Raw genomic sequence first — 128,300 nt, 5'->3', positions numbered from 1 at the left:
GGACCCATTTATGCTGCAGAAGCTCTGACTCAGAAAAAAAGCTTCTGAAAGGCAAATAATTTTGCCCTGAATTAAACCAAGTGTTAGAGACTTATGATGTCTTATGATGATTGATATGATTTATAATATAAATATGTGAAGCTACCATACAGCCTGTTCCTCCAGGTCATTTTCCAAAATCCTCTCTAACCAGTCATAAACTAAGGAACTGCAGTCTGGCATCAGAAAGCTGCTGTGGCAAATAGTACAGAAACCAGCCACACTGTGTTTTTCCATAGACATGGAGTTTATTCATTATAGGAGATCTTTAAAGCAGTGATCTGGTTTTAGTGAATGAAAGGTTATCCTCAGTTACTATTGCATATGCACTATACTTACAGTTTTAAAATCTTGTGAACAGAAACCTTGCACTTGAATGTGTGCCATGTAGTTCCTAAGATATTTTTAAAACAAGTGAGAGAATTTTAAAGACAAACTGGACTGACATAAACATTAGAATTACTGTATTTTCTTCAAAGTTGGGTTTGGGTATTACATTTTAGAAGCCAACATATTTTTAGATTAAAAAAAAAAAATCAGGTGTAATTATTCCTTGTAGCTTTGTTATGCTTTTTGGGATTTTCATTCTCAAATATATCAGCTGGTTCTGATAAACTTGGCAATAAAAAAACCCAAACAAACAACACCTCAACACCTTTAAACTAAGATTAAACCTTACGCATGTCATGACTGAATGTTAGAGAAAGCCATGGATAACTGAACTGTGGAGAAGTAATTCCCCTAATTAAAACAAAATTAAAAACCTTTTATTCTTCTATAAAAGAGCTGACAAATGGGATCTCTTTCTATTTAGTTTAACTAAAAAATAACTGGGAAGAGGCCCCCTTGTTACTGAAAGAATTAATTATTTTTTATTTTTCTGACTGATTTCCATTCTAAAATTTTCAGAAAGTTATAGTAGGCTTGAAAAGCTAGATAGCAAGAATAGCTGGTAGAACAACATTTCTGCATTTGGCTGGTAGAGTGTGTGACAAGACTTTTATCAGGTGAACACTGATCTCAAAGAGATTAAATGAATACTCAAAACTAACTATGCGTCTGCTGGACTAAGTCTGTAACCACCAAGCTTACTCTAACTGGGTGAATACTTGAATTTTTTTTTACTGGGCTTCTGGTTTTCTACTTCAGAGATGCCACATAAGTTTATCACAGTCTTTGAATTTAAGAAATTCTTTGTGGCCTAACTCTTGATACTCATATACTGGGGTTTATTACTTTACTTGCTGATCATTGTAAATATTTTAGTTTTATCTAATTTTTCTAATCCTACAGATCAGGAAACTGTTAATGTTCAAAACATGGAATTATGTGAAAGTTGATTAACTGCTATGAGCAACTAGCTCAGCATACAAAGAATGGTAATGACTTCAAAATGATTCTCTTAATATCTAACAGGATATGCTTGTAAGCAAGTAAACTATATTTTATTATAGTAATTAGGGACACTTGTAACTAAGATGTAAAATAAAAATGAACAATGATGTAAAAAATTACTATCAGTTATATGTAACCTTTACAATTTTGCCCTACTGTTCATAAATTACAAAAGATGCTCAAGAGCATTTTATATGCTCTGTGTGGAAAAACAGAGCTCATAGTCATTTTGTCTAAAATGCCTCTTAAACCTCATAAGCAATAATCTGTAAATTTGAGGACTGTTCTGGTCATAAAAATTATCTCTATATTTTACTGTCAAGAACATTTTTCAATAAATTATTTACAAGCTTTTTCCATTAATTAAAAATACTCACATTGCTTTGCTTATAAACTAGCTTGATTATGCACCGAACAGAATACTACGTCCTTTATGATAAATTTATATGCATGATATACTGAAATACAAGTTTATGCTAATTTTGGAAAGAATATATTTTAGCTTTCAAGGGAAGCCACTCCCAAAGCAAATCTCTTACCTTTATCCAGAACCAGGCCTGCACAACACTAATCCTGATCCCTTACAAATTTTTAAATTCTGTTGAGGGAGCTGGGTTTCTGCCAAGAGCTGGATATCCAGCATTCTCCTGAATGCTGGCTGTGTTGCCATTGATTTCAGGTTTGAGCATAACAGGACATTTTCAGGACCGGTGAATTTAGTCCAGATTTCTGATGATCCTGAAGCCTTCCTCAAATCTGATGGCTGGCAAACAGGTCTCAAAACATCACCTCTGTGAATAGTATCAGCTCAGTCACCAGATAATAAGCACAGACACCATAACTGACAGTTATAGCGTATTATCTTATTCAGGGAAGATAAACTTTACTCTTTTTCCCTTAGCCCTCATGTTTTTAGTTACTGTATCAGTTTCAACAGACTACGCTACAATCAAGAGGTGCACCTCTTGATTTTGACAGGGTAAATGAAGATCACTTATAAACTTAAAGTACTCTTCTTTATCCCCATAAAGTACTCTTCTTTATCCCCCCTTAACCACAGTTTTTATGGAATACTTCTATAAAATGGAATTTCTATAAAATGGAATAGTCAGCAACCTGCATATGCAAATTCATCTTCAAATATTGCAGGTTTTAATATGCTTAATTTCAAAAGAAGTTTTCAATTATTTGAAGGTAACAAAAACTTCACAAGAGCCATTTTTATTTGAATATTGACACTTATAGAAATCTTTCAGGGCTTCAACACAATTTTAGCAAAAGCATAAATTCAGCCCTGTTAATTTTCTGGAAAGATGCCAGGCTATATATCTTCCTTCTTGAAGCATAACCAAAATCCTTTCAAGTCTCCGAATCTCTGCTCAAATCCCCCAAAATACATTGGCAAAATGCAGTGATTTGAATTCAAATGTGTCAGGGAATAGTCCAGTGATAACCAAGTGGACCAGAAAATCTTGAACCAATGTTGGAGATAAGCCACGTTCAAAGTAAAACCCTTTAAGCAACCAATCTTTCCATTTCCAGTATAGTCATAGTGAGAAATACAGATTACAAATGTTGTCTGTGCTGCTCTGCAGAATGACCCTGAGGGCAGGATCAGAGCTACACCAGCCATCTCTTTGAACTTGACTACTGGAGCATTTATGTGGTTACTTCTAAGTGATTCCACTGGTACTAAAAGAAAAAGAAAACTGAAGCAGTCCTGGTGCTTTGGCACCTTTACCTGCACTGTAGATAAGATGTGCCAGCCAATGCAGCTTCCTACCTGTCCCATCCAATCTTCCACTGATGATCTCAAGAATTAAAAAAACAATTATCTACATTTCATTCATTATGCCTGTTGCAAAATGGCCTGCAGTCTGAATGCTTACATACATCAGACAATATGAATGCCAGCAAAGAAAGTAGTAAACTAAATCCTTGTCCAACTTAAGTCTAAACCAGTGCTCCTACAATTAACAGATCTAACATTTAACATGATGCTAGATCAAGCTGCTGAGAGCAGTGACACTTAAACCGGGGGCTGTCGCTAAAGCTGTTTTTTTCTACTGATGATTGTTTCCCCTAAAGATGCAAAATAGATGTGGTAAATACCAGCTGGCAATAACTATGCCAAAAGCAAACAAACATCATCAGCCAGATTTTCCCAGGAACGTCAGTGCTCTAAGTCTTCTTCTCAACCACAGTTGTTTAGCATTGTTTATCATATATCAATACTCTGAATTATTTTATCAGTCAGAATTACTTTTCTATTTTAGGCTACGAAGTTGCTTTTCCTTCAAAAAGAAAACAAGTGCATTACATTTATGTACAAGTCCAGCATATTTAAACACTTTCAGGATTGAGCCAAGCAAGTCACACTAAAATATCAAAACAACCTTTATTGGTTGCTTCTAGAAGGCCATGACAGATTTCCTTGTATTCTTTTCCTTCCTAAGTTCATTGTAACACTTGCATTAGAAACAACACAGCCCACCCACAGCACTCCCATTTAATTCCAGCTTTATAGGTACACTTCAGAAGGTAGAAAGTTTAATTAATGTGTCCCTGAAAGAAGATCAATAATATACCAAAGGTCACTGCTCTTTTCAATAGTAATGCTTTCATCCTCATGTGAATAAATATGAATGTATTAATGAATTAACTGAAATATATTCATTGCCTACTCTGAACAGTCTCCTTGGCGAGTTACTGTCAGAGGAGCATATGAATGTAAGAGATCACGGGTTAATACTTAAACAGTAAGAAGTTCTTTACTGTGAGGGTGGTGAGGCACTGGAATGGGTTGCCCAGGGAGGTTGTGAATTCTTGATCCCTGGTGGTGTTCAAGGCCAGGCTGGACAGAGTCTTTGGGCAACATGGTTTAGTGTGAGGTGTCCCTGCCCATGGCAGGGGGGTTGGAACTATATGATCTTAAGGTCCTTTCCAACCCTAACTATTCTATGATTCTATGGTAAATCCCCCATGAGGGTCCTGCTTAGCAGACCTGCTTTGAAAACCAAGTTTCTTGTGTTCCTATTTCCCCACCATAAAGGCCAATCCTGCCCCAGATGACCCAAGTTTACAGGAAACCTCTATGCTCCCTTCTTCCTGTCCATTCACCACTCCTCACAAGTATTCACTCCCACCTGAGTTTCCAGCTTCCCTGGTTTAAATATGTTTTCTTTTTCCTACCTGAAAAAACATGCATAATTTATAAAACAAGAACATAAACCGAGAAAACTTGCAACGAAGAAGCTTAGAGCAGTAGTTAACATGTTCAATTTTTGCAAGTGGCTATAAGGACTATCATACCCTATTTAAGGACTTTCTTGGCAATTTAGGGCAAATGCATACCATTTATAAAAAAAAATCCTTGAGAAAGGGCAAAATTAAACATAAATCAAGTAAGAAGGATTATTGCAGCAAATGCATTTTGTCAGCCAAATGATGGCTCTAAGCTGGAAATGAAAGAACTAATTACTAAAAGCTTGTATCTGAGAGGTTCCATAGGGTTACACACTACATCTTGGTGCAGGTGGCTGGCACAAAATATTCTCTAAGGCTGCTATTAACAGTTGCTTGAATTTTCAGCATAAATTCTGGCTTCATAATGACCAGTTGTCTTACTAATTTTCCGTCCAGTGGCAAGCATTGATAGGTTTAATTCTCTGTTTTGACAAGGAAAGCACAAGAATTGGGTTTTTTGTGTGTACTTCTTTTATGTTGGTAAATGCCTTCTGTCCTGGTAAATTAGAAAAAAACTAGACTGAAATAGAACTTTATGAAGAAAAAGTTATGAGAATTAACAGAAACACTAAGGTTCATACCTAACTGAGGATTCATCCAGTTTTTTCCATCTGTGCAGCTAACGACAACATAAATGTATGGGATAATCTTTTCTTAAGCAAGAGGAAAAATATTTTACACTAGGTAGACTCTTAAAGCTCTTTTACCCAGCTGTATCTCAGCAACTTCCAGAAAACCAGTGAGTGATACAACCAACACTTACTTCATGTGACTCCCATCTCTAAAGGACAGTCATGTGTGAACACTGGGACATTTTGCCCAGGCACTAGTTTTTCTTTGTTTCAACTTTTCCTGCTGCCATTTTTTTTTCTGTAGAACACAAGTATGTTTTCTCTGTAATTTTTATTTCTTTAAAAAAGAACTTCTCTGCCCAGAAAAAAACCCAAAAAACAACAGGTGGATCAACTGAAAAAATCAAAGTTGAAATAAATTATAAGACAATAGAAATATTAAAAAGAGTGCTATATCAGAAGAAAGATAGAACCTCACACTTTTCATATTGGTCTTTTTTCTTTACACTGGACATTTCCATTCTTAATTACTCATTTGTGCTTCAAATTAAAATAATATACAAATCTTTACTGAATGAAAACAATTTATGTAAAAGAATAGGCTAGTGGTAATTTTTCTAATAAAAAGCCACATGCCCTCAACCACGTTTCCAAGTGAGGATACAAATGTCATGCAAGAGAATACACAAGTGGATTTAAAGAAATGGGTCACAAGAATTTTTCTGTGTGCCAGTTCACATCTCTACAGAATCTGGAAAATTAATTTCCAAAGAATCAGCAAAAATCCCAACCATTCAAATATGCTTGTTCACAGGCTGCAGCCAAAACTCTCTCTTCCATCATATCTTGACAGTAGTTCCAGTTCAGATACATTCATGAGGTGGCAGCAATCCTTTTAGGTCTTGGTGACCTAATTTGTTCTCCGCACATGAACAATTTCCTAGATGGGCAACTAGACATAATAAAGGACACAACAGCTTCATCATTATCAGATGTTTGTTCACTGTTCTTTGCCTACTTACTTGAAATGTTCAACTTATGCCAGGTTTCACATACTAGTTCAAGATCTGCAGGGGCTGAGTCTTTCAAGCTTTGAAGACCAAGGCAGGGTACAGCCATAAAAATCATAATACCCAAATGATCTAAGATACAAACATCTACAAGGTAGAGCCCTAAACCAGTGTCTGTCACTGTGTATCTCCAGGTCATTACTGACTGAAAGCATAGTTGCATGCATAAAGGCAAGAGGGTAATTGTTTGAATTATTCAGAGGACTACCCTGCAACATTGACCCAATTGTGTACCTTACATAACTCACAGTCTTGCTAACCCACAAATTAAAAGGTCATGAGATTATTTCAAAGTTATTAGAACATTCAGTTTTTATTCCCCCCCCCTTCATATCCTTCATGATGCAACCATAGCAAGGCAATTTTGGCTACTCCTTTGTTCTTTATAAATCTGTAATATGCCCCTCTTTACATATTATCTGCAGCTAACAGAAGTAGCCCTTGTTACTTATACACTTTCAAAACAAAATTTTTTTATATGATTTCTCACACAGAAATCTCAGTATCGTAGATTAACCTCAGCCTTAGTAATGAGGTCTTTACGTTAAAGTAGGACATCATGGGCTTATTCAGTTATTATATTCCATCAGGTTTGTTTGGACCAGAAAATTAAAGCAGGAATGACAGATATGTTTAAGCTGTATTGTTATTTTGAGTATTTTATTCTATTTTTTAAATAGTGAGTTATTTATTATAATAATTAAACCTGTGTATAAACTTAAGGTATGTATATAATAAATCGTTAGTTTAGCATTCTGGTAGAAATTAGACATAGACATACATAGACTTTTTCTTAAGACTTCTTCTTAAGAGTCTCTGTATTATAATACTTACATAATTCAACCATTCAAAGAAAATGAAAATGAGAATTGTGATAAACACCTTTGTTCATACACATTTGTAGAAAATTTTAAAACTGTTCAGGGTTGTAGCTGCCAGCTTACAAATTAAACAGCAGAAACCTGCAAGGACCAGGAGGTCAAATTTCTTGTTAACTGTCCTTTCAGTAAAAGTTGCCACTGACTTTCTGACATCTTCAGAGTTGTCAAAAGACATTATCACAAAGCAAGCTCAGCCCTTGCAACTCATTCCATCTATAAAGAATCAGAGAGGGAGTTCTGTGCCTATGGGTGGAAAATGAGGCACACAGTGATTGCACACATTTATCTTAGTCAAAGCTGTGATGAGATAAATAAAAGGGGTTTCTGTACAAATTGAAATCTGTAATCCATAATATTCCTTGCAGATTGAACATAACTGAAATTCTTTCCTGGGTTTGCAAACCTCAGTAATGGTATTTCATAATTTTAGAAAACATACACACATACCAGAACATTTGAACAGCAAATAGCCAGATAAACAGATAGGCAGTAAAACAGAAAAAAGCACAGGTAGATTTCCATGTAGGCGGTGTTGATTTTATATCAGAAAAAGCAAATCCATAAAGTCATTGTATGTCTTGCACATATGCTGCTATATATGCATAGCAGATACATTAAAATGCAATGTCAGCACATATATTCACCAACGATATTTTCAACTTTATAAAAAAATCTTCTGTATACATACACCAAGAGTATCCTGCACAGTGCCAATACTCATATGGACACTGAGTAGATACAAATTGATGTCGCTTACAGAAGCTCCTGGTGGTAGAGGCAATAGAGGTTTCACTGTGCAGGTTTCACAGCAATGGCACACTCCAAGGACATGCCTCATTCCACTGCTTTCTGCACTCTTCAGCAATCCCTGAGCACTGTCTCCTCATTTGCCTCTGGATGGCCTCAGCCCAAGCCCTGGGAGACCTTTGGGCCTACATCTGCTGTTATGCTAATGAGAAATGAAATCCCACCAGGTCAAAAAGAGCACAAAGGTCCTTACTGTTCTGCTGGATAAAACCTCTCTCTTTAAAACCTTAAAAAAAACAGGTTCTATGCTACATATGCAGACCTGAATGGAAAAGAGCTTAGCAGTCACCATCTGAGCTCTAAAAACATGAAATATGTAAAAAGCAGATTGAAAAAAAAATATGAAAACTACTACTACTAAAAGGCACATGAAATATTGACAATGAATATTTAATCACTTTTTTTGATTTAAAAGCACCCAAACAAAACTTAGTATTTAGTAGCTCAGGAGACAAAAATTAAAAGTTTGACTGTTTTGTCCTAGCAGATATAAGTCACTTCAGAATGCTTCAAAACTGATTTGGGGCCAATATGAACCACAGCAAATATGGATATTCCTCAGAAGAAACTGAAAAAAAATAAACCAGTGAGGCTTTGTGTGGCAGAAGAAATGTTGATAAATCCAAACCAGGTTTTTTAATATCCAAAATATTTTATATGTGTAGATTAAAATTAAAAAACTTTCTCTAATTTTTGACATTTCTAGAAGCAATAATAAATTGAGCCAGCCATTCCTTAATATCAGAAAGATTATTAGGCACACTAATAGTCTCTTTTGCGCATAAATTAAGAAGCTTGCTTAAGGTCACACAATAGGTCAGACACAACCATTATCTGTAACCAAGTCTTCACAATCAGTCTACTGCTTTAATTACTAGTTTGACCTTTCTAGATGTGAAAAATCAGTCTTCCCTGCTACTGAATTATTTTTTAATTTGATAAAACTGAATTAACAGTGTGTGCTATTCATGGATGTCATATATGGACACTGATTTGATACAGATGCTCTCAATATTCTTTTGTCCCCTTGTATTTCATCTGTATGAATCACTGCCTGGGTAGGCACCATCTGTCCTTTGTCCTCTGTTGCCAGAATGGGCCACTTTGGAGGGAAAAAAAAATAAATCAGTGTCACAATTTCACGAACAATGCAAATTCTGAGTTTAAGGCAATGGGGTAACTTAAAGATTGGGAATAAATAACTTCCTAGACTCCTCGTTATTCATAATAGTTTGGGTTTATTAAATTTTTTTATACATGTGACTTTTTTCCAGAACCACTGTAAGTTCTTCTGGCCCTTTTTTAAAGAACTTTCCAGTGTGCTGATGCATGGAAATTACAGACCCGAGACCTCCATACAAGTATTTCTCTTGTACTCTCACGATCTGTCAAAAAGTAGCAACATCTAATTGTACCTTCTGGATAGAATCCTGTCTGAAGAAGCTCATTTGCCCAGTGACCCATGACTGCCAGTTTCCACTGCCAGCCAATGTTTAGTTGCTTCTCATACTATATAAGCATGAATCTTTATTAGAAAGCAAGGCACATTGCTCTGTAATATGGATCTCTTCTTATAATTTACTATTTCACCTACTTCTACCCTTTGCAAATTCTGACCAATGCTTTTCTCCATACTCATGGAGAGAACAACAGATTTAGCCATGTATTTCTGTACTTTATCCCTTTGGTAATTCTGCCCACAAAGAATGCAAGCAAGGAGACCTGTAGAGCAGAAAAAAAAAACCCAACAAAAAAACAGAGAAAAGATAAACTACTCAACAGAGACTACCAAGGACTTTTTAAAAGATGAGTGCAGAGGCTGTTAATCAGAAAATCAAATGTGTCCAACCACATTAATATATCAGAGCCTAGCAGGGAGATTTTAAATTGTTAAAGAGAGTGGCTATTCTCAAGAGTTGCACAGGATGGAAATAGAAGAGAGCAGTCAAATCCAAGCTAAAGGGCAGAACAAATTCCGCTGTGAATTCTTTCTGGCAGAGACCTTGGTTCCACCCCATCAGGTCTGAAAGCGTGGTCTGCAGAGACTCTTCTGGAGCAATGGAGGAGACTGGCTGGCTCAAGCGGATTCCGTTTCTTCATCCGGCTGGGACACCTCACGATCTGTGGCCACTGGGCTGCTTCTTCCCTCAAAACCTGAAGTAATTGGGCCATCAACTGCTTATCTAATTTACTAGCTACCCCAGTTTTAAGACGCTACTTGCTCCTACCACCTACTTCCGTGAGGAAACGACACTTTCTCCGCCGCAGACCAGTACACACCTAGGGGGCAGCAATACCTTACCGCCGTTACGCACTCATGCACACCGGGCTATAGTGCTCCTGGCACCTTTCCAGGGCTGAAGAGCTCTGCCCTATTCCCCTCAGCACCCACTGCATTTTCAGGGCTCCCCATGACGAAAAGCCTTAGACAGTTACCTCAGATGCCCCGAGCTCTGCCACAGAGGGGCAGCCCTACCTAAAGCCCGTACACTCACCCCGCTCCCCCTTGCCCGGAGCAGGGAGGCCGCCGCTAACAGACCCCAGCGCCAAGCGAGGCGAGGGGACGCAGCACAGCGCGCGCGCGCACCTGCCGCGGGAAGGCGAAGGAAGCGAGGCTCCTCGTGGCGGCGCGCGCGCTGTCGCCGTGCGGCGGTCGCGGCCCCGGCCCCTCCGGAGGCGGGAGGCTGCGGGCGGGCCAGTGACGTGAGGGCTGCGCTGGGTAAACAGCCCGGCGGCAGCCCGGCAACCGGGCATCGCCGCTCCGCCCGAGGGCCGGCTCGGCCTGCCATCCCCGCCCGGGGTCGGGAAACGGACGGGGAGGAAAGGCTGGAGCCCCTTCGCTCAGCGGCCACGGAAGGCTGACGCCGCAGCCCGGCGTGGCTGGTGGGGACGGTGGCAGTAGGGAGCAACAGAGGCTGGTCCTGAGGCGGGAGGAGCCGCCTCGGGGAGCGTTTCGAGGTAGGGCCGGTGCCAGCGGAGCCCGATCAGCGGCGGCGGCCGGGCGGTGAAGATGGCGACCCCGGGGATGGGGTGGCAGCAACCGCAGCACGGCTACAGCGGCGGCTCTGCGCCCGGCGCGGGAAAACTCGGCTCAGGCTCCGCGCAGGCGGGGCCGGGCACTGAGCACAGCCAGGACCTGCATTTCAAAATGAGCAAGAAGATTGCCCAGCTCACCAAGGTGAGCTCCCGCCTCCAGGGAGGCGCGCCGGGTCCTGCGCCCCTCGAGCTTCTCTCTCTCTTGTGCTGTTTCCCTTCGCTTCTCGCCGTCCCCCGTTGTGTCTGAAGCGGCCGGCGCTCCTCGGGGGGTGTTAAACCCGGGTGGGCTGCGGCCGGGCTGTAGCCGAAGGGCAAGCCCGCGGCTGCCGCCTTGCCCTGGCAGCGGCCCCGGGCCCAAAGGAGAAGATCGCCGAGCCGGGGCCCTGCTGTGAGAGCTACGGCCTGGCGCTGTGTGGGGGCAGCGGGCGCGGGGACAGGCCGGTGCAGAAACCGCCGCAATGCCGGTCCTCGGCTGGTTGTGTCCGAATCCGGCTGGCATGGCGAGGTACCGGGGTGTGCGGGAGGCGATCTCTGTGACTTCTAACCCTTTAGTAAGCGGTACTCCGAGAGCGGAGAAATACCGCAGAAATAGAGAATTTCAAGTGATGCTTGCTGTCCTTTTGCTGAGGATAAATACCCTTATTTAAGGTATTTAGCAATATTTTAAAGCCTTAGGTGGTGAAGGAGAAGTGTTAAGAGTATCTCTGATCTGTGTTGCTGGCTGAACAGTTTTTCATTCTGTCATCCTCAGTATAAAAAATACCTTGTATCTTTGTTAAAAGTTGGGGTCAAACTACAAGGCGTTTTGAAAGCACAGTGTTAAGGCTGGTAGGCCCCATGTTTCAAATGTGGTCATAGCTACGATTTACTTGGAATAGCTTAAAGAAATGCGTTGATGCTCTAACCTCTCTTTTGTGATGCTCAACCTGAATGTGAATAGCATTGTTTAGGAAATGAAATACGGGCTTTCTTTGTTAAAGAGAAAGCAGAAGAAGTAATTTCTGTCAAGAATTACATGGCTGAAACATTCAAAGGTAATTTAAAAGCACTGTGGGAGCTGCTGGTATTCTTCAAATATATGCAAAATGGATGAAGGTGACATTTCGTTGGAACAACTAAGAGTGAAGGCTGTTGGCAGTCTCACAGTGGAGAAAGTTCATATTTACTCACAGTTGATGCACCGTTGACCAGTTAAAAATAGTATTTATTGTGGCACACCTTGCACCTTAATGTATTGGAAAGCTGATGACTGCAGGGTATTTTGTCTTTGAGTTCAGAGTCTAATTTCTATATATATTAACATCAGTGGAACAAAAATTGTAATTTCATAAGGAGACAAGTAAAATTAAGATGAAGATTCTCTTCGGTTTTAGTTCATGTCCATACAAAAGATTAATTAAAATATTGCAGGTATTACTATAGACTTGTGCTTCCCGAAAGGTGCAAAAACCACCTGGAGACCATAAATGTATTTTAGACTTACCTTAAGGCCTAGTGCATATGCGAAGTAATACTTTCAAATAATATTTTTCATTTCTGTGTGTCCTTTGATATATTTCCTTTCCTTTCTCTAGGAACTTACTGAGCAGTTTATAGGAGATTTCAGAAACAGTGTCCCACTTCACAACAGAAGTCATTTGTGTATACCCATGAGTTACACATCACTGGGCATGTGCCCTGTGCTCTTTCAGTTATTATATGTCAAGTATCTTGAGGTGGATGAGAGTTAAATATGGATTTGGATGTGTGATGTTGAACTATTTTGAACTTCTGTATTGGAAAACATGAAGAAAGTGAAAGTAAATACTGTTATTTGCGTTTTTTAATTTTTTTTTACAACGCATAGTAGGGTTCTAAAATTGTAGAAATTGTGTGCATGTCTGTTCTGGTAAAGACTTCAGAGTGGTGCATGTAACGGCTTCTGCGTATGTGTTTAAAATAACTGTAAACTGTGTTTGTACAAAGAGTTTATATGTGAATTAGGCTTTTGCAGGATTGGAATATTGTATTTGTTTCCCAGTGACTTGCAGATTCTGGTAGTCTTTTAGTTTGCATGTTTGTGTTCTGTTTTCAAGTTTTGGGGAGAAAACTTGGAAAATCAGCTTATCTTTGTACTGACTGATAGTCTGGAGCAAAGAATAGTATTTTTGGATGTGATACAGGGTGTGTAACAAAAATACTTGCACCTATTGCAAGAATAAAATTAAAGGAAATAAAAAATTTTCTATGGCATTAATTTAATAGAGGTAGAAGTGCAAATTTTGACAAGCTTGTAGTTAGAGGGCTCAGGACCTACATTTCTGTTTAATTGACCTTTCAGAAAGGGAGGCTTAACAGAAGTATAGAAACTTCTGGGCAAAGTATAATCTAAACTTTCTAACCTGCTCTAAAATCTGAAGCCTGATTTGATAGTAGCTGCAGAAGTTAATCCTTGAGAAAGGATTCAAGCTACAAGGGGAAAATAGAAGAACAATATTTGATTTCTGTAAGCAAGAGTTAATTTTCATTTTGCAGAAGATTTCTGGAAATAAGATGATGTGAAAAAAATACTAGGGTATTTCTGTGAAGGTCTTTTGAGCAAATTGTGCTGTTATAGCTTTGCCAAATGCTTGCTAACTTAGGTCTATAGTGTTTCACTTCAGTAATCTAGGAACTTCTTATCAAGAATGACATCTTTTAATTGTGCTTCTCAAATTGTTTAATGTCTTATATATGACACTTGTCACACACCTTCAACTGTTTTCACTAATTTTGTTTTTTTGCCTTCCAAATCTTCTCTGAGCCGGCCTTGAGGGTGTATTCAGTTTCTCAGTGGATTCAAAGCTGAAGTCAGGTGCTTTACCAGGTCAAAGCAAAACCACCAATATAGTATAGGAAAAGGAAACTGAAATATGCACTGCCGAAGGGATATACATAGTTAAGTTCCTCAGACAGCTTCAGTCTCTGACAGAAGAATTGTGACTCAATAGTTTGTTTTTGCTCACCCTTGTGTAGTTTGTATTACAAGATGTGAGTAGCAGCAGAAGAAAATGCTTTCCACACAGAAGATGCAGGTCATTCATGAAATAAATATGAAATTCCATAATTAGGATTTATCTGTTTTTCTAATGTTTTCACATTACTTAGAATCTGATGTTTCAGTCAAAACAATACAGAAACACAAAGAAAAAGGTGAAATTTGTTCAATAGCCAGATTGAATCAGTGACTCAGAGTGAGGCAAAATAAGAAACAAATCCATTTCACTAAGCACAACATTTCTGAGGTGCTTAACTATGCTTTAACTTCTGACAGGGAGGGGAGACTTACTTGATTTAACTTTAATATGCTTAATTCACAGGGGAAGGTAAAACAAGTAGTTAGACATGCAGCTTTAAAAAATAAGATGATACTCCCTGTCCTGTTTAAAGACTGGTAAATTGTAACTGAAGCAATTTTAGGTTTTCCTCTTCAGCATAAGCTCCTTAGTTTTAGGAGTTTTGAAAGATCTGTAATACCAGTTTGGGGATAAAGGAGCATCTGACACAAAGATTAAAGCCAAAAAGAAATAAACTGTGATTATGAGATTGCATATATGTGTTTCTACTACTGCATGCTGGAATGCTAATGCAGTGTTGAATTACGCTTGCCACAGATGAAAATATGCATATGTATATTTAATTAGCTTGCATAAGACAACTGGAATAGAAAACAAAAAGCAAATTGCTGCTATGCCTACATTAGTAAGGGAGAATGGAAAGAGTACAAGTTCATGTGGTTTTGTTTGTTATTGTTGGTTTGTTTGTTTTGTTTTGGTGGTTGTGCATTTTTTTGGGTTTTTTTTTGTCTTTTTGTTTGTTTTTGTGGTTTTGATGTTTGTTTTAGTTGTTGGTTGGTTTGGTTTTTTGGAGGTGTGTTTTTTTTTTTTTTTTTTTTTTTTTGCCCTGTAGTTCTGTAGTTTGCAGATGGAGCATTTGTGATTGAGAAATCCATATCCTAAATGTGTCTGCAAAATCTGTTGTGCAAGCCTTTTGACATCAACATAAATCTTTGACTTTTATGGAACAACTGCATGATCCACATTGGGATTATGCAATGAGAATCTTCTGCATTGATTTGGTTGCATATTAGTTGCAGAAATTTTACATTAGCTAGAAGAAGAGTCTGCATCTTCTGCCTTGCAGATGATATGTACTTTATAGTGATCATTTCTATCTATTTAATAAAAAGAAAAAAATGGTACAGAATTCCGATGTTTTCTCTTAGCTTAGAGCTGGGAGGTTCTGTTCTGGAAAGGTTCCAAAAAAACTGGACTAGTTCAAAGGCTAAGGCAACAAAGCTATCCAAGGCTTGTTATAATTCAGTAAACCAGAAACTAGAATCTGGAATTCTTGGGACCAGAGTTCTGTTCTCAACTCTGCCATCAGCTTGCTGTGTAAATTTGGGAAACGACTTTTTTTTAACAACAGCAACAAAAAATAATTTCTCTTTTGTTTTCCCGTCTTCCTCTGTTAGAGAGAAGTACTTAGAGAATAGATGTCAATGTAGTAGTTACCCAAGTGAGTTGAGTTGCTTGAAGATGTAGATAGTAAATTTATTTCAAGGAATAAAGAGCAAATTTTATGATCTCTAATTCAGATGGTTAGGCTTGTTATTGTGTGGAATTTTTGTCTGGAATAGTTAAAGGTGTCCCTCAGCTATCACTAAATGCACTGCTATAGAAGTAAGAGCTATAGGGCTTAACTTACATTAATGATTCTTAACAAAATGTTTCCAGTGAAACTTTATCAGTTTTTATTTGGAAGTGTTTTACCTCAGGGAGGCAGGAGGAGAAACCCAACTTAACCTCTTGCAGACCGTTCATTGTACATAGAATTGGAATAAGGCATAAAGGAAGAACCCTTAGAAACAGGGAAAAAATGAGTGTCTAAAACCCTTGTAGAACTGTTTTGATGTTAGCTGTCATCATGTGGTATTCAATGCCATTAACAGTTTCGTGAAAACTTGGGGTTTTTCAAGCAGCCTTATGCCATCCCTCCAATGTGTGTTAACATTGGCAGTAGGCCAGTATTTGCTAACAGTTCTAGGATTGCATGAAAAGAACTGAAATTTTGAGGCGGGTGTGATTTGAGTACATATTTGATTCAAAAATTTTTGCATATGCTTCTGACTGGTAATGTGGGAATAAATGTTATGTTTTATTGTCACATAAAAGTAATTTTCAGGGACCAGAAAAATATGAAAATATAGTATCAGATATTCAATCAGTTTACATTTTTTTCTGGAGATACTTAATTTTGGGTTCTGTTAATTATTCCAAAGGTAGCTTAAGTAAGACCTCTAAGAAGGTAGGGACCTTCTAGGAGGAACTGAGAAAGTTAGAGATACAATATTTCTGAAGCGAGTATCTTAATATTTGGAGGTTTTAATCATGCTAGAATCGGGTCTCTATCTTCCCTTTCTGGCTCTGTCCATGGGGTGTTTTGTGTCCTCTTTCTGCAGTAGTTGTGGTCTTCACAAGGGATATTCACTGAAGGGAACTTTTCTGTACCCATGGTGGTATAAGGACAAAGGTGGGACGGAGTAAAAATGGCACATCTTTAATACCATCTGATATAGTTCAGATAAAGTGAATAGGTCTTTCAGGCTCTCAAAATCATCTTCAGACCTTAAAGACAATAACTGCTGATTTTATTGATCTGAATACTTGGTAGTTGAAGCACTTAAAATTACAGCAGCTGTGGCTTCTAATTTGAATCTGCAGTGGTTTTTCTTACTGTCTGTGTTTGTAGGATAGGAATGATGGAATTTTTTGTTATAGTTAATACGCTTTTTGTCTCTGAAAGAAGAGATCAAGGATCTTAAAGAATAGGAAAAAAAAACGTCAACAGTCCTGTTATGAAGCCTGGGAACTCTTGTTTATCATGACTAGTTGAAAAAAGTTAATTGTTTTGATACTTGAAGACCTTAGGACTGTATCCCTCAAATGGTTCTTTGATTCGTTATCATTGCACATCTGTAATGAGAGACTGCAGGGGTGCTATATGGACCTGATATGGGTATCTTTTAGAGCTCAGTGTTGTGGTATGTGTGAATTAGGTCAATAACTTTACAGTCTGTTGTCACAAGACATCGAGAAGAAAGAAGTAGGACAAGAATGAAGTATTTTTAATATTAAAAGAATTACTCAAATTAGATTCCTTTGCTCTCCACCTGCATAATCTTAATGGTTTACTACAAACTTGGAGTTCTTCTGAGACCACTGACAGCTTAATGTTCTAAAGATATTTTATGGATATGTGTGTAATTGGAAGTGGGATGTTGTTGAAAAACTGTCTCATCACACATTCACATAAACTACTAGTCTAAAATACCTCTTTAATATGGTTGTGCACATATTGGCTTCTCTGAGACTTCTGGGTGGGGTTTTGTGTTTTGTGTGTTACTGGTTTTTTTGGGGGTGGGATGGAGGAAGGGTTGGTTGGTTGGTTTTTACCTCCACATTTGTGAGGCACTGGAAGAGATTTCACAGAGCAGTTGTAGATGCCCCATTCCTGGAGGTGTTCAAGGCCAGGTTGGACAGGGCTTGGAGTAACGTGGTCTAGTGGAAGATGTCCCTGCCTGTGGCAGGGTGGTTGGAACTAGATGATCTTTAAGATGAACCCAAACCATTTTATGATTCTATGAATAAACAAAATTAAGAGACAAATTAGGATAGAGGAGAAATAATACAGTGTGGCACTTAGGGGCATAGGTTAGTGGTGGACTTGGCAGTATTAGGTTTATAGTTTGATGGTCATAAGGGTCTTTTCCAACCTAAACAATTCTGTGATTCTATATGTATCCTCTTGCTCCATGCTGTCGTGGTTTAAACCAAGTCCCCCAACTCCCGGAGAGTTAGGAAGGAGAATCCAAAGAATGTAGCCCCCACGGATTGAGATAAGAACGGTTTAATTGCTAAGGCATAACACAAAACCCCTACTGCCATTTACTACTACAAATAATAATGATACAGCAAACAGCAAGTGAAAAGAATACAACACCCCACCAGCCACCGACCCATAACTCACTCCACCCTGCCCGGCCGAGCACCATGTGCTCCCTCCTCCATTTTTCTCCAGCTCTCTCCCCTCCAGCTTTCTCTTTCCCAGTATGCATCCTGGGCATCACGTGCTATGGTATGGAATACCTCATTGACTAGCCTGGGTCAGGTGTCCTGACTCTCCTTCCTCCCGGACTCCCCTCCCACCTGGCTGGAAAAAAAAACCTTGAACAAAAAACACCCTCAAAACATGCTCAAACCATGACACATGCTTATACTTATTTATGGCTATGGTTGAATAATACACAATTACAAACACCTGAAAAACTGTTAGAAGTTATCGCCCTGATATGTACTTCAGCAGTTAAATCTGATATATCAGTGCATTAACGATATTTAAAGACAACTGAAAGAAAAGGATTCTAGTACAAAGTTCAATGTTGCTGACATGTCAGAATTAAAAAACTAAAGAAGAAAGGACATGCAGGCTTAAATGAATCCTGGTGTTGTAACATCTGTAAAGTTTGAAATCTGTGACTCTTTAGCTGCTCTTTACATACAATGATATAGAACCTATGAAAAAAAAAATAGAAATAGTTGAAAACTGGTTTGATTTTGTTTGTTCTACTGTTGTTATGGTTTTGAGTACTGCATTATTAAAGGAAGCTTTTGCTATTATCTTGCTTCAGATAAGATCAAGAAAGTGCAAGTTCAGAGCTGATTATAATACTGAAATGCTTTCCTCCAGATGTGAAAGTTGTGAACAGGAGAATCTTTATGTATATTTGAAAAATATCAATGGTTGAACTCTATGTGTTTGTACAACATATTTATAGGTTATTTTTTTTGTGCATTTGTGAATTGCTTAAACCATGACACATGGACAGAGCACTTTGAAGTCCTCAATCCTGAAAGGAGTTTTGATTTGTGAAGTCCTATAAAAATGTATCAGCAGAAGACAGATGGGCTTTTTTGGTATTTAATCCCATGAATTTATGAAGAAGTGTTTTTAAATTATGGGTCTTATCGCTTCCTCGGAAAAAGTTAGATTGCAAATCAATTTTAGTTGTAGTGGTTCTGTACTCTCTTCACACACTGTAAAGCTGTATTTAGTTACAGTGTTGTGTTTGGATGTTTCTGTATTGTCATGCAACATATTGGTCACACATACTTTTTTTTTATATATGTATATCTGGAAGTACGGTTAGATATATATTGCATCCAGTGCATGTGTAGAACACATGTTATTTATCATAAGTCATTGTGTTGGTGCAGTAACTTCCAGCCTTAAGTAGCTTGTAACAGCTGAAATTCTTTCAATATCTCATTCTCTAAACCCAGGCTTTGGCTTTTTTAATAAAGACAGTCACTTTGTCAGTGATCCCAAGTTTTCCCCACCACTGCTAGTCTCCATTGAAAACTTTGCTCTCCTGTTAACTGCGTGAAGGAGGCGGGCATGCCTTGAGTAATCGCTGCCTTTTTCTTACTGTTTGCAGGCCAATTGCTAAATAGATCCATCAAATCTCAACATAATGTTATGAAATCAGATGTGTATGTCTTTTGGCTGATACAAATTTGGCAGTAGTAAGCCAAGTTTTTGTGTATTCTTTTAACAACTGATGTCTTACCAATAACCAAAGGCATTGCATTCCACAACCAGAATAAACAAAACCAGTTTAAAGCTGTTTACCATCTTGTCCTACTTAACATGTATTACCTGGTTCTGTTTCCTGAGTTGTGCTTTTTAAACTGAATCTAGAAGGCTGTGAGGAAGAGCAACCTTTTGCTGATATTGTTACTTGGCTGGGCTCAAAATGACAGCCTTTAAAAATAGATACTATTAAAAAGCTCATTATGTCCTTCCTGTTTACGATGCTCCTGTTAAATGAATGACAACCTTTTAGCTGAAAGAAGTAGTGTGAGGTAATCATACAAAATCTTTGCTTTCTGTTTTCATTTTTATGAGACTACTTTCCTAAAATTTAATTTCTAGAAACATGGCCTATAATATGTTTAGAAAACAGGTCTATTATAATCCAGAGATTTTTTACTTCCAACAGTGTTTTTGTTCACAACAGAACTGAAAGCTATAACTTAGTAAAGGGTGTCTGACACTGCCTTCTTAGATCTAGTATTTTGCAGTCTGGATGCTGATGTGTTTGGATAGGTTGTACTAAAATGTCTTTCAGTAATCTCCTATGACTGTCTTTGTCCTTTTAAAATTTGACAAATGAATATAAGGGTAAATTATTTCTGTAATGAAGATTAGGAAAAACTACTTTTTTTTTTAAATTTATCAGCTTTGTATAAATGTGTTTCACACTTTATAAAATACAGTTTTTTTATAGATGCTAGTAATAAATAATCAAGGATGTGTTTACAGATTAAAAAAAATTTGAAACACCTTGAAATCTATGTACATTATTCCTTCCAGCATTAACCTGTATTGACAACATAGTAATGTATACTGCTTACATATTTGTTTAAAAAAATACTGTTTATGTTTTGTCACTGAGTGGTAGAACTTACTTTGAAATTTTTGATCCATTGTTTTAGTTGGGTTCTTCACTAACTTTCCATGTCGTATCTAAAATAGCATCAACATCCAGCTCCATTCAGTTCCTGTGCCATAAAAATCAGCCCTGCCCTTCTCCCACTCTTCCCCTCCCTTCACTACCCACCTCCCTCCTCTGTTTGTTTTTTTCTTTTTGCTTTTTAAAAGCATATGGCCATTTGCTTTATGCTAAGATAGAATTTGCAAAAAATATGTCCTCAAGCAGAGGCTGGACTTTGACATGAAATCAGTTTATGTATTCTTTGAGCTGATCTAGTTAAGGTCTGTAGCTGTTCTCTCTACTCCCATGATTTTTGTCTTGCCTTTCTATACTTCTGTGCTGTCCTTCACACTTTGCCATGTATTTCTTTTCAGTCTACAGCATAGACCATTCACAATTTGGTGTATTTAGTATATTCTGCTTTACCTCTAAATACCTAATGCACAAGATGGTAATTCTTGTAATTTATTTTTGAGCAGGCACTGTTTTACAAAGTATCTTTGAACCTTCTGTACAAGTGAAGAGCTTGAAGCAAGTTTATCTTTTGTTGGTTTTCATTGTTTCCAATAGCTAGGTGTTGGTACTCTGGAATAGACTATATTCAAAATCCCAGATTTTTTTTTTATTTATTTATTTTACAAAGCTTTTTATGTGATAGACATTTTCCTCTAATGGCACTTGTAAAATGTTTTGGGTGGTTTTGCTGTTGGTTTTTTTGTTGTTGTTGGGGGTTTTGGGGTTTTGTTTCTTTGTGGTTTTGGGTTTTTTTGTTTTTTTTTTCTTATAGGCATATGCTCACTGTTCCTGAGGGAAACTGAATTTCCTGTTTTCAGAAAACTGTTTGGCAAAGTGGGAGAGAAAAGTAACATGTCCTCTCAGTATATAATATCAAAAAGGTTACATGCTGATTATGAACTGTAGCTTTTGTATGTGCCTGTATAAAATTCTGGTAAATGACCGTTGAAGAAAATCTTACCGAAATCCTGACTGACATGCTATATTTGACTTTAGATTTGCCACTAGTCTTGAGCCTCTCTTTTCTTATATATAGGAAAGGTATTCTTCTAGGTTCTTACAGACAAAGGAAAGTTTTTGGTTTTTTTGTTTTTTTTTTTTTTTAATGTGCAAAAAGAAAACTGTCTCATCTGGGAAGCATAAAAAAAACCCCAGTAGTTTGAAAAAAAAAAAAAGGAGTAATTTTAAGTTTATCTCAGGACTGATTTGAACGAAGAATGAGATATGTATTTCAGTGAAGTCTGTTGCTGTACATGATGTCTTGGAAGCTGTGTGAAGTGGAGCCTTGTCTGACGCTCTGCCTGTCGGTTGTGTTGAGCAGTTGTGAAGTTTTCTCTTGGCCCTGTTTTGCTCTGGTGGCGCGGAGGTGGAGAAAGGCGACGGCCTGCCGCTCTCCTTGGTGCTGAACAGGGCTTGCCACTGGGGCATCGTTTGTAGCTCTCCGTGGTGCTGAACGTGTGGCCACCTCGGCGTTTTAGCTTAATTGGCACTGATGTCAAAAGCAAACAAGTTTTGTTTCCTGTTATGCAAATCGGTACGTTTCCCTACTAGCAAGGTCTCTTTAGAGGCCCGTTTTACATAACTACAGTTTCCCAGTCCTTGTATGTTGTTAGTGTAGTGAGCTATAACTTTGATTACACTGAACACTATGGAGGCAAGTGCAGTTAATTATTTCTCTGAAAATGTGTGCCATGCCTTTTTGCAGTAGCTTCCCAAAAGCCTGACAAAAAGAGTAAGAAGTGAAAATTAAAACAAGCACTAGTATTTTTCTGGGTGTTCTGTCAGTTAGCAAATTAAGAAATGCTTGAGAATATTTAAATGTGCAGCAGCAATTTATCCATATTGTCAGGATTCTAAAAGAGGAGTTCAAGTCTGATTTCCCAAAGCTGACTTAGGGAATATGCAATACACAACCTGATGATTTCTTTTAAGATTTATAATTGGTTTAGTTCTGTTCTTAAAAGATAAGAATGCAATTGTTTCAGGGTTTTGAAAAGTAGGAGATGTAGCTGTCTTGTTATAACATTAATTAAAGTTATGTATTCTATTTGCAAATGTTGCCCAAAATATCTGAGATTCAAAAGCCCTTGTGGCCTCAAAAAAGAGGAAAATGCTACTTGGGTGTTTTATACTACGAAAACCCCATCTATTTTGATGATTAATCAAAACCAGTGATACAGATGTGTAAAATTACTACCTTTTTCATCCTGTTTTTCCACTTAGGTGTTACTACTCTTTGTTTTGGGGAACTCTGAACTTAATATCACTTTGCTGAGAAAATTTGTTTGTGTATGGAACAATTCTTGTAGAGTGAAGATCTTGCTATTTCATTTGTTTTGCCAAGAACAAACTGCTGTTATTTTCTCAATGCAAAGTTAGTTGCTTAGCTCTGAGAATTTTCCAGTGCGTTGTTTCACACCCAAAAACAGATGCAATACAAACATATTACCTTACATTCCTCTAGGGATCTCAATATTACCTGAAAGACTAAAATATGCAAATATTTAAGAAAAATTTATAAGGAAATAAGCTTGGAAACTAAACCAGAACTTGGAGTAGCCCTTTGGCCTATCCTGTTTTCCTTTCAGCAATTTAAAGTCTGATAATATCGCACACATATGACACATCATATAGCAGATGTGTCAACTATATTCTAGATAGATGATTAGAGGGTAAATGGGGTTCTTTCTCACCAGGAGGCAGATTGAGGAATTTGTACATCTGTCACTAAATCTTTTTTTTTTCCCACTTTTTTTATTTCCTTCAGTATGCTTCTCAAGGTTTAACTGTCTGAGGAAATTGCCTAAAGCTAACTGTGCTACAGATTTGTAATGGTTGTTTCTGACATAACCTGGATGATAGAATTTAACATCCCAGAACTGGAAAGAAATTTTGACCAGGTACTGGTACTCCCACATCTCTCCCAGCACAAGGGTTATTGAGTTGCAGTTACAGGTATATACTAAATCAATCTGTAACAGGAGGAAACAGAGGATTCAAGCTGTATGCAGAATGAATACCTGAACTGTTCCTGTTCATTAGAGAACTGTGAAAGACACTTTCACAGTCTGTTTTTTATTACAGTGAAATTTAATGTTCTTCTTGTCCATTAATGTCCATAATGTCATATATCCTTTTTGGTCAACTACCATGTTCTTTTCTGTGAAAATAAGCACACTTGAAGTAATTTGATTGATTTGACTTCCTAATTCAAGTCACTGATTTACTGCATGACAACTCGGGGCTATAATGCATAGCTAGTCTTTTCTTACATGCTTACATTTGCCCTTAAAAATGGTGTGTTACCTGCTATCTGAGTGTCCCAATAGGCTTTATCAGATGTTGAAACAGGTGAGTTTCCTATTGGTTACACCTACACCTCTGTTTATACCTTGCTTATGTTTGTTTTCTAAAGAAAATGGTTATTTTCAAACAGAAATCATGTATGGTACATTGTGTAGCTTGTCTTTAAGTAATTTTTGTCTGTGCTTAGATAACTGGGCCAAGGTGGAAGCTGAAGCTGCAATGCTGATTTTGGTTCTCAACATGTAGAAGATATGGGGGTGTGGATTAGAGGGCTTCTGCATTAAAGGCTGATTTCATGTCTTACTTTCTGAGATATGGTATAGTATTACCAGACATGAATCTTCTTTGTAATGTAGCTGAAGGGCCCTACAAGGCAGCTTATATCACTTCCCTTGCAGATGTTCACAAAGCATTAAAAACTTAAGTCTTCTTTTTTAATGTGGCCTGAAAAACTCAGATGATCAGGTTTCTCTAACTCTTATCAGGTCTTTGTTTGTTTGTAGGTTTTTGTTTGTTTATGCATTTGTTTTGTTTTTTCGTAATGTAATAGAAAGTAAGTTTAATTCCTGGTAAGTGCTGGTGTGTGTGTGTGGTGAGTTGTTTAGTACTTTGGTAATTTCTTTCACGGACACCCCCTTGTAGTGGGGAAAGAGCTTGCGTGCCCTTGTGAGGTTGGCAGCCATGCTTGTGGTGGCTTATGGCTCTGGTAGCGTCTCCCATGCCAGACAGGTCTCAACTGAAGGGTCAAACAAAGTGTGTCCATTGGCAGGATGGTCTCACTAGCCTTCGGGCAACCATCCTAGAAGGACAACTCTAACTTCAAACCCGGGCAGATGGAGCTCATTTAGCTCTGTAAGGCCATCCTTCTACAAGAAGGATACTCTAACCAGACCTACAAGCTGAGGACTTTGCTGTCACCGTCCAAGCTTGCTAGGCCCTGGCAGTTAAATTGCAGGTGTAAAGGGTGGGACCAGTTCCATGCATGCTGTGCCTCACCTAAAAAATCCACTGTGCAGGCCCGAAGGGTTTACCCACACTTGCAAAGCCCTGTAGTGACAGGTGAGGGATGAAATGGCAGGTAATTCTTTCATTTTTCTTTTAGCCAATTATGTATTTGCAAACTGCCACCAGTTTAGCTCTTTCTCTTTTTTTTTGTTTTATTTCCCTTTTCATATAAAAATAGAGTTTTTTACAGTACTAGTTGGAACCAGACATGTTTGTTTGAGAGACTGAATATATAAACTGACATGTGCATGATACAGACCTGTACCTACCTCAGCCCAGAGGACTTGAACTAATTATTTAATGTGAAGTTGCACAGAAGTGCTCAATATTTATTTTTTTTCTTGAAAGGCTACTTAGATTAGATTTACATGTGTTCCTCAATTTAAGATTGCCACTGGTTTCTCAACTGCTGATTCTTTTGGGATGCTGAAGAAAATAAGACTTCTTGGTTTTCCTTTAATCATCTTGCTTTATCATGTTTCATGGTTTTTCATGCTTTTATCATGCTTTATCATGTTTATCATGTATCACAGATTTTCATCTTAGGATAGCTCATCACACACAAAACTTGAGGTCTTGATGAAGATCCTTATTTAACTGACTGTATAGGGAATTTTTTTGGGAGGTGAAAAAATCTGGAGAGTCTTCCAGGCTTTTGTATGATAAATTGCTGGGAGGGTAGGAGTTAATGTCTCCCATTTAATGTGGGGTAAAGTAAGTATTCAAAAAGAAGCACATCATTGCAATGTAAATACTCTTAAAAGAAGCTTCTTGTATTCTAGCTGCCCAGTTATGCAGCTGCATGGAACAGCCTTTTAAGAACATTCACTAGTGTAGCTCTCCAGAAGATGAAGTTTAGATCTAGCTGGATAGCCATAATAAAGAAAATACCGATGTTAAACTGGCGATTAAGTGTTCAGGTTGAGAAACCACAGGATTCCCTTTACTGTATTTAAAGGGATGGATGGAAAAGAGATGCTTTAGGAAAATGCAATGTAATTGTACATTTTTAATGGAGATACTACATGGAGATTAGCTGCTGAAGTATACACCATTCTTTTTCCTTTTTTCTTTTTTATTTTTTTATTGAATGGTTGAGAAAAGTTGTGAAAGGAACTATACAAACTTTAAGTAATAGTTTGGTTTTGGGTTTTTTTTGTGGGACTGCTTTTAAGGAAATTTAAAACTGATTGCATCTTCACTGCTGTTTGTCACGTGCCTGTATGTTCTCTCCAGATGTATGCTAGACAAGCAGACATTTAGAAGGACTGAAAACTGACTGAACTGCTGTGCTTTGCTGTGAAGTGTTGTGGTCAGCAGCACAAAGCGCAGTTGGAGGCCAGTCACTAATGGTGTACTCTAGAGGGTGACACTGTTTAACATCTTTGTCAGCAACCTGGATGATGAGACAGAAAGTACACTCAGCAAGGTTGAGGTGAGACAATGCAAAACTGGGGCAAGGGGTTGATAAAACAGATGTGTGTGCAGCTATTCAGAGCTGGACAGGTTGGAGAAACGCACCAACAGGAACTTCTAGCACAGTCCTGCATCTAGGGCAACATAGCAAACACATTGTTGGAATTGTCTTACTGGAAAACAGCTTTGCCAAAAAGGTCCTGGGTCCAGACAGACAACTAAAACATGGGCCAGCAATGTACCTTTGGCAGAGAAGGTCAGTGGCATACTGGACTGCATTAGAAAGAACATCACAGCAGCTCAAGGGAGGTAATCATTCTCCTCAGCACTGGTGAGATACACCTGGAGTGCTGGGTGCAGTTCTAGGCTCCCCACTGTGAAAGAGAGATAGACATACTGGAGCAAGCCCAGCAAACACCCACTAAGATTATTAAAGGAGTGGACCATCTGTCATACTAGCAGAGACAAAGAGCTGGGACAGGGGCAAAAAGAATGCTCAGGGGTTCTTATGAGTGTGTGTGTGTATACCAGATGGTAAGGAGTAAAGAAGACTGAGCAGGCATATTCTTAGTGGTTCCTCATGAAAAGACAAGGCGATAGGCAAAAACTAAAACAAAAGTAATTCCATTAAATGTAGGAAAGCACATCTTTTGCTATGAGGATTGTTCAGCTACTGGGACTGATTGCCCAGAGGGGTTCCTTGGAGATATTCAAAACTCATTTGAGGAAGGCTCAGTGTAGTCTGTTCTAGCTAACCCTGTTTTGAGCAGGGAATTTGGACTAGATGACCTCCAAAGGGGCCTTACAACCTCAGCTCTTCTGTGATTCTGTATACATGTTGTTATCAGTTAGGTGTTGAACCCTTAAGTTGTTGGTGTGAAATGACAAGACTCATAGCCAGTATTGTGTGAATACTGAGAGATAGCTAGAAATTATAAATATTTTCATTGTATGATAGATACCTGTAGGTTACTAGAAAGCATCCCAGTGGGCCACTGCAAACTTGTCCTAGATTCATCTCAGGGTGAGCTTTGAGAATAAGCTTGGACTGTCAAGTGGTTTGATTTGAGCAAAAGTGATTGTGCCACCTTCTTTGCTTACTTTATGGTTTTGCTTTCATAACCAAAAAAAAATAAAAAATAAAAATCAGAAGCTTAGTTAGTGATCAGTTCTCAGTTTGAACATGATTTTTTTTGTTAAAATCTGGATCCTTCTTTTCCAGAGAAAAGGAAAGAAATTACTTAAATGTACTATGATATTTCTAGATAAGTGGCCCAAATCCTTGTACAGTTATTAAAAAAATCCATTAATAGATAAGTTTGTTTTTTTCATTGTGGAAAGTAAGCATTTACCATTAAACTTCCAGGGGTGATTTGTAGTTAGGGCCTGCCAGAAAGTGAAAAATACTGTAGATAAACATACCAAGCTGTGAGTCTTGCAGTATATGCTTTTCACTAATATTTCTTTCCTGCATAGCTGCATATTGTTTTGAAGGCTTCATACCTTTCCTTCTCTTAAACAAGCCTGGAAATTAGAGAGACAGTTATGAGCAAGGAATGTACTTGTTTTCCAGCATGCCATTCGAACCACTGGTGAGGAATTCTTTGCTTCATAGAGCGTGGTACAGTCATGTCTGACTGGTCTCTTCTGCTGTGAGGAACCACTAGATATTGGAACTATGTAGAATCTGCAGAAGTTCTTGGGGAAATAGGAAGTGAAATAGATCAAGCATTGAGAAGAAGGGACCTGCAGACAGAGAGAGTGTGAAAATGAACTATGTTTTAATGGAGAAGAGAAACTGGGAAGACTTTTTCTCTGGCTTGTCATACAGTACTGCCATTTTTTTTAGGGAGACAGAATACAAGAAACCTTTTGCTAATGTTTCATCAGCTCAGTGCTCATCAGTAGGAATGAATAGCCTGTATAGGTGGTAATAATGCTTACTATGCCTTGCTTTCAGGTTTAAGCAAATTAGGAGGAAAAGAGATCATCTTTCTTTAGTGTCAGCTTCATTTACAATTTATCCAAAAATACTTGTGACATTTTCTGGTGATGGCACTCCAAAGTATAGCTTTGGATATCCTGTAGAGCAAATTTAGAAATGGAGATGCTTCATTTTACTTCACATTTTCGCAGTAGTTGTTCTGTCTCTACCATCCCTGCTTGCCCCCACCTTACCGAAAAGAAGAAAAAACAAATCCGTTAGGTTTTGAATTCTAGCTTCAGTTCCCCGTATGAGTGAGTATTTCCACAAAAATTAAATTTAAAGCAAGACAACATGTCTTACATACTCTTAGTTACATAAAAACTATGTGTTTCTAGCTAGGCTGTGTATGGAGAAATCAAAAACCAGTCAATGGCCAGACAGCTTTTCATCATATAGATCTACTGAAAACCAAATATTTAAAGCCATAACTGGTCAAACGTTAAAAGTTAATAGGAGGGTCAATTTGAAGATGGAATAGATTAAGATTTAAGAATAAGCTTTTAGTCTTGAATTATGATGAAAGTCAGCTTTAATGATAAAGCAGGGAAATAGATTTTAAATGAAGCAAGACAGTAATTTTTTAGATTTTGAGTCTTAGGACTTATTTTTCTGTCTAGTACAAATAACCACGTGACTTAATTATTTCTTTCTGACTAAAATAAAGTTGGTGAAAGTCCAAATGTGATTGTATCAAGAATAAATTAGCCATGTCTAGTGAAAAAAAAAAAAAAAAGGAAGACTTAAAATAGCAGTTGTATTTGTATTGACATAAATGATCCTGACTGTGTTAGACATTTTTATAGTGGTCTTTTCAGAAAAACGATTGATTTTTAGAACAAAATAGAGGAACTTGAACTTTGCTTTTAGATAATAAATGGAATCAGCTGACTAATACTACTCCTTTTATATAAATGGGGTTTTTCACTCTAAATTAAGAATTTCTAAGTGTGATGGATTTGTTGAAATATTTTTGCAGAAAATTTCAACTGTTCATCCTTTTAGATGAACATCTTGTCAGGTCAGTATCAGTGAATGTCATCCTGTAAGCCATTTGATACCCCCTGAAGAAAACTCACTTTTTAAGTGCCATCTCTCCTACGTTTTACACCAAAAAGCTGGTTTTCTTTTCTTGCATTGATTGTCTTTCAGGGAGAAATATGAATTACTTTTTATTAAAAAAGGAAAATTTATGCAGTGATGAATTAGAAAATACGTTTTCCCTCAAAAAAATATATATACAAATGCAGGGAAGAAGGGAGAGAAATTTCTGAATGAGATTAAAGTGTGGGAAGAAAATTCCAGCTTTATTAACTGTGGCTTGAATAACCATTAAGATATAATTTGATGATGTAAAATACAGAAACTGAAAAAGGAGCAACATGCTATGGCTAGCAGGTAATTAAAGCAGGTGGAAATATTGTGTCTGTATTTTCTCCTGAAACAATGCTGATGATATAGGATGAAACAAATAATCTTAAATCATAGTGTTAAAGTAGTCTGAGAAGCTTTATGAAGAACTACTGTATTTTGATAATGTTTGTATAGAAGAGCTTTCCTTGTCAATTAGGCAAATAAGTGGTTTAGGTTTAGCTTGATTTGCAGGTATTGCCTGAGTTAAAAAGTAAGTACTGATTTCCAAGGAGCCTTTATAAAACACTTAAACTATTTCCTGCTGGTATTTGCGCCTGTTCTGATTAACTCGTGAAGCAAACTTGCTATGAACATCCTAAAAACCAAAGTAGGATAATTTTCAAGATAGAAGTCCTGTATGTTATATCTAATGCATGTTATATCTAATATTTAATCTCATTTTTTTCTGTCTTATCTTCTTGTCTTAGCAGGAATAGCAATTTCACCTGTTACCCAAAGTGACAATCTAAGTTGCATATTGGCAAGTAATTTTATCTCTTTTTCCCTTCCATCAAACATCAAGTGCCTTCCATAATTACCACCTAATTTTCTGGAAGAGAAAAGCTAGATCTATGGGCTTCTATTGTGTTTTGCTAAATATTTGTGATATCTGCCCTTATCTCCTCTCTCTATTCTTCAGAAACCTAGTTGCAGTTACCTTATCTGGCATGCCTTAACTCACCGCTGGTACAAATTCCTTTCCTCCACTGTAATTTGTTGGGGTGAGAAAAAGACCCCACTTGTCCATTTTCTGCAGCACATCCAAGGATAACCATTGTAAGGAAAAAAAAAAGGAATTTCTACTATCTGTAGCAGGATGCCATCTGTTCTGCAGTGAACCCCACACGTGTAGTCAAAGACTTTGCTCTACTGAATGGAATAGGGCTTCCTCAAGTATCTATTTCTCATGTATGCACTAATGATTCTGCCAAATCCCCTTTTGCCCCCTAAGGTAATATTTCACTTCTGAGACCCAGTATTGAAGACACTCCACTGCTAGAGCAGGAGCATCATAGCCTGATTGCCTCCTCTGTCCTTTGTAATGAGTTGAAGTGTTTCTTAGTTCACTAGTGATTGCTGAAATAATTTGGAAGGTACCTGTTGCTGTCCCAGCCCAGAGACTTGAGGTCTAAACCACTCTGGACTCCTGACAGCAGACTAAATGGCTTCTGAACTTGTGAACTCTGTCTTCCTGTTGTTGCTCAGCATGTTGGGCTATAAGGTGTATTTCAGGTAATGTGCTCTCTTTGTTGAATCTTTGATTGTAGAGTGCTCTACAGCTGTAGAGTTACCTGCTGGCATGCTTTTAATTTCTGTTACCTGGTGGGCTTGTTAATGGCTGTTCCTATTCCTGGATTTGGTTGAAGTGCATATTTCCAGGATAGGCTATTGTAACATAAAGGTCATGATTAGTTCCCAGAAAGCCTGTCATCTGTTGTCTGGTACAGCTCTAGGAGAAGGATAAAAGGCAACAGTGAATGATGAAATTGAACACACTGGCTGTTCTCTCCCTGTGCTGAGACATGCTCGGTATCTGTTCTTCAGGTGAGGAACGTGTGTAGGAGCATGAGGAAAGTGTCTTTAGGTGTATGTGCCACAGCGAGGCTATATGCCTTATGATATGGTACTTAGCATTAGGAAATCTAAAAGTACAAAATAAATATTTTTATTTTCTCCTTTATAATTATCAGCTTTGAAGTTAAGTGAGCAGAGTATGTCCTCTGACTTATCAAGACTCCGCTTTTATAGAAAATTACACATAAATGTCTAGCAATAAGTGTGAAAGTGAGAAATAGTTGTCATTTGTTTTCATTCAAAGGTTGAATGTTAGATAGAAATGGAAATGTGATAATGTTCTGTTCCTGGAAATAAACTGTGCTGAAGTTCAACAGCAACAACATGGCATTATTCTGTAAAAAATTAGTTGTAAATAGAAGATATTAGAGAATACTTTGGAAAATTTGTTGCTGTAATAAAAGTAATTCAGTATTTGTTTTCAGAGTTTCTGAAGGAATAGATTGAGCTAATGCATGAAGACTGTTGAACAGTTGAAGGATTTTTGTAATAGCAAATTTTTTGTGGAAGTATATTTAAAAAAAATATTCTCAAGTTCTTGTCATCTATGGATTTTATCTCAAAGGAAAACTGGTATAGTTAGACCATCTTTTCTGGGGAGATGGTATTGGCGGGAGACACTACTTTTACACGTGGAGACCATATTTGTCTTACCCCTGCTCATCATGCTATGCCCCTAATGCACTGGTCCAAGCATTTAAGATGACTTGCAGTGAACCAGTTAACCAGTCCTGGCCTAAAGTTCTAGGCTTGTTTCTGTTGTGTTGTCAGCAACACAAAGGACCGGATCGACAAAGCGCCTGGTTTGACAAAGCACCTGTATTTGCACTAGTTTCTGTAAGGGAACAAAAGGTCTTTGTAGGAGAAGGGATTAGGAAAGAAAATTATGATTTTAAAAAGAGACGTGGGCATACGTAGTTATGGGGTTGGAATTTTTTTTGGTATACATAAGATGTTTTTTTAAAGGGAAGTTTCAGATTTAGTAGTACCTTGGTTTTCCCCATAAATCTTCTGAGTTGTCCCTTGATTACAATTTAAGGAGGAAAAAGTCCTATTGAAAAAATTAAACTTCAGAGATTATTATATGAAAGAAATCTTCAGAGCTTACCAAATGGTAGACAATGTCTGTTTGGCAATGCATGACAAGGAATGAAATGAGATGTTATAATTGGCTGTCTACTTTGCATGTAGTAATGTATTTGTGGGAATTACAAGAATCACTCTGTGATTGTGGACAGGTTTCTTAAAGACTGTTTTGAATAACTGACATTTTTCCTATATTACTATGTTTCTATAATATAATAAGGAGCAAAATTTGTCCAGTAAAACCAAATGTTTTCTGGATTTTAAATTGGTTGATTTATTTTGTCTGAAATTGACCTTTCATTGATCATAATATGCACATTTTAAATGCTTAAATATACCGTACTTCTCATTATTCTTTCAACAGGAAGAAAAGGTCAAAAATGAATGCAATACCTATTGTAACAGAAAGTGTGATCATTCTGGAGTATAAGAGAGGAAACATTTTACATAAAATTAATTCATAATAATGCCTGGGAGATCTCTGGTGTTTCTTGTTGATGCTGTAAATTAAACTTTACCGTTTTCATCCCACTGTGTCTGTGGGATGTGACTTGTCCCTAGAAAATACCTTGTTACTGTTTCCCAGTGTATCTTAATTCTTCCTGTGTCTAACAGTTCTTACCTACCCATAGATAGCAAGGGTAGATCAGGCTCATTGGTTCGTGTGTTCCAAATCATTAACAGATTATGCATGAGTAACTCCTCTTTGGCACTGTATTTTTGCAGTTTATTAAATAGGTGTGCAGCACTCACATAGTCTTAGGATGTCTCTGGAGGCTCTCATGTTTCAGACTGATGGGTACAGCAGCACCCTAGCAGCACCAGGAGCAAGACACCTCACCTGAGGTAGGCTGAATATAGTGCTCTGACCCAGGGTCGCACATGTTAAGTCTAAAATGAAGGTTTACCAGAGACAAAATGTTAGTATTTGTGTAAGATAAGTAGTGATGTTGTGTTGGTTTTGGCTTTTTTCCTCATAGGCAGTGGTTCCTGTTTCCATGTAAAATTAGAATGAATCACACACATTTTTTGAGATATTTTCTGTACTGCAAGATATATTTGGCAGCTAATACTAGTATTAAGGTGAATTACACGTTTTTAATTAGAAAAGCATTCCATTGTGACTAAATTGCTGGCAAAAGCAGATCACCAAATTGCAGCTGACCATGCAAGAGTTGGTCAGCTCTTCAAACCATAACATCTGATTTGGAGTAAAAACTATTTCTTGGCCAAATACTTGAGCTTCTTCATCTTTCTGCCAAATACTTGAACACCAATGTTTTGATTGTAGTCCATGTAGTTCAAGACACCGAAGCTAATGCAGCAGCAGGCATGCTTAACCTTACTGCATAGAATATAACTAAACACTCTAATAATTATTTGCATGAGAAAAGGTTATTACTGTTACTGTTACTAACTTACTGTGTTATACGTCTTCAGACCGAGGCACATAGTATTTTAGTAGATTCTTATTAATCATTATATTACTGTTTTGCAATAAAAGTATTGTGGAGTTTAGCTGGCAATTTCACTATTCTTGGAGGCAATATGGTTCTGTCTGTACCTGTGGAATGGTATGCTAACTGAAAACACAGTAAAGCACAATTTTTCTGTCATCTGGTAAGAACTGTGATGTGTATGATGCATTTAGAGTGGAGCTGGAAAAAAGATGAATTGCTCAAATGGGAAGTTTATGCTTCTGAGAAATATGCAGTTGTACTGGAAAAGCTACTGATATTAAAAGCATTTTAAGAAGCATGTTTAGGAAATGGCTGATCCGCTGGTTTAAAAATAGAGTGCAAAACTTATTTTATCTGCCTACCTCTAATTTTTGCAACCTTAATGTCTTTCAGTTTTTGGACACTTACTTGAGCAGGAACTATTTATTTCAACTAGCAGAACTTTAAATGTATTTCAGTTTCTGCTTTAATTTTGCTGAAATGCTGCTAGGCTGATTTTGCTTTAGGACATGCTTTTTTTTAATATTTCTGTGCTAACACAATACATCAAATTCTCCATCTGATATAGCTATTCTGTTACTTTAAAAATACTGAGATTCATAAGAATTTGAGAGAACTGGAATTCAGACCGCTGAAGAATGTATATTATGGCACCACATTGAGTTGCATGTTCCAATTTAATTTCATGCTGTAATGTGTACTTGGTGTGTGTTGTTCTCCAGCAGAAAGCTGGTTCAGATTTCTTCAGCAATGCTTTTCTTTTAAGTAAGTGTTTTGGTTTTCAATGTGTTGAATATAGTATTTACAGAAGCAACATGTGTAAAAAGGCATGAGGAAAATCATAGGTTTAAAAAGTATAGAAACTATTCTACAAGGTATATAAGATTGTCATGACTAATACAGCATTTATGCAGTCACATTCATAATAATATTTGTTGGCTTATTTGTATTATGAAATCATGTGAGATTGCCAAGGTAACTTTCAGAGTACCTAGGTGATTTTCTCACAATTTAACAGATAACCAGAATGTCTTTTCTCTAATATAATATTGTTTCATGTTTGTAGGTAATATATGCTTTGAACACTAAAAATGATGAACATGAGGCTGCTATCCAAGCCCTTAAAGATGCTCATGAAGAAGAAATTCAACAAATTCTTGCAGAGACCAGAGAGAAGATCTTGCAATATAAAAGTAAAGTTGCAGAAGAAATGGATCTCAAGAGAAAGATCCAGGTTTTAGAAGAGTCACTGGAAGATCATAAAAAGATGAAACATCAGGCCTTGACAGAATTTGAAGCCTATAAGGACAGAGTTGAAGATATGCAGCTTTGTGCAGAAGCTCAGCATGTACAGCGTGTGGTGACCATGTCAAGAGAAGTGGAAGAGATCAGAAAGAAATTTGAGGAAAGGCTACGAAGTTTCATACAGCTGCAAGTGCAGTATGAGAAGGACAAGCGTACAGCTCTGGAAGACTTAAGAGCTGCCCACAGGCTTGAGATTCAAGAACTTCTGAAGACTCAACAGACTCAGAATGCTACTTTAAGTAAGGGTCAAGAAAAACTAGAGGAATTGCATAGACTGGAGCTGGAAGACTTGAATAGTAAAGTTGAAGAATTAAGGCTGGAAAGAAAAAAACTCATTGAGGACTATGAGGGCAAACTCAGCAAAGCACAATCCTTTTATGAGCATGAACTTGATTCTTTGAAAAGATCTCAGCTTTTTACAGCAGAAAGTCTACATGCTTGCAAGGAAAAAGAAGTGGAGTTAAGAAAAGAATTTCAAAACCAGGAAAGTATGTTGCGGAAGAATCTAGGAAAGCTTAAAACTGAATTGCAAATGGTCCAGGATGAAGCTGCCAGTCTACGGGAAAAATGCCAAAAACTTCAGGTGGCTCTTGGCACAGCAGAAAACAATGTTCAGGTGAGACTGATGATGTGTTGTTCCCAAGACTGAGTTTTCTATTTATGCTGCATTTCCAAGAGGCTGGTAATTTGAGGTCACTGGAACATGTAAACTTCATTTTATGTCACTCTTACTTGATTATTGTAATCTAAGTTTTGTTATTTATTTATATTTTGAAGTTATGTGTTTGGTTCTGCTGACAAACTGAAATGCTTGCTAGGCAAGTGGAGAAGCCACTTTATGACACTGTACAGTTTCCTGCGGAAGTGTATTCAACAGGAACATCATGTAACTGACAGTATAAATACAAAGAATATTATGTATTCAGTGCAGTTTTGTTTGTAGAGTTCATTAGTGAATAACTTTCTTAAACATGTTGGGTGTTAAGGTTTGTAGGATGTCAGAAAAAAAGATGGCTTTCTGAATGTTTTAACTTTTTTTATTTTAACATCTTCAGTTACGTGTTTGCAAGCAGTAATAAATGCTGCACACATTTTCACTCTGTACTCTTTTGGGCTAGGATAGAGTTAATTGCCTTCATAGTAGCTGGTTTGGGGCTATGCTTTGGATTTGTGCTGGAAACAGTGTTGATAACTCAGAGATGTTTTCATTACTGCTGAGCAGTGCTTACACAGAATCAAGGCCTTTTCTGCTCTTCATATCACCCCACAAGCAAATAGACTGGGGGTGCAGAAGAGGTTGGAAGTGGACACAGCTGGGACAGCTCACCACAACTGACCAAAAGGATGTCCCATGCTACATGGCATCATGCCCAGCAATAAAAGCTGTGTGAAGAGTGATGGCATTTTTCTTCCCAAGTGCCATTACAAGTGATGGAGCTTTACTTTTCTGGAGTCTTTACTTTCCTGAGCCTGTCGATGGGAAGGAGTGAATGAATTTCTTGGTTTGCTTTGCTTGCGTGCATGGCTTTTGCTTTACCTGTTAAACTGTCTTTATCTCAACTCATGAGTTTTCTTACTTTTACTCTTCTCATTCTCTCCCCCATCCCGCTGGCGGGTAGTGAGTGAGCAGCTATGTGATACTTAGCTGCTTACTGATTTAAACCCCAGCACAGTGTTATTTAGAAACTAAAGTTTCTTGTCCCTAACGAAGAGCAAGACATCCTAGAAATACAAAGACTGATTTTTTTAATTTTTTTTTTATTGTCAGCAAAAAAAAAAGGACTGGACATGCTGGACTTGAAGGAAATGATTCTGTGAAATTTTGCTTGGTTTTGGTAGCTGTTCTGAGGCCTGAAGAACAGTAATTTCAGTGGATAAGCTTGAGTATCTTGTCTTTTGCATTTGTAGTAACTCGAGTTTTAAAGCCAGAAATACCTTAAATGTTCTGGTCATAGTAATTTTGGAAGCATCATTGGGTAGAGCTGAGATGGGCCAGGAATTTTTTCCATTTACAATCTAATTCCAGCCCATCTTTTGGGCTATCCTTCCTTTCTGTGTAAAGACTACAGGGTATAGTGGAAGACTGCTGCCTTTATCAGATGTTAAATTCAGAGTACCTTATTCCAGTTTCCCATGGGGCCTTCCAAAAGTTCATTCCAACTCTGTTCAGTTGACAAAGCAGAACTCTTGCCTTTCAATTGACTGCATCGAGGAGATGAGTTTCTGGAGAGCTGCAGTAAAGAGGAAACCCACTGTGTGTTGATCATATCTGCCATAACAGAATTCCAAAGAAGAGGAAGAGTCTAGTATAGTATTTGCAGCAGATTTCAAAAGTCAGATCCTACTCTGTTCATTATGGATGAGGTGATGAAATACTTAATCTCACCACTTCTGATGTCCATGTTTTATTACACATTCTGTCCAGTGACTTCCCCAGTTCTGTTAATTAAAATGACTACTATTCCAGTGACTTGAATGAAGAGAAATCTAGCTTTTCATTTAAAGTGGAACAAGATTTCCTTTTCCTTCCTGCATGGCTGAGAACACATGAGCAGCAGCACACTAGCCGAGAATATTGTGAATCAGTACGTTGGATTTAAAACATACAGGAAGTTTGATTTAGCTAGTTACCTAGCTCTAATTTTGTGTATATCCATGTGCAGCTTAACTTGTGTTGGTCGTAAACATAGTTGCAATGAAGGACACTGTAAACTGCTGTGAACATACAGCCATTCTTCCATGTGAGGAAGTCTCAGATACCAGAGACTAGGTTTCTCACATTAACCCCCAAACTCTGTGGACCATTTTATTTTTTTTATTTTTCATGTAACTTTTTGAACATTGTTATATTTTTCTTGTGCATTCTTACCATGATAGATACCCAGTATCTTATAATGCTTCAACAATATTTTTGGAAAAACATGTAATATCAAATGAATGTCACAAGATTTCATCTTTTGTATGAATAAAACTTGTTTGCTGAAAGGTGTTTTCTGTACATTTTGACCTAATACTCATTTAAATTTACACAATTGTATGTATAATGATAACAGGCATTATGCTATGCTTCCTCTAGGTTCTTCAAAAACAGCTAGATGATGTGAAGGAGGAGGAGATGTCATTGTTAAGCAAACACAAAGAAGTGGAAAGTGAGCTAGCAGCTGCTAGAGAGCGCTTACAGCAGCAGGCCGCTGATCTTGTTCTCAAAGCCAGTATGTATGTTAGTAACTTAATCTGGAAATGAAAATCATGTTTTTGTACTAGCCTTTCTTTTTCCTGTTAGTCTTGTGCAGGTTTAGAGTGCCTAAAGACTGTTCAGTTGTGACCATAGAAATTTCTGACAAATTTTGGGGTTAACTGTTTTGATATTGCATGCATTGTACTTAAGACTCCGATTTGTTTAATTTTTTTTTTTTTGCATATGTGTGTACTTTTGTCCAAATACTTTGTATGGCATGCATATACCTTCCAGGCCTTGGAATTTCTTAAGTACGCTTGTACAGAATGCTTCTGCTGTGTATCTGTTCTTCACATAGTCATTGCAACATCCTTCATGTTCCTCCCTCCTTTTTCAGTTGCCTTGTCTTTTTGCTGACTGTGGTACTTTGCTTTACACTTACTGTCAGAACACTTGCAGCTTACTGGATAATAAGTCCTTTAGAATTTTCCTTATAGCTGTTTTCTTTGCTTCTGTGTGCTTGTTGGCATATGGAAAGGCATAGAAAACAGTTTAAAACTTGGCTGTACACATGCAGGTTTTCCCTCATTGGCATTGTGTCTCTTGTAAACTGCTTAGTGATAGAGTGTGGGCCCAGATACTTGTGCTTGTATACTATAGGTAGGATTGCAGTCTAAAAATAAGCCCCTGGCCTTGTTCAACTACACCAATTGTAGAAATACCTGATTGTTTCCATTACAAATTAGCACTAGCCCATGGCTCTTCCCAAAAGTCTGTTTGAATAAGATCACCTTGTTTTGAAGGCTGGGATGTTGCCAGACTGTGTCAGTCAGCCTTAAGAACAGACAATACAGCATTAACTTGCTAATACTGTAATAGTTTACTATTTAGATTATATGCTATATGTAATACTATATTTAGTATAGTAGCTTACTACTAGCTGGCTACGCATGGCCAGTTCACAAATTGGCTATGTGGGTGTGGCCTGTATCAAAGCATTATTTGGGTCCTTCAAATAGTGAGGCAGTTCTTACAGATAATTTTCCATATGCCAACAAGCATGGGGAAGTGAAGGAAACAGCTGTAAAGAAAATCCTAAAAGACTTACTAAGAAAAAAAATTATTCTGAGTAAACAATAGAGTTTATCTGGCTGCTTTCTTAATGTGAAATTGTTAAGGATCTTTGTGTAAACCTTGGAAGTCTGTTTAGTTACCATTTCAATCTGTCATACGATATTTTTTAAGGCATATTTCAAACATGCAATTTATGAAATGAGTAGGTCTGGGTCATGCAATTCACAAAAGGGATAGTAAGGTTTTTTCTATCAAAAGAATCCATTCCAATGGAATGTCAGCCTAGATATGAATTCCTGATGCTTCTACAAAGATGTTAAAATAATGGGAGACTATCCTCTCGTCTTTTAGTTGAACAAATTTAGGTGCATCTTTTTTTCCAAAATAGTCTTCTATCCCCTCCTAAGGCTCTCCCAGTATAGCAAGAGTTTCACTGCTATAGTCAGTTACCTAGTAGTAGTATTTTCAATAGTACAGATATAAATTAAGAAGAACAAGGACAAAAATTGCTGAAATTATAAACCTGTTTCCACTTGTGATGCTAAGGACAGGTGTTTATACTGTCTAGCTTTGTAGATTTTATATATTTTTTTAATATACTTAAAGAAATTAAAAGCAAGCCTCTAACCTGCGAGGCATTAGATCATACTTTAGAGAGAATAAGTTCTGTTACGTCTCTTGGTCATATCCCTTTAGCATAATTAAGTTTTACATAGCTTTAGCTGCTATACCTGGCAAAATTATGAATTTGCTAAAACAGTAACATCTTTACTATCATATATCAATGTTTTGCTTTCCATTGTGTAGCTTATACTGGGGGAAAAAAGATGCTGTTTTAGGTGGGATAAGTTCTTTAGTGTAGACTGTCCATATTCAAATTGTTACCTGTGTCTGCTTTTTCTTGGAGTCAGTATTCAACTTTGAACCAGAAAAACAAACTAAATGAACCCCAGCACCAGGCACTCTACTGTTGCTGGGCATTTTACAATAAAATTAAAAAAGGGAGAAGTGGAGGGGAAGGTGGTACTTGCAGTGAAGATGATGGAGTTCCATATGAAAGCTTCCATAAGAGCTGTACTTCTAGAAGTCACTGAAGTATGAATTACATTAAAATAATGCTGTGAGCTTTTAAAGAGCTGCTTTGTTTCTAGGTCACATTGGAATGCTTCAAGCTACTCAAATGACTCAAGAAGTTACAATCAGAGACTTGGAATCAGAAAAGTCTAGATTAAAGGAAAAACTATCCCAGTTGGAAGAGGAAAGAAACTTATTACAAAGCAAAACACAGAGTCTGGATGAACGACAAAGGCAGCAAATTCTGGCCTTGGAGAAGGTTAAACAGCTTATTTGCTTCAGAAAAAAATAATTCTGTTTTAATTATTTGGTTTATATGACTGGACTAGGACCAGCAGTGTTATGTTCCAAGTATATCTCATGTAACAACATAGAATGACTGTAGATAGAATGTACATAGAATGTAGAGTCTAAAGTGAAAGTAGAAGGAAATCAGATGTTGCTCAGACTGCTTCAAACATATTTAACAATTTCATTGAAGACCTTGTAGCTGGATGTCTAGTATCTGAAGTAAAGAGAAATGTGAAATGGTTAAAGAACAATTTAAAAAGCCATCTTCTGAAAATGTGCTTAACATGTTTGAAAATATTGAACTGAAATTTACTACAGGCTTGATACCTTATTGATATTTCCCCAGATTAAATAGAGCAAAAAGTATATTTTAAAAAGGATATATTGCTTTGCAGAGATATATTGAATCTACGCTTTTGGTTACTGAATGATTTAGTCAGTGCTTACTGCTTGCTCAATTTGTTTTATAGGGAAGTTAATTTTTGTAGATTTCTGCTATCAGTAATGGTTTGTATTTTTTTAGTGCTGCTTTTCTGAATTTTTACCATTTCATAGAAATGATTTTATTTTTGTTTTTTTACAGAAAGTGAATGAAGCAAGAGAGTCACAGCGTGAATATTATGAGAAGGAGCTGGTAAAATTGCAAGCAAGATTGGAAGGAGAGGCTGCACAGTTAAAAGAGGCTCATTCCAAGACCTTAGAAGAATTGGCATGGAAACACCATACTGCGATTGAGGCTGCACACACTAATGCTAATAAGGATAAGAAAAAACTGCAGATGGTAGGTTTGTGTTTTCTTAGCAATAAAACATACTACAAAAAGCAGATGTTACAGTTTGAACCTTGGACTGCATGGTTTTGTTGCATGGCCAGTTTTATTTGGAGTTACCTGCAGATCTGCTGGGCCTCACTGAAGAAACTTCTCAGCCTTTACTAAAATAACATGTATCTTGCGGAAAACAAAGAAGAGCATTTGTACTGTCATTTGTCTGCATACCGAAGGGAAATTCTCAGATTACAGAACTTTCTTTTTCAGTAGAGTAGGTTATGTTTTCCCAGGTTTTGTGACCCATATTAAGAAGCCTTGGTATATCACTTCTGAAGGAGGTGTTATGTTACTCTGATATTTAATTTTTTAATAAACAGAAATACAAAAAGTTATTATATTTGTACTTGGCTACATGTATACTCAGAAAACAACAGCTGTTCCAAACTTATCTCATTGCATAAATTATGCTTACTGTGTATTGACTATTTATTTACTTTTGACTGGAATGCTGCAAGTAAAAGGCTTTCTTTGTTTCACAAAATTGGTCTCTTTTTGTTGCGATGAATGAGAGGACCAATTTTAAATTATTATTTCCTAATCTGATTGCATGTACCTGAGACACAATTTTTTGCCTTATACAGTAAATACAGGCTAAAATTAATTGTCTAGTTTAAGGATTTGTTATACTCCTCTAGTGTGTTCACAGAAAATTATACTGAGAAACACAGCTGTAGTTAGAGGTGTGCATCTTAGACTGATTTTATTTTTTTTAATTACTTTACTAGTGTGTTGCTTCTTAGTTTTGAGTAAATCCCAAGGAGTTTTTTCTTGTCTCCCAGTAGTGGAAGTAGTTCTCTGAGACATACATGCATCTGATCTTTCAGGTCTACTTTCTTTGTAAGTTTAAACATACCAGACATTAAAAAAAATGTCTCCTAAGGGTTTCTGGGAATATTTTTCTTTATTCTTTTGTTTTCAAGTTAATATAGAGAATAAAGCAAAGAATACCATAAAATGTTTGTTCTTAATTAAATCAGTTAAAATAGGGAACACCTCTATAAATGTGAGGCATGTGAAACTTGATTTTAGCGAGGAAAAAATCAGCTATGAAAAGATATCAGGGCCAAGATAGCAGTAAATCTTCATCAGTGTACTGTCTCTTCTTGTCAAACCTATCTCGCTAAGCACATTTTGTGTTATTTGAGTAATTCAAGGAAGAAACAGTCAGTCTCAAATGTAGAGAAGAGTTGAGTTTAATATGAGGAAGAAGCATGGTACAAGGAGCCTTGGGATAGAGAACATGAGGATTTATTGGGACTGGAAGACTGGGAAAGGCATCTGGGGTTTGGAAAGGTTTTAAAAAATAGAAGAGAATTCTAAAGAATGAGAAAAAGACGCAATAAATGGCTTAAATATATCTCTTTGCTTCAATTCTTCCATCTATAAAATGAGCTGTAAAAATGGCATCAGTTCATAGGATTATGAAAATAGAGCTGCTAATAGTTTTGCAGTACTGCACAGCTGTACTGACAAGTATCATAAAAGAACTAATTACTCAGTTATCAGAATAAGGTCTGAATAGCACTAGTGAAATTCTGCAGACAGCAGATTTCACAGTTTGAACAAGAAAAATTGAGCAAGTTGCATTAAGCAAGTATCATTTGTCTCAGGTGGTAATCTGGGCTTGGGAAAAAAACAGGTACTTGTTGAGTTACATTGTATAGCAGTGTATAACTGAAAGTTAGTATAGTGACCCTCTGTTTTTATCACTCTGATCAACTTCCACCATGAACAGAGATTATGCAAGCAGTTTATACACAAATTATTTATTGGCTATTGCGCACCCTAATGGAGTGCTAGAACAAGCTATGATGCTTAATATGCTTACCACCCCCAGCAAAACACTTGAGGAGTCTCTTGGTTTGGTTGAGGAAGTGTTGGCCTCCGTTGCTTTTTGGATTGTATGTTGACATCAAAGTTGCTGTCTAGCAGCTCCCCAGTTTTCCTGAGCATTTTACATCTTTTCATGACAGTCTTTCCTCTCGACTTCTTGAGCCCTTAACTGTCTTGCTATCTGCAACCTCAGTAATGCCTGTAGTTGTACTTTTTGTTCCATGTGTGGCTCCGGTCTGTATTTTCTTATCTGCTTCTGAGAGGTTACTGATATCTCACATATTTGAGCTCAGGGCTACAAAGATGCACTGAATCAATGCTAAGCCTTAGGAAGGAGTTAATAAAGAAACCTCTGTAGCTGCACAGAAGATCCTATTGTATTACCTGGCTCTGGAACACCTTACTTATCAGCCTTAATCTTCTTGAAGAATAATTTGTCGTATTATAAGTTGTGTAGTATATTCCACTGAAATATGTAATAATGCCTTTAATTTTAAAGTTTCATGTTAAGTATTTTGTGACAGAAAGTGTTATTCTGAAAATATATTCCAAATATTAGTAAAGCTGAAGCATGAATTTATAGTTCTAACAAATGCATGTACAGCATAGGCTCATGTAAAAGAAATGTGATTAATCCGAAAGAGTTAATTTCAGGATTACGTTGTTATTCCACAGAGATTGAACCAAAACAGAGGTGGTATTTGATTCTGTGTATGTAGTTGAACTTGAAGACTAATGGTTAATTTCTTCTGGTTCTGCATACATTTTATAGATAAGGCGTGGAGCTTTCTTTCCTTTCTTGTAACAGCTTGAAAAACTTCCCAAAGCTCAGTCTGGATTTTTAGGATTTACTGTTTTCTGTGGGGATTATGTGTAGGAGATGGATGAGTAAAGGCTGAAGGATAAGCATATTACCAATTTAATTCCATGAAAAGTGGAAACTTCTGCATTCTTTCAACTCAGATTGAAAATCTGTAAAAGCAGATATCATTTCAATGATTTTCATAAGTAAGTACAAGGTGAGACTAGTAATTGAGAAGGAAGTCCTGTTTGTCTTGTCTTTGTGATTAATCAAGGCTGTTAGATTAGAAATTAATCAAGGAATAGAGCAGAAAATAAACTGAAAAGAATACTACTGCCACTGTGGAAGGAAATAAATGTTCATCTTGTAACACTTTAAAGAAAGGACAATTCTTAGTTGAGATCAGGAATGTTTATGCCAGGAGGAATAATTTTCATGTGGTACACCTGTACTTTGTGATGACTGTATGACAAGAATTTAATATTTCTTCCATACTTTTCGTTTCTGAAGGAGTTGGAGCAGCAGTTTGAGAAAGAGAAACTACATTTGGAAGACGATAAGAATCAGCTCCGACAGCAGCTGGAAAACCTGAAGGAAGAGCTGACAACAAAACTGACTTCTGCCAATCAGGAGGCAAGTGCTGACTTAATTGTATCAGCTAACAGTCCTGTGCACTAGACCACATTTTACCAATAATGATCTTGTGCTTAAACTGGGGTATTCTTCATACATGATATTACTTGACTGCTTCTGGGCAATGATTTTGTTGTTAACAAAGTTAACAAAGCAAAAGAGACTGAGGTACAAAATAGTATTTTTTGTAAACACTTTATGGGTTGCGTACAGATAGAGAGAGTGCTGGGAGAGCATGTGTATGTACCTGTGTATATTATAAACTCTGTTTGCATATAATTATGCTAATAAACAGCAAGAGTAGTTATAACTGTTAGCTGCTCCTACCTGCAAACCAAAGGTTAGTCTTTTCTTGCAATGAATAAATTCAGTGTGAATGAATTTATCTCAACATACAAACGCAATAGCATAGACCACTACTAATGCCTGAAAAACTTCAGTTCCCCTTAGCTGTTGTCCTTTGGTCCCCCTTGCCTCCAGTTATCCTGTTTTTAGCAGCCTATGTATTTACAAAGTTTTTCACCTATAGCTGGTGAACAATGCTCAATATTTTTACTTGAAGGAAAAAAAATACAATTATCATTATTTTATAGACGGGGAGCTGAAGCGCAAACACGTAGAAAAAAGTGTATTGTTCTACAACACACTGGAAGAAAATGAAGCCAGGATGACTTGGCTGCCATTATTATTAAGTATGGAAATCACAGTTATTTGTTTTTTTTAATGTCACAGGTGTCTCGGCTGCAAGACCTAGTACGAAAAAGTGAGCAAGGCCTTGGTACTGCAGAAGGGCATATCTCCAGCCTTCAGGAAGCTCAGGAGATACTCCAGAAAGAACTAGAATTAACTAGAGCAAGACTGCGAGAGACCACAGATTCATTGTATAGTGTTGAGGTAACCAGAATGTTGGAGAATAAACTGTGCAAAGTACAGTCACAGTGATTTTGGTCTTGTTTTCAAAATGGCAAGAAGTATTGTAGTGTACACATCATTGAAGGAACTTCATATGGCTTTGTTAAAAAGAGATTTCTCTTTATATTAAGCAGAGAGAAAAAAAATGGAAAATTAAGATGGGCTGGTTTGGGGTTTGGTTTTTGTGTTGGTTGGTTTGGGGTGGGTGGGTTTGGGTTTTGTTTTCAGAACACTTGTATTACTTAATGGGTATTGCTGCAGGAACATCTTTCTGTGGTTAATATAAATTGTGCTAAAGTGTATTCAAAGAAAATAAATCCAGAGGTGGACTTTTCAGAGGCTTAACAGAGTTTCCTCAGAATGTAAAAAAGATCTCTGTTAGACCAATGCTATTCCAGACAGTTTCGTGGTTTTGTGCAAAGCAAGATCCAGAGCTCACTAGCTCTAGATTCATTTTTATGCTCCATGTTTTCCTCAAGTAATGAGCATAGTCTTCGTTTCAGGCTCAAATCTAGAATTTTGGAAGATGCTTAAGAATACTTTAAAGATATATATTATTATATCTTGAAGGATAGCAGACTATCATCCAGAAAATGTGACCACTTTATACAACTGAAGCCATTAATTTGTTTAAGCACAAATATATTGCTGTTTCAGTTGGCCTACATGAAAACGGAACTGTCAATCTGTCAGTAGCTCCTTCGATTTAAGTATAACCTTTCCTTTTTCTTTCCTCAGTAAACAACATACATTTACAAGATCACAGAAATGTTTGAAGTAGAGCAGCAAATATTAAAAGAAATAATAATAGTAAATCCCTGGATCTGTTTTCATACTGGTGTTATATTCTTAACAAAACCAACCTGAAACAGAATATTTTGGGGTTTGTTTGTCTGGAGTTTTTTTGGTTGTAGGTTTTTAATTATTATTTATTTCTTTGGCTATGGTCAGTAGATGGGCACCCTATTGCAGTTTGTATTTCCTCTGTATTTCTTATAGTTTCTCTCAGTGTCTTTATAATCTAATGAGTTCTTCTCTCTTCATCTATTATAACATTTAAATATTCATATATAGCAGGTTACAGGCAATAATATTAATCTTAACATATTTTAAAATACATACGTGAAAAAATCCTACAAAAAATCACTTTAAAAAGCCTTAATTAAATTTAGATGGCTGTGTTTGCTTCTCATGGATGAAGCAGGCACTGCTGAGAAACACTCATGTAAGTATGTTTTCTAGGTAGTACCTAATACTGTTCTAAGTAAAATTTGGACAGAAATTGATAGGAATTTTGTATTTTTTTTTCTGTGTTCAGACCATGAAACCGTGTTTCTAGCAGGTTTGCCCAGTCAAGAAACATAAAAAAAGTACATGAACTTTATATAAAATCCAGGTAGCCCAAGATTTGAAATTCAAGTACTGAATATTTGCTGCTTTAAAAAAAAAATTCAAATCATGCTTGACAAAGAAGCTGAGAAATTCTGAAGTTAGTCCTGCAATTAACAGGACTTAATGACCTTTTGAGGTTCCTTCCAACACGTATTATTATGTGATTCAGTGTAACAGTATTTGGAAAGATTAATTCCAGAATGACTTATTGGAAAATTGCTTGTTATAGCTTTTTATAGGAATGCAGAATTCTGTTCTACAAGTGAGAAATACCAGCAGATGTATAGGCATTGATTGTGTGTAATTAGGAACCACACACTGAAAAAGTTCAAGTTTTACAAGCCAATTGTAACTGACACTTTTATTATAAATACACTTATTTAAGGTTTGAAATACCTTTTTGCTGCTGATCAGTCTCTATTGTGAAGTTTGTGTTTTCAGGGGGAACTAGATCAGGAGAGACAACAGCATGAGGCAATGATTGCTACCATGAGAGAAGAGGAAAAGTTCAAAGTTGACAGAATGGCTCGTGACTTGGAAGTAAAATGGACAGAAAATCTTCGGCAAGTATTGATTTTTTTCATTTTATTCTTTAATAAGAAATGAAGTATGTATTACATGCAAATGTAATAGCAAATGAAATGTAAAGGAAGGGCTTCTGTTATTACCTAAACTTTAGCAATTATTACAGAGTTCTTAATTCTCCCTCATTTCTTGCACAAGTTCCACTGCATTTTAGTTATTTCACCTTTGCTTTTAGACAGGAATGTAATAAACTTCGTGAAGAGCTGAGGCTGCAGCATGAAGAGGATAAGAAGGCAGCCATGACTCAGCTGCTGCAGCTAAAAGAACGTGAAAAAAAAGCAGCAAGGGATGGATGGCAAAAAAAAGTTGAAGATCTTCTAGACCAGGTAACTATGGTCTCTTTGAGAGTTAGAAGTTACAGTTTAGTTTCTGGTGGTTATTACCAATTGACAACATGAAATTGGCTGTGACATCTGTCGTTGAAATTTAATTTGTTAGCATAATGCTTTTTAAACCTAATAATTATCCAACTTTTAAAGTAATATAACAAGTTCCCTTAAAATTATAAAAATGCCCTTTCTTTACACTAAATGTGAATAGAACCTTTTACAGTTTTGTTTGGGGGAGTGGAGGGTATTGGCAGTCTCACCTCTTCACTTATAAGATTTGTTTATTTGGTTATTTATTTTATACTTTGTCTACTTACCTATTCTATTGTAAATATTTACCAGTTCTAATTATTTTCACTTAGAGGTATCCCTTATCTTTGCAATAAAAACACTGCACAAGTCACTGGAAAGTCAAAATGTCCCTCAGTTTCTACATGTTTATTACAGCTATGTCTGTTCTTAAGTGATTTTGAGCATTATTTTGGGTTAATTTTTTGTAAGTATTGAGTTTGTTAGTTGCAACTCGTAAACACAGTTATGTTAGCTCATTCACAGAAAATACTTGCTTTGTACTTTTTCAAACCATAAATGCTATAGAACTGGTTTAATTGACTACAATTTGAAAGAATAGTTGATAATGAGCAAATACATTTTAAAGTAAGAGAAACAGATTTTGAAACTTTTTAAATGACTGCAGTTTCAGGATGTTATTGTGGGATGGCTTTTAATTTGTTGTCTAATTTGAGAAGTCTAATAACAGAACATGTGCTTGATTATACAGTTTCTTACAGCAACATAACTATTTTGTTGACAAGGGAATTTAAGCTTGTAAAATCTTGTGGCTTAGGCTCATAAAAGCTGAAGGCTTTCGAAGTGCTTGGTCTGTTACTTTTTACAACATGAATGCAGTAAGACTTTGACTCGTTTGATTTTATGTTTCTGTTACTGCTTTTACTCAAGCTTCATTTACTCTTTAAAAGTGTACCTATAAATATGATTTTCTCCATGAAAGTACAATTTGAAAGGGATGTGTTAAGCTTTCTGTGGTTTAGAACTTTTAAAATACTTACGATAGCCTCTGAGAGCTGCACTGACCTGAATTGTAGAGTCAACGACTGACTTATTTTGGAAAAGAGCTCAGGAGGTCATCTAGTACAACCTCCTGTTCAAATCAGCCAACACTGATTTTAAACAAGGTTGCTTAGGGCTTTGTCCAGTCAGGTCTTGAATAACTTCCAAGAATAAAGATTCCACAGCCTCTCTGAATAATCTCTTTGGGTGCTTATTATCTTCATAGTGAGGTTTTTATTTATATTTAGACAGAACCTCTTCTGTTTTCATTTATGATCATTGTCTCTCTTTATCCTTTTGTGCATCACTGTGATGAGGCTGAGTCACTTCCTCTGTAACCACCGCATAGGTACTGGAAAGCTATTAAGTGTCAGAAAACCTTCTCTTTTTTAGACTAAACAAACCTGGTTCCATCAGAAGGATATATGTTCCAGCCTCAGCAATCTTGGTAGTAGCTCTCCACTGAACAAGTTCAAGCTTATCAATGTTTGTCTTGTACTGGGGCAACCAAAGCTGAATGAACTGGAGGAGGAGACAGAATGTGCTCCCCCTAAGGTAATGTGCAACGAGTGCCAAGTCAAAGAAACTGATCCCTCAAACTACTGGCTGTTGCTACAGCCTAGTATACTGCCAGACCACACTGCAGATTCATGCTTAGCCTACCATTAACTAGGTTATGCAAAGCAGATCTTTAACTCAGTATGAGCTAGTGCAGGGGTTTAGTACATAGCATGTAAAGGACTTTGCATTTGTCCTTGTTGATTGTTGTGGCAAAAACTTGAAAAAAATCCTAAATAAAAAAAAAGCCTATAAAGTGTACTAAAAATGGCTTGGTTTTTTTTAATTCTGTTATAGTAATCTGCAAATTTCTGCCCTCTAGTTGTTGCACATTTGGTAGGTAAGATCTAGTTTTTGCATAACAAGGTAATGTTTTTACTTTTGTACCAATAATGCTAAGTAACCCCTCATATAATGCATGTAGGATTATTGTTATTCTAACAGTATAGCTTTATTATGAGTAAAATAATTCTCTTGAGAGAAAATGCTATTCAGCTGATTAAATGCTTAAACACATTCTTACTAGTTGCAAAGCATCACTTACTATCTACAGTTAAATGTGGCTGGTAGGTTAACTAGATCAGTATCTAGAGACCAAGTGTGTAGTTTTTATCCCTGATAGGATAAATTATTCTAGAAGACATAAAAAGAAAGTGCTTTCCCATTTTTCCTGTAAATTGTACTAAGTACTTCTACATCAATCCATGTGAGAGTGTCTTCATGAAATATGAATTCAGGTGAGGTAGCTCTTCTCCATTTCTTTTGGCTGTGTAATGGCTTTCTAACGCTTATCCTAAAAACATTTTACTGCTGAGAGGGCTTCAGCCATGGACAATATAGTAGGAATCTTCTTTTTTAAAGCAGCTTGTCTGTGTTGCACAACTGAAACGTACAGGTTAAGATCTGTATTCTTCTTACCTCTTTCTGGTTTCAGCTAGTGCTCTGTCTATGCCTATGTGGAGATGCTTATAGCAGAGCTGACACGCATCCACATTTGCAGAACTGGGAAACACTACTTTCCTTCCCCAGCACAAGGATTACTAGCCTGTTCCACAGCCTGTGTAATCCTTTAGAAGATTTGCTGTCAAATGGATGCTTGAAATTTCTGTGAGAAGTAACTTGCACATACCCTCGATCAGTTTCCTGAAAGGAGATTAACTTTCAGCACAGAATCATTTTACTCTGCCTCCTGTCACTTTATATTGTCCTGAACACACTGTCTAAAGGCTTGTCTGTCAGAGAGAGAGAGGAGGTAAATTTCAAATAACACTCCACTCCCCATCAAATTCTCTTTCATTATTCTTGTATTCAACAATACTGGTAAGGCTACTGTGACATCTAGTGGATGGTAAGGGATTTTGGGCAAGATTTAAAAAGCACTTTGAAATCTAAAATGCTGAAATTCAAAAGAATGAAAAGAAAAATTGTACCAAAGAGGGAGCAAAGAACAGAGACCTGGAATGCAGCTGAGGGTAAGATTTTATGCTTCTCCTTTCATCTGTAGATATTTGTTGCTTTTCCAAAGGAGCACAAATTTCTGCAGTTCTTGGAATCTTTGAAAAGTGACTACAGTTATCAAAACTGCTCTTAATGGGACTGCACTGTAGGTTCTGCAGGCCTCACAGAGAACTGGGAAGCTTTGTAAGTTTCTGCTTAGATCCAGTGTCCACACTCATCCTGCCACTCACGATTGATTTAAAAGAATCAGTACTCGTGTATTCCAATGGGGAAATCTATGCTTTAAGCAAGTCAAAAACTATTATACATGAACATGTGAATAATCATATAGTCCAGAGTCACTGCAGCCCTCAGAGCGCCAACTACTGAGGGTGCTTCACCCTGTTTCATGACTGTCCATAGTTCTTAATAAAGAATCCTACTTGTTCTGGGTTCCCTTGTCTATATAGAGATGTGATCCTGAAGATTTGTTCTATCTACATTGGTTGTCGTAGTTTTGTCTGAAGCTTGAGCATGAAAACAAATGCCTAACATTCAGCTGTACTATCTCTTTTTCTGAGCTTTTATTTATGGTTAGCCCATTCAGCCCGTACTGTGCTCTGTTCATTGTGTTACTCTTTGTTTAAAATATTCTGAATGTAATGGAGGAAGTTCATTAAAGACCATTTACAATTAAGAGTTACTCAGCAATTCAGACAAACAAAAGCAACAGAACAAATAAAGTTTTCTAGGTATTTCCAGTAGGATACATTAGGAATACTAACAAATGTTAGCTTTGTTCTTTTTCATTTCTCTTTTAGTTTCTTCATTTTTTTTTTCTCATGGTGTTGTGTTTAATTAAATTTAAAAATACATCTAGACTGATGTTTGAAATTACAGTATCTTCATATCCAGAAAACATTTCTTTCTGATTATAAACTTCTAATTGGAACTTAGTATTACCAGGTTTTGTTTGACAGTGTTTCAGTTAGTAAATATGGATAAGGCTGAAAGACTCTTTAGTTCTACTTGTCAGTGGATGGAGATGAACATTAAATTCTTGGTACAGTGTGTAATTAATGATGCGTGAGTCAGAAAAGAGTTTAATTTGATATTTGGAGTTAAGTTTATACTTCCAAAAATGGTAAATAGAAACCTAAGCCAAATCCAACAGTTACACCATTGCCCAAATAAAATTCTGTTCCTGTATCAGTATGTTTTCCCCTTAAATGTAAGGTAAAAATTCTAGCAAGAATCTAGTTTTAAAACATTACCGTTAGTCTCTTTACTGTGTCAGAGAGTTGGTCAAGTAGCTTTGGCATAGGTCCAAAACAGATGATAACAGTGGACCTGGAAGGAGTGAGACATAATTAATTGGGGCAAAATTTTTTTGAGATTCAGCAGATAAAAAAAATTCTAGATTAAAGGCGCTTCCTGAGAGATGCCTCTGTGCTCCAGGAAGGATTAGCCAAGGTAAATAAACTTTAAAGTCCTGACAGCATTATGATAAATAAGTAAAATTAAATGCAGCCTTAGTACCATTCCAGAAACTTTAAAAAACACTGGGAAATTCAAATGATAGTCTCCTCCCCAACCACTGAACCTGAAGTTTGTCAGATTAAAAGCATATAATCCAAACCCCAAATAGGTGAAATGTCAGAATACACAGTCATTTTGCCTACCAGTTTGATAGACTTTTACAACTGGAAAAGAGCTCATCTTTTTAAAGCAGCAGGGTAAGTACCCCACCCTATGATAGCCTGGACACAGCACCTTTACTCAGGGTTGCTATAAAAACGGGAGGAAATCAGGACCAATTAGATTCCAGAGATCATTACACATTCCAGAACACCTGATATATAGTTCATTTTCCTCCGTAGAAAATTGTTGGGTTTTGAGAGAAAGGGAAGGGGTTCTAACTGCTGCTTTTCCTTACCAGAGAGGGCAAACTTTGATGCAGCTCTTCCACTCCAAGCCTTAAGCCAAGTACAAAACATTGTAGTGGGGAACAGCTGCTTTCCAAATCTCTGCAGGGTCATCTGTCACATAAGCTCTTGTGCAGCCAGAGACAGTACATCTGCTGACAAATCAGTCTTTCTCTTCAAAACGAGGACATATCTTGAGGGAGAGTTTTGGGGAAGTTGTTGCTAGCTGGCAAAAATGGATTTATGCCTATGGTCCTCCAGCTTCTTCAGTCAGCATCTTGGAAAAATTTTTATACTAGCATATGATGGATACACATGGGTTTTCTTCTTCAGAAAGGTTAGCAGTCTTTGCTGGAGATCATTCTTAAAATGAAGCAAAGACTGCATAGCGATCTAGATCTGCTTTGATACAACAGATAAAGCTGGACTTTCCCCATTTAGGGTCTAGGGTATTGAACAAGAACACAATTCCTGTTAGCCAGGAGTAATTTGAAAATTCAGTAAGCTGTGTACTGAAGTCAGATCTTGATACAATCAATCTTTTGAATGGTGATACAATATTTAGACTTCAAAGTACTTGTATTTCAAGTTTTGTTAAAAATCAGTAAGCTGTATTTACTGTATATTCAACATTTCTATGTGTGGTTTTAGAACACAACGGAATGTCAAATATGTAAGTCAAATTTTATTGAAAAGTAACCTTTTTTCTTTTGGCCAGTAAGGTCTGAGCATTTAATAGTTTTTTGGGTTTTTTTGCACAAGATAATTACCGTTCTCCCACAATCAGGAAATATGGATTGCAGAAAGATTGCTCTGAGTGAAGTGGCCTAAGAAATCAGTAACAAACTGAATACTGAACTGAACTGGAGGGGTTTAGTGCAGGACCCTCATCAAAAGTTCATTTTGATTCTGTCTGTTTTTCATATCTCTGGAAAACTTCTAAGTTTGGTGAAATCACATGTATTTAAATGATTACCTCATCTTAGTACTTTTACTTATTAGATCAGTTTGTTTCTTGGTGAAAGCAATCTGTTACTCTGCAAGTAGCATGGGGCAATTCTCACTTTCATAAATGGCCTTTTTAATAGGATAGAGTTCGGAATCTAGTTTCCAAAAAGTATTTTTACTTGGAATTTCTTGTAAGTGTAGGATACTACTAACCTTACTTCTTCAATTGTAAAATCTAAATATTTCTTAGTTGTACTACAGTGGTGCCTAGATATGTCCATCAACATTAAGTCCTTCAACTTCTTCAAACTGAGCGTTTATTTAGTAGATCATTTCTGCATTCAACAGCCCCGCCCCCCCCCTTCTCCTTCCCTTCCCCCCCCCCCCCCCCCCAGCAAACCAGACAGATGGGAATGGAAGCACATTAGAAAACAGGTGGATTTGTTCACATTGGCGATGTTAAAATCTGATGTTAAGATCGGAGCTGTTAGATGCGTCTGTTGTCTGGTCCGGTGGAGGGGGGTGCCTCCTAGTGTTACACCCTTGCATAGAAAATTGTTACTTGTAGCCCACTTGTGATGTTAGCATCAGACATTTGGCTATATCACAGTAGTGTATTTTTGTGTCGTGTCTTCTTGTAGATTCAGGATAATGAACAATAATTTCCAGTTGTTTTTTGACAAAGTATTATCTAAAAGTTCCTAACTATAGGCTTCCAAGCTGATGTGAAAATACCTGCTGTCTCCTGGAGAAGGCGATCTTCTTGACTGACCTGTGACAAAAGGGGAAATTGGTCATGCTGGATTTGAAATTGCACTCACTTCATTTCTGATAACTCTATTCTGTGCATGTATGATTTGTATGATCAATAATATTTCATATGGAACATTTACTTGGAAATATGTTTTTATATTTTGCTTTTCATTACTAATCAACTGTAGTGTAAGTAGACCATGAAGTTTTTTTGCTGGAGACTTTCAAGAGTCTTTTATGTACCCAATTCATTCTGAATTTTAAGAAAAATAAATGAAGTATTTAATATAAATCTATCTTCACTACAGACTAAACTTGTTTTCCGCCTGTTAGCAGTGAAATATAATCTTTAATATATGTTTAATATGCTTACGATATTTCAGAGACACAACTGATTGATATAGTCCTTACATGGCATCTTTTCTAATAGTAATGCAAATGGGTGTACTGAATGATTTCTTCCCAAAATTATTTGTCATAAAGGAGAAGAGGAAACAGTTGGGTAATTTGAAAACGTTTCAGCTGCATAATATATGAGTAAAGAGTAAAATTATGTTGAAGAGATAATGCTATCCTGGATGTTTTCAAAACATAACATAGGAAAACACATAATTCTGTTCTGTGTTCAATAGTGTATATATATACTAAACCAAAGCAACATATTTGTATTTTTTCCAGATAGTTTTCAACTTATTTTTCCCTGATGAAATTATAATTAATGTTCTATGTTTTACTCTCCCTTCCTTATCCTTTTTTCTTTTACTTAGTTGATTTCTGAATGTTTCCCTTTATTCCTGTGATCTTTTCTTCATAGCGGCACTGTCTCGGTGAAGCTTTGCATAAATCTATCAGCAATGTAAGTGATTTGCACTTACAGCTTGTGAACAGGGCATGTTTGCACTAATAAACCTGCATATATCCTATAGTACTGCTTTAAAGCTTTAGCCTAGGAAACAGAATACATGGTAATACTTGAGAGGAGAATGTTTGCCACTAGTTATCAAAAGCTTGTGTACCACATCCATTCATCTGTGTAAATGTGCATATATCCCTGGACATCAAACACTATGTACATGGTCATACTATAAGCAGCATTTTTATGTCATTGTTTAAGCAAGCAAGCTTGTGGGCAGTGCAAATGTGTATTGCAGAGCTTTCCTTAAAGCATGAGGTTGATGTTGTATTATAATTTGCAGTTTTGCAGTGCAAGTCATAGTTGTAGCCAAAATATTTTTCTTTCTATACTTTTTATTTATTTATTTATTTATTTATTAAATTCTTACCAATGTTTTTAGTGTGCTGAAAACCTTGGATAAAAACATTGAAATTTCAGAGAATAATGAATTTTTAGAGCTGTTTTCTTTTTGAGTTCTCAGTACAAGACTATATATAAGGGATGAGCCAAAGACATGCAAAGGGAGGCACTAATGTTTTCAAAATTGCGCCCTTAAGAATATCAGTTTATGTACTGAGTAATCAGAATAATGTTGAAAATTATGTACTCTTCTAAAAATAACTCAGTTTTTTTAATATTTCATGTACTTTCAACCAAAAAAACCCTACCAATCCACATATTGTGAGAAGGGTAGACTAATTTGACTTGCCTGTTAGAACCACAGAAGCACAGATCACTTAATTCTCATTGTCCTTTATTTCCTGTACAGTCTATTGATGGAAATAGGCATCTCCAGAGACTGACTCACTTCAGGCTCTGGTTTTGCAGTCACTTTAATCTGGTGGAAGTGTGAACTGCTCTTGGGAAGGGTATTCCTGATCTCTTCTAAGATGGCTTCCTGGCCAGATGTCAGACTTATCTTGATCATCTCAGCTGAAATGTTTTCTGCATTTCCAAGAAAGAAATTGAAATTGTTTTGCCCTTTGCCCATGCTAAAAACGTTTATAAATTTTATAGTGAGAACTGTCAGAATGTGGAGCAGGACTTTAAGTGAGAGACATAAAACTTAAGCAAAAATACATTTTTCCATGTCATGTTAATAGAAGGTTGGCTAAGATTCCATGGTTGACTCCATTTGAATGTTATTATTTAAAGGGTTTTTAGAGTACAATGTTTAAATTACTTGAGATTCTGCAGGACTGAACAGGACTTTCTCCCAAACTGTACCGAGAAGTTCTGGGTCTTCTGAGGAAACAAGAACTTCACAATATGAGAGGAAAGTTTTTGTATAAGTAACTGGTTGAAAATTAGGTGCTAAATGCAGTGTTACCAGTGTGCAGGTAGATCATCGGTGGAGTTATACTGATGTTTAGCATTTTTTTTTTTTTTGCAAGCTGTTTATGAGTAAGTAAGGCAGGAAAGTTTGCAGCTTATAAAAAGTTATTTAGAGTGGAAAGGACGATTGTCTGGAGGGTTACAGAATAGCTGTAAAAAGTCAAGGTACTGAGCAGTAAGAAAAGGGAACTGCTTTTGACTCCTTTCCATTACAAGTATGTCCAAGTGGTCCATCTACATGAAACTTGCCACAGGACACTGGATACTAAAAGCTTTTATAGATTCACATAATGGTTGTATTTAATGAATGTTCCATTAATTTACCCCAAAATACCTCTTCTGATGTAAAAAAGATTTCTAGATGCTTATTAACTTCAAAGTCAAGATCCCTACATTTATGCCTTGGTTTTGTTTTCCCTGGGTAACCTGGGTTGGCCATTTCTGGAGGCAGACCCAGAGATCAAACAAACCTTTGCTCTGACACTGTACAATTTGTGTGTTATGTTTATATTTAATGTACTTAGTAAAAGATTTTACATGAATAGTTCAGATTACAGAAGGTAGTATAGGCCTTCACTATACTCCTTCAAAGGTACCTGAAGTAAAATACTGTTGATACAGTACACTTAGAAGGCAGATTATAAATGCCCAGACACAAAGACCTGGTGAATTTGAAATGCAATGAGCCATGCTCATTTCATTCAAATTAATTTGCTTATTGTGTTTTAGTGCTAATTTTCTTTTGTGCAGCTTTTTTTCTTTCAAATCTGCTTAAGCTGTGCCCTTCTGAAAAAGAAAAGCCATATGTTTGACAGTAATGTTCATGCTGCAAGCTGTTCTGGGTATGCTGCTATTAATTTTTTGTTAAGTGGTGGGTGTTAATGTTCTGTAAGTCAATAAATTGATGTGCAATGTAGTTATTAATTTGTAATAATTAATTTTAAGATATGCTGAATCAAATGACACTATCAGACTGTCATTTATAATTCAATTATATGTAATGCTCTGAGGCTTGAAAAAGTATCCTTACTGACTCAAATTCTTCATTTCATGGCAGTTTTATTTTTCCTTCTTTTGAGTCACTGTAGCAAAATTCTCTTTGGTTAAATCTTGTTTTAAGAATTGGAGGGTGTATCTCTTGTGTTTGGCTCAAAAGGGAATACTGGTTTTGTATTTTCAGTCTGAAAAGATGCAAAAAAGATTTGAAGAACAAATATTATTAATATAATAACATTGGTATAAAATGAGACATTTTCAAGGAGTACAGAGCATTCTAATGTATTGAAATGCTTGTTGGGTGAAAAGCATAATTTGTAAAATCACGTATGTCTAAGAAAATAAGTATCTGTGGCTCAGATTACTTAGATCTTGAAAACCAGTAGAGAAATCACGCTCATAGTATTACTGAGCTAAGAAAAAATGTGTGTGTGTGGAAATCCATCAAGTGTAACGTTTTATTTGTGATGTAGAGTGGTATGCTACCATTTCTTTTCAAATAAAAAGACTTACCAGTAAGATAGTACCATATCATATCAAAAGATACAAAAATCCATCAATCTGGATGTCACAGTCTGTCCTTCCCTGTCTGCTGCAGGATTTTCCTTACAGAACTGGTGTGATATTCCCCTGAAAATAGTTTAACAAACAAGTGTTTGATTTTTGGACCTTGATAGTGTCATTTTTATTGAACTTCATGCAAAACCTAGAAATAAATTTTGATTGTTGAGCCATGAAAAATTGTGTTATAGGTAGTGCTATAGTGCAATCTGACAGATACAATAGCCCTTACAAAACTATTTAAAGCTAATTATTATATCTGAGATATAATATTAACCACAAGTTCAGTAGATGGATGGCATTGCTTGTCTGTCTTTTAGAAAAAGTTCTGGCTTTAAAATTTCAAGTGTTTTCTTCTTTTGAATGTTTTTTCTTCAGAGTTGATGTTAGCATGAATGACTAATGGATATTTGCTGTTCTGTTGTGGGTTAGATCTCCTTACTGAAGCAGAATCTGGAAATGCAGCTTTCCCAGTCACAGAGCTCTTTGCAACAGCTACAAGCACAGTTCAGTCAGGAGCGACAGAGGCTGACTCAGGAGATCCAGGAATTAGAAGAGGAGCATCAACAAAGGCATAAGTCACTTCAGGAAGCCCATATCCTTGCCTTTCAAAACATGGAAGAAACAAAAGAGCAAGAACAAAAGGCATGTTTATCTGAACAAATTGCCATTTTAGCAATTTGTGTAAAGTGTCTGCATAACTACTAATTTTCCTTTCAGCTGATGTCCAACAGTAACATTTTTGTTCAGCTAAAATTAAGACATTTTGAAAAGCATCTCTAATACTGGCATTGTTTCATGTCTTGCTTTAAACAGTATATGCATATATATACACACACATGTATATATGTGTAAAATTATCAAGACATGTTGCTTTACAGTAGTTTGACATCATTATCCATAACATGATATTCTAGTTGTGATTTGCAATAGGTTTCTCTGTATTTTCTGTTATAGTTATCTAATTTCGCATTTTTTTTCTGGTATTTCCCATCAATTTACTCCTTTTATAATATATTTTCATTACGTTAAAAATTGTGTAAACTATGTTCTGCAACTTGCAGGATAATACTAATATCCAGAACAGTGTCACAACCGAGATACTTTTTTAAAACCTTGCCTAAACCAGCTTTAGAACTGAAATTTTGGCAATGTATAGTACATAATATGGTGTGTATCTTAAGCCTTTTTTTTAAATTCATATCTAGAGTGTACCTTTGCAATCAGTTTTCCCATTGCCCTCCCTTAATGGGGACAAAAGTCCCCAAATGCGTACTGTATGCACATTAAACCCATTTATGAATTGTACCTATCACATTGCTTGCTGTTGTAAATATATCAGTAGATTGTTGCGTTTTTTGTCTCTTTTCCAACTGTGAGCAGAATGAGAGTTTGTGCACAGGTAATCTTGATAACTATCAGCCAGCACAAACTAAAAGCACAGTAGGATAACTTAGTAAGAGAAGAAAATACGAGCAATATTTGTGCATTTTTAACAATTTTTGGAGTAGGCTGATGCCTGCTTTTTGTTGCTAGTTCTTTATTGTTTAATATTTTATAAATTCCCTAAGCTGTTATAAAATATTTTTTTTCAAATTTGATTTCATAGGAATTAGAAGAACGTTTGCAACAGAAGCACTCAGAAGAACTTCAGGCACTGAAAGAAACACATAAGCAAGCCATGGAAGGTTTCAAATTGGAGATGGAACAGGAACTTCAGACTTTACGATTTGAGCTGGAGGATGAAGGAAAAGCTATGTTAGGTATACTATTTTCAAATTGCAAGCAGGTCCAAAACCATTATTTCTACTCATCCAAACATACATGCACATGCATGTATATACATGTGTGTGCATTGTAACACTGTACTGTATCTCTGAGTCATACAGTGTTGACCTAATTGTTCCTCTTAATATCAGTGTATGTTTTAACAGGTAAGCCCACATTGTTCATTTCTGAAAAATGTTACCTGTAAGTTTTTTTGGGTTTTTGTTGTTTTTTTTTTTTGGTTTTTTTTTTTTTTTTTTGGTAGGACTAAACAACCAGAGCTTATGATGGAGAATGTTTCAGAAAGCTGCAGGAACAGAATGACAGGACAGTTGCTTGGCTGATGTAAGCTGTGTGTGTTTCCTCAGCAGCAGTATTTGAGGGAGCTGGACTGTTATTGTTAATCAATGTAAACATTTGCAAATCAACTGTTCTTTCTGTTCGCTGTAACTAGCTTCCTTGCGCTCAGAGCTAAATCATCAACATGCAGCAGCAATTGACCAGCTAAGGCACAACCATCAGCAAGAACTGGTAGCTGCCAAAATGGAGCTTGAAAGAAGTATAGAGCTCGGCAGGCGACAGGTAGGTGGCATTGCTGCAACTTACTGTAAAACTGCATAATCAGTATTCACTCTCTCTCAGCTGGAGGCAGGAACCCTTGTGAACAATCAACAAACATATAATCCTTCAAGGTCAGCCAGGACCAGCAGATAATGCCATCCTTACTTGTTCACGTAAACTTCCTTGCTTAGCTTTTTCTTCCTTCAACAAACTTCATTCAAGCCTAGTAATGTCTCCCATATCACCCAGCTTCCTCTCAGAATCGTGTGGCTGCTTGGGAGCACACTAGATTGTATAAAGTGCTGATTCTCACTTGTCCTAGCTGCCCTCAGGGCTTAAAAAGTTAAAAGCTGTTTATCTCTGAAGCCTAAGTGATACAGCTGAGAAGTGGGTGTTTAAAACCAAATTATTCTTCAAACTCAGGAGGTATCCAAGTTGGTGGGTTTTTTTGTGGGTATTTTGTTCTTTTTTTCAGGAGGAAAATTGGAAAATATAAATGAGCATCTCAATAAAGCAAAGGTGATCTAACATCTTGCAACTGCTTCTCATAAAAAACACACTCAAAGCCCAAAACAAGCCCCCAGATCCCAAAGCCAGTATGAGCTTCCTTTGCTTTCAGCAGCAAACTGATTCATTCGCTTTTATCTTCCATTTTTCACTCCATACATAATCAGTTTTTCCAGTAGTAATTAAAAATTCAAAGTTTGATCTCTATTGAAAGTAAGCCAGATTCTTGGAAGTAAGAGGATCAGGAAATTACTTCTTTATTTGCCTATACAATAGGCTTTTTAGGATTAAATTACTGTTAGCCCAGGACCAGGAAGGTGGAATAGTTTTAGAAGTATATTAACAGAGGAAACAGAGGAAACAAGTTTAGTTGGATATGGCCTTTACACAAATAGTCAACGATGAGCCCTTCTTTTCTCTTCCCTGCTGGTTTAACGAGTTTCTAGGGGCAGAAATGTGGCGCTCACAGTGGGGAATGAAAACATGCAGGATCTGGGAGGATACACACACCTAAAGGAGATACCAGAAAAAGAAATTTAAGTTACAAGACTGAGTCCTTGAGCCAGCCACAAATTCCATGTACTTTTGGCCTCTGTAGAATGGTCTGCTAAGCATAAGTTTTAGTTGTACAGAGGGCAAAGCAATTACTTGTGTTTTCCTGTGTTTGAATGCTCACCAGTTCACAGGGTCAGAGCGGACCTGGGTACAGTGAGTTCTGAGCAGGATGATTATATTTGCTACTTTGAAAAATATTTAAATATGTGGGTATAATTTTCCCACTGCTTTAATATGGTCTTCCTATAGGCAGGTAGAGTTATTTTTAAAGGTTTATTCTTAAAGAAGTCTTATGAAAATTGTACCTTAGTATATATTTCCTGGGTGCCTGAAGGCACAAAGCACAATTACACATAAACTACTTTGAAATATCTGCTGATTTTCTATATGTGTAGACAATATGATCATCAATTATTGTGGAATAGATAGAAATGGAAAACTGAAAAAAGGTCAATTTTATTACAGTCTTTTTGAAACTGAGGAAATTAATTAATAAAACCATTGGGATGGGTTACAGATAAGTTTTCCAGATACTTGAAATTATGCAAAAAGAATTATTTTTATTGATTTATTGGACACAACAGAAATATTATATGAACTACTGTCTACATATTATGCTATGAGATATTTATGATGTTTATATATACCTAAAATAGGAGCTTTCTGAAGCACTTGTTTGTGCGGGGCATATATCTTGAAAATATCGTATATTTTGTCCCATTGTAGGGGCCTGCAAAGGGGAAAACAATTTCTCTATACTGTGTGCTGAAGAGGTAGAAAGACCTGAATAACCTGGTTCTTAGTGGTATATGTTTTTTTGTTGTATGTGTCATCAAAAGGAAAATGTGATGAGCTATAGAAACTTTTAATAGGCAATGACAGGTTTTAAATGTTCTCATAAATGGAAATTGCTTGCTACAAAATTAAGATTTCTTCTTTATTTGTACTCGTACACAATAAAAAAAAAAACTTCTGTTTTAATTATAACTTGTGTCAGCATGAAAAACTCAGAAAAAATTGTCTATTGAGTGGAAAATTCTGCTCAGCTGTTACCTTCCAAAAGCAAGTATTGTGCTTTTGAGAGGCAAGTCTATTTAAAATACTTTTTGCTGCTGCTACTTGTATCATAGGAGAAAGAATTTTTATGCCGAATATCAGATCTACAAGATGAACTGAGACACCGAGACCATCATATAGCTGAACTGGACAAAGAGATTCTGCATCTTCATGAAAATATAAGTGCATTGACCAAGGAGTTAGAGTTTAAAGGGAAAGAAGTTCTCAGAATACGCAGTGAATCCAACCAACAGATCAGGTGTGAATTTTTCCACTCTGAACAAAAATGTGCATTATTTCATGTACTGTTTTACTTACGAGATTTTACCATTTTCAGCTTTTAATTTATCCTCTTAATCAAGTGATGTTATAGATCATGTAGGCATCTTTAGAAAATGCTATGTCCATTACTAGTAAAGCTAGTGAATATTACCATACAGTGATACATTTTGGCATATTTTAGCAACAGTGTTGGGTTTTGCTTTTTGGTTTTATTTTGGTTTTGTTTAATTCATTGTTTCTTTATTTAAAAAAGCATTAAAGGAGATGCATTTTCCATGCAAAAAGTTAGAAGGTTGGAGGACACTAAGTAGTGGAGTTCCATGAATCAGTAAATCCTTCTGTGTTGTTTGATACTGTGTAAAAGCCGTTAGAAGCATGGCAGAAAATCATGATGAGCAAACAAGTCTGATTTTAGAATAACTCTCTTTTTAACAAAAAATAAATTAAACAGGATGCATGAGCAAGATTTAAGCAAGAAACATGAGAAAGAGCTGGATGTCTTGACAGCAGATCACATCAGAGAAAAACAAAGCATGCTGGCAGATTTTAATAAGACCCAAGAGCTGCTCAAGGAAATTAATTCAGCTTTACAATTTTCGTAAGTTTTGTTGCATTAAAAAAATTGTGTGTAGCTGTGTTTGAGTGAATAATTCATTCTGGTGTCCTTAAATTTCTGAAGGTATTGCAGAGATGCAGATGTACAAAAATCTCAGTCAAGCGTGGGGCCTAATCTTGCATTCTTTAGGCAACACAATTTTATAAGCTTTAGGAGAATTTAGTAAGTTACACTGTTAGGGATTTGAGACCAAAAAACTGCAAGTAGGAAGGATATTAAATCTGTGCAGTTCTTAAGAAATCGGAGAAAACATTATTTCAAGTGCTTTTTCTCAAGCTTTAGTACATCGTTCTTGAGAACACAAGAGTTTCTTCAACAAGTTTATGAGCAATATTTGCTATTAAGAAGTCTGATTAGAGCAGGAGTGATGTAAACATTTTCAGGTTTGCTAGCATAAGGAAAATTAGTGTCTGAAATGGATTACATGAGCATAATTATAACAGAATACTTAGAGTGTCTCTCAGTGAAAATGCCACCTGGGGGTTAGACCACCTCTGGGCAAAAATGATGTAGTAGCATGCCATCTAGCCAGTGTTTTCCTGTCTCCCACATCTTTACCTCTTGTCTGCGATGTACCATTTTTGGTCAGGGTTTCTGGCTGAGGTTCCATAGCACATTGAAGGCTTCCTGACACAAAGTTGTCACTGAAGGATTCCTATTTGCAGTACAAAAGATTTATGGCAGAGAAAATAATTGGTCCTAAATATACAATAGAAATCTTTTACAGTTAAATATCAATTTTAAATGCACAGTAAAGCCCAAACGGATCTAATTCTTTCTTGATAATGAACACTCAGAAATTGTCTTCAGATAAGATGGGTATAAAATTCTAGTTCTTACTCCCTTGTAATCATCCAGATGCACACTCTGGTGCCCTGATAAATGGGATAACTTGCCTTAAGCACACCTCCTTACTGCTGCATTCATCTTGTACAAGAAACATACTTGCAGGCTGCCAGCAGAACTATGTTTTGAAACTGTTTACCCCAACTTTTTCTCCCATGAAGTTGTTTGGTTTTCAGTGCCCTGAATTTTTCTGAATTTAGTTATTTTTCCCAACTCCTGGTTCTTGCTCAACTTAGGGCTATGAGGGAAGCAGCCACTGGCCTGAAGAGAGCAAATGTTACACCCTGCCTTTCACTGTGTTCTCTCTCTCTACTTAAACTAAAGCAGGGTTCTGCCAAAACAGGAAACTGTGTTAAAAAAACCTCACAAAGTAGTTTTATGCAGCCATTCCTTAAGTAACTGTTTCCCCAGGTTCAGCCTTACCTAAAGCATGGCCTTGTGAACATTTATTAAGTGGAAAATGTGTCTTGAGAGTGGGTATCATTAGTCAGGCTCTACAGCCAGAGTCTTGAAATTACATATTATCTCTTTGAAATATTAAAACCCCACAATTCTCTGAAATATCTGAAAATAAGATGACAGCTGTGTGTAACCATGCACTATACTCTGGGGATCTGTGTACAATAGCTTAAGCCAGCAGAAAATGTATACACAAAATTAACCCAGCTGAGCATATTTCTGTTCTGCTGACTCAAATGCCTTTTCTGCAAATAAAGCCATGTTGTTCACGTTCATGTTTTATGTAAATACATTATATAATCTACTCAGGTTACATACAGGTTACTTGAAGATTATAAATGTAATTTAATGTGAACTGGATTTTCAGATGCAATTCAGTAAAAATCACATAGCTGCTTCTGAAGGGAAAACATTTACCTGAAGTAAGAAAATACATCTGCTTCTGAGTGTCTGGTGGAATTAAGTTTGAGCTGACACCTTAAATTCATAGATTTTTTTGAGAGTTTGGGAATTTTTTTTTTTATAATTTCTTTTTTTCATTGTATTTGTTAAATTTCCTGAATCTATTCTGAAACTTGTTTCACAAATGCACGCAAGAGCTGAATATGTGAGAAAAGTTTTTTAGTAGTTTTCTTTTGAACATTGTTCAGCATCATGAGCATTACATTTATGTTTTAAGGAGACACAATCATTTTAAATCGTCCTGTTCTCAGAAGTTGTTCTTCCAGAAGAAACAAGGGTATTTATGCAGTTACTTGTACAATTCCTCTCTCAGTTGGCTTATTTCACTTCTCTCCTTTAATGCTTTTCCACCAGGCATTTAAAATTTCCTCATATTTTTTTCAAATGTTATCAATTGTTACATTTCTCTTAATCCAAATGTCCCAATATCCAAGTGTTACTGCTTTTCTTTTGCTCATTCCTTTATTTCATCTCTAGTGTACTAAGTTGCTTTTGTGGAGAGGAATTATTTACCTATTAGTCTTCACTGTACTTGGATATCTTTGCTCCAGTACTTTGCACATGAACTGAGGAAGACTGTGCCAGCCTTGGCTGTCTATCCAGTTTCCCCAGTCTCACAAGCATGCATTAAGAATAGTCATCTATTACAAAATATATATACTGTTTGTTTTCTTCATCAAGAAAGCAAATGGACACCTTTCAAGATTTTTGTCAATATTAAATATAAGACAATGTAGTCCCTATATTTTACATAAGAATCCATCTTAGCTATGTTACCTGTAATTCTCCTGTCTATATGATGGTATTGAGCACCTAATTTTCAGTCTGACTTCCAAGAGGTCTTTTTTCAAACCTATAATACTGCATGACCAAGAAGAATGTAAAGTGTTTAGACTTTTGCCCAGGTTATTAGTTACTTGAGCAAAAGTTATGGTTAGTGTTGAATTCAGTTTTTTTTAATAACTAGCTAAAGCTGAATGATAACATAGAAATTTATTTACTTCAAGGTTATAAGAAAACCATCTTCTGTTTTTACTCCCTGAACAATTTTGTACTAATCAAAGATGTGACTATTCATTCATCATTTTACACTGGATCAGGCTAAAGGGGGTATTCTTCTCTCCTATAAAGTTTAGAAGAAATGGAAGAAAAATATAAAAACAGAGAATCAAGACCAGAAGACTTGCAGCTTATCTCAGAACTGAAAGACCTAATTGCAGAGCGGGACCAACTCATAAAGAAATTGATTGTAAGATTTTTGTGCTCTCTTGGTTTAATATCTCAACATAGACAAAAGTTAATCTAATTCAAAGTGTTTAAAATGTATTTAAAGAACCAGCCCTGCTAGCATGTTATTCATGTTCTTTATCATGTGACTCCTATGGTTCTAATCACTCATAATGGTTAAACTAATTAGATAGCTATAGGTTTACACAGTCAAGCATAATATCTTGTTACAAAAACTTATTTCGGTATGACCTTGATCAGATGTCTCACATCTCCTATCCTGGATTAAGCCAGCCATGTAAGCCATATAAGAAATAGCTTCTTCTATGAGGTTTCTAAGCTTCCCAAATTCAGAGCACAACACAACAATCATATGAATCTGATTAGATCCTGATTCCAAAGCAAGAAGGAATGAGGAAATCAGAATTAATTAGAGATCAGAAGTCAGCCATACTGAGTCTTTCCCAGTGCATAATCCATTAGGCTAAGCTCACTTTCAGGAGTGTAGATACTGCAGCAGAACTGCATAAATAGAAATTATTACATTATTGCATATAATAATGTATATAACATTAAGTATAAAATGAAAGTTTTAGAGTTACCAGTTTCTTTTAAAATGTAAACATAAATTTATTTAGGATCAGTTGTAGGCAGATTTGGCCACTAACATTGAAAATGCATAAAAAGAAGTTTCTATTTTTTCTTCTTTTTAGGAAGACAAAAAGTTCTATCAGCTGGAGCTAGTTAACAGGGAGACTAACTACAACAAAATGTTTAATGCAAGCCCTAATGTTGGTGTTATTAATCCATTGGTGAAGGTATGTTCCATGGACTTCATTGCTAAAGTGAAGAAAAAGAAATCTAAACTTAGGATATAGTAAAAGAAGAAATATAGGTGTGTGTGTCTGTGTGTAAACATATATCACTCTTAAAAGACATGTTCAAAACAAAGAACATAGTTTTTCATTTGTCTCTGTTTTTGTGTAGGTTCGTTTATTTTGTGTTGTTGAAAGATCCATTGATGTTGTTGCCCTGGCTTGCTAGACACCTGTAACATAAACCAGTTCCTTCTCACAAAACTGCAAAATCAAAATGAAAAAGTGACAGAAAGGCAAGAGAGGACTGGACTGTAGTGTATAGTGAAAAACAGTGATATCTGCAAACAATGGTAGATTCCTCATTTTTCTTGGCTATTTTGGAAATTGCAAGGGCAATTTCACTTTCCAGGTGGTGCTTGGGATGGAAAAGCATTAGAAAGGTAGAGGGAGAGGGGACACTGAAGGAAGAGAATAAAGGTGAAAAGGGGAAAGGGAAGAGTATGAGAAGGGCATGGAATGAGTCTGAATGGAGAAAGACACAGTAACTCTGGAGAACTGAAGTGACAGAACAGGTATGAACTCTGGGGACAGCAGGAGATAGAAGTCAGTCTCTAGCCTTCTCAGTTACTGTTAACATCTATACAAGTACGAACACTTCAGCAGAAGCATTTTCCAGTTCTCTCATCCTGCTGAGTAGCAGCCAGTGCAGGCATAGTGCCTCCCTGTCACTTCAAAAGCCAGCATCATTTCTCCATGAGGAACGGGAATAGACTGCAGTAGAGTACCCTAATTTTATGTCTTTTCACCACTTCAGGAGTAAGATTGAGTCCTCTGACATTTCCTTCCTCCTTGTGATAACCCATAGGTTGTTTCACCTGCATGGAAAGGGAAGAGATTTGTCCCAGCTGTAGAGGCAGAAGAACTCAGGAAGGTTCTGAAGCAAAGGGTAACTCAAGGGGCACAACACGAGCAGCTCAGATGCCCGAGAGCTCCAGTGATCAAGGTCCAGGCTCTGTTATCTGAGATCAGGCTGCAATTTAGCTTAAACCTCATTGTAGTTTCACATCAGATGAGTGTACTTCCCACTTCTGCACAAACTCTGATGCAAATTGTCAATATTCTGCTGTGCTTTTCAGGAGCCCAGCATCTCTCACAAGCTTATATGCGGCTGCCTGACTTTTATGCATAACTGCATAAAAGATCTTAGCTTGGGCCCAGTAGAGACAATACCAGGATGGTTGGATACAATTTGAATGCTTTGTTTTTATGTGATAAAGGTTGCTGGAAAATTCTGAAAGTTTGTCTGAACCACTCATTTATAAAGATGTGAAATGTAACCATCAAGTATATACACCTGTGTTTTATGTGAAATCTGAAGCAATTGGGAAAAGTACATCATCAGATTTCCATGGTGATATTTCATATATTTTTATGATATGCTTCCATCACTTAAAACTGTTTGGACTTTAAAACTGTCTTGTATGCCAGAACATTTTAATCTCTCATTTCATGAGTTGTGGACTATGTTACTTTATTTTGTCAAAGCACATACTGTGTTATTGGAGAATGAATTACAAAGAAACTGAAAAACTCATTCTCTTTTTTGTGATGAAAAGACAGAATATGAGTTACTACAGCCTTTGCATATTAATGCAAAATTACACCCATTGCAGTATCCATTATGGCTTCTGTAATTTGTGCAATGGATCTGTTTAGTATTACATTGTTACATCTGAAGTTTCTTAATACTTTGCATGAATTTCATGGAATTATACACACGATTTTGTCTCTCCAGATTTGACTGCTTCAGAAGCATAGATTGTTTTACAGAGAATAAGATAGAAACTGCACGGTTTTTCTAAGCACTTATGTGGCTAATACACATTTTCCAAAAATGAGTCGCCTGTGAAGCAGAGAGATTTAACTACAGTGTGTTTAACACACCATGTTCATTACAGTATATATTACCTTGAGGATGCAAAAAGATGTTTTTACATAGTTGGTTACTTTTACCAAATAATTTTTTTCCACCATAATGTTATTTCTTGCTTCTTCAGCTCCTACAGAAGTGAAGTGTATTGGGCAGTCTTAGTTTAACCCTTAGTTTGACGATCTTTCACTGTAATGCTTAAAAGACTTTTTTTCTATTATAGCTTTCTCTTAAATCCACAAGCGTGGCTCCAATTAGTAGCATTCACATCTGCGAACCCCAGAAAGGTCAAGCAATGAAACCAAAGCTAGAAGAGAGAGCTAGAGAAGTATAAACAACAGGACTCATGTCTGCCTCTGTTTGAACTCATGCCCACCCTTGAATAGAGCAGCTCTCCTGTTTCAAGTGGAATTGTGCTGAAAAATGCTCTAGCAAAACAACATGAGATTCCACTTATTTTTTACCTTAGTTCAAATTCGTGTAGCCCTTGAGAGGTTTTTTTCCAAGTTGTTTTGTTAGGGTTACATATATGTAATTGAATTAAAGTATTTATTATATATTCAAATAATGCATAATTCAGGAGAACAAGTGAATCCATTAATTCAAAAATCCTATTTTTGGAAATAAGGTTTTTAAAATATAAATATTTTATTGTGGAAGTGGAATATTTTATAGAAGGCAGAAAGTACACATGGTATCCTGTAACACAGCTATTTTTAAAAAGCTATCAAATTCTTTGAAGCATCCTTCTACATTGGAATGTCTAGAAAAGCAGAGAGAGTAAACACTGATTCCTTTGTATGGTGTGTTATGGAGAGTGAAATAGTGATATAAAATCAAATTATTCAGTATTTGGGGTCGCTTGAGGTGCTGGCAGTAGAGTATGGAGTGTATCAAGAAAAGAGAAATGCTCAGTTGTGCCATCTGGTGCCTAGAAGTGGTAGCTGGATTAGCATTAGAGGACTGCTAAAAGGCCTTTTCCTTGTGCAAGAAAATTGACTCCTCCTGTACAGTGCTCTTTTTATCTATAGCAGTATTACTATAACATTTGCAACTATGAGGGATTAATTGCTGTAAAAGTGATGTAGCTGCTTTTCTAGCTTCCACATTCCAGTTACCAAAATGTGCCTCAGTGATGGGGTGAAACCTGTTGGAGAGATTCACTTTTTGTCTCATTGAAATTTGCTGCAATTACAGTTGACAGCAGACCTGTGTCACTGATACCGAGAAATGATTCAAGTACAAATGAAAAATTGAGCAGATTAGTTGACAATTTAGTGAAAAACTTCCTATCTCCAATGTCTTAAACAGAGCAAAATATTACATTGGAAGATCTCATAAAATATACAGATTAATTATTAAACTTAAGTCTTAATAACTTAATCGTCTTGATCAGAAATTTGATTTTTCTGCAAAAATTCGTGGTGTTCAGGTCTGGTCAAAGCAAACAGTAAAACTACGATTGAAAAAAAAAGAGCCTGATCCATCCCTATTGCTCTCCTTCATAAAAACCCCAAACCCAGCCATCAGGTAAAACTTTTACATTTGCAAATGTCCTCATCTGTCCTGGTGCCAGATGCCTTCCTTATATTTGTTATTTTTAATGCAGCAAAAGAAGAAGAATGATAAATCAGCAAACAGGTTTGTGAGTGTCCCCAATCTAAGTGCTCTGGAATCTAGCGGAGTGGTGGGCAATGGACATCCTAACCGCCTGGAGCCCATTCCTAACTCACCCATCCACGATATTGAGTTCAACAGCAGCAAACCACTACCACAGCCAGTGCCACCCAAAGAGTCCAAGACGTTTTTGAGGTGAGCACTGCCTCACCAGTCTTTTTTTTTAATTCTTTTTGGTTTTGCTTATCTCAGGAAAATTTTGCATTGCCGTTGAGCTGAACCTCACTTGCTTTCTGAACCTTTCAGAGGTATACCTACTCTGACAGCATTTTTAATTTTTACATTGCATTTGTAACCTCTTTATAGTATTCCTTTTTATTGCAGACCTGATTGAAATGTGAAGTATTCTTTCACTTTTTCATAAGTCTTGAACTTTGAAAACCTCTTTAGAGCCTTTAACAGAATTCATGTGCTTCCAGTTGTTTACATATAGGAACAATTGTTTTAAATGTTTGTGTTACTTACTGATTGTCATTCAGGAATTGCACAGAATTTCTGTTACTCAGTATTATGTGATAATGGTTTTTATGTAAGAAAACTATTTTCTGTGCTACGTGAATGTTTTATGTTTTCCCTTTCCTCACCTAGATCAGATTGTTTCATAGGAGTTACCTTACTACAGCAACTTCTATTCTTGGGTGCTTAATGCTGAGACTGTAGCAATCAAAACCAGCATTAAGTCTCAAGTAATTCTCTCACAAAATAATATAGTGAGCTGAATAACTTAAAAATAGATTTTTGGATCCAGGATTTTAATCTTTTGGCTTTATGTGCTTGCATATTAGATGCACTGAAGTGCTGCACTCTTATTTAGTGGGTACTGAACTCTTACCTCCAAGTTGGCAACAAAGCAATGTGTAATTTCAGTTCCACATATGGTTATGTACTCTCTCCTTTGGTTTAATGTGAAAAGCCGCATGCCTCGCAACTATGTTAGTAAAAGGAAACAAATAATAGAATCTAAAACAGATAAGGGAAAGCAATTTATTTCAAGAAAACAGTCTTTAAAAGAAAACCAAACAAGTACTGCTGCTTGTTTTTTTTTTCCTGAGCATGTGATGTGCATGAGTGTGCTCAGATATCTCCTAGCATGCATGTGCATGGACTCATGGACTGTGATGCCAGTTTCCATTGCAAATAGTTTTGTGCTCTGTACTATCCAGTAATACAGTAGGAATTATTTTATTACTGATTTTTATTGATAAAGGAACTTAGCTGTGTAACTGAATTTAAATTATTCTTTCTTGCTCATTTTGTGAGACTTTTAAGTGTTCAGGGGGGAACCAAATCTTGTTTTGCAGTGCGGCAGTTTCTCTTTTCCTGGTATTTGAAACGTGTGCATGAACGACACAAGTGATATCTGTGATCAGTGTCAAGTATTAAAACTGTGTATTTCTGTTCAGTTGCCAACCAGTCTTTGTGAGCACATGTGTACAAATATGATGCTCGCATCATATTTCTGAAAATGAACTTTACCACAGGAAAAGGATGCTAAAAGAGGACTTTCTGCAGTCACGCTTTTCCAAGAAAACTCTTTTTATTCTTTCTGAAACCTACAGCTATTGATGAGATTTTAAATTGTTTTCCAAAACATTCATTGCCCACCCTGTTAATGTGGCTTCCAAACTGACTTGTCTGTGCTGCTGATGCTCTCCAATGGAGTGGATGATCACAGATTCTATAGGGAGATATTCAGTCATGTCCTGAGGCACACTGATATGTCCTCATGTCCTGAGGACACTGATCCATGGAAAAACAGACTGTGTTCTTTACTGCATATTCTGTGTGATTTGGGGTTTTTTTCTTCCAACATTTGTACTTTGTGTGTAGTTGTGGGATAATTGTGTTGTTTTTTTTTTCCTTTCTGTGACTCTAGCCCTCCTCAGACTGATGCTTCACCAGTGGCTTCACCAGATCCCCAGCGCCAGGAGTGGCTTGCCCGGTACTTCACGTTCTGAGAGACAATTTGTTTCTGTGGCACAGCGTGATGTGGACTGTTTATAAGAGCATGACCTTAAGTAAACCCCCATGTGAACAAGCTTTTCTGTAATTTGTCAAACACTGTGAATGAGAAAGTATTTGTCTTTCTGATTTGAAACTGCACTGTATTTCATGTTATATTTGTTGGAATCACTTGACATGGTACTATATAATGTGTGTAATTATAACTATTATTTTTATTTAAAATGGAAGAATCTTTAAACTTTGTAATTACTACATAATAAATTTTGGTAGAACAAACATAACGCTTTCCCCCTTTTTCCTATAAATGTGTTTTCTTTGATTTCAGGTAAGGCTTTTCCCCCCAAAAAATAACATAATTGCATGGTTACTAGAAATACAATTTAAATTGTTAAAGAAAAGTGTATCTCTCACTCTCTTCCCCAGTTTGGGCAGGATATGTTTAATGCATCCCATTTCCATTCTGTTACTTTGTAGCAGTTTAAAAACTGTCTCTTCTTAATACCTAAGAAGAATATGAAGTAAAGCCAAGGTAGCTGCTAGCTTTCAGAGCAGAGGGATTTTGAGGAGAGATGAAGACAGCCACAACGCAGAAGCTGTACATTGGGGTGGGGGTTGACTCCTTAATCTGCTGCTATGAGACTTTGCCATCTAGTTATAATCAAACATTTAATTGTTAAACTTAAGCAGAAACTGTTCCTACAAGTTATGTATTTCTTTTGTGATTAACAAAAACAAATGCCTGACATATTTAGAATACTGTACTAAGTATGTCTGTATAAACTGAAAATCTACATTTGGAGCAAATAGTCCTACTTTGGATAAAATTCATGTCTGAAATGATAGGGAAAAAAACCAAAACAAACCAAACAAAAAAACACCCAACTTTTCCCCATTTATACATACTACAGATACAGATCTTTTGTTAAAACTTAATTACCTTCCCTTGTCTATATTAAAGTTTTTTCTTCTTCTGAAATTGATATATGGCAATGTTTTTTTTCACCTACTGAGCATGATTCTCCAACCTACACCTTTTATGATGCCAGTTTTACTGAAGAAATGTGCTGCAGCATATAGAAAACTAGAACTTACTGTCTTTTTTTTATATAATTTTTTCATTCAAAGATTACCACAGAATAACTCACACTGGTAGTCTCAGGGAGAAAATGTCTCTTTGTTTTATGAATGTATTTTTAAGCTGAATCTCTTCATCTTTTAAAAGCAGGAAAAAATGTTCAAGTTATTTGAATAAGATTTTAGTTAGCATATACAAAGGTCTGAACTTTAATATTTCATCTGAAGCCCTAACTACATTCTTTTTTTGCTATATGCACAAAGGTAAATACCCAGATTAAGATACTTGTTAATTACAATAAGTTTTATATGTAGTATATGTATAAATGAAAAATTTGTATGTTTTCATATAAAGAATATAAGATCTTCTAAATGAACATTTTAAAACTTACTATTTTAAAACTTTATCTTCTAATTTAGCTTGAAAACGCCACTGAAAGCTGTACTCTGGAGATGCTGCCATGGATTAAAGATGTATACAACATAATTTCTGTAGCTGGTGGACTCAACTGGAGGTATATGCAACTTTTTAATTTTAGAAGAAAGCCATATTGGGCAAAATGTCAGATTGCTTGGCTGTTACCCAAAATAAAATACACTAGCTCGTTTTGTTATAATGTTCTGAAGTGAGTGTTGTGTATTTTTTCTTGCACGCTTTGCAAGGGCTCAGCCTTTTTCTCTCATCCTCCACGTCATTTGTACATTTTTACATACAGGATTAATAACAGTAATGTGAAGATGATAATATCTGCATTTACTTATTCCATAAAAGGTATGCTCCTTGGTTTTTTACTAGTAAGTGCTTGCCTTTTGGAAGCGACTCAGTCACTGTGTCTGCTACAGTTAGCAGCTGTTCCATTACTGAATCAGGCTTTAAAAACCAGCCAAACAAAGGGAGTCCCAAACCAACCAGAAGTAACTAGGAAAAAAAACTTGATTTTCTCACAAATGTTACAGAGAACTCCATAAAATGTATTCCTAAAAAAAAAAAAAAAGTTAATATCTGGCATTTGGGATTAACACAGGAGTTGGCATTACCGTGTGAATGCTCCATCCCTGGCAGTGTTCAAGGCCAGGTTGGATGAAGCCTTGGGTGATATGGTTTAGTGTGAGGTATCCCTGCCCATGGCAGGGGGGTTGGAACTAGATGATCTTAAGGTCCTTTCCAACCCTAATTATTCTATGATTCTATGATTATTTGCAATGGTGGGAAAATCTTTTGACTCTCAGGCGCTCCCTCTCTGCACTCTGACACATTAAAACTCATTATCAGCACTTGAAGTAACTAATTCCTTTGACCCTTTCTATTTATTCAGAAAAAAAACAATAAAAGGTCAAAGAGCAAATAAAGAAAAAATATTTGAACCTCTACTGTGTTTTCCTGTGGAAGAAGGAAGTAACAGGCTATACACAATACAGGGCAGAGAAACAGGTTGCCCAGAGAAGCTGTGGCTGCCCCATCCCTGGCTGAGCTCAAGGTGAGGCTGGATGGGGCTTTGAACAGCCTGGTCTAGTGGAAGGTGTTCGTGCCCAGGGCAGGGGGGTTGGAACCAGGTGATTTTTAAGATCAGTTCCAACCCAAACCAGCCTGTGATCCTATGAAAATGCAGAAGAATCCTTCATTTCAGAAGAACAGCATTGTACTAATCAGCCTGTACTTCAGCATATGTGTACTATATTTACCCGAGGCTGAAGGGAAAATAGTAGTCCTATGAGAAGTACTGGCAATAAATTACACGGGTCAATATTATGGAATTTTTAGCATTCTGATTTAGTCTAAATAATTTTTCACTTTGCTTTTCTCATGATCTGTTATTTTGGAAGAATAAACTTGGATTATTTTCTAATTGGTTTGAGTAGTTCTACATTTAAAATATCTAAATTAAATGTCTTAGATTTGTAAACTTTGATTATTTTAGAGTAAGAATACAGATGTATTATAAAACTGAAGTAAATAGAATAGGGTTTTTTTTTTTAGGATATTCTTATCACCTTTTCTTACTAAATGTTTCTATAATGCTACAAGAATTTTGTTTTCATTCCTAAATCAGATTATATTTTTTTTTACTCTTGATGTAGGTGGTCTCTGGACTTTATTGCTTTTTGAGACTAGAAAACTCTTTCTAACAAAGGACCTTTTTGATGAGTTGTACTTCAAAACTGAAAGCAGCAGGTTCTTAGGGAAAAAAATGCTTCCGTTCCTGTAACTGAATATGGAGGGATTTTGAGCAACAGCCCGTGTTGCAGCACTTGCCTTTCTGGTGTGGCAGCTGAAGAAAATGGGGGTTCTTTTCTATAAATTGTTAACAAATACACTGTCTCACTAACCACAGCTAGAAAATCACAAGGGTAATTTTGGACTAATGATCATTCACTTTTTTTCAAGTTTTAGTCTTACTCTGATACTCTATTTAAAAACTGTAGGACATCAGGAATTTCTAATGAGTATAAGGAGACTTCACTCTTAATATTAGAAGCCAGACCTGATCATGATGTCAGAGCAACCCCCTGCTTGTTTAAAGTGTAAGTTATATGTGAATTTTGTTACATGATGCCAGTGCTATCTACAGGTAAACATCACTATATCTGCGTTGAGAAAATGAGACCCCAACTTTTCTCCTCTGTTGTAATTTACTTCCTTTAGAAAGAGAATGGCTGAGTCACATCACTTAATAGTGGTCTTCAACCTCTTCGGCAGTCAACAGGCAGCTGCATCAGACTGCTTCTCTCGATTGCATGAAGACTTCAGAGCAGCAACAAATTAAGTGCCTTGGTTGCTACATGTAGGTGTGAGGAACCCAGCTTGGAATTTTATTTTTATTATTTTTATTAACCAACATTTGCAAAAATATATCAGCTTTGAAAGATCATAGAATCAAAGAATAGTTAGGGTTGGAAAGGACCTTAAGATCATCTAGTTCTAACCCCCCTGCCATGGGCAGGGACACCTCACACTAAACCATATCACCCAAGTCTTCATCCAACCTGGCCTTGAACACTGCCAGGGACGGAGCATTCACAACCTCCCTGGCAACCCATTCCAGTACCTCACCACCTTCACAGTAAAGAATTTCTTCCTTAGATCCAGTCTAAACCTCTGCTGTTTAAGTTTCAACCCGTTACCCCTTGTCCTGTCACTACAGTCCCTAATGAATAGTCCCTCCCCAGCATCCCTGTAGGCCCCCTTCAGATACTGGAAGGCTGCTATGAGGTCTCCATGCAGCCTTCTCTTCTCCAGGCTGAACAGCCCCAACTTTCTCAGCCTGTCTTCATATGGGAGATGCTCCAGTCTCCTGATCATCCTTGTGGCCCTCCTCTGGACTTGTTCTAACAGTACCATGTCCTTTTTATGTTGAGAACACCAGAACTGCACACAATACTCCAAGTGAGGTCTCACAAGAGCAGAGTAGAGGGGCAGGATCACCTCCTTTGACCTGCTGGTCACGCTCCTTTTGATGCAGCCCACAATACAGTTGGCTTTCTGGGCTGTGAGTGCACACTGCAGCTGGCTCATGTTCATTTTCTCATTGACCGACACTCCCAAGTCCTTCTCTGCAGGGCTGCTCTGAATTTCCTTTTTGCCCAACCTGTAGCTGTGCCTGGGATTGCTCCGACCCAGGTGTAGGACCTTGCACTTGGCATGGTTAAACTTAATGAGGTTGGCACCAGCCCACCTCACAAGTGTGTCAGGGTCCCTCTGGATGGCATTCCTTCCCTCCAGCGTATCAACCGAACCACACAGCTTGGTGTCATCAGCAAACTTGCTGAGGGCGCACTCAATCCCACTGTCCATGTCAGCGACAAAGATGTTGAACAGGACTGGTCCCAACACTGATCCCTGAGGGACACCACTCATTACTGGTCTCCAGCCAGACATTGAGCCATTGACCACAACTCTTTACGTGCACCCATCCAGCCAGTTCTTTATCTGAGTGGTCCATCTGTCAAATTGATGTCTCTCCAATTTAGAGACAAGGATGTCATGTGGGACAGTGTCAAATGCTTTGCACAAGTCGAGGTAGATGACGTTAACTGCTGCATCCCGTCCATCACTTTTGTAGCCCTATCATAGAAAGCCACCAAATTGGTCAGGCAGGATTTCCCCTTAGTGAAGCCATGCTGTCTGTCACCAAGCACCTTGTTGTTTTTCATGTGCCCTAGCATGCCTTCCAGGTGAATCTGCTCCCAGATTTTGCCAGGCACAGAGGTGAGACTGACTGGTCTGTAATTCCCCGGGTCATCCATTTTCCCCTTCTTGAAAATGGGGGTTATATTTCCCTTTTTCCAGTCATCAGGAACTTCACCTGACTGCCATGATTTTTCAAATATGATGGCCAGTGGCTTTGCAACTTCATTTGCCAGCTCCTTCTGGACCTGCGGATGGATTTCATCAGGTCCCATTTACTTGTATACGTTCAGGTTCTTAAGATGGTCTCGAACCAGATCCTCTTGTATAGTGGGCCCAAGGTCTAGATTTTCACAACTGACTTTCCTTACAGGAGCTGCGTTGCTTTTTTCCTGGTATGTTCAATGTAGTCCAGTAATGTTACTATTCTTCATAGGCAAATGCTAAACCCTTTTTTCACTAAAATGAAGCCAAATCTCTAATTCATAGTACTGTTCCTCAGCCGATTTTGGGTGTTGGACATTGTATCAGTTTTACTTTGTATACATTCCTTGGCAAAAAGCTTTAAATGGAAGTATGACTTATTTCCATGTACAGTTACATAGAGAAAACAGCTTGCAGTCCTAAAACTAATCTACTTTGCAGTGCATTTTGGTCATATAAACATACATCCATTTCTTTACATATGTTACAGTAACTGGAAGTACCTGTGGGATCCCGTAACAAAACCAGGCAGCCAAACTGAACCAGAACTTTTCAGTGTGACCACTGAACTCCATTTCTCTCAATGTACCATCCACCCTGACCACAGCATTAGCAGGCAGTTCTCATACTCTCCTAGGACTCTGCCAAGTGTATAAACTGGGGGAGTCACCCAGAAGGCCCACACCACTACTCGAGTCAGGCTGGGTATTGGTCAGAGGGTGGTGAGCAATTGCACTGTGCACCACTGTTGTTTGTGGGGCTATTTCCTGGTTTATACGTTTTATTTAATTTCCCTTTTCATTATTATTATTACTGGCAGCACAAGTAATATTATACCTTATTGTAATTATTAAACTGTTCTTACCTCAACCATGGGGTTTACTATTTTTCTGATTCTCCTCCACATCCCAGTGTGTGAGGGAATGTGAGTGACTCCTGTGGTATTTAGTTGCCAGCAGGTATTAAACCATGACAGAGGGCATTTGGTTATTCTCTGTGATATCACAACACTCAAATTGATATATGAATATATATATCAATTTGAATATATCAATATATATATGAATATATTATAATATATTCAAATATATTATAAGAGGTACTGAGAAAATACATGTAGTAATCCAGGAGACAGCTTACTTACACTGAACTCAGTGGGAGCAAAATTCACACATCCAGCACTTATTAGAAGAGCACAACATGCTGCAAAGTAAACAAAGCAAAAAGCAACAGGCATACTTCTGGAGCCACTGGAATCCAGCTTCACTTCATATGCCTGGAGCTCAATTTTGAAACAGAATTAATTATTTAAAAGGTAAAATATTTCACATAGTTAAGGCACATCACTGGGTTGTACTATATGCTCAGAGAAAACATACAGATATGAAGCTATTCAAAACAATACCACTTTAAATTCCAGACAAAAGCAGAAGCCTCCAGCAAACTCTATTTTCTGGCTACATTAGTAATAAAAATCCCCAAACTCCCCAAGACTTTCCTACGATATGCCCTCACGGAGAAGATGGAATTGACTGCTTTGTTAGGCAGCTCGCTCTAAAGAGGCCAAATTTAGATTTAATGGGATCTGTAAACTGCGCAGCAGTTGGTTACAGGAAGCATCAACAAACAGGAGCTTCAGATACCTTGGGCTTACCCAGCGACACAGCACCAGTCTTGCCCAACACCTTGCAATCCTGCCGTGTAGCACAAGGAGCAGGGTCCCTTTGTAACGGAGGACGGAGACAGAGACATTTCGGCAACACCATGCAGCACCACTGAAACAAGAATCTTCTGTTCGCGAGCAGCAGAGCACCCGAGACACCCCCGTCCCAACGGAGCACCCTACTCTACCCGCAGGGCGCAGCGCAGCTGGGCGGATAGTCAAGCCCACTGCCCTTCACCTCCTCCCGGGCGTCCGGCCCTCCGCGGCAGGCCGGCGGGACAGGCCGCCAAGGCACCGGAGGGAAGCGCCACTGCTTCCCCACGGTGCCCAGGCCCGGCCTCGCAGGCAGGCGGCTCCGCTGCCGCAGCTCCCTCCACTGCCCTGCTCGGTGACCGCCAGGCCCGGCCGTGAAGCTGTGCGGAGGGGGCGGGCAGCGAGCCTCTTCTACTGCGTGAGGGAGCTGCAACGGGAGCCCTGCTAGAGGAGCCACAGCGGCCCATGTTGCAGGTACTGAGCGAGCGCAGTACGGGCGCGGATCGCTGCCTACGTCGGCCTGGGACAGACGGTTCAAGCGCAGCCACATCCCGCGCTGCTCGGAGGCGGGCCGGGACACGCCTGGGGCAGCGCTCCGCAGGCGGGTGGGTGGGCGGGAGAGGCAGCGCAATGCCGGCTCGGCCCCACCTCCCGCGCAGCGCGGGACCTTGCCGTTCAAACCGTGCTGTGCTGGTGGCGGCTTGGGTGAGAGCGGGAGGCCTGGCTCCGCACTGCAGAGCTCCGCGCCTCCTACCGCTTGAGGCTGGGCGGGCTAAATGCTGCTGCGCCCCCGGATGTGCCTCCGGGAGAGAGGGGTGGCCGGGCGGTTTCACTTTCTGGCCTGAAAGAAGGGGAGAAACCGCCCGGTACCCCCCACCCTGCGCGCCGCAACGGCCGAGCTCGGGGATAGCGTCAGCGCCGACGGGACAGACTGAAGGTCTGACTGACGGTCTGACTGACTGACGGGGTCAGTCGGCGGGGCTGCGAGGGTGACTGACAGGCGGCGGGCGGAGCTGATTGGTTGGCTGGGACAGCCCGGGGCGGAGCGGTTGGTTGGCGGGAGCTGCCTGAGAGCGGCGGCGGCGGTGGTGGCGGCGCGTGGCGGCGCGCACCCGGCAGCAGGGCGTGAGCGGGCGGCAACGAGGGGCCGCGGCGCGCGCTCGCGGCAGTCCCAAGCTCGCGCCGGCCCCGCCCCGCTCTGGGCTTTTCCCGAGTGGGACGAAGGCAAGTTTCCCGTTGGGCACGTGACCTCACCGGGAACACCGGTGCCCACCGTTGTTTCACAGGCGCACCATGGTGCTGGGCGTGGATCAGGTGAACCTCATCGGTCAGGTGTTCGAGTCCTACGTGCTGGCGCACCACAGAGACGACATCCTGGGCATCCTGAGGGAGGCCGATGATGAGGCGCACTACCCTGTGGTCGTTGATGCCTTGACGCTCTTTGAGACCAACATGGAGGTCGGGGAGTATTTCAACGCCTTCCCCAGCGAGGTCCTTACGGTTTTCGACAGCGCGCTGCGCCGCGCAGCCCTGGCAGCACTGCAGGATGCTGCTGCGGGCTCTCCGCAGCTCAGCCTGAAGCAGAACCTCCACGCCAGGGTGTCCGGTGAGTGGCCATGACTGCCGAATGTCCATACTCCATAAGAAAGTATGGGGATGTCATGGGAAGGAGCAAGTTTCGTTCAAGGCCGGTCAGGAGGGGGCTTTGAGCAGCCTTGTCTAGTGGAAGGTGTCCCTGCACTTGTCAGAGTGATCAAGAACTAGCTAATCTTAAGGTCCCAATCAAAATCATTCTATGAGTCTATGATTCTGATGCTTGTGGTTTGGTAGGGAATGCATACCGTTTATTAAACAGAAAAGAACACACACAAACACACAAAGTTGTGCAGATCACCCTGGGAAAAATCTGTGGCCGTCCCCAGTGGCATGTGTGCAATGGCTGGTGTTGGATCAGTACTCATACCAAAGCCTATCCATGGTATAAGGACTCCTCAAATCAGTGGCTGGTCTCACATAATTTATCTTCTAGCCAGAAGGTCTAAAGGAAATAAAGTTTTAGTGAAAGATAAGTAGTTAATGGATCTTCCTGCAGGTTGACTTCTTTACTGTGTCACTTGTTCATAGCCCTTACTGGCGCCAGCCATCTCCTGGAAGAAGCAGGGTCTAAATTCAGAGCTGACAATTTCAGATGGAATTGTTGCAAGGCAAATTTTATGCTTAACTAATAGTTCTAAAATTACTTGTTATAAAATTGGAATGCACTGTTGAAACAATAGATCTTTATTAGAGGATTTTATCCTTTTTTTCCACTACAACTTGATATTCCATTATTATTTATTTTTAGGAAACCTTTAGTAGCTTTGAGGTATAGTAAGTGTGGGGTGCAGGTTCTGGGGTTAAAATGCCTGTTTTGCCTGTTGTGAGGTGGTACAGTGATGGCACTGGTGACCTTATCAATCACTTCTAGTTATAGCTTTTTGAAGCAATAGTCTGCAAAGCTAGGAGCTGGCAACTTGTGTTTCCTTCCTCTGCCCTGTGTGGGAGTGGTTGATGATCATTCAGTCTCTTGACAGCTTGAACTTGGATGAATCACAGTTGTTAAATAGGCCTGTGTTTCATTCAAGTAAGTTTATTAAAAATATTGCCATTAAAACACATCAGAAATTTAATCAGCCTGCATCTCTCATAGTTCTACCTTCTCCAGGGTTTTAGAGAAAGACTTGCTACCAATTCAAGTGTTAAAGCGCATACTCAAAACTGCTGAATATGTGATGTACAAGTATAGCTTCTTTGTTGTACTAGAAGTTGAAATGTTGGGCATCAACCTGTGCCTACAAAAGTAGGAGTGAATTAAACTTTCCCCCTAGTGTACTAGGATACATTTTCATCATTCAGGGCTTCAGCATGAAAACAGAGATATTTCTTTTCAAAGTATGATTAGTTCATAAGCTACCAAGAAGTATTAAAAGGGAGTACAAGAAGGGGAAGACAATCACTGCATGAGTAGTGGTGGTTTTAAGATTCTTGCTCCTGTTATCAACCTGCTACTGGAGCTGACCGTTCCTCCCAGAGTGATGTTTTGTCTGAATATTCCCTAATCTACTTCAGGCAAAATTAGCCATGTTTGTCGTGGTTTAAAACCAAACTACACACAGCGCGTTCACTCACTCCCCCCCTTGCTCCCCCGACTCCCAGAGAGTTAGGAAGGAGAATCCAAAGAATGTAACCCCCACGGGTTGAGATAAGCACAGTTTAATAACTAAGGTATAACACAAATCACTCCTGCTACTACTACTACAAATAATAATTATAAAGCCAATAACAAGCGAAGAGAATACAACACCTCACCAGCCACCGACCCATAACTCACCCCACCCTGCCCGACCGAACACTGACCGATACCTCCTCCATCCCCCCAGAGCTCCAGCCCTTCCAGGTCTCTCCCGGTTACATCCTGGGTATGGCGTGCTATGGTATGGAATACCTCATTGGCTAGCCTGGGTCAGGTGTCCTGTCTCTCCTTCCTCCCGGCCTCCCCTCCTCCCTGGCAGAGCATGAGGCTCAGAAAAGGCCTTGGACAAACCAAACATTTGAGCATTAACTCAAAACATGCTTGCTGTCAGCAACCGTTCTCAGCCCGAAAGTCAAAACACACACTGCACCAGCTACCAGGAAGGAGAAAAATGACTGCTACTGCTCAAACCAGGACAGTCAAATAGTTTTAAGAACTGATAAAAGCAAGTCTGACTAGTGATTGATGAAAGAAGTTAATCAGCAGATTCACACATTACTCCACCACTGAAGCAGAGGGAAACTGATAAAGAACAGAGGGTGGTTATGGTTGTGTGGTTCTGCTGGATCAAAGTGACATCTGTCTCTGTAGTTTGGTTTATGTTTCGTACCACTGGAAGGCCAGCTGCTGAAGAAACAAAAGCAATAAGATGAATGATCTGTAGGCTTTTTTTTTTTTTCTGCCCAGATTTTCCCATGCTACTGTTATCTTTTAAGTGGATGTTGGGTTCCGATTACCTTCAGGATTCTCATCTTGGAGTGCCACTTCTCACTCCCATGTCCAACAGGAATGAGGAGAAGGTGATGCGTGTTTCTCAGTGGGAGGAGCAGGCAACTACCTGGAGTGGGGCTGAGGGTGTCTGCGTGTCAGGCTTGGACTGAAGTGAGGAAAAGTGGTGTTTCTTGTAATAGGTATAAGAGTAGATTCTGAGCTTGCTCATGCTAATACAGACAGGGCACCTGAGAGTTCAAGGAAGGATTTGGGGAGTCTGACTATGCAGTGATTAATAATGGATGATTTCCCCATGTTTGCTAAAGAAAGTAAAAGAAGTTCTTTTAGTTGAAGTTCTTTGCCTGAGTTAGCATTGTAGAAATTTGACTGTATAATTTCTCCTTTCACTACAAATCTATTAAAAGATTTTTCCTTACCATTAGCCTGAGCACTGCTGTGTCTGTTACTGATGGCCAAGCTGCTTCTAATAGTTGTTGTTATTAATACAGTAAAGCTAATGCAAAGAGGCACATACTCAGTTAAAGAATTTGTCAGTCTAATATGATCAGAATGAAGGCTCTTTGTTTCCCGCCCAGACTCTGGTCTCTTCGGTAGTCACAGAGGTGATGTAACCTATGTCCTGACAACAGTGCTGCAGCTCTCTCTAGTGTGAGATGTGTTGTATTTTGCAAGGTTGTTGCGCTGCACCAGTACTGAGCTAAGAAAAAAAGATACCAAAAATGGTTGGAAAAATAATGGATTTTGTCTCCTTTTTTTTTTTTTTCCTGAATGAAAACCTGTGGGAGAAAAAGAAATGTCAGCAGGTTTGGTAAAATATGTAACCATATTTGTCACAATCAACCAGAAAAATCTGTTTGCAGTTCTACATAATACCTTATTTCTTTTCCAGAATATTTCATTCCTTTCTACTTTTCTGTTTCCTTTTTTTACTTTATTCTTTTACCTTTTAAAATTAGCTGAATATTTCAAAATATTTTCTTTAAACAAAAGCAAAAGGTCAAACACTTGGTTTAAAAGAATCAAAATGAAATGTTTCAGCATGCCTGAAATCATACAGAAATAAAAGCATAGAATGGTTTGGGTTGGAAAGAACCTTAATATCATCTAGTTCCAACCCCCCTGCCTTGGCAGGGACACTTCACACTAAACCATGTCACCCAAGGCTCTGATCACTGCCAGGGATGGAGCATTCACAACTTCTTTGGGCAGCCTGTGCCAGTGCCTCACCACACTTATAAAACATTTGGTTTTGAAAACACTGAAATAATTACATGTGTTGTCCCTATTTTAGCAGCCGAGGCTACTGAGAAGATTTGACTTAAGTGCACAAATAGTTTTGGTCCCATTAGAAACATTATTTTGGAAGTAAAGCTAAGAAATTATTTTAAGAGCAGGCAGTATCTTTTTAAGTTTATAATCTTTAGTATCTTGTAGCTCATATACTAACTTATGAAGAGGCAATATTTTGATGCTATCCTGAGGTGTGCATTTCAGAGATCATTTATTTTCATAGAGACTTTGTAGGCTGTTGAGGTGGATGAACCTTCCTGAGGATTTCAGTTGCTGTGGTGGCCACACGGATGAATGCTGGAGTGGGATGGGTACACTACAGAGCTGACTGCTGGGGTGGAATTAAGGGAGAGCAAGTGGAAAGTGTTCTGTCACTGTTCATTTGATCATAAAGTGAATTTGCTTTTGTTGCATTCATAGCCTCTTTATATTCTTTTTATGCCATCTTCCTTGTGCTTGAGGTTTACTGGTATGCAGTGTCCCTTCCAACCCAAACCATTCTATGATTTAAGGTCAGATGCTCACAGACTAGGAATTTTAAATTTGCCTAGACCTGAGAATTCACATAAAATCAAGATTTACACTTGTTTAGCTGCAAAAATAACACTGAACCACAGTTAAGCACTGTAACTGAAATGTTGCAATTCAGATAAACCAGCTGCAGAATAAATATTTATCTAAATATCATTTAAATTAATTAATAGATCTGAGATTATCAGGATCTCTTTCCATGACTGGAAACTGTTCATGACTATTCAGCCCTTGGCAAGAGTAGGAGAGAAAATAGCAACATTTTCTGTTAATGCTCAGTGCCTGATGATTTTCACTAACTGAGGCCAGTGAATCAGATCTATTTTACAACAGATGAATTGTTGAATCACATTTATGAAACAGCAATAATAATGTCCACTGTTAATATGTCTGGCATTTTTTCTAGTCTTTCTGTTTAACTGCATTATAACTCCATGTTTTATAAGCGTAACCTTATGGTGCACTTATTTTTATTTAACAGGTTTGCCTGTTTGCCCAGAGCTGACTCGAGAGCACATTCCTAAAGCTAGGGATGTGGGTCACTTTTTGTCTGTTACTGGGACTGTTATACGTACCAGTTTGGTGAAAGTTTTGGAGTTTGAACGGAGTTATATCTGCAGTAAGTGCAAGCATGTGTTTGCTGTCAAGGCTGACTTTGAGCAGTACTACGCATTCTGTCGTCCATCAGCCTGTCTGAATGAAGAAGGCTGCAACTCAACCAAGTTCACCTGTCTCTCTGGAACAACCTCTTCTCCTACTTGCTGCAGAGACTATCAAGAAATCAAAATTCAGGAACAGGTAAAAAAAATGTGGGGGGAGGAAGAAGAAGGTATTAAGGTATAGGTGTGCCAAGTACAAAGAGAACTAATTCAGGAAGGCATTTGAGGGCTTAGTTTCCTGCTGAAATAAGGTAACTTGTTATTTTAGTGATACTGTTGGTGCTTATGTCAGAATTAAGTTTATCCCATTTCCACTGGTAAGTTTTACATGCTAAGACAAGTAGAAAATTTTTACAGGTTCTGTTGCTGTTTAAAGCAAACGCCTGAGAGAAGGCAGGCAGCCTGCTGGTCAGAGATCTCCAGTCAGAGAGTTAAAAATGTAGGCACATGTTAACTAGACTTGCATTGTTAGGTAACTCCATTCAATACTGCATGAAACACCCAGGGTCAGTGCTTAGATGAAATTTCCATGTCAAATCCTTACAACAGAAAGTGTGCATTGTTTCTCTAAGTGCATATAGTATATGATGCTGATGTTCAATGCTGCTTTTAAGGACTAAAACTAGCCCAGTGGTAGCCAAGGCCAGCTGTGGTGCAGTATGGTCAATACATGGTATCTGCAAATGTCTGTTCCCTTCAGCCAATACTGAGTTCAACAATTATTGAATATGTGAACCTTACAGAATTTACATTCATTTTTCTGAAGGTAGCCCTGGGTGAAAGTACAACTAAGCTGGAGGAGTAAGAAACAATTGTGCCTCTTTTTACAGTAGTGCATAAGTAAGATAAAACAGGCACATGAAAATCTACACTGTATGAATATTGAGAATAAACAGGGTATATTTCAGGCAATGTTTCTGGTTTTAATGTGCTCAGTAGCTCTTTCATAAACCTTTTCTAAGATATTTTCCGTTGTTTCAGGGTTTTAGTTTTATAGATTAAGAGGATAGTGGTGCCAATCTACATGCAATATATGTATGAGAACAGAAATGTATGAAATTCGAAATTAAGCTCTTAAAAGTTTAGAATAGCAAAAAAATAAGGGAATAAAACTCTTTCTAGTAAACAAACCCCATGTTACATATAATGTTCATATAATGATTTTTTCTAACATACTGTTTCTAGACCATTTCTTTTTTGGTTTTCTGTGTGACACACAGATCTCTATGATGGGAAGGATTTTCAGCAGTGTGGGCTTATTAAGCACAGTAAAGTTAAACCAGGAATGATTTTCACTTGTGTCTCCTATTGAGCTCTGCAAGTACCTGTGTATATGCCACCGGTACTGACAGCGATGTGAACTATTTGTGGCCATTTAGATAATATACAAGGGGGAAATATACCTTCCTAGGCATTAGGAAGTAAATAAATCTAGAATTCTAGCATGTATGACCATGTGCTGCAGCATGAAAAGGTACTTCTTATTGTTGTAATTGTGCAGTGGATATTCCAAAAACTATTGCAGCCTTTAAGTGTAAATGGAAGGATTGCTAGCTGGAAATAGACAGTGACAAGACTGTATAGATTTTGCCCTGGAGAAAAGAAAGAGAATTACAGGTCTTACTGGCACATTTGTCAATATACGTTTTTCTGGTTGTGTGTGATTTTCCTTTTCTGTTATTGATTTAATCCTTGACACCCAGGTGTAAACTTACATCTCAGCCTATCAAATTATGGTTAAGCACCAGAAAAATACATAGAATAATCTTTCAGCATATACTTCAGTGAAGGGTTATCTAACCCAAGGATGTGCTTCAGCACCCAAAGTAAACTTTGCATGTTGAACAGGTCCCTAAAACTATCTCAAATTATTAAAAAAAAGAAAAAGCAAAACTCAAACCCCCACCTCTTTCAAATGAGTTTGTTTAGTGAGCTTTCCTCAGCAAGATACTGAAATCACACAGCACCTCCCAGGTTTAAGCACCTTCAGCTAATTTAATACCCAGTCCTGTTCTCATTAACATAAGTGTTAAGCTTCCACCAGTAAGTTCATGGCAGCAGTGGCGTGTGTACTGTGCATACTGTGTAAGTTTTGTGAGAAAAAACAAGGCCTGACCTCAGTTCCAGGAAAGGAATGTAGGTCCTGAAGCCAGAGCAGCTATAAATGGCTTTTGAAAGGTGCTGTTCTTAAAAAGTGCTTTTCCTTCGGTTTCCTAGGTTCAAAGACTGTCTGTGGGAAGCATCCCTCGTTGCATGGTGGTTGTTCTAGAAGATGACCTAGTGGACAGTTGCAAGTCTGGTGAGAATACAGCATGTATCTCATATGTTTGTACCATACACATTTTTATTTTTATGTTTGAGGTGTATCTTTGCCAAGCAGGCTGTCAGTGCTGAGGGCTTCTTGTGTGAGCTATGTTCATTTCTCACATTGCTTTTTTAGCTTTGATGTTAGCATGGTAGTTGAATAGTACTATAGAAAGTGTCATACATCCCCATGTTACATCTTGACTGTTTGACTGACTGGTTTCAGTAAGTAATTTGTTGTGACATACAGAAAGTATATTAAATCTTGTTATTGTGGGAACACCAAACCTCTTGAGGAGATTGGTTCACATTGTCACACAGCATATGGTGTGTCTCTGGGTTGGAGAGCTAGGTGACCTGACCTCCTATCTAAGAAGTGCTGCAGGTGGAGAAAGCTACTTGGCATTCAAAAAGGAAGCTAATTGTCAGGAGGATGTATGAAGAAGTGACAAAAACCTCTCAGATAGGCATATCCTCACAAGAAATGAATTTCTGGTTGTGCTTTCTCAGAAGAGCCATGGTGGCCAGAATGTTAATGAATGATTCTGGAATTCATTACTGAAGTTACCAGAAGTCAAATAAGTTTTGATTAAAAGTTTTTATAATAAATCTAATTGAAAGAAGAGCTTCTACAGCTTACCATGAATTCCTCTTTTCTAAAAGAGGAAGCAAGTAGGGCTATACCTTCAAGTATTCACCTCCCTTAAACAGAAGTAAGAACTCAAAGCAGCTTCCTACCATAGACACAAGCAAGGTACTTAATGCTTTAGACTTGCGGTAACTGCAGGTTTGCTTTTTCTTGATCTTTTTAACCTTATTAACTGTAACAAGAGGATCTCAATTGCATTCTTGTGCATTACATCTCATACATCCATATACCTCAAGTCAGGTGTTATTTTACTAATTTCTGTTGTTACTTCCAGGAGATGACATCACAGTGTATGGAGTGGTAATGCAGAGGTGGAAACCTTTCCACGAGGGTGCACGCTGTGACTTGGAGCTTGTTTTGAAAGCCAACTATGTTAAAGTAAACAACGAGCAGCTGGCAGGCGTTGTAATAGATGAAGAAGTCCGCAAGGAATTTGAAAACTTCTGGGAAAGGCATAGGAAAGATCCCTTAGCAGGTTAGTAGTTGAAAGCCTTTAAGTAGGACACATGATCAGGCAGAGATTGAATCAGGAATGAAAATACAGAAACTAAAGTAATTTTTTCCCCCATTATTGTGTCCCACCACTCATTCATCTAGTAATATATTTTTCCCAGTATGGGAATATGAAATTCTTACCTTAATATTACTGAAAAAAGATACCAAACACGCTCCATTGATCCTCCATCTTTTGAGACTTCTAGTCAGGTGTTTTGTGAAACATTTGTTAACAAGAAATGAGAAATAATATATTGATCAGGAAAAAAGAAAAGTGTTTTTTACTCAAGAAAGAAGCAGCATGCCTTTTAGAAGAAATAGTGTGGACTGGATCTGCTTTTAGTCAGCATAGCTGTTGACTCTGGGGTGAGAGATCTGACTCACTGTCTCTGCATCCCAAATTAAGCGGTGAATCTTCACCATAGAGCTTAGTACATCTCATCTTTAACCTAACTCTTGGATGTGTAGGCCTTTGACTTAGGTGCTGCAGAGCCTCGTATCAAATACGGAGAGAGTCTTCCAATTCATAGTGGCTTCCAGAACATCCAGAGTGTTTAGAGTGCTGGCTCCTACACTTACCATGGTCTGCAGTTAAACACCTAGGAATTAGTATGAGTTGTGCCTGGAACTCTGACCCTCTCCATAAACTGAGTGCTTCCTCCTGAGCAGCGTGGAAGTTCAATGGATTCTTGGATTTCTGCCACTAACCTGTCTCAGGCTAACACTGTCTTTTAAAACCCTGAAAAGGGCTCAGTCTTCCTTAAAATACAAACAGGAGGAAAAGTAGGTGTGAATGCTCCCCATGTCAGCTTAAAAATTAGCACATGCACATAAGAAATTGGAGATCTTGTCAATGACAAAGATTCTTTCCTGGAAATGCAGTTTAATTTCCTGGAAAGCAATTTAATTGCTAGCTTCCTGCTGTTTGGAACAAGAACATTTCTTCTTCCTGCTGTTTGGAACGAGAACATTTCTTATCAACATGAATAGAACTGTTCAGAAAGTAGTTCAGGATCCTCTTTGAAGCTCCTATTTAATCTTCAATTCTCAGAACAATTTTTGGAAGCCTGCAGGGAGCAATGTGGTTTTAGTCAATATTACCCATTCAGAATAAATAAATTAATATGAGGTGGCTACCAGAAAATTGAGGTGGAAATTGGAAAGACCATGGCTGCCCAAGATGTCTGTTTCAGGCTGTCTGAATTTATGTTGAAACTGAAGGTGAGATCAGATTTGACTAAGGAGTCAAGGCAGTGGCCATTTCACAACAGGATGTGTGTACATTTACTGTTTTTCAAGAAATAATGGCAGCTACTACTCCATTCTGTGTCAATCAGTTCATGATGCTGTGTATTCAATGTCCCTAAAAAGACATCTATGGCAGCCTTCTGAGAGAACTTATGCAAGTGACTATTTTTCCTGCATACTAGCTAGAAAGAAGCAGGTAAGCTGCTCAGCAATCACAAGGCAAATGAATCTGAAGTAAAAGAGAGGCAACTGGGGAGTTAAATCTCAAGTTACACTGTGGCTGACTGAAGCTTTTTAAATCTCATTTTTGGACAAAGATGTTAATTCCTTCAGAAGATCTCCGCAATAAATACATATGCCTCAAGTCATCTTTTAGGTGCCTACACATTTTGCCGGTACCATGTACTTGCATCAAATTTAAAACATGAAGTTAACTCAAAAGTGGTCACTGTTTATTCCCTAGCAATGGGAGTTATGTATAGTGTTAAATCTGTGATTCCTTACTGTGCTGTTGGTGTCAAAATCTCAAAGGACAGAACTAATTCTGTCACAGGCCTTCCAAGTCAACATCATTATGGTAGAAGACTGAAATACTGTGTTGCTGGGAAGAGACACAGAAGGGCGGGAAAAAGGGACTTTTGACACAGAAGAGACAAAGAAGGAAAATCAAGACAATGATGAGAAAATGAGCTGTGCTGTGGGTGTACAGGTTTAGAGCAAAGCTCTTCAAGTGTTAGAATATTTCTTAGTTTTCTTGAATGCACCAAACACTGGTATTCAAGGAGATAATTTTGAAGTCTGGAAGCTTTTATGTTTTATTCTTTATAGACCCTACGTTTGATCTGTGAAACAAAAGAATTTGCAGGATGGCATTTTGTTAGTGCCATTCCTCATGATATTTAGACTGTAGATTCCTTAAATTGTGATAGGATTGGCTTTGCTGCTTGTGACTGTGGAAGACTGAACTCTGATATAATGAAGGAAGTTTGGATCAAACAACTGCTTTGGGTCCAGTTTCAAAAAAAAACAAACAAGCAAAGCCCAAAATCTCCTTCCTGCCCTGTTGCCCTTGCTCAGGAAGCAAGAAGCAGACCCAAATTATTTCTGAGTGTACACAGAACTGTGGACATCAGGCAGTTATTTGATAGGGTACATAGGAGAAACTGAATTTTACTCATGGGGCAGTGCTGAGTGCCATTTTTTGTTCTGTTTTAGGGAGAAATGAAATTTTGGCTAGCTTGTGTCCTCAAGTTTTTGGATTGTACCTGGTGAAGTTGGCTGTAGCCATGGTGCTTGCTGGTGGTGTGCAGAGGACCGATGCTACTGGAACTCGAATCAGAGGTTAGTATTGTTTCCAATAGTATCATATCCTTTCTAACAGTTGTTTCCATCACTGCCTTCTCCCACATGCCTCCTCCCTCCAAAATCATACCAGTGGGGTTTGGAGCATGATCATCCTGGTTACTTGAGTGAGAGCAACTTTTTATTAATGCTGAGTATTCTTCCAGAATCTTAGAGAAATCAAGTGGGTGTCTAGACTTCCTCTTTTAATTTTTCCCAACTAAAAGCAGGCATTCAGGGTTCCAATACATAGAATATTAAAGGCAGTTGTTTTAGATAAAACAGAAACTCACTTTTTATTGTATAAGTAACGTTTTGAAATGATTTCTAGTAGAATATTCTCAGCAATATTTGGAACCAAAGGATAGAATATTAATGTTTCCTTCATGTGGATCACTATACTATATTGAAAGGAAAAATTAAAGTATTCATTTTACTTCCTAATGCCAGACTTTTCCATCTGTGATTGTCAGCACATCTCACTTAGCTCTGTTATTCTAAGTTATCTGCCTGCTGATTCTCCTTCTGTTGTTATTAGATGGCAAATATGCCATGTGCCAGGTGGTATGCAGGCTGTAATCTATGTAGGCCATGATGATTCTAAACCGGTATATCAGTATATACAGATACAGGATTTTCTGAATGCTCCAGCAGCTAAGTAAAGTTATAGACTTTATATCTGAAGTTGTATTAATATTTTACAGAAGACGATGAAATCATTTTAGAGCACTTCAGTGAGATTGTTGTAGCCAAATTACTGACTTCTGTAATTTCATTTTGAAATTACTGAGTTGTGTAACTGTTGGCAGTGTAACAGAATTAGTTAAGAAAATAACCTGCTGGTTTTATTAGTCCTTTTTGCAATAGTTCAAGTAATTGAATAGTGGGACGATAACTAAAACCTGGTATCCTTTTGTTTCATGTTCAAGAGTAAGCTGAGCCTGAGAAATGTGTACTCTAATGTGTAAGAACTGACATTACAGATGTACATCAAATTCCTGCTGCTACTTTTAAGATATTCCATTGTAAATATTTGGTTTGGATGCAGCAATATGACTACATCCTTTTATTAAACAGTATATTTATCACACCAAATAAATAGTGCAGTCTTAAACAGGATTACGTATTATAATGCATATATAGTGCTAAATGTTAGGTGAACAATGAAAAGTATTACTTGATTCTGAGCATTTTGTGTATATCTTTCTCTGTATATGAACTGTCTACTCCTACATCAACATTTTCCCCCAAGGTGAATCGCATCTTCTGTTGGTTGGAGACCCAGGTACAGGGAAATCCCAGTTTCTCAAGTATGCAGTAAAGATCACACCACGCTCTGTGCTTACTGCAGGAATTGGATCTACAAGTGCAGGTATGTGCTTCTTCAGCTGGAGTGTTTTTTTCACTCGAGTACATTTATACAGAGGTCTTCTAAATATATGAACATATGTGCTCAGGTTGTATGAGCACAGCTGAAGCAACAAATATGCGTGGAGGCATATGAAGCCTGATATGCTTCTATGCAGAAGGGCAGTCCTGCCTCTTTTTCTGTATCTGTAGAGCAGTATGATGAGCTTCTAATAGGGAACCTTAAAAGCCTCATCCAGAGGCACTTCACACTGTTTTGCTAGCAGAGGATGATCTGGATGTGTATTTTTAGTGTTCTTCCCAGTTATGACAAATATGACATCTTTCCAGAGCTCATACTGTGATGGGCTAGCATCATTTGGTTTCTCCTAAACAGATACTTTCCTTTCTTCTGTTCTTTTACATGTTCTGGTCAGGTGCCAGTTTAAATTTCTGCTCCCTTTCTGGAAATTCACTCCCATGCTGAGGAAGTATTTCTGGCTTATAAAGGTGGTTTCAAGATGGTTTCAGAGAGCAAGCTTTCTGTTTGTTTGTTTGTTTAATGTAGGCATGTCCCAGCTGGCTCTGAATACCAGGTATCTTTACAAACTCTTCTGGGGACAATGTGCGGGTTGTCCCCAGATTACACCTGCAAATGACTTTATTTGGGCAAATGACTATATTACTAGTACATTCAAAATCACAAACTAATTAGGGACATACCCCAGTGTCTCAGCTGGCATGTGTACCTTGAATGTTTCTCACTTAGCGAGTGCTGCTTTTCATTTTGTCTGGGAAGCAGCATTATTTGTACATGGGAACAGTAGAGGAAAAATCCTTCCCAGTTCTGTAGCTATGTGTACATGTGTGTAACTGGGTCTTTTGTAGCTGCAGAATTGGAACGTGATGTTGAACATGTACTCTTACATGCAGGTAACTTGTTAAAAAACAAGTTTGATTTTCCATTCAAACTGTTGACAAATAGGTCTAGAGGGAAGCCAAAGAGAACATTTTGGCTCCTCATAACCTTTTTGTTCTGTGTAAGAACTGGATTATTTAAATTTTGTTAGGGGACTGACAGTTTTCTGGAGTGAAATTCTGCCATGCATTTCAATGTAACTTTGTCCACTTTTGTCAGTAGTTACCTCCCTGTGTCAGCTGCTCTTGACCTGATATTGCTGTTGTCTCCTTCACTTCATCTCCCTCCTGTACTTCATTTTCCATGTGATGTGGTTTCCAGCTCAGCCATGCTAGCCATATTCAAAGACATTTCTCTCCTTGAAAACCAGTACTGCAGTTTACAAGCTTACTGGGTCTTCAAGTCATCTACATTTCACTTAAATATTCCTTACATTTAAAAGGCCTTTTGCTTCCCTCTCTTCTCCCTTCCCTCCAGATCTGACAGCAGGTGCATCAAATTTCCACCTTAAAATTCTGTAGGACCCTTGTCACAAGTGAAACTAGAGTCTCTAGCAAGAAATCTTATTAACCCTAATTTAATTTCAGGGAGTCTTTCCATGAAACTTTCCCCTTAGAACTGCTGGACTAAAAGCATTAATTTCTAGCCCAGGAGTTTTGATGTAGTTTGAATTATTTTCTTTGCCTTCCTCCCTGTGCAGTAAGTGTCTTATGAATATGTACCTAACACTGATTTTGTCAACTTGCTCTTTGTGCAGAAGTTCTAAGTGATGAAAATTTAGAGAACTATTAAATTGCTTTTCTTTCCTTGTCATAATTGTACACTTGAATTACCTGTTTCTGCTTTCTCATGAGAGTCCTAATGCACATTTTTCCTTCCAGTCTACAAAGACTAAATCTGTAAGTTCCACGTTCAACTAGTTCCTTACTTTGTATAGAAAGGAGTCTGCATTGCAGTTTACTTCCTGGCTCTGGGATTACAGTCCACATAGGACCAAAAGCACACTTGGGATTTGGTAGGCTCTGGAGAAGTGCTAAAAGCTGTCTTGCATCTGGATTCCTCTTTCAGAGAAAACTGCTGATATCTAACCAAGCTTTGGTAAGATTTTGTGCATTAACAAGTCTTTACCCTTTACCCATCCAGTACTGGTTTGGGACACAAGTTATTTATCAACCATAGAATTACAATTCTGTTTCCAAAACTGCCTATCACCGTGTCAGTTTTTCATAGTTCTCTACTAAAGTGTTATTTGTTCCGGGACAACGTACCAGACCATTAGCATTCTCCTTGTGACAAAATTCCCTTTCCTGCTCTGCCTTAGGTATCATGTGCCTTGATATCCACTATGATTCTTTGAGGACCTGTAGTTCCATGTGCCCGCTGCATCCCATGACCCCAACCAGACCTAACTGGAATTGCTTCCCAGAATTTCAGAAAAGAGTGACTCAGCTCTGCAGCTTGATTTGCTGCTGGGCCTCTGCTCTTCCTGCCTGTCCCAGGGCTGTGTAAACACAGTCTGTGCTTCATCAGTGTTTTGCCTGATTCAGAAAGTATGACCCAGGCTTTTGTGTTCTGTGTATGGAAGACCTTAATCTTTCTTACCTCACCAAAAGGTTCAAGTTGCCTGCTTGCTGCAGATAACCCTTACAAAGGACCAATAATCTGTTCTCTGGTCTGGAAAAACAGAACTTTACCTCCATTCCCTGGATAGCATTCCTGAAAATTTCCTTGCTTTATTAGGCTGCCTTTCTTGCAAACAGTAGAAATTTTCTGTTAGGAGTTCTCTGCAAGTTCAGGACTTCTGTGATGATTTGTTCCTCCCACCTCTCTTTAATGAAAGTTGGCAGCCACAAGACCAGCCCACATTCAACAACTCATTTGACCACTATAGGACTGTTTTGTAAATAGAAGATGGGGGAACCATCTGTCCCATTGTCTGGTTCTGCCTACACAATGCTCAGTTATTTTAAAGGCCTGGTTCATTTTCCCCCACTAGTCTCAACTGAGAATCACAGGGAGTAATTTGAGTACACTGACTTTATAGAAGTTGATAGTTTTCCAGAAAGGTAAAGACTTAGTGAGATTTAACAAAATCTCTTTGTGGGTTCCCACCTTCCTCGTGAATTTAACCTGTTCTTAACTGTTCTGCAGTCCCCAGAGCCATAGTGCTGCTTGTGCATCTTTGGATGAGATAATCACTAGTATGAAAGTATTTAATCTACCCCTGGAGCTTGAGATCTGCAGTGATCACTTGAGTGGTGTGTTTGACTCCATTAGGATGGGAACCAACACATGCGTGCTGCCGACACTTGTGGACATCTGGGCCAGAGTCAGGTTGCTGGTGCATGTTTGGCTATTCGCATTTCTGCAAAGTTGTGTTTTGTGCTGTGTCCCTCCACAGATGGACTACTTAAAGAATTTTCTGAACTGCATTTACAACAGCTTGTCTAAAAATCTGGGAGATGATCAGCTGTTTCTCCAGCTCTCCAGTTCTGTACAATATGCCTTCCTGAGGTGTGTGAAATGCAGCCTTCTGGCCCCTTCATAGACAGCCTCTATCACAGAGCCTTGAGGGTACTGCCTTTTTGCAAGGTGTAACATTGTCCATATCATGCCAACACCACTTTGCTACTATGTTTTTCTCTTGTTTCATTGAAGGCAACTAGCTCAAGGGGAAAGGTACATTTTTCACTTAAGCCTTTCCCTGCCAGGCAGGCTTCAGGTGCTAACAGGTGTCTCTCCTCTGATCTGTTAGAAACCAGAGTGGCTGATGTGAGCCATCCATACATGAATATGAATGGAGTACATGGTGTTAGTATCCTGAGGTACTCAAGGCACTGAAACTAGAGTCTTTTTTCTCTGTAGATACCTCAAACTGTCCCTGTTCATTCCCTAGTTGATACAGGCCAAGGCGGTAGGAGGGAACAGTTTTCCACTGTGGATCCATACTCTTGCCCTAATAAAATTATTACTAGAGGTACAGCCTTTAGGCCATTCTTCTCCCATCTTCACTTCTACCACAGGATTCTTACTTTTTTTTCCTAAACAATCATAATTGCATATGAACTAAAAGTATTTTCTATCAGCATGTACCTTGAAAATAGTTTTGTGAGAGCATGACTTTGTTGGCTGTTCTTTAAACACTTGGGCCTCAAAATTGAAGATGCCTTAACTCTGTAGAAACTGTGTTAGACTCCTTGAAGGAATGAATTTTGAAGCTGTGATCAAACCTCTTCAAAGACATGTGACATCTGTAACAATGTCTTGTCTCTTGTAGATACTTGAATTCTCCCTTAATTTCCTCTCAGTAATGCTGCTCCAAGATGCCTTTGTCCTGAGACGCAGCTTACCATAACTACCTGCACGCAACAGATTATATAGTCGAGTAGATATCTATCTTTAGAAATGTTGCTCTGTTCTTTCATCTATATTTGAAGACCTGTAGTTAGGATGGACAAGAAATAGGAGCATAATCTTTGCAGTGTTGATTGGAGGTTTCAAGTCTTGCGCACATGTGGCATAATACATCCAGGCAGGCCTTCATCAGACTTTTTTATCCTGCTGCCGAAATGGCAGGCATTTCAAGCAGTTGGTTTCTGGATAGATATCACATGTCTTCAAGAGTTCCTTTTACCATATCATAAAGCCCTTGCTTCTTCTCAGGTCATATCAGTGTAGGTCTGCCACACCCTTCTAGTGAGATAGGACAAAAAGGAGGACCCCCTTCTGCTGAAAATTTGGCCTCTTCATCTCACGGTCCAGGGGTGTTAAAAAAGTTCCTGACATTCCAGCCAGTTCATAATGCTGCTGTTAACACATAGCTGTCATCTCTTATATCTGGTATGGCCCTTCTGCGGCAAACACACCTCCTTCCTCCGATTTTCTGTCTTCAGGAGAGCCAGTCACATCCCTCAAGCCAAGGACAATGAGTATGCAGCCATGCCTCCAAATTAACATAAACAAAAGTTGGAAATGTTGAGGTGCATCCTCACTCCATCCCCTCTTGAGGGCCTCTTGAAATTCCAGATAGAAACCGGGGGTTTGCCTTTAACAAAGCATCCCTAGCAACTTCAACTTTAATATCACACACTGCATAACCAGCTCTTAAGCAGAACTTTAACTGGAAACATAAATACAACGGGATGGCCTACTATGAAGAGTCCCACATACATTGCCAGCCCTTACATACAGTTGTCAGTTTTGTTGCATCTTCCTTGTTGGCACTGAGTAGAGCTCCCCAGCTAGCAACAGCCCCAATTAACCCATCATCTCTGGACCAATATTCTGTGGCTCTCACAAAAATGAGAGAATCTGCAGGCTTGCAGACCATTTTCAGATGCCAGTGGCCACTCTTTCTAGCTGCAAGTGGCCAGCCTCCAAACTGAGCCAACTTCCAGAAAATGAGCAGTTGAGTCCCTACAAAGAAAATAACAGACTGTCAGATCATCAGATATATCTTTGTGACTTTGTCACCCAGATCTCAGGAATACACATTGCCTGCTGAGCTATGAACACATATACTGTGCTTATTATGGAAAAGTTGAGTTGATGCAGCTTTGAAGATTGGTGGCAAGGATTGGCTTGTTCAGTGTATTTTTGTAGAGCCACTGAAAATGTTAAATTTCACCAGTCTCCATTATGATGCCGCTGGAGCCTTTTCAGTTTTTTCAGACTCAGAACATCATAGTAATTCAAGCCAAAGGTGATGCATAAACAAATCACAATGATTGCAGAAGAAGGGACAAATTTCAAGCTAGATATACAAAATCCCACCTGTGTTTTTCATCCATAAAATGTTACCTTGACCAATCTGTCCACTTCTTTATAAAACAACCTGGAAAGTATTATGATAATCTGCTAATCGAACTGAGTCTATCTGATGTAAAAATACAGTGGAGATGCATTATCAGTCCTGCCAATAGGAGTTGTAGCACTCCCCTGTGTCTTGGTGGTCTCTGCAAGTGAAGGTTCATGGGAAGGTGAACTCATCTTTGAAACTGTAATGCTGTGCTGTCTGCACCAGCTGCCTCTGTCATGTATAGTCTCCTGTTTCAAAACTTTCAAGACATCAGGGACAAGTCTTTACAGAGATGCCTTATATGCACGATATCTTTTAATACCACTAAGTCTGTGCTATGATGTTGCCTGCTGATCAGACCTGAAGCCTCTGGAGTACTAGAATTTGACTTCTCTAATTCCATGTCTTGGAATGTGATTTTGCCAGGAAATGTTATATTCAGAAGACACTGCGTAAGGACTGCTAAGATCTGTACAAAGGTGTATAAGACTTGAGAGGTATCCAGTTTTTCAAAAAGCAAAAACGGACCATTTCTGTTGCAAAGATCATGACGTGCTCCTGAGGTACAGGCGTTCTCTAGTTTCTCCAAGCACAGCAGGGCTTTTTCCTGTAATTAGTGGACCAACTGTATCTAGGATGTGTTAGCCTTAACAGGTGATATGGTGCCGAATGCTACTGCAGCCTCATGCACAGGTGACTTTTTTTTTTCCTCCTGAACAGAACAGATCTTCACTTTCTGATTAATTGGTTTGCTGGGTGACAGTTTTGCTGACTGTATTTTGTAGTTGACTCTACAATAGCAGCAATATAGCAGTAATGGAAGCAGTCTACTTTCATCACTTTGTGGCATGTGCTTTTAAGAAACCATGCTATTGATGCATGAATTCTGGTTACAGCTTGTACTTGCTTCATGTTTTCATTTGAATCTTCAATAGGTGCAAGGGTTTGAAATACTGCTACAATAGCCTTACCTCAAGGCACACTTCATTAGCCTGCCAAACTTTAGGCAGGTAACCAAATTATTTACATGCTTACATTTAAGAGATATCTTAGATTTACAAATAGAACAATAAAGTGCATGAAAAATCTCAAAAATGTCACTTTACACCTTAGAGTTGCAATATAACTGAAAATCAAAAGATCTTTTTTAAAAGTCCACATAATTTTAGCCCTCAAGTGAAGCAATTGCTGTTTTGTGGGACGAGTTCTTTGTGTTAAGTTATACAGATACTGGAGTGTTAGTATTTCTGAATTGCTGATCATCACTTTAAACAATTAGAGTTGTAAGAGCGCACATTAGAACTAGGGTTCCAAATATTAATGGATTTCATTCAGTCAGCTACCACAGGTACTACTGGGTTTCCAAAGAAGAAACAAACATGTGCATATACATGTATATACTCAGATCAGGTCATTCCTTTCCAATTTAAAAAATATACACATTAGAAATGAAGACAATTTCACTAATGACATGGAAAGACAGAAGTGCTAACTGCTTGGAATGTCTTCATTCCTATTAGAGAAGGCAGAAAGAAAAAAGGCTCTGTTCACAGCTGTACTGTCAGTCATCATGAAATCTACCTCATTTTTTTTTAAGAGTCTGGAACCTCCAAGGGCTCACAGTTTGGGTGGTTACTAGTAACTAGCAGATCTATATTCCTGTATCTGGCATGACAGATAACAATTTAAATGCATAAGGCTAAGGAGGACTGGAATGAATAACTAAATTCTTAGTGTCATAATTATGTCTGAAGTCTTTACAATTTACTGCTTAGCTCTTTTTATCTTCAAGGATGCCTCAGGTAGTAGGGTGGCTGTGCAAGAACTTCAGGGCAGGCAACGTAATCTAGAGTGTGTCATGCCTGCCACAACAGAGTTTTTGCATTTTGATTTTTACCAATTGCCTTAAAGGGTAGAAAAAACCAGAAAAGCATTAAATTTCAGATGTTTCAAAAAACCAGAGAGCAAGCCTCTAACTTCCTTATTACTGAAAAAAAAACCCTACAGGAATAAAGCATACCTGAAAATAAATTTACCAATCTGCAGTCACACACAATTGTACAGAAGAGCTTTTTTTTTTTTTCATTCATGCTATTCCTTTATGCTGCTTCAATTTTCCAGTAATTGCTTGAACACTTTCACCAAATGGTGTGTGGTATTAGGGTAGCTGAAAAGGGTTCTTTCCTGAGATACTTGCCCAAATCCACGTGAAACACTGTCCTTAATGAACCACAGTTTGACTAAGCAGCAGCAGGATATATCCAAGATAGCAGATGGTAAATCTCAACTTGGATGCTTTAAGTAACAAATATGTGCCTTGAAAGGAGAAGAAGCTTGCACCTAAAATTACACTGTGCTGTCTGCTTTCACAGCAAAAGGACATTTTTGGATTTTTTTTAATGAGATACTTTTTTCTTTGAACTCTATCTAATAACAGTTTTGTTCTTCAGCTGCTATTAAATAGCACTTTATATTTGGCAATCTGTGTATCAGAGATGAGGACATACTTTCAGGGTTTTTTAGCCTTTTTACAAAGTAAAGGGGGAGGGGGGACAATATGTAGACTTTAATCAGGTTTGGTTAAGACCACATAGAATAACACATTAGAGAAAAAAGGCAATTACTTAAAAATAGTTGTATTTATATTCCACAATTTGTTCAAATACTGTTTGTTTGGTTTGTTTTTTGTTGTTTTTTTTAATATAAACTTTCTACAGGATGTTTTAAAACAAGTTCTTCACATTGCTTGTCAACTATGTACTTTTGGAACTTGAGGGAAATAGTTCTGGTTGTTTTTACAGTTTAACACATGTACAGTACCAAAATGATGGTGGTTAGTCACATGCAGTCCATATGAGATTCTAACATAACATTTAATGAATTTTCTGATGTTGACCACCCCTTTGATGCTGAAGGTAACGCATCTGTAGAAAGCAGCGACTGTAGATTTGGGTTACTGCTCTCTGCATCTTCCAGTTTTTCAGAGTTGTCCTCCCAATTAATGTGGAATCTCGTGACTCTGGGATTAGATGCCAAAATATTCCTTTGAAGCTGGGGGAGAGGAAAATATATGGATTATGTAATGTGTACATCTCAAAATGAAGTTCACATGCATATACATTTTTTTCCTTTTCATCTCTCCACAGCATAGTGTAAAAAGAAAAGGTAATTCACGTAAATCTGTATCTACAGCTACTATCCATGGATCAGAAACATTCTTACAGAAACACACTTGTTCATTTACTCTAACATCCTACTCAGAAAAATAACTGCTTTCTTGAGAGGGTATTTTAAACGTTCAGTGAGCTCAAGTCTGTATGACAGCTCTGCAAGTTAAGTGCAAGTGTTTATTATTTTAGCCAGCTTTTAGAAAAGCTAATTACCCCCACAAAGATTTTCAACCACAGTACTTCACAAAATCTCACAATGATTTTATGGTGCTTGCAATAACTGTACCAATTCCACCAGCAAGCTGTCATCATTTAGGATCACAACCCCTCCTTATATGAAATTATCAAACATGCTTTATATTAACTGAATTTCAGTTTGTCTACTAAAGTTTTAAAGTAAAAACAGTACCTAAATTTGGAAGATATTTATACTGTGGCAATGGACATGCCTAGACATTAGTCACATTTTATTATCATGACTGGCCTTCCTTCTCCTTCGAAAACATGTTATATATATGTATACAGCAAAAAGGAAAACACTTTTTCTCTCAATCTTTCACCATTTTCAAGATAATACATAGCTAACTGGAGGATGGCACCTTATCACCATTATGAAAGTTAAGACTGATCACAGGGAAAGTTTTCTTTGGTAGTAATGCTGATTTTGTTCCCCAAGGAAGCACACTCTCAGTAAATATTTCCCAATCACTTATGCAAACTAACAAGTCAAGCCAAGGCTTCAAGACAGTGGAAGGTGTTGTAGTTTTCAAGATGTTCTGCATTTCACCCGTAGTTTGTTCCCCCAGTCTTTTCCATTATTTGATGCCTCATTTCATGCACTTTATAGGATCATTTGGGATTTGGCTTCATTTCTTAAAAACCTCTTTCTGTAAGCATACCTTTGATGTATTACTAGAAAAAAACATATCTTACCTTAGAAAAGTCTGGCTTTACTGGTGGGTTCTCTCTCAGTTCTGTTTCAGTATATTCATTGTTTACATAGTAGCCAACTCTAATAAATTCTTGACCTCGATAAGTGCATGTAATTAGTACAACTGTTACACCTACTGCATCTGCATCTGGAATAAGCCCTGGGTTAGGTGCATCAGCCTGGATGTGAAAGGGGAAGATGGATTAAAATCAAATTGATACCACATACCTATCTAGCAGGTGAAGTACTTCTCTTAACAGCTGAGTAAGGACTGTATTCAAAATTATTCTTCAAGTTAACCAGACAATATACCTGTTCTCACAACAACATTAACCCTGAATTTAGGACACTATACTCTAGAGACAGAATTACTTGGAATACAGTAAGTGTGCTGACATTTCTCATATGTGATTAGACAGTTTTGATACAAACCTGCTTTTAGTTGAACTGTTGTTTGAGCAAGTGTACTAATTCATTGTTCTCCAGCCTGTCTTGTAATTTAGTGAAGATATTTTTTGTTTGAATATGTCTGCATGTGTTTTTAACAAGACTAAACCCTTCAAAATATAGAATGTACCTTATACTTCAGTAAGAAAAGCAGGGGCAGGCTATGATGAGGCTTAAGTTATCTCAGAGAGTTCTAGGAAAGGAATAAACTACTCTCTCTCACCTCCTTCCACTTGCCTACATCTGTTAAAATGTATGCAATTAAATGCATCATCACAGAGACATCTGACATTTTCAGCCAGGATGCAATACTAATCAATAGACAACTTTTATAATCTTCTCAGTTACTTACCATGGCTCTGCAGTTACTAATAATAAAAACTGTCTTGTAAACATGGCTCACATCAGTCCCTTAAAATCCTTCCTAACTACACATTCTTGATAAAATGTGATGCCTCATTCTCCTATAAGATTTAAAGTAGCAGCAATCTAAGCATAAATGAAAGATCTTCATGTTTACAATTTTACATGAAGCTATGAAACCAACAATGAACACCTGTGTTGCAAGTACAAGTCGGTATTAACAATGTTTAGAGTGGTTTGAGTGCAACAAATCTTAACTAAGGAGAGAGGACAAATAGGATTGATTTCTGCTGCCCCTCTCATCCATAGTTTTCTATAGTATGTATGTGCTCCAGCACTGTGAAATTGGAGAGCTAGTGGCCATGCAGCATTGCCTTCTGCTTGTTGCTACTTAAATTTTAAGCCTCCAAACCAGTCTAGCTTTTGATAAGAAGCTGCAGGCACTATGCAGAATTAGATGACTTGGACCTCTTAGATTAGTGGGAGAAGCAACCAGGGAATCAGGTAGAACACAACTTCCTCCACCCCGAAGGGGACAGAAAATGACCAAGTGGCTTTATCACTCACACAGGGGAATAGAAAAGATGACCAAGCAACAGGGCAAATAAAGAAGCTTGAAGAAATCACAAGAACTGCCAATCCACATTAAATCACTATTCTAATTAAGTAGTCTTGTTCTAACAGTGCCTAGGACCATTTGATTACCTTAAATTTCATAGTGGGCAGTTACAAACTAATATATTGCAAAAAAAAAAAAAAAAAGTTCCATTTAACCCCCCGGAACTCAACTCGCTCCCTAAGGGCAGCTGTAGTTCTTTCGTGTTACCACTAGCATCAATTCTATGATACAGTAGTGAACTCAAGGAAACACTCTGTTTTCATTCTACTTAACTCCCAAGTATTGTTTCGCTGAGGGGAAAGACACTGAACACTGTTTGAAACAGTTTTCTCAAATTTTGAACTTCCTGCCTTGGATGTCAAACTTCTTAATAGGGAACAAATGGTCATACACAGGTGGAAGAAAAATAAGATGACCTTGAAATGATCAAGTGGTAAGTCAGCAGTTGCAAACTTCTTGGTAGGCAAAAAGACAGTAGATTAACTTTTGCATAAAAAACCTGTCTTAATGTCATTCTTATTCTAGAAATTACTTAGGAATTTTATGAAATCACTCAATATATTTGTGTTGAATTCTCTTGCTTTTCCACATGGTACAATTATTCACATACCTATAATTGCAGAGTAGGTAGCTAACGTCATATCCCCACTTAAAGATTCTAAGTTACTTATATGCTTATATTCTCAAAGCGAAGTTTCTGGGAAAATCTTCAAGTGCACAAAAAGAAAGAATGAGGTTTCACTACTGATGTATCTTAGTATTTAGATATCTTGGTATTTAGAAACAAAAAGGCAAAGCTCTGGGCCTTTAATTGAACCTTTTTTAAAAAATATTTAAAAATATGATTAAGTCTGAAAGCACAATAATTTTCCATCTCTCTCTCTATGTAAGGCTGACTTCCTATCCTGATACACAGCTTCTTTTCAAAAGAGACAGTTTTATCATCCGTGGGATTTTATCTGTGTGAAACTCCATTTTACTTGCAGTTTCAGCCATTTTCCTATTTAGAAAAATATACCGTGTACACATTATCTGGAAATTTTATACACCTCTGCAAGGGTCCTTTTCTTGTGCTGTCCCTAGTGAGCACAATCTCTTTATATTATATGCCTCCTGCAGTTCTGTGCTTTGCCCCATTCTGTCTTCCCTTGCTAGTTCTCTCCATCTCTCAGGCTGCTTCAGTTTGGTGAATAAAACAGCTTCTGTCATCAGCAAAGGCTTATTGCAGCACTGTGTTTTGGTGATCTCCTGTGTACATATTAGCAGAGTCCTATCCTCACCTAAAATCCACTGATCCTGAAGTCTAGGATACTTAGACCAACAGTACTTCCGTAAGAAATAAAAGGGATACTTTATTAATACAACACAGGAGTACTCTCTTATAGGACTTACTTCAATCTAAGCAAAATGTCTTCGTGTCTACTCTCAATTTAGCTGTACTGTCATCTATAACAGGGATACAATTGATTATTCTATCCTACATGCCTTTTTAGGCACCTGCCTCCTCTTCCTTCCCATCACCGTCAATGAGTCCTTGTAACTTTGAGAACAGTGCATCTTTTAAATTTGAAATGTAAACGCCAACTTATTTTTCTGGATTTAGTGCCACAAGACAGCCCTTCTGAGGGAACAGAGGATCACCTATTTCTGACCAATTAATGCCATAAGATGTAACAGCTTGATAATGGAAGAACTGATAATAAATGATGCATTTTGTTACACATCTGCTTTACTTGCAGCATGGAAAAATCTGGCCCAGCTCCAAGCCCAGACAGAAGTGTTTCAAGATCAATTTGCACACATGTGGTTGATAAATGTAACCTCCAGCCTAATCCTGTTCCTTTAGCCTGTCCTCTAAGGAAATAAAACCAACAAACCATTTCCTGGAATTTACAGCATTAATCAAGATGGCTCAAAAACCACTGATACTGTTTTAAAACTGTTACAGTAACTAAGAAATAAGAAAGTGTATTCATTAGCACTTTTTTATGCTCATACTCCTTCATGCATTTACCATTAGACAGTTAAGTGAATTTATAGCATTTAGGTAGTAGAGTGGTTCTTATACAATAAGCCATACTCAAGTTTCAATCTGATTTTCTGCTGATAGATTTTGCTCTCAGTTTACAAGACAAATACTAGTATTTGATAGAGAAAAAAAGTGAGCTTAATCATAATTTTAATTAGAAAAAAAAAATCAAACAAAACTAAACAAACAACAAACAGAAGACCCACTTCTGTAAGAATTTAGGCAGGTCTATTTCAGTCCCTCCCCCCCCCACCCCCAACTTAAAATGGAAACCAGAATAGGCTAGTAAACCACCTTAGTACTGCGCTCTTTTCCTGTTCTCCTTCCTCCTTCCCTTCATTATTTCTTCTTAGTAATGTTTAGCTTTAACAGCAGTATTTCATAGGACTGTCATATGCTCCAGAGTTTGTTGGCAAGTCTTGATCTACACACTTGTGTCCCAAATGCCTGCTACCTACTGTTGGCATTCTGTTTTGTCTTACAAATTGCTATATTTTTATGTAATTTAGCATGCTTAGCCAAATATAATGGTTGAACATTTACCCGACCAAACAGGAATTAACTCTTTACTGTTCCAGTTGAGTTTTGCAATTAGTTTGTTGGCCTGATCTTCTAAAGGTGTAATCTACCTTAACACAGTGCTCCTGATTGTCTCAAAACTGCCACCAACTGCAGTAGAGTTAAGCCTGATGGTGCTGGTGTAAAACAGGTAACAAGTGCTCTTGATTACAGTATGATCTAGAATACATTTATAAACCAGACCAGCCAAAGTCACCAGTAGCTACAGGAACAGTACTTATACCACTGTCTCTAATTATTGATGCCACAAATGAAAGTATTACCATGGAAATACCACGAGCAAGAAATAGCAGCTCATGAACAGATCTAAAAGGAACATGTATCATACCTGAAGAGCTGACTGAAATATTCTTCTATCTTACCCTTATTTTTCAAGCGCCTCTTAGTTTGATAGTCATCTTTAAACAAATTAACACAACAGTTTTAGAAGAGTTAAACTAAACTTACCTGAAATACAAACATGTGTCTGCCCGCAGGAACAGGTCCTACTAAAACAGAGTCTAACACCTGATCATACTCTTCACTTTCAGCTGAACCCACATAAATTATTTTCCATTCCAAATCTAGAACAAAACAAACAAAACCAAAACCTACCATTATTTATCATTACAGTCAAAGGTATTCCATTCTTCCCTATCTAGTGTTGCATAACCTAGAATCAATTCTTTGGCAACAGGCCTAAAATAACAAGGACCTGTCTTCACTGGGGAAATTTATCACTACCTGCCCCACTCCTCATGGACCATCCCACCATCTCTCAGCAGGCAGGCAGTACTGCAGGAATCCCTCCATTTTCATAGGTTAGTTTTCAAGAGTACAGGGCCTATTGTTGGGAGCTGTGTTCAGCATCTTCTCAAAGTCTGACAGAATGGCTGCAATACAGCAATGATACTTCTATACGCCTGTAACACACCGCACACCTTGAATACAGACTCACCTCCCCAAAAGAAATTCTCACCTTCTATGTATACACCTCACAGCTTAAGTTAAGGTAGTAAACAGAATAAGAAATCTCCCTGTGTAAGCACCAGGCATACTAACTATGCTCCCATTCCTTCATATGTAACCTCCATAACCTGAGAAGTATGTAAAATTGTGATAGCATGATTAGATCGTATTCTCATCAAAGATATTGGTGCTTGGATTTTATCCACATCCTGAAATAGATTTACAGGAGAAAAAAAAAAAAAGTAGCATTTTGCTTCTTAAAATCATGCATAAAAAAAAATCAAGCATTTCTTACAAATCAGGATTTTTTTGTAACTCACCCTCTCCACCACAGGCGTTTGAAAGCTGAAACTACAAATGAGCACACATTAGCCCCCTCTGGGCCAGCTTTTCCCTTTCACTTTTTGATTAAAAATCACACTTATAAATACACACAGAAATCTAATCTTAAATACAAATTTTTGTGGTCTGGGGTTTTTTAAACCAGAGGAAGGGAAGATCACCATTACAGAAAATGATAACTGACTTTTTTTTTTTAATTGCTGTTTCAAAACTGTATCTTACATAACTTACATGGTATATTTTTCCCCCCTATGAACAATGCCTCGATTGTCTATGCAAAAGCACAAACCTGGACCTTATTACATCTACTTTATTACTATGCTCTGCAAAATCCAGAAGTCTGCATTATGGTTTCTTGACACAGGAATGGAACTTAAGCATAGAAAAAAAATGCACTTTAACAGAACTTGAGTTCTTCTTGCTTATCATGTTTATCATCAGTGCAGGTTGCATTAAGTAATGTAATTAACAGGGCTTGGGAAGAGATCTTACTCCTCTACACAGCACAGCACAATTGGTCAGGTACTCTATCAGAGGTTGTTTCATCTACTTTTTAAGCATGTAGTACTAGCTACTGCAAGTACTGCAGGCCACTCCTCCAGGACAATTAAGAACCTCTTTTGTCAACATCTGTGAATAAGTTAGTACTTACAAGAAGCAAAGATTTTTATGATAAACTGTTTAAGATTATCACACCATCCTGTGCCATTAATCTAGAAATGTAAAGTTCATTATAAACCAGTAGTATATAGTACTAAAAATTGACTTTCTAAAAATAAGTTTTAAATTATACATTTAATGTTGTTTAGGTACCTTGATACTGAACAACAGCTTTTTTAAAAAAAAACAAAACAAACCAACATGGTTGGAGTTGAGTAATTTAAGTTCAGTGGTGCACAGGACTGGCTGAAGAGAAAACAGCACAGTAAACAAATGAAATTTGTTGTCATTGCCTTGGCTTTTTCATGGAGTGTGTACAGGCAATGTTTAATCTTATTTTTAAATGTGAAAGACAGCAGTGGTCGTCCTGAATTTATCCTGTAGTATAACATGCTTTTAGGTGGGGGCAGGAAACCGAGAATTTTGCATTAGACCATCTATAATTCTTCTCATCCCGATTGTGCCGGATAAACTCCAACATAAATCCAGAGAGTGAGAGGCACATCACATACAGCTGTATACAACTGGAAAGAAAGGCATAACGCCTTGTGTGGAGCCTCTGTCGCTTCCCACAGCGGTTGCCATCGAGGGGTCTAATGCCGTATCTCAGTGAAGCCAGACTGACTAGCGAGATCCAGTTAGCTACCTGGAGATGGGCACGAAGCACACCGTGGTACAGGCAGCTCCCTACTAACGTCTCGGTCGGTTGTAAAGGGGCTTGAGACTAGCGGCAGAGGCCTAGAGGAAATCCCAGGCTCAGACGGGACTTCCTCCGAAGTTCCCGCCAGCACGACTGTCCCTCCCAAGGGCGGTGGAATAGACCAAGCCAAACCCTTCCACCGAGCGCGCTGTCACAGGCCGCCGGCACCCACGACTATAAACTGCTACAAAGGCAGGCGGGGTGAAGCAAGTTTAACCACAACGCCAGACAGCCTGCCAGGTGTTAGCACTCGCCAACTCCGGTTTTCTTTTTGCCTCCCCATGCCCCTCAGGCCGCTGGGGCTGCCCGGCGAGCAGGCGGCGCTGGTCTCCGCCGGGGACCAGACAACTCCCCTATTCCGTTCGCAAGTAGCCCCAGCAGAGCGGTCTCGGCTGCCAGGAGGGACCCGCTTGCTCTCCCCGGCCGCCGCCGCCGCCGCCTTCCTCAGCCCTAGCCGGGGCGTTCAAAACTCCCGCCTGAGGAGCGACGCGCGGCCTCTCGGGGCGACTCTCGCGGAGAGCCGCGGCGCGGCCTACCGGCGGCCCGGAGGCGGCGCTGCAGAGCGCCGCCGAGACGAAGGCGGTTCGCGGCCCGCCCGGCTGAGGGGAAGGCGGGAGGAAGCCCGCCGGCGGCGTGGCGTGCCCCTCGGCAGGGAACAGGGTCGAAGCCCCGGACACCGGAGGGGGGTCCCCGCGGGGCGGCTGCGGGGCCGCGCGGCCGGGGCCACCCCCTTCCTCCGGCGGCTGCCAGTAACTTTCGGGTGACTTCCAAAAATAGTGGCTGGCGGCCGGCCCCCTCCCCCACCGGCAGAGCTCCCGCAGCCAACGTGCCGTGCCATACAGTACCGCGCTGTGCCACCGGTCCCCCGTTCCTACCGCGCCGCACCCCGCCAAGGCAGGCAGCTGCCGGCACCCGGGGACGAGCCCGACCGCCCATGCCTCCCACAGCCGTAAAAAAAATTTAAATAATTAAGTATTAAAATGGAGAGTGAGGCAAACGAACCGCTGCCCGCGGAGCATCTTCCGCGCTCTGAGTAGCGTAGGGGCGCCGGTCGAGGAGCAGCCCCTCTCCCCGCGGGCGCGGGGACGCGCGGCGGCCGAGCCCGGTTAACCCTCTCCCTGTCGCACTCCCCCCCACGCACACACAAAGCTGGCAACATGGCTACCACCACTCAAACAAGTTCCTCGCAACTTGAGGCTCAGCTCGCCGATGGCGCGGCGGGGAGAGGAGAGCCGGCCCCGAGTCGGCGGCTAGGGCGGGCGAACACCGCCAACTTTCCCCGCCGGGCTCGGCGAGAGCGGTTTTCCGGCGACGGCTCGGGCGAGCACATCCATCCCTTCGCCTCAGCACGGCGATGCGGCGAAGGAGAAACTGGTAAATTGTAGAAGTAGGCCTGCGCAAAGTTTAAGCCTTAAAACCCCTGAAACGCAGAGCCCGGGGTTACAAAATCCGTATCGGGAAAAACGTACTCACCTTCAGACAGGTCCTCTATGCACTCAAATGTGATTTCGAATTGGAAAGGATTGTAGAAAGGAGAAGGATTATCCAACACCACTACATTGTTCACCTGAACCTTTGCCATATTTTGAAAAAAACACAAACAATAGGAAGAGCGTGCTAACGCAGCACAATAAAGTCCAGTGTGTTGGGCTTTTGCGACGCACAACCCCCCGCGCCGGGGCCCGAGCGAGGCTGAAGAGCTGCGACTTGCAGAAACTTTTCTTTTCCCCCTTTTATTTACACCGGGAGCACTCCACACTGTTTGCAGCTTTCCTATTTCACTAAACTACAGCCCATTCTGCCCTGCTCGCCGCCAGCGCCCGCCCGGATTGGCCGCACGCCGGCCTAGGGCCCTCCTCCCCGAGCGCGGCCGACGAGCGGCAGCAAGATGGGCCTCGCCGCTCCCGCTCCGACCGCGCCTCCTCGCCGCGGCGCCCCCGCCCGGCGCGAGGCGGAAACGGCCTCAGAACGGCCGCGCCGGGCGGGCGGGGCTGTGCCCAGCCAGGCGGAGCCGGGGCGGGCGGGAGTGGCTCCGCAGCGCTGGGACCCTCCGCGGTCCTGAGAGGTGCCCCGTGTGCTGTGGGGTTGTTGCAAAGGGCGGTGTTTCTTTAAGACTTTTATTCCCCCCCCTTTTTTTTTCTTTTCCCATTTTCTGTTCCCAGAGGTGGCCCAGGTTTCACGCTGGGGCAGGGTGTCGAAGGGGCTCTGGGCTCTCCAGAGATGTTCAACTCACAAGAGCCCAACCGCGCAGGGGAGTTGAGCTGTCGTGGTCAACACCATGGCACTCAGCTCTTGTCTGAAGGCAGTGTACCCAGAGGCAGTGTAACAGCACTTTGCTCGCTGGGGTGCACCCCAAATAAAGAAGGGTCTGCTAGTGGGGTGCCTGGCTCCCTGCATGGGCCACAGTTCTGCTAGGAATGCACCTTGCTGCTGCTCCAGACGCCACCCACAGAGGGGCTGTGTAGGGACCAGAGCATGTCTCTTATACAACTGTGCTGTCAAGAAGCCATCCCATTCCTGTATTTGAAAAGAAAGGCTTAGATAGCTTAATAAACTACGAAACAACACATATCCCTGTGCAGCAGGAGGCCCAGTGGGAAGACCGCCCTGTGCAGCAGCATGAGGGCGGTAGAGGAGGCCATCTTGTGTGGCAGCAGGAGGCCTTTGGAAGAGGCCATCTTGTGGCTGCCATGCGTAAGGAATAGGGAGGAGTGACAGCACTGTATAGCACCAGTTTTCATTCCTCATGCTTCTGTAGGGGAAGAGCAGGAGGTGCTCTGTACTCATGGGGTGTGGGTTGTGTACCATCACCACAAGAGAAGATTCGGTGTGGAAATAAACACATAGCTAGGCATCAGTACTGGCTGCAGGGAGACTTTGACTGCAGTGGAATATGCACTGCAGAAAGGCATGTAGGAGCCATCTTTCCACCTGTGTGGGAAGGCAGAGCCCTGCTGGCAGGAGCAGAGTGCTGCCAGCGCTGCGGCAAGGGAGAGCACAGGGCTGAGGCACGGGGGCCTTTGGCCTTCAGCAAATCCCATGCAAGGTTTGGAAAGGTGATGACGCTTTTGGTTATTTACAGAGAAATGTCATTGTCAGACATTTGCCTGATCTCTTGCTTGCTATGCTTTTTAACAGCATTCTCCACATCTGGCACAAGGCTAGAGGTTATTTTTCATTTTTATAATTATGTCACATGACTGACTGCCCAAGTTGTTCAGTGCAGAGGCCAGGAAGCCAAGAAAGATTGGATGCAGTGGAGTAGATTCCTCACAACAATCTAAAGTGTGTGTTGTGTTATCAGGAAGCATGTATTTCAAATAACTTTTTGCTGGCCATTTGTGAAGAAGTGGCTACTCTGGTGGGCTGCACAGTGATTAAGAAGGCTTCTGCAGACTGTCCTCCCCAAAATGAGCAAAGCTGGCAGGTGGGGGGAGTGTTCTTGGGCAGGTTTTACTGTAGCATTCAAGGAGATTTTGGCTAGTTGCAGCTTGTCAGTTACTAGGAGATTTTCATCTGAACACTGGACTGAAGAAGAAGGGCTAAAGATAAGAAGCTGGGAAATAGGAAATAAAAAGTTTAAAAGGATCTGCACATCCTTAACAATGAGTGGCCATTCTCATAGCTGTGCAAAGTTTTTGACCTGCCATGCTCCCAGAGTTGTGTATCATGTGTAGATTTACTGGGAAAAAAAGCAAGAATTTATCTCGTGCTTCCTGGGGCCAGGTGTTAAAAGACACTCAAAATATTTTTATTTTTTTTTCCCTATAAACTTTGGTTTGCAACTCCAAAATTTTGGTCTGTTTTAGTAGTTGGTAGGGAGGAGTTGCTAAATGGCATTTGTCCTAATTTTTAGTTGTTTCTTGTAGATTTAGTCTTCTTACCCTAATCTCTTTTGCTTAATTAGCAAAGTCCTAAAACAAGTCACCATCGAACATGGGAAGCTTAACAGAATCTGCTCCACAGGTCCAGGCTAACCTGCCAAACGCTAGTGGGATTTCTTACCCATAGGTGTAAAGTGAGTTACATGGTAGAGGTGTGTGGTGGAGTTAAGCTGCTGTTTTGCCATCTGTCCATGGCACAAGCCAGTCGACTGGGTCCCTTTCTTTCACTCAAGTGCATTCCTGCATTTTAAGAACGACTGACTGAAGTAATTGATTCTTCAGGTCTGACAGTGACTGCTGTGAAGGACTTTGGGGAGTGGAACTTGGAAGCTGGAGCACTGGTACTTGCAGATGGAGGCCTTTGTTGCATTGATGAGTTCAATAGTATCAAAGAACATGACAGAACCAGTATCCATGAAGCAATGGAGCAACAAACCATCAGTGTTGCAAAGGCAGGGTAAGTCGGATGTTAACGTGATAAAAATGTAAGATGTTCCTCTTGTGTTTACAAGTTGGACAGAGGTTTGTCATGCTGATTAAATATATTTGTTTTCTTTGATGTACTTAATATTTTTGTTCTTAGCAGTATTATTAAACTAGATGAGTCAATATTTCAAAGAACCCTAGACCAGAGATGGCAAGTGATCAGAATGAATATATACCCATTTCACTGTTCGGTTTTCAACCTACCACTGTAGGCTAGGGCAAGTTCCTAAGAAGGCTTGGTGTTCTTTTTGTTGTCCTCTGCTGCAAGTGCTCATAATAATAATGTGTGAAATGAGGAACTCCGTGATTTTTTTATTGGAACTTGGAAAGTGGGACTTAATTTCTCTCAAACTAGTAATACTGCATGGTAACAAAAGAAGACCACAGATTTCCAGGCTGCTGCATTTTCTATGTTGGGCATGACATAAACTCCTGCTTACTTTAAGTTCTTTGCTTTCTTTTTCAAAGTAGTGTGTGTTAAAGTCTGCTGTTTCCTTCCCTGCCACTTTGATTTTATACCTTATTCTGACAGTCATACATAGCTCTTGTTCAGGTCCATATTGTTTCCTGGCTAGTATTGCTGAAATTGCTGCTCAAACAGCATCATCCTTTCCATATTCCACTTTGTCATCTTCAACTCAGTTCTTAATTCAGTCACATCTTCTTGGTTTCTGTAACTGATTGTGTCCTTCCTCTATTCTGAGAATATCCACTGGAGCTCTCTTTACCCTTTTTGGCAGACAGTAGACAAGTCATGTCTCACTCACCTGAGTGATTATTAGCCCAGTAATGCAGCTGGGGACAAATACTTGGAATCAGCACAGCCCTATCTACTTAGTAAGATGGTGATGTATTTTAGCTGTGTTCTTTGTTGCAGTTGGCTTGGTTTTATAGACCCCAAAGCACAGTTGCAACTTGCACATGTAGCCTCAGTTGCTCACTTTTAAAGACTACATGCATTGAGGACTTCTTTTAGTAGTAACTTTGCACAGACAGGCTAAGCACTTTGTTGATTTAGGTCTTATTTTGAGGCATAGGAAACAAGATAGGGTTTTTTTTCCTCCCACTGTGTAATAGAAGATCCATAGTCCTTCCTCCCAGTTATAGAAGAATATAGGATGTGAGGCAGCAGTTACTCAGGAGCTGCCTAGAAATAGCTCAGTGACAAACCAAAGTTAGAATACCTCTGCTGCTGCCTTAACCAAAACGATTACATTTGGACTACTAGAATAAAAATAACCTCTCCCCACATCTAGAAACACATGCCAGGATAGCATGGTTAAGAGGAAAATGGCTGTTTCCCTGGAGGAACATTTGGTACGTCTGCCATGATCTGGTTTGGTTCATATTCATAACATGTTTACATACGGGAACAAACATAGTTTATACTACACTTTATTTTGCTTTCTTAAAATATAAGTCAAGGTAAAATGTTGCTTTCCAGCATTAAAATGTGTTTCTATACTGTATAAATAAGCAAAGTAATACTTATTTCTGAAAAGTTATGTTAGATTTTACTATTTAATGACCAGGGAGGTTGTGAATGCTTCATCCCTGGCCAGGCTGGACAGAGCCTTGGGTGACATGGAGGTGTCCCTGCCCAAGGCAGGGGGGTTGGAACTGGATGATCTTAAGGTCCTTTCCAACCCTAACTATTCTATGAGTCTGTGATAGCTGTGTATAGAGGTTACTCATGGCAATATTGCCTAGTTACTAGTACTGATCATTGTCTTTCTGTATAGTTTCCATTCTCTGAGGAATGCTGTATATGTTATATATTAATACAATAATTGTGTATATTGTTTAGCTCTTATGATCTTTAAGGTAATATGTGATCTTTATAACATAAAAATGTGATCCTTTTTAACACTTTAGAATCATTCTCCTGCCCAATTTAATTCAGCCATAATGTTCACCGTACTTTTCTCTAGCTTGGTGTGCAAGCTCAATACAAGGACGACTATCCTGGCAGCAACAAACCCAAAAGGCCATTATGACTCTAATGAGTCTGTCTCTGTCAACATAGCTCTTGGCAGTCCCCTGTTGAGCAGATTTGACCTGGTCTTAGTATTGTTAGATACAAAGAACGAGGAATGGGACCGCATCATTTCATCCTTCATTTTGCAGAATAAAGGTAAAAGTAGTCTATTTAAATTAAAGTACTTGGCAGAGTGGAGTGGTTTGGGGGGGGGGTGGGGTTATGCTTTTTTTTTTTTAAATAACATTCACATTTTTTCAGTTTAGTTGGTTGTTCTTGAGTCTTTCATATTAATCAGTGCCTAACATATTTGCTATGTTAGTTGCCTGTGGTAAGGTTGTTTCTCAAGTAGGAATAAGATAGATACCACTAATTAATTAACAGCAGTGAACTGAGAACACTTTATGATCATTTACAAGAAATTTTGGCCTGGACTGCTCAGTAAGTAGATAGTTTCCATCTTGCACTTTTACATTGCTGCGTGTGCAGATCCAGCACACCATGCAATTGCACAAGCTGTTAATAGGAAACTTAATTCAGGCAGAACAAATCTGAGCTGCATGTGCTTCATGGCTCAAAGAATAAACAGTAGTGTTCCCTACATGAAGCTCTGTGCTTTGGAATTAGGGAAGGCAGTGTGATACAATTTTAACCAGCTCCTTCTCCATCCACTTCAGCAACATGGCCTTGATCTGTGTTTGGAAGAAGTGGTTAGAGGAAACTTCTTCAGCTAGCTTCCTTTGCTTCCCAAATATTTCCCTACAAAAATGTTCAGAATATGGGAGGCAGCTTTTGGCTCCTGCAAAGTAAGTAGAACACCCAGAGGAGATAACATGCATTCAGTGTATCATTTTACATTTTAAGGAATACTGGAGCACTAGGTACTGATTGTACCATCTGGTGGGCAGTAAGTCTGACAGCAGTTCTGTTGCAATACTGGAGGCTTTACTGTAGATTTTAATAGGAGAGGGATGGGATGCTGTGTAAAATTCCACACTGGAATTTGACCAAGTCCTCGAAGGCAAGTGTACAGACAACTCAGAATGCCCCAGAAATACGGTAATGTGTCTTTTATAGTCACCTGTCCATTTAACATGAATTCTTAGAAAAAGCGTGATGTCTGTTGTTACAGAATTACTGACTAGACAGTTGTAACACAGGTTGCCCGAGCAAATCGGAAAAGCTCTGGAGCATGGAAAAGATGAAAACCTACTTCTGCCTTATCAAAAATATACAGCCAAAATTGTCTGGTGAGAGCAACCTGATCCTTGTACGCTACTATCAAATGCAGCGTCAGAGTGACTGCAGAAATGCTGCTCGAACTACCATTCGCTTACTAGAGAGTTTGATCCGCCTTGCAGAAGGTAAGGTGGTGGCAGTTTTATTTTTAGGCGAACAATTAACCTTCATAAAATGAATAGATGTGGAGTATAATTACAGCCAGTAAGCAGAGTAGCAGCTTTTCCATGAAGGTAGGGATAGTGCGTCTTGTATTGTTTTTTCTTTCTAATGTAAGGAGGCTTGGAGAAGGGTGTTACAGTTAGATTATCAAAATCAGTTTTAATTTTGCTTTTCTCACACCCATAGTAAAAACTAAAACCACTGGAAGAAATCATATTTGAGAGAAAAATCTCAGAAGTTATTTGTATTGATGAAAAGCAATCTCAGGATTTAGTTTACTTCATTTGAGCCATGTATTTGCTTCTATCCTCAAATTGCTAAAACACCAAAAATAACATCTTTTTGTTTCCTAAAGTGTCAATAATCAAGTCAGTATTTTGCAGTGACTTAAGCATTTCCAACTCTGAGTTCAAATCGTATTTCAGTTATATGAACAAAACCAAAGGAAGCAGCAGGTCTATGTCTTAACATGACTTTGTTTTATGAAATGGCATGTAAACTATTTTCAGGATGAATTGAAAATAATGTACTGTATTTTTGTATGGCAATCATAAATGGTCTTTATGCTTTTCTATTCCAGCAGTGTGGTGCTTCCTAAATCAGATATTTACATTTTGTTCTCCATTTGGGGGGAGAAATTACTTAAGCGATATTCATAACTTTTAGGGATTCACATGCTATTTTCACATTCAGTGTTTTTTCCATTCTTATGTGTTCACATGATTGGAGCTGTAGTAGCATTTCGTTCCTTCAAAGTATTATATAGATAGTATTAACTAACCTGCCTTTCTCTTACTGATAAAGATCTGTGTGTGTTTCTACAGCCACTTAGGAGGAGAGCCTCATAGAGTAAATTCTTTGTGTTATATCCATTTACAAAAATCTGTTTTGTTTTGCTGACTTAAGGAAGGAAGAAGAAATAAAATTATTGTAGGGAAAAACATATTAATACAAAATATATAATATTTAATATAATATGAAATTTGTGACTCAGACCAGTTAGAGGAAATCAGATTTTTTTCTGACCTGTGAAAATTAGACTGAGTTTTTACTTTATTGTGATGATATGTACCTATGTAGATAGAGGTGTTTTATATCACACATTTTCATTTATTTTTGATAGCTCATGCCCGGCTGATGTTTAGGGATACTGTGACTGTGGAAGATGCTGTAACTGTGGTATCAGTGATGGAATCTTCTATGCAGGTAAGGTTTCTTGCAGAATTTACCATTGCTGCAGTACCACATTTATACGATTCAGTTTATCATGTAGATATATGCCAGTCCTCTTTTTCTCTCATGGAAAGTAGGTCATCAGAGGCCTTGACAAGTCATTTTTAGTCCATCTTGATTGCTAAAATTCTTAAACTGAAAAGTCTGGATTGATGATAAAGGCCTGGTACATTCCTTTTAATAGACTGCAGTCTAAACGAAGTCTTGGCATGCTATTGACTTCTGTTAATTTACATTTTAGAGACCTTTGGAGGCAGAAACTGTGTCTATGTCACTGTGTTTAATAGCCTTTTATGGGCTTTTCTTCCATGATTTTTCTTGTCACTCATTAACTAGGCATGAGAGAACCAAATAGTTTTTTGGAGCATGTTTCAAACAGTTGCCAGGATCATTTTAAAAGCCAGTAGTGATACTAAAACTCAGAAATTTTAGAAGACTATTTTACTCTGAGAAACCTTAAAATTCCAAAACTTTGGTTGCATTGAAAGTTGTGCATTCCAGTTATCACATGGATTTGTGTAGTGTTTCTATTCGAAAAGGCACTGAAAAAATGTGGAAGGTTAGATTTTAGTTTAACATTATTAGGATGTTGAATGTAAAGAGAAAGTAACATGTTAATAAAAGAAATGAAAATAGAGTGGATGCTATTTTTAATGGAAATGCAGAAAATAATACAGACACTATTATTTCAGATAGAATATTTTAAGGGAAATAAATCTTCATGATTTGGAACTGGAAAAAAATTTGCCTTGAGCAGATTATCCAAAGTTTTGGATGAGGTTTTCTAGTATGTCTGAAGTGTTTGGTTTTGGCTCTGTCAGAGATGGTGTACTCCACTGCAGAGATGACTGATCTGATCCAAAATGGTATTTCCTATGTTTCTGTGTAGGTTGATATGAATATATCCAAATTAAAACAATTTTATATTGCACCTGTTAGCTCAGTGGACCTGAAAGACCTTTGCAGGAGTAGATATGACAAAGTCACATGGCACATAGGCACTTGTGATCTCCCTGGTTCTTTCAATGAGAGTTGAGAGACTAATTGCAGTTCATGCCACAGGTAATGTACTGCACAGTATTGCAAATGTAATTTGTCTCAAAAATTCTACAGGACCTGACCTTATTAAGTAGCAAAAGATTATTTCACTGTCTGCTGCAATTCGTCTTACACTGTTTTGAAGAGCTCAGCTTCTCAATGACAGCACTGCATCTAAGTAAAAAGCAGTGCTAATATATCCCATGCTAATATTCTTACAGCAGAAGATATCACTTAAGTGTTCATTAACTGTAATTAAAACTGTAATTAGCTACATGGGAATTTGATGGGACGGTGGTTTCAAAGCAGTATGGTTTTGAATGTAAGAAATCTGTTTCATAACAGATCAAAAAGTGGAATGTATGTATATAATAATTATGAATATGTATTGTCATCTGTGTATCTCTCTACCTCATTAGCACAAATAAATGTAAAAGAATTGGTTTAACTGTGGGTCACTTTTTCATATTTATGCAGCCCTGTCCTGAAGGGCTGCAGTTTGCATAACAAGCATCAATCTGATAACAGGCAGTGAGAAATCTGCCTGAATTACGACTGCAGACTACCTGGGAGTAGTTGGTATTCTTGTCATATTTGCTCCACTCTTCACTGTTCATGAGCAAGTAGACAAATGTGTTCGTTTTCGCTAGGAATTTGAGATATATTTGAGGCCAAATTCTACTTTCCTCGTACAAATCACAGAAGCAGTTTCTTTTTCAAGGAAGTAATTTATTTGTTTTATTAAAAAAAAAAAAAACAAACACCGAAACAATAGAAGTAAGATGCAAAAGTTTATTTTGTGTTTCCTGTCTAATTGTCAGTCTGTAGAATGAGGTTGTAAATGGGGAAGTACCAAAGCCATCCTTGAAGGACTGGCTGCTCAGCAAACCCTGACTTCAACACGTCTTTTCAACTTCTACAAAATATCATATTCTTGCCAATAGAAAATAAAAGTTCACAAGCCCCCTTGGGAGGAAATACTATCTCATTTTCATCACCAGCATAGGTCATTGGGGGGGGGTTGTTTCATCCTCTAATTCACTCTTATTTTTCTTTCTTAATTTGTCTTTGTGAGTATATTCTATTTCCCCCTGGCTTGATCTTTTATTTCCCTCATTTCCTTTTTGTAGACATTATCTCCCTCCTTCTCTTGGTCATGTTTTGATCCTTGTTTTATTTCCTTTCCAATCCATCTCCTTTTACTCCAATTTTACATTTTACTGGAACAAGTTGCCCAGAGACGTGGTGGATGTGCTATCCTTGGAGACATAAGGCTAGACTGGATGTGGTTCTGGGAAACCTGCTCTAGTTGAAGGCAGTTGGATTAAATGACATTTGAAGGCCCCTTCCAAGCCGAACTATTCTATTATGTTGTTTTCTCATCTGTAGGCACTTTTACACCCTTACTTTCTGGTAACTGTCACTGTAATACTTTATTCTGTGTCTCTGTTATAGATCTTCTGCCCTCAGTTCCACAGCATGTGGATTTGTCATATGGCTGCCTTCCTCTACTCAAAATGGTATCTCAGAGACGTAAGCACCAGCACAGAAATGAAACTTTACAAATATGTTAGTCCCATCCCACTTAGAATTTCACACACACACACACAAGAATATATAAAAGAAACTCATTGTGATGGCCAAGTAAAGCAATGAAAAGTCAGTGATGACAAGATGTAATTGTACCCCTTAGGTGCATATCTCAAGGTATATAATCATGTATTCCTTTTTTCTTTCATTGGATCCTTAGGTCACAGGTTGACAGTACTCTAGCCAAATGCAACTATCCTATGTTAGTGTTTTGTTCAATATTTTGTTTATTATCAGCTGTCATAAAGGTGGAATTCTCAATTTCTTCATGTGTTTTTTCTGTGAAATTCATCTCCAGTGTACTTGAGTATTTCAGAAATATCAATTCACTTATCTTCATGCAGTCCTTGAGAAGTGGTGGAACGGTGCTACTCCTGTTCTAAAATTTGGAGCTGAATTATTTCTCATCCAGAACAAATTGTCTGCTGAAGCATACCCCATGAAGATTGTCATGGTTTAAGCTTAAACCATGACACAGATAGTTAGGGCCCCCAGATTCAGAGTAATAATAACTCTTGAAATATTTGAACACATTTCCTGTTGACTTCAGTTTTCTTCTTTGCACACACCGCATCAGGATTACAGTTAAAGCTCTATTGCCTTTCAAAACCTTTGCTTAACTGGCTCATTCTGAATCACAAGAACTAGAACTTGGTGTTAGAGAGAATCCAGTTCTCCGTGGCTATTTTCAGGTGTCCTAACCAAGAGACTGGACTTTCTGCAGTCCCTGCATCACTAACTATGAATCTTCTGGTCCTAAAACCAAATATGACAGAGAGGTTCTACAACAACCTTTTCCATGGCTACAGATTAATGTTTCTATGTGGAACAGATCTCTCATGTTCCTGAAGTAATATGCGTTAAAAAAAAAAAAAAACAACAAAAACTTCAGTACGATGCATTAATGATTACATGGACAGCCTTAGTTTTAGCACTATGTAGTTTTAAAGGGCTTTCATTAGCCACCAGAATAATGTTTATTCAACGTTTGGTTGATTTTTTTTTTAATTCAAAATTTTAAAATTTCAAAATGGAAAAACCAGAAATTGCCATAAATGAAAAGAAAATTTCATAAAATGGAAAGAAATTCTTTAGGGTGGTGAGGCACTGGAACTGGTTGCCCAAGGAAGTTGTGAATGCTCCATCCCTGGCAGTGTTCAAGGCCAGGCTGGACATAGCCTTGGGTGACATGGTTTAGTGGGAGGTGTCCCTGCCCATGGCAGCGGGATTGGGACAAGATGATCTTAAGGTCCTTTCCAACCCTAACTATTCTATGATTCTATTCTATGATTTCTATATGTAGCAATTTCTGGTTCTAGAGACTCCGCTGGCTTTCGCTATTTCTCTCACACCACTTGATATGCATCCTGTTCATTAGTTGTGTTGAGCCTTATGGATTAGACAGGAATGGTAAAGACTAGCCAGTCTGTGGCAAAATAGAGGGTTTGTGCTGAGGGTTGTTTTCTTTTTTCCAAAGAGTGATTATCTGTAGTGCTATTCTAGATTATTTGTTGTGGAATAAATAATTTTGTGCAGATGCTCTGTTCAAAATACTTAATTTTCACATGACACAGCAAATTTGTCCCAGATTAAAATCACTCGCTTTCTAGAATTATTCCTGAACAGGTAGTTACCCTTAAAGAGCTATTCAGAAATACTTTTGCTGGTCAGTTAACCCTGTGCTGACAATCCTTAATGCCCAGGTCTTTCCATTTAAATACTTAGACAAAGCTAATGAAAACTTTCAGCAGTCAGAACTTCTTCAGTTATAAAAGTTGCTCATGTGGCAGAATTTTGACAAGGTATTTGGAAAACTAGTTCAATACTGATTTCCATTTTTAGTCCTGATGTTCTCAAGCCTTAGGTGAATTTTCCATTTTTTGTATGAATAAAAATAAACCAATGCTTGTAAACTGCAGATTTGATAATATAATTAATTTCTTTATGTATACAACTACCTTTGCCTGTGTGAGCAGCCCTAACAGTGTGAATATAGTTACTCAGTAAATACTTGATCATTTAAGCTTTAAAAAAACAGGGAAGAATTTTGTGTGAAATGGCCTCTGCTGTTAAAATTTGGTGCTGATTTATAAAGATAGCATCTTTTTATTATTTTTTTTAATCTTTTTGGTGACATAGGGGTGTGCACTTCTCGGAGGCATCAATGCCTTACACACCTCATTCCCTGAAGATTCAATGGCTCAGTATCGTACACAATGTGAACTCATATTGGAGCGATTGGAGCTGCAAGATCTTCTGCACAAAGAGCTACAAAGACTTGACAGGTATAATGTGCAAAGCAACAAAACAATTCAGTAGCAAAAAATAATTGTTTGACAATAGTATCTGGAGAGAGTCTAAAAGTAGAATCTGACACTGGGAGGTGTTCATAAGAGATCATAGACATGTAGGATGGTATGGGGGATCATATAGCAGAGGAACTGTTTATAGTGTATAGGAATCATTTCACCTACACTGATACAGTCACTTTTGAAATTGAATGTGACTGTTCTTCACTCATGGGTAGAATCACTGATTAGCAAGAAGTAAAATGCTATCTCCCTTGGAAATTATATGTTTAGGTGCAATAGACAGAATATCAGCTATACTGAGATTGGAGAACCCTCATTCTAGCACCTTTGGTGTTTTGGAGGACCCTGAGGACATTAATAGCCACAGGCAGTGATAATTAAATTTTGTAGGTAATCTGTGATGTGTTTCCTCTTATCATATTGAGGCTTTGATATGTTGAGTCCATAGTGATTATGAGAAAACCACCAGCAACCACTATTCCAAGTAATACCTAGGTTTTCCATTCTGATAACTCATTTAAGGCTTTGCCTTGCTCAGGATAAAATCTAATGAGGTTCTTGTTGTAGAAGATGTGCTTACAGAGTGTGTAATCCCTAGGAGACTCTAGCAGTGACTGTAAGTAGTGCAAAGCTGTTAGTTTGTTTTTCTGTTTGTCTCCCAAGGAAATTAAGTTTATGTGGTTGTTTTCTCTGTCCACCTGCCTATCATCTACTGGGGACACTGAATTCTGCTGCTTAATGTAGAAGGTGCTGAAAGATCACAAACTGCAAAACCAGATTTTGGAGCTATATGTGAAGCTTAATAATGCACTTTCGTGGCCTGCATTATTTGTAGCTCTTCACCATTCATACGTACTAAGGATCATTAATGCAATAAAGAAAAAAAGGGAGGAAAATAACTATTTATTTTTTTTGTTTTCAACCCATAGATTAAAAAAGGAAAATCCATGTCAGCTGCAGCCTGAACAGACAGGTTTCAATACTATTACAGGATGCTTGAACAAGGGTACATTTGGACAGTCAAAGCAACTGCCTCAGTCAGAACCTTCAAATCAACAAGAGAATAACTCCAGGCCAAAGCTTTCTTTGCCCAAAAACAACTGTGAAGGGAATATACATCTAGAACCCTTGTGCAGCCCAGCATATGGTAATAACAAGAATGCAAACCACTTGTTCAAACATAGTAAGAGAGGTGATGAAGGCAGCTTGGCATGGTTTGACAGCCTGGAAGAGAGCAACACTGGTGCTGAAGAAACTTTTCAGAAAAAGGCTCCAGTACCCAAAATATCTCCAAATAACTTGACTTCAAAAGCCCTGTGTAAAACATCCTGTTCTGAAGGAGGAGGTGCTTCAATACCAAAAAAGGAAAATGGAATTAAAGAGTCAGTAGCAACTGTGAATCTACATGCTCCTTTGGAACAAGACAAAGTTTCCAAGATAAGGAGGACAAGGACTGAAGAAAACAACTGTTATTCTTCAGAAGCAAATATTGAAGACCCAGCATCACCAAGTGCTAGTGTGCAGGATTCAGTTATTACACAATGGGTTTCAAAAAGCTGTCAGAGACGGCACACTGAGAAATCACATGGGTTCTTTACAAGTACACAGGACCCTGAGGCAAAGGCCCTTCCTTCAGTATTACCTGTGTCTGGCCTGTCAGATTTTTCAAGTGATGCAGATTCTGTGCTAGAGGAGGAAAACAACAGGGTATGTGTAGGAGCAAAACCAGCAACAGTTTCCATGAGAAAGCGAAGTAAAGGTCAAATAGTGAAGGAAACAAATGTAGCAGGTTCCCATGAGCCAGAAATCCTTGACAGTGAAAGTCCTCCAGCAGCTAAACTAGCTAAATTTACTTTCAGAGCAAGGACAAAACTTAATCATTCTTCAGAGAAGAAAAATGAAGACTTTTCTCTTTTTCAGAGTGAAACTATTTTTAAGCCTGGAGAACAGTTCCAGGGGGAGCAGCTGTTAGAGGAATGCTGCCCCCCTGAGAAATGCAAGATGACATTGAGTCGCTTAGGAAAAACTTGTGTGGAGAAACAATCAATTGATAATAAAGGGAGAGAAGAGCAACAGAATCAGGCCTTGGGGAAAGAGATCAGAGGAAGTGCAACAGTACACTCTCATGTCAGGTTTGATGCTGTGTCAACTCCACCCACTGAAAAGAAAAAGGAGGGAGAGGAGAAGCTGAGTGGCCCAAGCACAGGGAAGGTGCGCTCCAGCACATTAGCCAAACTGTCAACATTCTCCTTTGCACCACATCCTGAGTCACAATTGGCAACCTCATCTACCATTAAGGTTGACACTAACAAGGAAAGCCACAGCAACTTGCTGGAGGTGCACATGAGTAATCCTAGCAGAAGGAAGAGTTTTGCATTGGAAAATGCTAGTAAAGCCAGCATGGTCATGCGGAAATCTCTCTTCTCGATAGCAGAACTAGATGATGCTACCTTAGATTTTGATTGGGATGAAGAGATTAGGAAAGATCCAAGCACATAACATATATATCCTCCAAATTACTTATTGTGCAGTTCTCCTGAATCTCCATATTTCTGTCAATTGTATCCATAATTTACAAAGTATTTAAAACCAATCATCCTGAACCTCTGTTGATACCAATGAACATACTTTCTTTAAATGCTTTAAATACTTTACATCAGACTGTGTATACTGCAGGACTGATGTGTCTTTCAGTTCCCAAGACTTCATATATCAGTTGACTCCTTTGATTGACCTGATGTAACCTGAAGACTTGTATGTTCGTATACCTGGAGTATAGTGAATCTTGCAGAAAAGCAGGCTTAACTGGCTGTTATCCTTTAGTTCCTGTAGCGGTTAGAACTCTGCATGACTCAGATTGTCCTTCCAAATAACTGTGCCACTTTAGAAAAATTATGATGCTAAAGCTATGTCATTATATTTTGCTTTTGTATATATGCTATTTGTCTCAGTGTGGTGAGCAATATCATGATTTATCATCATGCTATGGTAAGTATTTCTGTATTACTGTCATTGTGACAATTGTGCTGTGTCTCTGATTACTTTGCTGGTTACAGTTGTCACACTGCTGATGTTGAAGACATGGATCAAGAGCTTTTTGTTTCTGGAGTTTTTTCATTTGGTTGGTTTTGGTAGGGGTTTTTTTGTTTGAGGATTTTTGTATTTTAAATACACTGGTTCAGATCTGTGTGTATTCTGGGTCATTTTATCAAAACCCAACTCAGTAATAAACATACGGTTCTCCACTGCAGAGACACAAAATTCAGGTGATTGGATGTGAGTCCTTAGTAACTTAACTTTCCTGTATATAAGCTACACTTCAAATCTAGCAGCATGGTGAAGAGCTACCCTAGTATAGCTTGGCTCTGACTCAGATCATGTTTACTTGACTATTTTAATTGTGATTAGAGTTCTGCTGTATCAGATACGTAGTTCATCTTCTGTAGCATGCTGCATCCTATGTCATTCATTTGCTAATGGAAAATTAATTTGCTAATGCATTACATGTTTACAGAGAAAGGTAAGCCTTAAATTTCTTCCAGTGACTTGCCTGGTATGTTT

The 128,300-nt window shown here is 38.4% G+C and overlaps 3 protein-coding genes across 6 annotated transcripts; 2 read left to right on the top strand and 1 right to left on the bottom strand.

The window, feature by feature from the left end:
* Positions 1 to 35,132: 35,132 nt before the first annotated feature.
* Positions 35,133 to 73,574, top strand: FAM184A (family with sequence similarity 184 member A). 3 transcript variants are annotated; one of them, XM_031054046.2, is made up of 17 exons: positions 35,133 to 35,801; positions 38,262 to 38,397; positions 40,589 to 40,770; positions 41,386 to 41,583; positions 44,777 to 44,899; positions 45,632 to 45,793; positions 47,645 to 47,770; positions 47,968 to 48,114; positions 59,029 to 59,241; positions 60,206 to 60,359; positions 60,818 to 60,945; positions 63,117 to 63,301; positions 63,776 to 63,922; positions 66,839 to 66,956; positions 67,648 to 67,752; positions 71,292 to 71,494; positions 73,236 to 73,574. In XM_031054046.2, exons 1-17 carry the CDS (start codon positions 35,148 to 35,150, stop codon positions 73,315 to 73,317), a joined length of 3,063 nt encoding a protein of 1,020 aa, XP_030909906.2. In that variant the 5' UTR covers positions 35,133 to 35,147; the 3' UTR covers positions 73,318 to 73,574. The 3 variants fall into 3 exon arrangements, with proteins under 3 accessions (XP_030909906.2, XP_030909907.2, XP_030909908.2); XM_031054047.2 differs by lacking the exon at positions 63,776 to 63,922 and having other exon boundaries at positions 35,148 to 35,801; XM_031054048.2 differs by lacking the exons at positions 63,776 to 63,922; positions 67,648 to 67,752 and having other exon boundaries at positions 35,148 to 35,801.
* A 7,042-nt stretch (positions 73,575 to 80,616) lies between these two features.
* MCM9 (minichromosome maintenance 9 homologous recombination repair factor) lies at positions 80,617 to 127,885 on the top strand. Of its 2 annotated transcripts, XM_034060511.1 has the most exons (13): positions 80,617 to 80,898; positions 81,711 to 82,030; positions 86,751 to 87,067; positions 89,146 to 89,227; positions 90,156 to 90,356; positions 92,840 to 92,965; positions 94,218 to 94,337; positions 114,984 to 115,158; positions 117,119 to 117,321; positions 118,326 to 118,529; positions 119,690 to 119,772; positions 124,567 to 124,712; positions 125,669 to 127,885. In XM_034060511.1, exons 2-13 carry the CDS (start codon positions 81,718 to 81,720, stop codon positions 127,236 to 127,238), a joined length of 3,540 nt encoding a protein of 1,179 aa, XP_033916402.1. In that variant the 5' UTR covers positions 80,617 to 80,898; positions 81,711 to 81,717; the 3' UTR covers positions 127,239 to 127,885. The 2 variants fall into 2 exon arrangements, with proteins under 2 accessions (XP_033916402.1, XP_033916401.1); XM_034060510.1 differs by lacking the exons at positions 80,617 to 80,898; positions 114,984 to 115,158; positions 117,119 to 117,321; ... (2 more) ...; positions 124,567 to 124,712; positions 125,669 to 127,885 and adding exons at positions 81,223 to 81,361; positions 107,299 to 107,497.
* Positions 102,576 to 112,780, bottom strand: ASF1A (anti-silencing function 1A histone chaperone). Its single transcript, XM_005154710.3, has 4 exons — positions 112,291 to 112,780; positions 108,615 to 108,730; positions 104,133 to 104,309; positions 102,576 to 103,080 (listed from the first exon to the last, which is right to left on the bottom strand). Exons 1-4 carry the CDS (start codon positions 112,397 to 112,399, stop codon positions 102,868 to 102,870), a joined length of 615 nt encoding a protein of 204 aa, XP_005154767.1. The 5' UTR covers positions 112,400 to 112,780; the 3' UTR covers positions 102,576 to 102,867.
* Positions 127,886 to 128,300: the final 415 nt, after the last annotated feature.

The sequence above is a fragment of the Melopsittacus undulatus genome, chromosome 3 (genome assembly GCF_012275295.1).
Source record: "Melopsittacus undulatus isolate bMelUnd1 chromosome 3, bMelUnd1.mat.Z, whole genome shotgun sequence".
Lineage (NCBI taxonomy): Eukaryota > Metazoa > Chordata > Aves > Psittaciformes > Psittaculidae > Melopsittacus > Melopsittacus undulatus.
Note: the sequence above shows the minus strand (reverse complement) of the source record. Positions and strands in the feature narration are given on the sequence as shown.

Coding starts and splice junctions, on each gene's coding strand:
- FAM184A (XM_031054046.2), top strand. CDS start 35,148: ATGAAACATCAGGCCTTGACAGAATTTGAAGCCTATAAGGACAGAGTT. Junction 48,115..59,028: donor TTGAAGATCTTCTAGACCAG/GTAACTATGGTC, acceptor GTTGTGGGTTAG/ATCTCCTTACTGAAGCAGAA. Junction 67,753..71,291: donor TTATTAATCCATTGGTGAAG/GTATGTTCCATG, acceptor TTTTTAATGCAG/CAAAAGAAGAAGAATGATAA.
- MCM9 (XM_034060511.1), top strand. CDS start 81,718: ATGGTGCTGGGCGTGGATCAGGTGAACCTCATCGGTCAGGTGTTCGAG. Junction 94,338..114,983: donor AATTGGATCTACAAGTGCAG/GTATGTGCTTCT, acceptor TTGATTCTTCAG/GTCTGACAGTGACTGCTGTG. Junction 119,773..124,566: donor TGATGGAATCTTCTATGCAG/GTAAGGTTTCTT, acceptor TTGGTGACATAG/GGGTGTGCACTTCTCGGAGG.
- ASF1A (XM_005154710.3), bottom strand. CDS start 112,399: ATGGCAAAGGTTCAGGTGAACAATGTAGTGGTGTTGGATAATCCTTCT. Junction 104,310..108,614: donor GACACATGTTTGTATTTCAG/GTAAGTTTAGTT, acceptor TTTCACATCCAG/GCTGATGCACCTAACCCAGG. Junction 103,081..104,132: donor TAAAGCCAGACTTTTCTAAG/GTAAGATATGTT, acceptor CCTCTCCCCCAG/CTTCAAAGGAATATTTTGGC.